This window comes from Drosophila mojavensis, unplaced genomic scaffold, assembly GCF_018153725.1.
Source record: "Drosophila mojavensis isolate 15081-1352.22 unplaced genomic scaffold, ASM1815372v1 contig_36, whole genome shotgun sequence".
Classification (NCBI taxonomy): domain Eukaryota; kingdom Metazoa; phylum Arthropoda; class Insecta; order Diptera; family Drosophilidae; genus Drosophila; species Drosophila mojavensis.
The window spans coordinates 24,502,598-24,644,817 of record NW_025318858.1 but is presented as its reverse complement, the minus strand read 5'-3'; the positions used below and the strand labels follow the sequence as shown (position 1 = coordinate 24,644,817).

Here is a 142,220-nt window from a genome sequence, read left to right as displayed (position 1 = left end):
GAGAAGAAAACGCGGAAAGCATATATTTCCTCGGATGATGAAGGCGAACGACATCTAACAAGCCCCACTGCTAATAAACCCATGGTGCTGGGGGATAGAGACGCAAAGCCGCCGCCACTTTGCATACCTCTACCGATATGTGTACCAACATGCAAGACCCGAAAAAGGTCGGTGCAAGCACCTGAGTCGGAGATGAGAGCCCCAAAATTGCCTCCACCTTCTCCATTCCCTGCTGAAGTAGTCAAAGGTACTATGGAACCCAGGGTCAAGAAACCCAAAGGACAATGCTGCAAATGGTTTGCGCCAGTAGCAGCGCCTGTACCACTGCCAACATGTGATTCGGGCAGTGACCTCTCTAGAGAGAAGAAAACGCGGAAAGCATATATTTCCTCGGATGATGAAGGCGAAAGACACCTGGCAAGCCCCACAGCTAATAAACCCTTGGTGCTTGGAAATATAGATGCAAAGGCACCACCAGTAATACCTCTACCGATATGTGTACCAACTTGCCGTATTCCAAAAAAGTCTGTGGAGCCATGTGATTCGGGGAGTGACGTATCTAGGGAGAAAAAAACGCGAAAGGTGTATCACTCCACCGATGATGAAGACGTGGAAGGTATCAGAATTAAGAAACCCAAGTTTAGTTGTTGCAAATGGTTTGCGCCAGTAGCAGCGCCTGTACCACTGCCAACATGTGATTCGGGTAGTGACCTCTCTAGAGAGAAGAAAACGCGGAAAGCATATATTTCCTCGGATGATGAAGGCGAACGACATCTAACAAGCCCCTCTGCTAATAAGCCCATGGTATTAGGCAATATAGATGCTAAGGCACCGCCAGTTTTAATACCTCTGCCGGTATGCGATGCAACTTGCAAGACTCCAAAGCGGTCAGTGGAGCCATGTGATTCGGGGAGTGACGTATCTAGGGAGAAGAAAACGCGAAAGGTGTATCACTCCACCGATGATGAAGACGTGGAAGGTATCAGAATTAAGAAACCCAAGTTTAGTTGTTGCAAATGGTTTGCGCCAGTAGCAGCGCCTGTACCACTGCCAACATGTGATTCGGGTAGTGACCTCTCTAGAGAGAAGAAAACGCGGAAAGCATATATTTCCTCGGATGATGAAGGCGAACGACATCTAACAAGCCCCACTGCTAATAAACCCATGGTGCTGGGGGATAGAGACGCAAAGCCGCCGCCACTTTGCATACCTCTACCGATATGTGTACCAACATGCAAGACCCGAAAAAGGTCGGTGCAAGCACCTGAGTCGGAGATGAGAGCCCCAAAATTGCCTCCACCTTCTCCATTCCCTGCTGAAGTAGTCAAAGGTACTATGGAACCCAGGGTCAAGAAACCCAAAGGACAATGCTGCAAATGGTTTGCGCCAGTAGCAGCGCCTGTACCACTGCCAACATGTGATTCGGGCAGTGACCTCTCCAGAGAGAAGAAAACGCGGAAAGCATATATTTCATCGGATGATGAAGGCGGAAGACATCTAACAAGCCCCTCTGCTAATAAGCCCATGGTGTTAGGCAATATAGATGCTAAGGCACCGCCAGTTTTAATACCTCTGCCGGTATGCGATGAAACTTGCAAGATTCCAAAGAGGTCAGTGGAGCCATGTGATTCGGGGAGTGACGTATCTAGGGAGAAAAAAACGCGAAAGGTGTATCACTCCACCGATGATGAAGACGTGGAAGGTATCAGAATTAAGAAACCCAAGTTTAGTTGTTGCAAATGGTTTGCGCCAGTAGCAGCGCCTGTACCACTGCCAACATGTGATTCGGGCAGTGACCTCTCTAGAGAGAAGAAAACGCGGAAAGCATATATTTCATCGGATGATGAAGGCGGAAGACATCTAACAAGCCCCTCTGCTAATAAGCCCATGGTGTTAGGCAATATAGATGCTAAGGCACCGCCAGTTTTAATACCTCTGCCGGTATGCGATGCAACTTGCAAGATTCCTAAGAGGTCAGTGGAACCATGTGATTCGGGGAGTGACGTATCTAGAACGAAGAAAATTCGAAAATTGTATCATTCCACAGATGATGAAGATTACGAAGCTGCAACAAGCACCAGGCCTAAGAAATGCAAGTTAAATTGCTGCAAATGGTTTGCGCCAGTAGCAGCGCCTGTACCACTGCCAACATGTGATTCTGGGAGCGACATCTCTAGAGAGAAGAAAACGCGGAAAGTATATCTTTCCTCGGATGATGAAGGCGAACGACATTTAGCAAGTCCCACGGCTAATAAACCCATGGTGCTAGGCAATATAGACGCTAAAGCACCGCCCGTTTTAATACCTCTGCCAGTATGCGATGCCGCTTGCAAGATTCCAAAGAGGTCGGTGGAACCATGTGATTCGGGGAGTGACTTACCCGAACCAGTATCTAGAAAGATAAATTATTCCACCGATGATGAAGACTACGATGGTCCAATGGTAACTAATAAATTCAAAGGATGTTGTGCTATGAAAACAAGACCCCCGATAATTTGTGATTCGGGGAGTGACGTATCTGGTCCGGTACCTAGAAAGATACCGTGTTCCAGCGAGAATGAGGAAGATGAGATTATAGTTGCACCTGTTGCTAGGAAATCTAAAATCAGTTGCGCTAGTTGCCACAGTTGTAACAGAATCCGAGGCCGCGGTGAGGGTCGGCCGTGCAAAAGAAAAGGATGATGATGATGGTAGGAATACCACCACGAATAACAGCTACAATCAGTCAATATTTTTACCAATGGCAATTGTGATAACACTGTGGACAGCTTTGCCAAAAGCAAAGACCGTGCGATTGTGGAAGCAACAAACGCTTGATTCTGATAGTATCTTATCTGGACCTGTATTTGAAGCAAGCAAGTAAATGGAAGATAAACATATGAGAAGTCCCTCGGCTAAGAAACCCATGGTACATGGTAGCACCCAACAGAAGGCAATAGCTTCTTGGCTTTCGCTGTGGACATCAATAGCACAAATTTAGGTTTTCACATATGTCTACAACCATTTTTACATTTTTCTTTTACATTTTGATTCCTGTATTTGATCGCATAGACCAGATGAATGGGCTTATAATTAAATTGGACATTTACCAAAAATGTATCTAACGTTTTAATAGAACTGTTTTTCCTATTTCTATTAAGTTAAGGTAGAAATTAGCATACAGGAAATGCAAGAGAAAGGGTTTTATACATTATATGGATTTTTAAACAAATTTAACTTCAAAATAATGAACGCAGTAGCGTTTTGAAGGATTCCACTCGGCACTACCCGCACTTTTTAATGCATTACTTTCGTATTCCGTATTTTATGCACTTTCATTTAAATTAACATGTCTGTTCAATGGCGAGCCCACTAAATAAAATATACGCAGACAAGGCCATGCAACTAATTATTTAAATGCTATTAAAGCGCACATATTTTAATTCAAATTAATTAACGAGCTGGATACGTAAAACGGTAAATGTTAATATGTTGACAAGGAACTAAGTGATTAACGAATTAACAAAAAATTTAAGCATACATGAATTCATGTATAAATATATATGAGCATCATTGCAGTTGAGCCTACATTTCTTATATTTTAAATAAAAATAGGTTTTATAGTTTTATAGTTGGCAAACTGTACTCATTCATTATATAACCAAAAAATATATTTTTAGCCAAAAAGAAAAATAGAAAAATAATAGTTTTCAAAGAGTTAAGTAGAAAAAAAATGATGGATTCAAAATTTTATATAATTTGCATGATCTGTATATAATATATGTTGTAAAAACTTTTCTATACGTATTTCATCAGCTATATATGTATACGAAAATAGCGATGAGTATGTTAGCCGCATACCTCAGCCCAGAGGCTCAGGCACTCACACCCAATTACTCACACACACGTACACAAGTACACACAGACACATGCGCAATTCTCTGGCAATTTCTGTTGTTTTTTAGTACAATTTGTAGCATGCTCCATAAATAGCTATAGACTGTCTCAGCGAGGCACGGCAAATGGTTGAACTGAATTTTAGCAGATTACAAAGACTTCGAATAATGTTGCCATCTTTGGAAATCCTTTCACTTTCGCGTTAAACAGTTTCAGTATTTGTTTTTTGTGTTTTTCTGTTTTTTTTTTAAATATATTAATTAATATTTTTTAAATGATTCATAAAATAATTTTGTCATTTGAGCACAGGTTGTCAGCACTTGATCAGGGTTTATTTTTTGCTTTTATTTTTTAATATTTTTTTATTTTGTATATTATAAACAATGCGGCGAGACCTGGCCGGAGTCAGGCGATCTGCACAGCTCGAGAACAGAATCGGTAATGCACTAAAGGATGCAAAAAATATTCTCAAATTAATTCTTGGCGCTGACTGTGCGGCCCCCAACGCGTTGCCCGGCTATAACTGTACCGGCTGCCCGAACGGCCGACCGAACGCTACCCCAAAAAGATCCGAGAACACAAGAATCAAAGAATCGAGAGTTGCCTCACCAACACCCACCGCCCCGCTCACCTACTCCGCTTACCAGAGTGCCCGCAGCGATGAGAACTCTCATTCCGTTCATATGTACATATGTATATATATAAATTTATATACATATATATATATATATATATGTATATTTACACATATGTATAGTTATATATATTAATAGCTTTGTTTCGTCGTCTTGTCTTGCTGCAGGCTTGTATATAAGGCGTATATATCTATTGATATATAGCTGGCTATATAGCTAACATCGTACGCCAAAAATATACCGAAAGATTTCGACGTTGTCGTCTTCGTTGATGTTCTGGTTGTAGTTGCTGTTATTGTTGGGCTTTTTGCTTCCACATTCCGCCTCAAATGATCCACACCACTGATCCTCTTACGCAGGCGCATACAATCACACACACACACACACATACTTACACACACAGGCACTGTCTATACTTAGCCGTCGCTTTGGTATATACGTAAGATCGGCCGATCGTCGAACTGCTGCCTCGTCGTGCCAATGCGAACAGCGCACAGCTATAAAAATAACATCCAAAAACTTAACAACAACAACCGATAGAGCTATAATTTTAGTATATATACGTACGCATATATATATATGAGTGTGTCTAACCGCCCGATCTAGCATTACGTTCCGATTGTGTTTCGGCTTTTTGCCAAAATATAGCAACAGCAATTGCCATATCTCAACTGGGCCTGAGGCATCAGTTTGCCATTTCTTTGCCTTTCAATTTTTGTGTTTCGGTTTTTTTTATCATTTCTCGCACACTCTCGAGTCACTCGCCTTTCGAGTTGACATATTTTTGGAAATGTCAAAAAGCATTCGAATTGCTTAATTACTTTTTTTGTACACTCACACCTACACAAACACGACGTTATCGGGTATACACACATTTGGCCAGAATCCAAACGTTGATCGGTTTAGCTCTATTATTGGTACAGCTCTTCGTTAAGCTATTCTACAAATACATTATTAGTGCTACGAATTTTGGTAACATTTTTTTTTTTTTTTTTCGTAAATGAAACACTTTTTTTTTTAACTGAAAGCAAGGAGATTTAAAAGATGCGACATTTCAACAGCTGTAATTTTTTCTAGATTAAAGTATATTACAAAATTTATCTGCGGCCCTTAAAAAAGCCTTTTAGAAAATTATTTTTAAAAATTTGTACTTGAATATTTCTTGGAAAATTCTTCGGTTAACCATAAATAGAAAATTCCTCTAAGTTTTCTTATATATTAGCTTAGTAAATTAATAATATATAGATCATATATCCATAGATCAGCAAAGGGACTTTTAGGAAAATATATTAAATAAAAAGTAATAATAATAATAATAAATGAAATGATAGCTACATAAATGTGAAAGCTCTATATTCAGTTTTTGACTCAAACGGTTCAAGAGCTGAATTTCCAAAAATACTATTTATATTGAAATAAATTAGTTAATTATGTATATTTTTCTGTTTTAAATTCAGAAATGCTCTGACATAAGCTCTAGAAGTGAAGCACAGTAAAGTGCTAGCTCATTTAACTAATGCAATATATTTTGTAATGCTTTAAGAATATTTCGACTTGAATCCCTTTTAAAGGCTTAGTAACTTTTGCAGTTGGGCGTGGCATGAAATGCACAAAACGCTCAAACACAATTCGCCTTTTAATGTGCAAATGTAAAGCTTAACTAATGCATGCACTCACACACACAGAGAGAGAGAGAGAGAGAGAAAGAGAGAGGGAAACTTGCAGATGCACACACATAATAGATGCATCTGATAGCACGAAGAAGGCAGGAGCAGTAGATGTCTCTGCTTACATGCGAGCGAAACATACAAATGCAATTTAATTTTTTTCTCTTGGGTTTTCAACGATTTCTACTTTATTTTTTTGTTTTTATTTTTTCTCAACTTTGGCGCGTATGAAATGTATTTTTGGGTGGTAATAATAGCTCCCAGAGATGGTCGTCCTTGTCGTTAGGTTGATGAATTTGTCTGTGGCTGTTGTGCCATAAAAACATAGGCAACAACTGCTGTCTACAAATAAATCTCGTTAAGGAGTACACAACAAGCACACCCACACCAACACACACCCACACACACATACATACATAAAACCTATTTGCTCGTTAGACCACTTATGCAGATGCAGATACTTTACTCCCAAAAATCATGGGGAAGAACATGACCATAAAAACGCATGCTTCGAGCGTTAAGACAAGAAGCAAACTTCTTCAGGTGAACTATAAATGCTCTAACAGATCAAATTCACTCCACTTGACATATAAAAATATGATGATAATAATATAATATGTAATGATAATATGTAAATAAAATAACAAATTCATTTATAACCAAAAAGTATTTTATTTTAAATGACTGCCTCTGTCTAGATCGCTGCCAAAATATCTGACACATTCACTGAACTCTCAGCAAGAGCATGAGATTGTCAGCTCTGTGAGTCGCGACAACTTGAATACGATTTTATGCATGCGCTGCACTTAGCTAATGTTGCAAGACAAAAAAAAAAAAAAAAAAAAAAAATAAAGAAAATATTAAAAGAAAAAAAAATAAAGCTATTGGCCCAATATCGAATCTCTACACGTTTTTCCCTCCGTATATCATACGCATTTGGCTTTCCACATTTTATGGCATATTCGCATAATGTGTCCGCGAAGCCACAAGACAAATTCAAATCCTCAGCACTTTTTCTCTCTCTGTCTCTCTCTCTCTCTCTGTCTGTCACGCTTTTCTTCAGACTTTTCTTTGTTTTTACGACGGCAATTAAATTGCCGAATTTGATTTAATTTATTTTATTGATAATAAAAAGCGCAAAATCTCAAAATGCTGCCTTACAGGACTTCTTTTTTTTTTCGGTCATGGCATTACATAAAATTTGATTTGATTTGCCTCGCAGTTGGCTGTGCGCCCCTCCTGGACCATCGGCTGCCCCCGCAGCGCGACTTCGACTCGACACATTTCAACTTCAGTATGCAAATGCGCGCTTGTCACATTGGAAAATTGAAAATCCTTTTATGTGCAAAACGTGACAAACGATTTTAGATTTTATGCCCCCTGAGAAAGCATAAATCTATATGGGAAACTTTATGCGAGCCTTTAACAAATGCATTAAAATGATCATTTGAATGATAGCAACTTTGTTTAAGTTTAGATTTCAATGTGAATTAAATATAGTGTAAGGGTATAATGAGAGTTTCGCATTTTCATTTCAATCGTACAATCGATTTATATAGAATCCAATTAAATAGTTTACTTAACTTATGCTTCAAAAGTCGTCGGGTCTCCTCCACTCAATTGATGCCACTTTGGCATTGTCTGTAACGGCTTACATGTGTAACACACTCGTCGTCCCGATCTGGACATGAACAAGGCCCTTACTGGGCTACCTACAACTCTTATCCACAGTGCCACATGTGACGCAGCGGCTGTCTCAGGCCTCAGCCTCAGTCGCAGTCTCAGTCGCAGTCTCAGTCGCAGTCTCAGTCGCAGCTACAGCTACAGTCACTGGCCCCTTGCAACGTTTGTCTGCTGGCTGTTTCGTAATTACGTGGAAGTCAGGCCCAGCAAGCGGCAAGCAGACACATGTAGAACATGCCACATGCCTACACATGTACCGATAGCCGCTCCAATCCGTATGCCAGATAACATACATACATACTCGCATCTACCCATTCGGGCAAACACTCATTCGAATACTCACATTCGTACTCGCATTCGTACTTATATTGTATTATTGCACATGGCTCTGCCATGAATGAACAAACTCAAGTGGCGGCATTTTCAATGTATTTAATTACAACAACAACAACAAAATCGAAAGAATAAAAAATGCAATGAAAACTATTTTAAAGACAATTTATCAAAACTTAACTTTAAGCAATGCATATATGCGATGTATATATTATAAAACATTTAAATTTGTAATCACAACAAAATTTTAGTAAACTGAAATGCAATGACTTTAATTTAATTAATAAATTTATATTAACTTTATTCAAATTATCAAAACATATTTGCTATACCTTTCTTCATATAAATATATGTAATCAAACTATAATCCGTAAAATCTATAATTCAAAGCTCTAAAAAAATTATAATTTTAAGTAATTTCTCTAAATAATATTTCTTCTTTAATCAAAATAATCCAATGTAAACTGAACTGAAATAAATAGCTGAGCTACTATCTCTTTGAAAAATCATTCACTTCATTAAAAATCCGTTACAAATAAAATTTATAAATGAGAGGCCAAACAATGTTTTATATTCATTCCATCTAAATGCATTGAGCTAATGAATTAAATAGGATTATATAAGATTAAATTCAAGATGTTATAAAAATAGATTTGATATTTATTTAATTATATGTTTTTCATTAGCTAGGGAACACTTATATGATGATAATTAGGTAAAAATAGCTCATAACGAATTAAATCCCATGCAAGTTGTGGGCATATTTCTTGTCAGACTTTTCAATTCGGCGCAAGTTTTGTGGAAATTGTTTGCCAAAATCTATATGACAGAGATATTGCAGGCAAGCCGCCAACGATTGCAGCATTAGCTTCATACCCCTCCCACTCTCTTCAGCACAGCCTCCGTACACACAAACATGTCAGCAGAGGAAAAAGTTTACGAAATGTACCGTAAATTGTGTGTTAATTCAATTATGCCCAAGTTATCGCCTCCCCACAGCGGTGGCCCAGTCTCTCTCACACTCACTCACCCACACACACAGATACACACAGCTGTGTAATTAAAATACCAAATGTTTATTCAGGTAAATAATTTCATAGTGCAGGTGAAACAACGTCGGCAACTGCAATAACAAAATTGATACCATTTACCAACGTGTTCTGCCCATTGTTGTTGTTGCTATTGTTGTTGTTGTTGTAGATGTTGTTGTTTATGGGCAGGTTAGTAAGTCTCACTGACTTTTGGCAAGCGCCGCTGCAAAAACAATCTGATGTCAGGCACGATGCCACACACCAACATTCTCTATCTCGCTCTCTCTCTCTCTCTCTCTACTTTTTCTCCCCGCCCACAAAGCGCTGGCGGCGCCTTCATTCAAGCGTTGAAATTTCCAGCGCAAAAGTTCTTAACAAAACTTTTCATTAAAGTTTGGCCAAGAGGAAGACGGAGTCAAATGACGTGAAGGAGCTGGGAAAAGCGCGAATAACTTTGCCGCTGGCAGGCGCTGCTAAACGTCATTTGTGGGCATGGTCGAATGCAACAAAAAAAAAAAAAGAAAAAAAGTGCCTGCCTGCTCCACACAAGTATTTGTTTTGCCTCACAGTGTGTGTGAGTCTCTCTGTGTGTGTGTGGGTGAGTGTGTGTGCGTGCTAAGGTTTTTCTCAAGTTTTTAGTCGCCATCCGCAAAATGTTTTTCTCGCATTTCAATTCACCACAAAAACGTTTTGAGAAATTATTGCAAAAGTTTTTCATAAAATGAAAGCGCATAAATTTAGTACAAAAAGTACGACGGAGTGAATGCAGGGCATGTGGTGGGGTTAGATAGTTATAGAGCTGGTTAGAGTCAAATACCAAGCGGCTGCATTGCATGCGTCTGATATGAGCGCCAAAACCCAGCTCACACATACACACACACGCATACTTCATGCGCACCTTTGTGCGACACGTTAAGTTGTAAAAACAAAAAACAAAAAAAAAAAGTTGAAAAAATGAAACAGCAGTTGCTGCAACAAAAGCCGAACGAGTGCAAAAACTTTACGGGGATATTCAGAAAAATAAAAAATAAGACAGTAAACATTTCAGACAGCAACCAAAATAAGAACAATACGAGCTCTAAGCCAACTGAAACGCTTAAGTCCGATATGTTCAAGAAGATATACCTCCAGCAACCTTAATAACTTTAAATTGAAATATATTTTGTTGAATAATATCAAATAGGGCTTTTATTTCATTTTACTCGCATTATTTGGTACTCATGGAAAAAAAAGGATATATAAAGGAGGGTATATCCTTTATATATCCTTTTTTTCCATGAGTACCAAATAATGCGAGTAAAATGTAATAAAAGCCCTATTTGAAAAAAAAAGAGGTTTATGTTTCCATTTTCAGTCGAATTATTGGAAAAAATCTAATAAAAATTGTTAATATATTGGGAATTACTTGTAATTAAACGCATTTGATTTATTTAACAACTGGGGAAAGGCCTTAATTAAAAGACTCGACAACAACTCTAGTTTATATCTCTATATATATATAATATAATTAAGATAGGATAGGATGGGATAGCAAAATAGTAAAAGCATTGACGCATGAAAATTATAAAACAAAAAATTGCTTTCATAAAAAAAAATAATAATAATAAATAAAAATAAAAAATTTAATTAATACATTCTTAAAATCAGTTTAAAGTTATATAGCACATGAAAAATATATATTACTTAAGCTTGACTGCCACAGAAGCAAACCTCCATTTATTTTTAAGTAAAAATCTCTTTTTAAATATTTTATGTAACTAAATAACTTAGCTGAAAAGGACTATGTATTAGTCTAAACTCTTCAAACATTGTAAAATACCATTCACAACATCATGTAATTATAACAAAGAGTGAAATAAATTGAAAATTGAAAAAAATTAAATATTTTATGTCTGTAACACATCTATAATACATGGGTATATCTTTTTTTTTTTTTTTTTACTTCAAGAATGTATTTAACCATTTAGCAAGACAAATCGTAAATTTTTGAATTTATATATAAATATATTTTTATTGATTTTTTTCGAAATAATTTTAGATTAAAAATGTATTTCTAATTTATTTTATAATAACTCATAGTTATTACATATTTTGGTTGATTTTATGTTCTACATCAGCAGAATAAGTTCTTAGCGTATGCAATATTCGGATAGTTGACTACCGGACGTATTTCTCATATAGTATAGCCTTCGTTCTATCTTGCTTCTACTTGCCTTCTCACTCTCTTTTTTTCTCTCCCTCTCTCTGTTTCTCTCTCCCTCTCTCTCTCTCTCTCTCTCTGTATTTTTGTCGACTTTTCAACTTGGACGCGACTGTGACGCATCGGCGTGCAGGAGAAGAAGGGTGGCCGATAGTCGCGAGCTAGGCGGCGGTTGGAGGAGGTCGGCGGTGTGCATTTGAAATATGGTCGCTTGTGCCACAAATAAATAACGCTTTCAAATCGCACGCAAGTGGATACAGGCAACATTTTGAGTGTGTGGGTGGGTTGCGGGCAGATGCAGCTGTTTCAGCTGCTGCTGCTTTAGGTTTAGTTTCTGGCTAGGGCTCTGCTCTGCCAGTTAAGCACTTACATGCAGACACACACATGTATATATTCACACACATACACACCTACATAAATAGGAATTAAAATATAAAATGCTCTCGACGGCAACAAACAGCGTCAGCAGCCAGCATCAGCAACGTGGGCAGCTAACAGGGCTATCACAGACACAGATACAGAAATACAGATACAGATATACCGATACAGATGCAGATAGAAAGATACAATTGCTAAGAAAGAAATACTCTCCCACATACTCATAGATTGCCCGCCAACTAATATTTATTTTTATTCCACACACTACCCAGGGGAGGGGGCAATAGTGTTGGAACGTCGGGGGGAGCGCTTTATTTTAGTTTATTTTGTTCTACACTCGACAAATCTTCAAAGGTTAAAAAGTCAAAGAATTGTATTCTCTGCTAGGTTTTTTTATGCCCTGAGCCCATTTTGAATGGGAAATCAGGGTATAATGGTTTTGTTAAATGTATGTAACAGGCAGAAGGAATCATCGCAGACCCCATAAAGTATACATATTCTTGATCAGGACGACGAGCTGAGTCGATATAGCCCTGTCCGTCCATCCGTCTGTCCGTCTGTCCGTATGCTTGAACGCGTCGATCTCAGAAAATATAAGAGCTAGAGACTTGAAATTTGTTTTCCTAGGTCCGTGTATAGCACGCGCATATCGAATTTTACTTTGAATATCATACATTTTATACAATTTCGGTTTTTGTCAAAATTTATGTGTGCATATGCGAATAATTATTGAAATATCAGTTGCTCGAAGGGTTCAGGGGATCTCGTAGTCGAGCAGTCTCGACTAGAGTTTTCTTATTTATTTTTAATATAGTATAATATATATATATATATATATATATATATATATATATATATATATATATATATATATATATATATGTATATATATATATATATATATATATATATATATATATATATATATATATATATATATATATAATATTTTTAATGTAAAGTCCACAAATTATTGTTAAAATATGTGAACATACATATATATAAGATATACCACGAAAATGTATATATATATATATATATATATATATGTAATCTAGCAGTAAAAGTTTGCTACCTAAATATAGAAATAAGCTAACGAAAACGTTGGCAACAAAAAATTCATAAATATATTATATTTTGTTGAAAAATTATTATGAAATATACAGATATACCAGCTATCATTGCTCACTTCTTTGAGTCATTTTTGCCTGAATGTCAATTGATCTTTAACTTTGTAGTTATTTTAGCTAAAATACCGTAGGAAGGAAGAGTATTCAAACAGTCTCTTTAAGGAATTTTCACTTTAGATATTTTTTCTCCTTAGCCTTTATTCCTTACCCATAGAGACTCATTTAGCTCTGATAAATTAATATATAATACAAGAAAAAGCCAAAATTAATAGAGTTCAGAGTATCTCCTAGTCGGTTACTCCTGAGTGAAGCACTTCTACTCTGACGTGCTTTATTGCTGCATATTATATTCGATTTTATAATATGTTGTATATTTATATATATATATATATATATATATATATATATACATACATTTTTCATATCCAGTAAAAAATATTGAACATATTTAAATTACTTTATATTCAAAATGCTAATTCGAACTTTTCAATCCTTTTAAACTTGTATTAAATAAAGCGCTCCTAACAAGAACTTCTGCCCATCATTAATTATTTTGATAACTAATACACGTCAATGTGCTTGGGCCACATGACAGGCCGCGGTGACAGGTTCATCAGCTTGTACAGCAGTTGGCTCTTATTGAGCTATTAAGTAATCGAAATGCACGTGCAACATGTTGGGCCTTTGAACTCGACAATTTTAAATGGAAAAAATAAAACTCGCCGCCTAGCAACTAGAAAATATAAAATAGAAAATAGAAAATACTTTTCAACGCGTTGGTAATTGAATGCCCCAGGCAGGCCGAGTGCAATAGCCTTTGTCAACGTAGAAGAAAGACCAACCCCAAGGCGACATCTAATTACAGCTAGCAAGAAAGTGGCCGGGACGGGGAGGGTGTGTGTTGTAGAGCGATCAACACGTAACTGTAGCTGTATGAAAACAAGAAAACACAACGAACGCACACACACACACGCACATACAATCTGGCCGAAAAATGCAGCGAACGAGCGAGCATCTTATTATTTATAGAAACCAACGCGTTGCAAACGAGATGCAAACACAATTAGACAGAGATAGAAACAGCAGCAGATCGCAAGAGAGCGCACAAAAACGGGCAGATACCATTTTTATGATATTTTTAAACGATAAAATCACAGCAGGCGAAGTCAAGTGCAGACACTCCCAAGCACATTGCATGGGCATCAAGTAACCCGGGAACGTGTTCTGGGATTGGGCTGAGCGAGCGAAGCAAATGGAGCCATTAGCCAGCCAACCAGTCTGTCAGCCAGCCAGCCAAGCAGCCAAGCAGCCAGCCATATACCCAAATTGTGGCCTAAATATAGTACAATTTGTCCAACACTCGAAATGGAGTTGCTATATTTGGACCTGGCCAACAGCGGCCGAGCACATGGCGCTCTCGAGTTACATTGACGCGACTGATTCGGACTCTTTCGAGGAGGATTCAAATGTTTAATATTTTTGGGTAAATTCAATTGGCAAAGCATAGGCTCGGGCCATGTGTCGCTAGGGGGCACTCTCGCTCTCTTTCTCTCTCTCTCTCTCTCTCTCTCTCTCTCTCTCTCTCTGTGTGTGTGAGTGTGTGAGGTGTGGCTGGGTGTGCCTTATGCATAGTATATTCAAGTCACGATTTAGCATTTTTCATCAGCGCTGCGATTTTCATGTCACGTTCGCTGACAAAGTTTTCTATCCCGTAACCTTTACCCGTGCCAAGCCGCGAACTTTTCAAGCATCGCGTCTTTTGCGGCCATACAGTCAAGTAACTAACCGAACTTCATGTATGCCACATACACACACATACACACACAAACACACATACAGCCATATAGGACATCTAGAGCTCTATGCTCCTGCCTTCGGCTGGCAGTTGTTATTATGTATTTTGGGCTTGTTTGCTCGGCAAGAAACTTTGCCAGTTTCCCTGATGTTTAATTGTTATTTTGTGTGTCTCTCGTGAAGCATTCTAAGTACGTCTGATCTCATTTTGAAGTTGTTCCAAAGTTATCACAGGCCCGCCGGCTGTTGGCGTAACTAAAAAATTGTCAAATTGGGAATATTTAAAGGCACTTGCTGTAGTTAGATAAAGTCCAATACTTATTATACCCACAAATGTTCTATCAAATAATTGCATGAAAGCTTTTATGTATTAGAGAAAACAATGATAGAGTAACATCATTAGGCAGCTCACTTTTTGCACTCTTTTTTTACTCAAAACTTTACTGGGAATATAAATTTTATTTGGAGTATTTAAAGTAGGATTAAATGATTATTCGCTTTTTCAACGGCTGCTTCATTAAATTAAGATCTGCGCCAACTTTATTCACAATTTGTTTGCAATTTTGTGCTTGCCGAGCAACAACAGCAACAACAACAACAACAGCACAACACCAGCACAACAACAAATGTAAACTTTTGCGAACCACAACTCGGACGCTGGAAACTCTTGAAGTAGTTCGCTTTTTGCCACTTTATTAATTTCAAAATAAAATAGCACAACCATTAACAATGCGCACCAGCAACAAAAACAAATACACACACACATACACACCCTCAACGCGAGACATGTAGAAGTGCTGTAGGTGGGCGTGTCTAAATCGGAAATACCCTAAGTAAACATACAACAACTGAGGGAAAATCTTATAGTACTTGAAATTTTGGGTATAACAGATGGAAATATCTAAAAAGTGTGTTTTTTTTTTTATATGATAATTATATTTTATAGTGTGTATTATAATTTAAATATATCAATATTATGGTAAACTCTACATGATTTATCTATCTAATATATATTTTATTTTTTGAGATAATATAAACTGTCGTCCCTTAGCTTGCACATTTCACCAGGAACGCTTTTATATACCCAGTTCTATAGCACTCACAGGATATATGGCAAGCCACAATAAACAAGCAGAGCGGCAACAACAAATTTTGCAATGCAACTGGAGAGAAAAACTATGTTCGCTCGCACACTGGTTGCAAACGTGTTCTTCATATTACAGATTTAAGTACTTAGAATGGGGGATCGTATACGCACACTTTTGTAGCACAGTGTAAAAAGCACAGCACAAGCTTCTGCTACAACTAGTACAGCTATTGCTGCTGTTGCTGCTGCTTCTTCTTCTTCCGCAACTGTTCTACGTTGTGCTTCTTCTTGTTCTTTGCACGCTCCATAGTCATTTGGAGCATATGTTTCGAACATTTTTCATAATCAAAAAGCTTTTAGCGGCGGACAGTGGCAATGATGGCCACGACGACAACGATGCGGCTGCCACATACACACACACACACACCTCTCTGCCCACTTGCCACGCCCTCCTGGCCAACCCTGTCGTCGCACTAAAAAGCTGCAAAACTGACTAACTTATTGCAGCCAAGTGGAGCTTATTGTCCGTTTCATTTTCAAGTGCAGCAGCGTGTAAAATCACAATAATGCACCACTTTCCAAACGCTGCACAGTGCTCACTCGCAGGGTTTGTTACCGATTTGTGGCATAACGAAAAATTCAAGATAAAAAAAAAATAAAGCCTGACAAACATCTGCAGTTAGCTTGACCAACTGTGAGTGAAGCCAAGCTAGTAAATACTCTAATAAGAATCCAATAAGAGGTATGTCGGGGTATGTAAATGATTACGTATATCAGTGTATATAAGTGGATCTATAGGTTGATTTAATATAAATATAGCTGCCTCTCCATCTAGCTTTTGTTGCAGATATCATTGCAGATATCAAATGATCTAAGCTGAAGCTAAGTTATTGTCAGACAAAATAAAAATAACAGAAAAATGGTTCTGAGCAGTAAATGTTCTATAAAGATATTCCATAATATCAATATATATTTTATAAGTCCAATAATTTTGGCATAGTAATCTGTTTTCTCATTTAAATTAATATAATTAAAACATTTTTCAATATTTAATAACATAATTATATAAACATAGGCTATCACGACTACGGTTTATATATACCCTTCGCTCACCTTGAGGTTACAGGGTATGAGCAGAAGAAATTTTGCAAGGGACAAACAGCATTTGTCATGCCAATTGATAGTCGACAACAAGTAGAATAACATCAACTAACAACTGAAAAGAGAGCGAAATAACAAATTCAATTTATCTAGCAAAACACACACACACACACACATGTACACACATTGTCGAAAAAACAAGACGAACAATTGAATTCAATTTCCATAGGCATTAACATGTTGCCAAACATTTATAACAAATTGCAGCGAGTGGCCCATTGTTCAGATGCATATTAAAGCACACTTATTTGCCAAAGCAATTTAAAATTGTTTATTTATAGTTGACAGTTGTGCTGCGTATAATATTATATTTGCATTAAGCAAACATCAACTCCCACATTTAATTGTTGTTGGCTTTTGCTGTGCGCATTACGCATTTTATTACATTTCCGAATGCTTTTAATTGCCTTTCATTAATTTTTACGCAGTGCCGGTCATTGTATGCAAATAAATTGCGCATACGCCTAGTTAGCCAGCTGTAGCACAACAGCCAACACACATATGCATATAAACCAAAGCTTCAGCTGAGCTAAATTCCAGAGAAAACAGTGGAGAAAACATATATTAATTTTTATAAATATTATATTAATACTCAATTTAATTTTGATTGCCGAATTTGCGGCTTTAGTCATAGTCTTTGGAAAGCCATTGAAGCTCATCGCCTTACATACACATACACATCAAATACATACATCACATACATACATCAAATATTATAATTTACATATCAAATTATTACATATATAAAATTGGCACATATCCAGTTTCACACAGCCTTTGGAATATATCTGTATGTATCGTGTAACATGAACTCATCAGTGTGATTGTCTATATCAGAGTCAAATTCATCATCGCTCTTCGTGGGTCTTTTCATAGTATATAGAACTAGGGCCACAACGAGGAATATACCAACTATGCCAAATATTAAACAGGCAATCATCTTGACGCCGCTTCTTTTCCAGCTGAAAATGATAGAAGCTTACATAAGCAATCCACATTCTCGAAGGGGAGAGGAGGAAGGGCTTGACTTACACAGACTTACACATGCTTAACAATTTTCATTTTATTTTTGACAAGTTCTCAATAGGCTGTTAGATAATAAAATAAATCCATATCAAAAATGTTTAATACAATTGAAATATTAGTCAGAACGTCAACTACAACAGCTGAGAGTGCCCTAGGAGATTCGCTGAATCCTGCAATTATATGGACTCAGCTCGTCGTCCTGATCAACAATATATATGTATGTACTTCGTGGGATCCGTTACGCCTCCTTCTGCATGATAAGCACATTTACACAAAGCCATTATGACCAGGTTTCCCATTGTCAGTAACAAGTAAACAACTGCTGAATACTCATAAACAGCCACGTCAATTCATCGACTGGTCACACCCATTACTATGCTTATATTCCAAAGCAGAATCGAAGAGTCCCATTTGCTCTGTAGCTTACAGGGTATTCAAATGATGCCCCAGCAGCATATTTTAGCTTTCAGCCAAATTATATACATATATTTTTATTTGTGCGCAATTTTGATAGCAATGCGATGTTAAATTCATAAATTCGATTAAGCCAGCAGCAGCGCATTCAATTGTTGTTAAGGGCCTGCAAAGCCAACTGCACAAATGAAATTTAAAAATAAATACAAATAAAACATTAAAAAAAAAAAAAAAAAAGAAAGGAAAAGAAAAAAAAAAATATATATATATACATGCCGCATAATCGAAATGTATTTTGGGTTTTTATTGCGACTGTGAAGTCAAGGTAGTACTTGAATAGCCGAGGGTGTGCGGGCTGCGAGGAAATTGTGGCAAGGGCGGTGGTGGCAATAACAGCATTTTAACGCCTTATGGTCCATTTAGGTAAAAGTGCCATTTGGGCTGTGGGCTTAACAAGAAATTATGACCTCTGGGCGGCCCAGCCACAAGACTCAAACCAAAAAGAAAGTATATAAAAAAAAGTATTGGGAAAAAGCACAAGACATTTAGGATTAAAGATATTGAGCGAAGGTTAGCTAATGTCCAACTGAAAAGCTTAAAGATAACAATATCAATATCAATCACTAAACAGCTTGACTTTGTTGTTTGTAGGTATGTTTGTGAGAATGTGATAATGTTTTCCCTAACCATTATCGGTAACATGCAATTACTTATATTTGCCACTTCCAGAAGTCTGATACCAGCAAAAATGATAGTAAGACATATAAAGGAACCTTCTTCATTCCAGAGAAATAAAAACAAAAGTTGAATCATCGAATCATTTCTACAGGCATTGCGGTCATTTGTATGATAAATATAATATGGCATATATTTCTTATACTTGTACAAATATAAAATTAATGTACAGATTCTCCACTTTATAAGATAAAATTAAATTAAATAAAAACTAAAATAAAATATCAAATCTCGAAAATATCTTCTGAGATCCACGCATTCAAATGCACGAGCATACGGACAGATGGATAGAGGTGGACTAGGTTAAATCGACTCAACTCGTCATCCTGATCAAGAATATTCCAATACTTATTATATTATTAGATTATTTTAAAAGACATATATAAGGCATTATACTTAGATAACTGCCATGTCGAATATTGATTGTATTGATTGTACAATCAACTCCACACTTTCAATTCCCTTTCAAGTAAAATCTAGTACGGAAACGAGTTTGAAATAACTAAATGCTTTTATTTCAAAATTCTCTAAATTTCAGCAATGCAAAATATGCAACTTATGAAAACATAAACGAAATCAATTAATATCAATATCAAAGTTCTTGCTAACAGTGTTTTATATTTGTATTTGACATTCTAGCCACCTTAGTAGCCATCGAATTTAACACATTTCTTGAAATTACTTTTGTAAAAAGAAAAATAAATATTTAAAAAAAAAAAAAAAAATTATTCAAATTGTCGGCAAATTTTTAAATTTTAATCATGACCTATCGAGACCCAAAACTATTTGTGGTCTTCATGACTATAGTGATTTTTGATTTTTTGTTTCTTGAGGCTATTGAGGCTGTCAAAATTGATAAATCGAAGTCGGTGAGGAACAAGTGAGACAGTCAGTGATGGCTGTGCCAGCTAGAAATGATGGAAGCTGAACAAAGCATAAGAGTACTGCAATCAATGGAGATCATGTCAAGTCTGCTGTGCAGGAAGCCGAAAGGCTTCTTCTTCTTAAAGGCTTAGATCAATATTCTAGAGAGCTTTAGTCTTTGTAAGCCTAAACGAATGTAATCTATGCGCAACAAATGTCATGGAGTTAATACGAAAATTGCAATAAAGCCGACCAAGAATATAAGTATTTATATTTATTTAGATAGCAATTCGGATAAATTGAGATTATCCTTTAAATACTGATTCAATTTGCCATTTCATTTCCATCCATTGTCCAGATTGGAGTGCATCGTTTCAATGGCCTCCTGTGCGGCTGCTTAATATGAATGATGCGCCCAACTTATGGCGGGGTGCAAGTGCTCCAATTGAGCGAACTGTTGAGCTGAAATCTGTGCCTGATAGCTTTCAGGGCCCCACGAAATTTCGTGTGGCAAGCATCCATCCGCCCCAGCCACACGCCCCATAAGCCCGCAACGTTTCAACTACTTTCGTGGCGTTACATTTCAATGAAATTTCCATAAGGAAACCATTTAAGAGCTGCCGAAAAACGGAACGAAGGAAATCTGTGAAAAACCGCAATGTCAGTGATGTTGCCCTCCGCCCGTGGCCCAATGCCTCAATGCCCCACCCACGCCTGATTGTTGTGTGAGGCAAAACTGATGCTAGTAGTTAACGGTACTTTGTATGCAAAGTGCAAAAAACGGAAGTAAAGCGCCGAATAGTAGAAGCAACTAGCCCAAGCCCAAGCCCAACGTGTCGAAGGGGGCAAAGCGCTGTCGAGGGGGTGGGCGAGGGCAGATGAGTGCCGGCCGCAAACCGCTCAGCAGCTTGTGTTTGATTATTTTCTTTTTTTTTACGCCAGAGCGTCTGCTCCTAGCTACTTTCGGGTGCACTTTATTTTGCAGATTGTTAGCGTTTATATCCGAAGCAGAAAAGGAGCCGCACCAGCAACAGCAATAGTGGCAACAGCAGCCGCCACGCTGACAGCTGACTGAAATGTCGAAAGTAAGTTCAAATCGCTTGGGTTCAGGCTCCATCCGTTTGGAAGTGCTCGGCGTATCTATGTATCTACGTATCTACGTATCTATCGTGTGATTAAGAACGTTGCCTTGTATTTAAGTGTTGGCCCTAAGCTCTTTGTTACTCTTTATGCTCCATTGAACGGCGATTGGCTGGTGTCGTGCGTTCGGTGGTTCAGTGGGTGCTGCTGCGATAAGTAGGAGTGGCTGTGGTGCGAGTGCCAGCGGCCAGCTGCCATGGATTGGATACTTGAGCATACCATTACCGCAGATGCGGCAGCTTTGTGCACGGCTTTAGATACAATTTATCGATAGGCACTTAGTTTGCCCACACAACTTGCTGTACTTTATGCACAAATCCTAAAATATTGAACGTTTAATAGCAAATTTTAAAACATAAAAAAAAGAAAAAATACAAAGAAATGAGAATAAAAAAAATATTTAATAATAAAAAAATATACGCAAGATTATAACGATATATACAAATTTTATTTTATTTATTTTTATTTTTTATTTTAATATCTTTATTATATTTTTTGCACGAAAATTAAAAATGAGATTTAAATAATTAATTTAAAAAAGCTTGTTGCATTTTGAAATAAAAAATTCTTTTAATTCTTATTTAATTAATTATTATTATTTCAATATATTATATTTTTTTCTATTTCTAACAAAAACTTGAAGCAAAACTAAATGTAAAAAATAAATGTATATAATTTTATTTATTTGTGAATTTAAAATAATAATTTATACTTTTTAAAATATGTATATTTATATTTATTCACATTTAATAATATATATATAAAAATATATATATATATATTTATATATAAATTTTGTATTTTTTATTATATAGATAATTTTATTTTTAAATTAACCCAAGACCAAAAGCCCGTTATATTAAAAATGTATATAGCTAGCTTGAAGCTGTTAGCACAGCACTTTGATTATTGTAGATGAGATCTGAGCTCGCATTTTGGATGGCGAATCTAGTCGTATTCGTAGTCGTGTAATTTCATTAATGCCCTTTAATATGGTGTGCGCAACGCTTCAATGAATTTCATTTCATTGGATCTTGGGCTTCCGTCGTCGACAACCTTCAATTTCTTATTTTTTTTTTTTTTTTTTTCAATTTTTTGTTTCTGCTTTAAATTTTGTTTCAGTTTTTTTGTTCGGTCTTGCCGTCACTTCTTTTTGATTGCCTTTTAGTACATTGAACATTTGGTATTTGCTATCTGCATGCTTTGTGGAGTGAATGGGGCGAACGGGAGGGCAAAAGAGAGGGGCGTAGAGCTTGCCGTTACTTCGATTTGTTTCTTATTTAAATTTTGTATACGCTTCGAACGACATAGTAGCAACGCCAGGGCGTGCGACTGTTGGACAGGGCTGCATTAAGTGCTTTTGTGGGTGCAAACGCAAATTAATGCGAGCCGAAAAAAAAAAATTGGAAAAAAAAGAGAAAATCGTTGCGGTTGCCAGCTGTAACGCGTTTAATTTATACGCTTGCCCTGCCAGCAGAACAAAATAAAGAATGGCAAAAAGAGCAGAAATAAAAATATATATTTATTTTACAGCTGCTTCAGCACTTAGAGATATGTATGTATGTAAGTGTATGGGTGTGGGTGTCTGTGTGTGTGTGTGTGTGCGTATGTTGAAGAGTGTTGCGGGCAATAAAAAGCAGCCAGCGAGTGGCATTCAACACCTTTTTCTATTTTGGCCAAAAAGCTTAATAAACAAACGGTCCAAATGGGGTGCGGATGCGGATGCGGATGCGAATCCGAATCCGAATGCTGCTCGTGCTGGCAATTGGCGGTGAGTCTGGGCCGAAACCAGCGCATAAACATTTAAGTCCACAATTTGCACAGCACGTAAAGAGGCAGAGCACACACACATACATACACACATACTGCACCACACACCCAACCGAATGCTAGCCAAATGCAATTTTCACGTGCAACCACAACGAAATTTATGCCACACCAGTAACTACAGCTACAGCTAAAGCTACAGCAACAGCAGCTGCTCCTGCTGCTCCACCTGCTGCCCCACCCCCATCCCCACCCGCATACACACCCGCCACTGACAATGGTTGACACCGTTCGCCCGCAGCCGCAGCTGCTGCACCTTTCACCACCAACGCATATGAGCCGAAGTCGAAGAGTCGTCGTCGTCGTCGTCGTCGTCGTCGTCGTCGTCGTCGTTCTCGACATCGCGGCTTCATGCGTGCCCGGCTACGTTGTGGCAACATAAACATAAAACCAACAACAACAACAGCTGAAACAACAACGACAACAAGCGGCATCACAACAGACTTAAATGCATGCCCCATGGACAATCTGAGTCGCAAACCTTTTGGCCAGCTATAGCGATATGTCCACAACTTTTCCCAAACTGAAAGTTTCATCAAGCTGCACTACGAGCAGTGGAAGCTGCTTTACAATGTTAACATTAAGTTTTGAATATCACAAGATTTTAGTACATAATTTGGGGCAAGCTTTAAGCTTAAGTCACTCGATCAGCTAAAGCTGATGTGGAATTTGGAAATCTTACAGCTTTTAGTAACTTACAGATATTACTATATGAAGATCTAAGGGAGACTTTTTGCACTAAATAAAAATGCAATAAGAGCAAATTAAGCACCGTCACATATCTTAGAGTTTTGCAATATAATTTATGTAATACTTATTTATTAATGTTTTAGAGTAACCCGCAGTTGCTTTAGCTTAAAATATTAAGTCAGCTTTGGAGAATGAATTAAAGGAATTAATAAAGCTGTGAGTACCTTAAGCTTTAGGATATTTGCTGTTATCATCACATATTAAGATAAAAGAAGGAAAGATGAAACCTTTAAGCCTTTTCAATCAATGAAGACATCAAACTAAGCAAACTTGCGTGCTTTGAAAATTTTAGGCAAGTCTCTTTGATACTTAATATTTGATGTGCTCTTATTTCGTCTGCTTCAAGCATTCCGAGACCTTAAGAAATTTTAGTAAATTTAAGTTAAACTACAAAATATGAATAAGTTATCGGAGAATAAGGAAAGTCTTAGCTATATTCAACATTTTAAAAATACACTACAAATATTATATTTGCATAAAATGTAGATATAAAATAAAAAGAATAGTAATGGAATAAAAATATATATATTAAAAGCTGTTACAAACCAAAGCAATGACTGCAAATTGGCCATTGGCTCTACGCGGCCATAGTTTCAAGTATTGGTCCGGATTCCTTTTGTTATACCATTTGTAATGTATGTGAGTATGTGTATGTATGTATGTGCGAGTGTGTGTCTGTGTGTATGTATGTGTGTGAGCAGCATTGTAATGCAGTGCTATCACCTGGCGCTGCATTTGCTCAGTAGCCAGCTTATTTATTGCTGTTGAATTAAAATGAAAAACGCTTTGTGCTGGCCGAGACGCTGGACTCAGTTCATGTTCATTTCGAAAGGGGCCACATGATGACATAACCCAATGAGGAGCAAAGCGAGGCGCTTCCGCTTACTAACGACACTGAGCAGGTGGAATGGACCGGAATGGACTGGAGTGGAAGGGCACGGTGGGGAGCACGATGGGTGACCACGGCTGGACGCACAGGCTGCTCAAGTAGTCATAAGCACGACTCATGGACAGCTGCAAGTGAGCTGACTTTGGGTTTCCGCTTCCGCTGCAATGTGTCGCCGCCATTATGCAAATGCCGGCAGTGCACCTGCCCAGTCCCAGCCCCAGCCCCAGCCCCAGCCCAGCTGAGATCCTTGGCAGCCAGCACAAGTCCTCGGCTCATTGCAATCTGCATTTAAATGACCCACAAGCATTGTGGAGCGCGAACGCGCGCGCATTCACTGAGATTTTATCGAGCATCGTCTTGTCGCATCATTTGCAAAAATATTAAAGAAAATATATAGCTAGCACCTGGAATAATGCATAAAGCATAAAGCACCCCGAGGAGGCGACACAGCTATGTAGCTGCGTGCCTGATGTCCTGAAATGAGATTTTTTGCATTTTTCCCGTCGTTTTTCATTTTTTGGTTTGAAATCGTAATTGAAATTCCTTTTAATGCCGTGATTCCTGCGGGCTTTGACCAGCCAGCCAGAACCAGTCAACTAATGCTTCTTGGCCGCTTTGATTGATTGCCTTTTCAGATATTTCCAAGGAAATGCAAATGAGTGTCGTAGCTAACACAAGAGGCTATCAATAAGCATTCCTAATAGATCGAATAGTCAATCAAAAATATTTAATATGCGCCGACATCTGACACAATTTTCAAGCTAATCGATGCTGTGCACCATGAATACGAAAGGGAAGGCATTATCTCCAGTATTTCTTTATTTATCTGATGCTACAGCAAAGCTGCGTTGGTCTTGAGAAAGTGAAGCACCCGATCAATATATGAATGTGGTTTTGTCTAACGAGAACAATTTTACAATTTTACATTGAGAATTGTGTAGACTCCTAAAGCGATAGATAGATAGAAGGGTATTAAAAGCACCTACAAAACATAATGTGTTGAGCCACTTCAATCATTTCCAATGCAAGATATTATAGGGAATATATTCCGCACGCTGCTTTAAAACATTGGATAGACAAAGATTATGGTTGCAGGCGTCACAAGACTCGACTGTCACACACAAAGATCGAGCGAACGAAGAATGTTTGCAAATCAGCTTCCCAAACTTCATTTCAAACAAACAATGGCTCTTAAATTCTCTAGGCTGGAATTAGATTTTTATTATCTCTTCGTGGAGTTGAACCGCTGATCTTAAGAAAGCTATAGTCATTTAGTGATCAAAAATACCAACAAAACTCATTCGGACAGTTTGCGATTCCTTTTTGGAGCCTCTAAAGGATATAGTTAAAGCAAACGCAGATCAAGTGAATTAATTTAGATTTCTTGACCATCTAATACGCAGAGAGTTCCATAAATCCGTTAGAGCTTCGACTGGGCAGTCATCAAATCTACAAATCTAACTCAGCTAGCATAAACCAAGACAATTGCAATAACTAACATTAAACACGACCAAAAATGCAAGTCTTATTAGATTATTCAGTTTATGTTGCATACATGCGTAGCCTTACTTATTTACAGCATTATTTTGCTAAGGAGTTAAAGTGGGTAAAGTCCTCGGCTCTGCATTGTGCGACAGAGTCGAAAAATAATTTTCACAGCAAAGAGAAGGGAAAGACAGGGCAGAGCTGGGCACGGCAAGGGGCGGGATTCCCCAGCCATTTTCATAACTTTGACAAGGTAACATACAGAGTCGAAAGACTGCTAATAAAGTTACATGCAGACGCACACACACAGACACAGAAGCAGAGTAAGAGAGACTGCGAGCGAGGGAGGAAGGGAGAGAACGAAGCACTTAAATTGTGTGTAACTCGCGTTTTGTTATGAGCCAGCAAAGCACGCTCCAACTCCACACAAGAATACACACACACACACACACACACACACATACACATAACCCCCATCCACACTCATACACACACACAGCTACACTCACTTGCTTGCCCAAGAGAGTTGTTAACGTTTTTTCATCGCTGTGTTTACTCTTTTTCATCTTGGCGCCATGACTCTAATGACAGGAGCCCTGTTGGGGGCAGGGCAGGGTGGGCAGGGCAGGCAGGTAGGCAGCGATAAGCGACAATAAACATAAAAAATAAAAGTCAAGCCAGCTAACACCGCCCCAGCCCACCTGTCTGCTAGCTCGGCGCAAAATTTTTAACAACCACACGAGATTTTTGTCGAGCTTTTTTACGGCTCTCATGGATTTTCGCCGGATTTTCAGCGCATCAAATTGTCCAATTGTTGTTGTTGCTGTTGTCGTTCGCGCTCATACGTAGCCAAAATGACGACTCACAGATGCGAGCGAAGCTGGAGCAACTCGCCGCCCGCTCCTTGGGGTACGCAAATTAGTTCGCAGCGCAAATCCATTAATTGAATTATAATTTACAAGCGCAATTCCGGCGTCGGCGGCGTCGGTGGCGTCGCGCCCTCGTGGTGGCAATGTGGAGCAAGTAAACAATAAAGATGTCATATACACCAGCCTGCCGATGGGCGGGGCGGGTGTTGGTGGCTCGAGCGGGAGTGGGGCGTGGTGGTCGCATACATGCGCAGCGGCCTTGTAATGCAAACGTTGTATTCGAAGCAAAAAATTGTTTTACATATTCGCATACCCTTGATTTTATTCCTTTTTCAGTGCTGCTCGCTCGCAGCCGACATTTCGCAATACCCTGTAGTCATTTAGGCAACGAAGAAGGGTAACTCGACTTCCATCTGTAAGTTGATCGAGTTTAAAAATTATATTGTATTTCGATCTAGAGTCTTCTATGTGGCAAGCTTCGCATATGCCTTAGTATAAAATGAAAAATAATACAGGGTGTCTGGCAGTCAGTCACACGGGGAATTGCACTGAGCATTTCGCCTTGTTTACCAAGCATCACAAATATTTTGTATATATTATTATAAAATGAACACAGCAAAAATTGAATTTCACTTCGTTTATTTTTTTAGTGTCTTTTTAATTTTTTTTTTTATGTTTGATTTTTTGCGTTGGATTTCAATAAAAATATGAGAAATTGTTAGCCGCATATTTGGAAGAGGAAATATTTTTTCAAATGCAATTGATTGCGCTTTTAACGAGCATATTGTAAAAGAGTTTGATTTAATTAAGCATAGGACAGATGTAAGCAAATATTTTATGAGAAGCAAGAAGTAGAACCACAGCGGGAAAAAATTGATTTTTCATATATTTACATTTAATTAAAATTATATATGTTAATGAAGAAATATTATAGAAACAATTTGAAAGCAATATGAGGTATGCATGCAAATTATTTAAGAAATTTTCAATTAATTTTCGTACATTGTTTATTAAAAAGAACACGAAGACACTCGCGTCTACCCGACTTGCAGATACCCTGGCGTCAACCAAGTGTCTGGCTGCTTACTTAAAAAGATAAAGATTACTTAAAAGATATAGAGCGATATAGATTGAGAGTAGAACATTATTGGTAAATAAAAATTCGTGTAAGCTAAGTCCTATGATCATTTCATCTCAAAAACATCTCGAGCTTCATCGGACCCATCTGGCAGCCCTATACATATTTTTTGACTTTTGTCAATAAATCTACTTGAATAAAAAAATAAATAAATAAATAAATAAAAATGTTTGTCGTCAATATAAAAAAAAAATTTTGTTTTTTTATTAAAAACAAGTAAGAAGGCTCTAGTCGAGACTGCTCGACTAGGAGATACCCTGAACCCTCTAAGCTGATATTTTAATCATTCTGCACTTTTATGCACACATACATACACATGCATCCACACGCACGCATAAGCCTGCGCTCTGCTAACTGCGCAGTAAGCAGCGACTGCGCTTGGGCTGCGCTTGGGCATATTATGAGAATTTATTTGTTGAATAATTTCTTTTGTAGACATACGATCTTCATAAAACTTTTAGAACGTAATCATATGGTGAATATGTATGTACATTCCAAAGCACAAGTCTACGAAAGGGGCGTGGTATCCAAAATCTGTAAATTACAAAATCTTTATATCCATCAACTTTATATACAACCCAAATTTGAAGACTCCAGGTCTAAAAATGTTCAAATTAGGCTAAAAAAACAAAATCAATTTTTCGATTATTCTCGATAAAAAAGTTATCGGACGATTTATCGAAAAAATAAAGCAAACTCGTACTGCGTATGGTACTCACGAGTATGCATGCCAAATTTCAGCTCTAGCTCTAGCTCTTATAACTTCTGAGATCGACGCACTCATACGGACGGACGGACGGACGGACGGACGGACAGACGGACTCAGCTCGTCGCGCTGATCAAGAATATATATACTTTGTGGGGTCTGCCACGCCTCCTTCTGCGCATTACATACTTTTTCACAAAACCATTATACCCTGATTTCCCATTTTCAATGGGTTCAGGGTATAAAAATAAAAGAAGGAAATATAAGTTCATCAAGCAAGGTTGCCAGATGAGTCCCACGAATATGGACAGCCCTGCGTAATATTGTTAAAATATTAACTAGGATTTGCCATTTAATCATGTATCCGAAATTTCAGCTTGATCCGACATACACTATACCTGTATACCCTGAGAGCAGGTTATAGTTTTTTGCTTTCATCGTGCAATTAGCCATTAGCCTGGCTTCATTGAGTAAGCCGGCAGCTCTCAAGCATTCAATCCGAATGGATTTTTATACAAATTGAATGAAATATAGCCAGCACTGGAGAAGTCAAGCAGCAAAGCTGATGAAGCCTATGGCAAACGAAAAGAAATGCAATTGAATTGCATACATTTGATGGGATGACAGTTGACGTGTGGACGTGGTTCATAAATTCGATTTATTAATAAGTTTGTCAGATCGATTGCGAGGCGTTTGTCAATTTGTCGCCTCAGCAAAAGAGACGATGCCAGACAATGCCACAAGTTGCAATCCCAATGGCAGCGGCAGTGTCGAATGCATTGCAAATAGAAATTGGCAAACACGCACCACAGCTGCACAGATGTAGCAAGTTGAGCAAGGATGTGCTGCATGTCCTTGCTGTTGTGTCCTGCCCGCCTGCCCGCCAGCCCGCCCTCGCACTGTGCTGTCCTTGTCATGTCGAGCGTCAGCTTAACATGCGATCAGCGACAGTGAACGACAGGCTGAAGTGGCATGCCTCTGCAATAGACCAGCAAGCCACCAGGCCACCACAGCACCACAGCACCACCACTCTGCACTCTGCAGTGTGCACTGTGAACTGTGAAGGCGTTGACAGACAGCAATTTGCAATTGCTGAAATAATTTCGCTTTAGATTATTTGTCGCCCACTCTTGATGCGTGTTAACTGCCAAATCAATCGTGCTGAAAAACGAATCCAGCAAAAACGCAATGCTCATCGCAGCCATTAAAAAGCAATTTAATTTACTCAAATTTAAGCTCACACACACACACACACACAAATGTATATGGATGTCAGCTATAAAGTATGCTGCACACATTTTGCGAGCAGCTTGCAAGGCATCAACATTTTTGCAGCTAGATAAATTTCAATTATTAAAATCGAATTTGCATGGCACGCTGTGGGCGGCAATAATGACTGGGGCGTGGCATTAGTGGACATGCTAGAGTGGATGGCGTGTCGCGCCGTGACACGCACACATATCGTTAGCTCCACACTTAAAGTCTATCAAATGCTATATAGCATGATTGGATAAATCTAAGTTAATATTTAACAATAAGCCCACAAAGGGGTAACTGGAGAACCTGGTATGGCTTTAATAAACATTATTAAAATATATATAAATATTTGAAATTGTTGCAGTTACTATGAAATATATTAATAAGATTGGTATAAATTCAATTGAAATGAGGGAAGCCAGGATAAGTCAATGACAGGAAAAAGTTAATCTATAATGAGGGAGAGAGAGAGAGAGGGAGAGAGAGAGCGCGCGTGAGAGAGACAGGGAAAAACGAATGCGAGTGTGATAGAGAGAGAGGGAGAGATAGATAAGGTGGTAAGAAAGTAAATTCCATAGGCATGTCAGAAGAATTTGGTTATGATCTCTCTGTTAGTGGTGCAAAAACTTAAATATGTAATAAAAAATATATATTTTAAGCTAAAATTGTTTCAATTCGAATAACAGCTTAGACTTTTTTCATGAGCTTAAGAGAGAATAATTATCATTTATAAGGAATAACAATTTAAAGGTAAACAAAATAAATCAAGCAATATAAATCAAAGCAACTTGCAACACTAATTCACACTTGCTTGCAACGTGTTTATCACAAACACAGACACACACACACGTTCTCATTTGTATGTTCCAAGAAAAAAGCAATTAAAGCGAACATTTTTGTTTATTACCAAATGCATAAATTATCAGATTTGTCGCACTCTCCATCTCTCTCTACCTCACTCTTTGTCTCTGTCTCTTGGGCGTGGTCAGCTGTGTATTCGATATGTTTTCCAATTAATTTGCATGTCGTTGCAGTGTTGAATAACGTGCTTATGTGCAGCTGTCAAATCTCTTAGGCAACAACAACAAAAGCAACAACAACTACAAAAGTGTTTACAAAACTAAATAAACATTATTTCCCATACGCTCCATTTATCCGTTCTATGCAATAAATTTGTAAAATTGCGAATTTTCTGCTTCAATAAATTGTCAAATCTGCAAATCAACAATAACTTAATCTATGGGACCTTCACACAGCACAGCATCGTTGTAGGTGTAGGTGCGAGTGTGTATGTGTATGTGTGTGTGTGTGTGTGTGTGTAGACCCCGACTGCATGCAATACATATACTAAATGTGCTGTTAACGGCTCATAAAATTGCACTTTAAAACGCGATTCGCAGTCGCGAGTCGAACGCAGCAAAGGACAAAACAAAAACAGGAAGTGTCAACGACAACGTTGGCTAGAATTGCCAACAACAACAACAGCAACAACAACAGCAACACTGAGGCAGCAACCGAGCAGCAACGGCAGACCCAATAATTTGGCCTGGGTGACTCAAGCAGTTGTGAATACATAAAATCTTATAAAAAAAAAACTTTATTGATTAAATTGAATGAAAATTTCTTTTCTGTCCCTTAACAAAGTGTAAAGTAATAAATTGTTCGAAAAAAAAAATTAATAATAATGTAAATTTCGTTAATAATTTCAAATAAAACAGCGGGATTCAAGCACATTTAAACAGAACAGAAAGTGAACAGAAAAGAATTTAAAATTAAGAGTATACCAAATTTGAAAAAATAAATAAAAATATAAATATAAAAATATAAATATATTCTTTAAAAAATTATAATAGCAGTTTGAACTCGTACTGCGTATAGTACACACGAGTATGCATGCCAAATTGCAGCTCTCTAGCTCTTATAGCTTCTGAGATCGACACATTCATACGGACGCATAGACGGACAGGGCTATATCGATTCAACTCGTCGTGCTGATCAAGAATATATATATTTTTTAGGTTCTGCGATGATTCCTTCTGCCCGTTACATACTTTTTCACAAAACCAGTATACCCTGATTTTCCATTTTCAATGGGTTCAGGGTATAATAAAAGCAAGTAAAGATATATTAAACTTTTTTTTTTTTAGATCTTAAGAGGCATAAAATTGATCTATGAAATTTGGTTTCTCTGCAGATCTGTAGTTGGAAGATGTGCTTCGAAGATATTTTTTCCAACTCTCGAAGCCACCCTCGCACTCGTTTACAACAACAAAGAGCGAGCGAATCGCATTGTCATTGCATTTGTGTCTGCAGCATGGGCACATAAATTTGAAATTGGCGCTGCAGCTAAAAGCAATGCAAAGTTTATTTCCAAATGAAATAAATGAAAATAATCAAAGAAGTCAAAGCTAAAACGATTGTGGTATATAGAAAATAAATGCAGATTTAGTTAAATAAAATTCAAAGGAAAGCAACTTTATATAGATATAGACAATGCCAACTTGACTTTTTTTTTGAAAATCTTAATTTAATTTCTACTACTAATAATATAAAAATAAAAAATAAATAAAAATAAATAAAATAAAAAATAAAAATAAAAATTTAAAAAATTCTACTACTAATACTCCGAATTGAAGTATATACATATATATATATAAATTATATAAATCATTTGGTCTGCTATTTATTTATTTATTATTTGTTATTTGTATTATTCCCTTAAAATTTATTTTAAACGTTTGGTTTAATTTAATTTAATTTTCTTTTATTTTAGGGGCTTGTTAATTTCCATTTACGCCCTCTTCTCTCTCTCTCTCTCTCTCTCTCTCTCTCTCACTCTCTCCATTTAAAATGTTCTCTCTCGTCGCCTCACACACACCCCTGCGAATAAGTGACCGATAAAAATGATAATAAAAAGCGTTGCATATGCACGGGCGCTGCGAATAATTTTTTGTTTTTTTGTCTTCCCTATTTGAGTGCAATTTCGCTGCGTTTGTGTTGCATAAATATGAATGCATGCACATATATGTATATGTGTATATTTTTTAATATGCTCGCAAATGACAAAATGAAATAAAAGATAAATACTCGATACGAACGCAAAAATCACACACAAAATACACACGCATACACTGAGAGAAAAACAACAACAATGCGCATTTTAAAAACAAATATAAATAATGCATAAATACGATGACGAACAGCGAAGCGAGTCATAAGACACGACCCATTTAAGTTAAATGCTCGCACGGGACCAGTCGTTGTTGCTGCGCCTGATATACCCTATACTTTGAGAGTAGCGGGAAGTATGGAATAAACAGATACTGTGACTGGGCGTGCCATGCAAGAAAAGAACAAACATGAATATTTGGGTAAAATTTAACTCGAATTAAAATTTATGCATGAAAATAATACAATACAAAAAACAAATTTAATTTTTATTATTATTATTATGTTTTTTTTTTTTTTTTTCAACTTCAAACGCCTATAGAACATATACTATTAATGTTACGAATATTATTGTTACTCACTGTGTAAATATATTATCTCCTGGCATATATTAGGATATAGTTTTCATATTCTTTATCAATTAATTTTTTGTAATAAAAATTCATAAAATTTCTGCTTTCAATTCTATTTTTTTTTCATGTTCAGACTGTAGTCTGAATAAAATGTTTTTAAATTGAAGAATTCAAAAGAATTGAGCTTTGCAGGGTAACAGCCAGTCGAGACGCTTTGATTCGTTTTTAGGCTTTTGCGCGTTGTTATGAAATATTCATGCCAGATATTTACATGAGAGGCATTAATTTTGCAATTTCATTGGCGCTTGTTATTATTATTATCATTTTTTATGCACACTTCACCTTCTTCTGCGTCTGTTTTTTGTTTTTTTTTTTTTCATAGGCGTAGCGCATAGCGCTAAACGGCGCAAAATTGATATATGACACTCCTTTGCCTAAAGCCCATAAATATGCAACAAATGACATGGAATTTCATATGGCAGTTGGGAAACATTTTACGAATACATATATCAAATATTGTATATAGAGCTGGGGAGAGCGAGACATATATTTTTATATATCCTTATCTAAATCTATATCTATATTATTTTTATATATAGATAATCTTGATATTAAGTTTCAGTTATAACGGAAAATTTTTAATGATCATAATTTTGTTCTCTTAATATTTAGAAATATATATATAGAATATAGAAAAGTTGATTACACTAGACATCTGCGCCATTTAGCTATCTATATAGATATTCATATTGTAATTGCAGTGTTTTCGCGCATCTATAATGAAATAATGCCGCAAAATAAATGAGAATCAATATTTTGTTGGCATTGTTAAGCCCCGATTCACATTTTGCATGCACAAATAAATTAGTCAAATATTGTTATGATTTACGCTGATTTGTAGCCAGCATCCATACACCAAAATTGATATATATTTATAATATAGGTATACACAATGGATAAAGTAAAATAAATCAAATTTGGGTTGTTTTCCACTTTGAACCATTTCGGGGCTTTTGCTTGAACAATTGAAATTAGTTGAAAATATTCGAATAATAATTAGTGACGCGGCCCGTACACATCTTGATTATGTATAACTATGAGGATATCCTTTTGATATCCTTTTTATAAGCTAAATCAATTAGGGGCTTGGGCAAATCGAGCTCAGCTCGTTGATGGATATTTTATGAATACATGTGACATTACTGACCAGCCGCATTCTGACCCGAACACCTGTCGGGATGGAGGGGGCGCTATTATAGGCTGCCATTTTTACTGCTGCTTTGTTTCCGCTTCCGCTGTGCAACGCATGACGCAATATGAGTGCACAAAGCGATGCGTTTTACTTGTTGTTGTTGTTATAATTGCTGTTTTTATAATATCTCAATTGAATTGGCATGACAATTTCAATCAATACACAGCACGAAATTATACAGAGTTATTAATTTTTGACAGCACTCGTTAATCCCACAACAAAGATGTGAATTTTCATATGAAATAACCGAAATATGCCGCAACACCGCAAAGAGCAAAGATTGAAACTACCAACGCTTCACTCTGAGCAGCCCAGTCACCCAGCGTATATATCAAATTGAGCATATGTGAATGATTACATACATATACACGAATTAAAGACAATTATGTTGATTCACTTGAGTAGTTACCTGAGCGCACCTCTTTGAGTTCTTATGCTTACGCCTATCCGTTACATATGTGTGCATTCAAGTGGAACAATAGATGAACAATATGCTCAAATTGAATGGACGGATGGTCGGAGGGCAAAATAAATTATACATAAATATTTATATGTAATGTACATTAAGAACAATGGCGAATTGTCTCATCTTCGCTCGTTTTCATACTTAAATTTGAAAGTAGGCGCCATCTACAGCCAACGATAGCAGCTAAAGCTCTGATTTACTCAATTGTAATTGGCACGCGAGCGCCATCTACAGTTCGCTATGTATGGTTACAGGTAAGAACTGTTACATATTTGAATGAATGACTATACTTGTATTTGTATAATAAACGAAGCATACATATATATGTATATATATATATATATATATATATATATATAATAAGTCACCGAATCTGGTGTTAAGAGGCTGTTTCGTGAAATCATGAAAACACAAATAGTGGATCTCAGAGTAAATTTACACACACAATTAACAGAATAACAGATTTGCTCCACATGTTAGCAGCTGAACTCGCCGGCACTGTTAGCTTATATCGCTCATTCCTAGCTGCACTATCAGCTGTTTTGTTGTTTGGTTATTATTATTATTTTTTTTTTGTCTTGTTACTGATAAGAAGCGACGCAATTAGATTGTGCCACTAAATGCAAAACATCGCTAAAAGATGAGTGGCAACATACACGGTATCAGTTGGTTTCCCAACTTCCCCGACAAGTTCGTCTCCTGGGGCCAGGAAATAAATTTGTACGAAGTGCGCAACAAAGAGGAATCAACCCAGAAAAGTCGCTTGCCCTACATTCCGGTCAAATTTCTGTCCAACGAGACGCGCTATCAATACGCCCGCTGCGTGGCCACCTCCTATCACAGTGACCAGCCGATCATTGCCGTCGGCCTGGCCGATGGCAAAATTGGCATCTGCAATTTCCGCGACACCTACGACAGCAGCTGGGAGTACAGTATGGCGATATAGCATCCACGTCTCCCGTAAAGCATTCATCAATTTGAGTTTCTTTTATTTCATCTTTTTGCAGCACCTCGACAGCAGCGCATGTGCACGTGTCTTGCCTGGAACGAGCTGGATGCAAATATACTGGCCATTGGCCACGATCGACATCGATCCGATTCATGCATCACGATTTGGGACATTGAACGGGGCGTGCCCAAGGAAACCGCGAATTTCTTTGGCCTGGCCGAGTCGGCAAATTCTTTATGCTGGGACCACAATCATCGTATGCTCATCGCTGGAATGAGCCAAAAACTGATCAAGCTCTTCGATCTACGGCGTAATTTAAGCAAATTTATATAGTTGATGCCTATTTAATATTTGTTCTTCTTCTGCTATGTCTCATTCTAGAGAGCAACACCACCTGCCAGTCCATACAGACGAAGACAGTGCAGGGCCTGTCCGTGGCGCCCAATGGCAACTATCTGTGCAGCTATGTGGACTCTGTGATCATGCTGTGGGATCTGCGCGCCATCGAGCGACCCTTGCGACAGATTCAATCGTCTAGGAATCATATGCAGATCAGCTGGTGCCCCACCCGCACATCGCTGCTGTCGTCACTGCAGCGCGACTCGCCGTACATCACGCTCTACGACATTCGCAGCGTGGACAACGAGTCCTGCCGCGAGGTCTACCATGTGAAACGCCAGATCAGCCCCCTGCCGGCCAAGTATCAGCATAGCGGAAAATTCGCCGCAGTCAACTGGCTGTCCTGGCATCCGCGCGACTTCGAACGAGCTCTGCTACTGGCGGATGCCCTTAATATATTGGAGTTTCGGCTGCCCGCCAGCTTGCATACGGCATTCAGTAATCGGAGCAAGCTACCGCTGCTCATGCAGCGTCCTCTCTATACACCAGCGGCCGTTGGTTCGTCCACAAATAATCAGGAGCCGACGCAGGCGACGAGCAGCTGCAGCACGAACAGTGCCAGCAGCACGCTGAACGAATACAACGCGGGCTCCTCCTTGAGCTTTGATTTTCTGGACCGCGAGCTGTTCGAAGAGGATCTGCTGGAGGAGACGCGACAGCGAGCGATGCAGGACTACGGCATTAAGCCGGACAACACGCGACTCGCTGAACTTCATCTGAGTCCGTATCTGCGCAACGTTTGGGCCACCCTCAACAATATGCACAGCGAGGAGCGCCTGACGGGCCTGAAGGCCACGCTCGGCATCAACCTGGGCCACACCTCGGAGGCGCTGATGGCCAGCTCGCGCATTGAATCCCAGTTGCTGCAGTGGCCCGACGGCATCAACAACTCCAACAAACTGGTTTCCTATAGGTAAGCGCAAAACAACCGCAGCTAACTCTTGGCTCATTTCATCATCCGTTAATCATCGTTGCAGGAGCGAGCAGCGGGACAAGGCTCTGCAGCTATGCGGCTGGTCGTTTGAGCAAGAGCTGGACCGCTTCATCGATGAGCTGTACGCGAACAAGGAGTTCAGTCGGGCGGCCATGATCTGTGTATTCCACCTGAAGGTGCTGGCCGCTTGCAATATATTGTCCCGGGCGGCGGACAAGCAGCGCGATCCGAGCATGTATCGGATCACAGCGATTGCGCTGTCCAGCTTCAATGCGGATCGCTGCAGTTCGACGTGGCGCAACCAGCGCTCCAGTGCGAGCATGCAAATTCAGGATCCGCACTTGCGGGCCATCTTCTCATTCCTCACCCTGGAGGGGGACAATTTCGATGCGGTGCTCCGGGAGGAGGGTATCTCTCTGGCAGATCGCGTGGCCTTCGCCTGCAAATATCTATCGGAAACGAAGCTCACAGAGTACATCAAGCAGCGAATTCAACGCTGCATCGAATGCGGAGACCTGAATGGATTGCTGCTGACCGGCGAGTCCATGGATGGCATCAATATACTGCAGGCCTACATGGATGCCAGCTTTGATGTGCAAACGGTCGCCCTGGTGGCCATCAATTACTTCCGCAACGAGCATTTCGCAGACAATCGCATCCAGTACTGGGTAGCCAGCTACTTGGACTATCTGAACAGTTGGGGCCTGTGGGAGAAGCGAGCGGAGCTGGATATTAAAATAGAGAATATACGCTCCTCGACGCGAACTGCTCGCACCGTCTACCTGTCGTGCAATTTCTGTGGCAAATCCGTGTCGAATGCACTGCTGGATGAGCCGCGACCCCGCAGCACTAGCACCAGCACGAATCGCTTATCCTCGTGTCCCAGTTGCCGGAAGCCACTGCCACGCTGCTCGCTCTGCTTGATGCACATGGGCACCATGATAAATACGAGCGCCAGCGAGAAGACGTCAACGGAGCTGCAGGGCGGCTGGCAAATGAAGCCGTTCTCCAAGTGGTTCTCCTGGTGTCAGACGTGTCGCCACGGTGGCCACACCGAACACATTGTGCAATGGTTTAAGTAAGTCTATTCTAACTATTCACATTGTATTGCGTAATCCGTCTCACATTTGATTGCAGACAGAACTCTGAGTGTCCGGTATCGTCCTGCAACTGTCGCTGCTTTGACATGGATGGCACCAAACCACACGCTTTGCGTGAGATTTCCTAGCTGCTCTACACTACTTGCAACAACAATTACATCAAATACGCCCACGCCATATGGTTCGCCTTAAACTGATAAGTGTTCATTGTACTTAGACAACAGCACATGTGCCCGTAGCTTAAGTTTATTATGACCTACAGCTTACAGCTGCTCGATTGCATTTTTTATTTACATATGTACATATATCAAAATAGCACACACATACATGGCGAAATGATGCCGCTAAAGCAGTTAAATCGATTCAAATTCAAAATTTTTCACATACTTACAGCACTGGCATAGAAACTAGCTTTATCGATTGTCGATAGACATTTCTATTGTATTTGTTGTTTCCTTTATTGTACACCTAATTTTCAGTATAGATTGATTTACTTTTAATATGCAATACTGCAAATTTTTTAAAATCTTGTACTGGATATTGGTTATTAAATAGAAAAATTCAATATCGATTCTAAAACAATATATGATTTATGTTTGCCTGATAAATGAACTAAATCTATGAACGATAATCTCTCGGCTCATTCGATTCAATAGTTTATTCATTTGAGTCAGTGTTAAATTTTGATACAATTCTATTCTACACGTTTTTGTACGCGTATCACACTGTGTAAATTTATATATATTTTTATATTCTTTTAACTATAAACGTTTTTCGTTCAATTAAATACGGTTACCATACATATCTATCAGTTCTACTAAATTAATTGCTCAGCAGTTCGTGACCCCACAGCGGCGAAAGAGCGAAAGAAATCGCAAGTGTGTGTGCAGACCTACAAATTTCGGAAGCAGGGGGCAGACTGAGATTACAATCAACGCACGCTTTGTTACGCATTCCCTTGCACCGCTTTTATTGTTGGCCGTCGATTGTGGTGTCTGTTTATGTGCTAGAGTGGGCCGGGAGATAGGCCAATTCACGTTTTGCTGGTTTCGGTCGGAGTTGAAAATCGTGAGTGCAGCTTGCAAATTAAAAATGCTAATAAACGCTGAGAAAAGCTCGTAATTGGATGTTGCCAAAAATACTCCTAAGCGACTAAGAATAATAATAGACCACAAAAATCATTTGATGTGTTCCCAAAATACAAAATACCTTGTCTGAATATGACGTCGATATTTTGTTGTTGCTGATATTGTTTCTTTAGTCCCAACAATGCGAACTGCGAAAGTTGAAACATTGCCAAATAATTTAAACCTGCTATCAGCGCGTGACCCTCAAATTTCGGAAATTTTATTTTTAAAGAGCTTGACTTTTGATAAATAACTCTTTCTAAACAGCTAGATTGTATATATGGCTTTGAAACGCATCCTTTAATTGTAGACAAAACAGAACTTTAACACTCAACCAACGGCTTATTATGTCATTTAACTAAATTTAGATTTGAACGCACAACGCTGAAATACTTTGCATTTGAAGCTCTCTGGCTTAAGGCGCTCTCCCGCTCTCAATTTTTTAATTATTTCTGTTTTGTCATAACTGTTTATACCTCAATCTTTGCTTCCCTATGCCATTCATGTTTATGTTGTTCCAGTTGTTGCTGCTCATTAAGTGAGCCGGCGAAATGCACAATGAAAACAACAGAAAGTAGCGAGTGTGATTGAGAGTGAGAGAGAGAGAGAGAGAGAGTGAGCAACACAAACAGCTGACGCCATTGAGCAAAACGGCGTCAGTTGAGGGAAAATTCAAATTATTGCAACAGTTATTTATATTGAACAACGCGAGCCGGACAAGCGAGCGCACGTCGCTCTGTCGAGTTTTTATTGTTGTATGCCTCATTATTAAAAATAAACGAAACGATTCCGAACGATACCGAACCTATCCAATAAAACGCTTGATTGAACTGAAGCTTTCCTTGCATATGAATGCAAAGCTTAATGAAAACAAACGACTAAACTAAAATCAACACCTAAAACTTAATATCAAGGTCAGCAGCTTCAAGAAATATCTATAAGGCACACTTTCAGCTGATATCTATATCAGCATATAAATATGTATTTTCATATTCTAATTGCATTTTTGTTTATGCCTCTCGAATAGAGATACAGCGCGGAAAAGTTCTGCTTGCTCAGCATAATTTGCAGTTTTAGTTGCCTAACCAGTATTTGATAAAGTGCATGAAATTGTTCGCCGAAGGAACTTGTCCTTCGCTCCGAATGAACTTCGCCTTCAAAGCTCTCAGTGCCAATGTGCTCTTCCGTGAGCGTTACGTGATCCATTCAAAGTGCACACAGAATTTGACGAGTCTAATTCTCACAATGTTATCCCATAAACTACTCAAGCAGTAGCTATCAAAATCGTTTATATATTCGTCACAGATGCTGTACACATATTGGGAATCACTGTAAATGCGAATGCAGTCATATTCTGGGATAGTTCTGTGAGTATGTATTGCAATTTTGTAGCGCAGTGTAAACGTAAACGTCACATGGCTATTTGTTTTGGTGCTGTCATTTGTGTATCTACCTGCCAAAGAAAAAAGCGAAAAATCTATGAAACATTTATATTGTTTTTGCACTTTTTTCATTAACATCTTGCTGAATTGTTAGTGATAAGAATATTATATAACATTCAATGGAGGATAGAAGATGACGCGCTTCATTGAGCAAACCCATGCTTACGGTTGAGCTGTGGGGAGAAATTCATTTTCGCAGTTGATTTTTTCATTTCTACTTTTTTTATTCATTCCCTGAGCCGCAAATAGCGCCTAGTCAATCACGCAACATACCGTTAGCATATAATGTAGACCTTGAAAAGAGCTTTGGTTTTAACTCTACTTACAGTTTGACGCTAGGCTGTATCCATGCTGCAGCGCCGAACGTAAGGCGCGAGACGACGCAAAGAAGGAAAGTGAAAGATCCTCGATCATCCACACAACAAACACATTCAATAAGACAGAATGTTACGCAATACGCCTTTCGCCGGCACGCCCACTTACAAATTACTGCTAGGCTTTGGCCTCTGCTCGCTGGGCAGCGCCATGCTCTACGCCTACTTCAAGTCCCGCAATGACGACAAGGATGAAACGGGCACGAAGAAGCAAACAGAAGATGGACAAGAACAAATCCAGCAACAGAAACAACAGCAAAAGGAAATCTGTCTCAAAATCGTTGTGGACAATGACCACGTACCGTTGATAATTGGACGCGGCGGCGCCAACATTAAACTAATTGAAGAAAAGACCGGGGCAAAGATAAGATTACGGTAAATATTTAACACAAGTTAACGGAGAAAGAGAAGAGAACGAGCTCTCTCTCTCTCTCTCTCTCCCTCTCTCTCTCTCTCTTTGTTTGTTATCAATATTAAGCAAAATAAAAATAATATTGAACATTGTTATTCGCAGCGATAAGGACAACTCCCACAAGTTCTGCGACATAAACGGCTTGCCCGATGCGGTTAAGGCGGCTCGTGTTATGCTCATCAAGGAGATTGAGCGTGCACCCATTGTCAAGATGGAGCTGCAGGTGCCACAGCGGTTGGCCAACAGGATCAGTGGACGTGGAGGCGAGATAATACAAGACATTAGCCGAGCATCATTGGCTAAGCTCAGCATCGATCTAAATGGACGCAATGGCAAGGCCAAGATCAGCATTGTTGGCAACCAGAAGCAGGTGAACATTGCCCGCAAGCTACTGGACGACCAGATCGAGGAGGATGAGCAGCTGCGACTGGCTGTCGATGAGGTGGAACAGCATCGCGAACCACGACGTTCGCCCAGCTACAGTCTCACCTCCAGCGTGTACTCTTCACAGACATCCCTCAGCTCCCAGCCGCCGCGCGACAAGCTAATGGCCTCTCGTGGAGATGAGAAGCCCATGGAGGTGTATGTCTCGGCAGTTGCATCGCCCACAAAGTTTTGGGTGCAGCTGGTGGGCCCGCAGTCCAAGAAGCTGGACGACATGGTCAAGGAGATGACCACCTACTACAGCAATGCCGAGAATCGCGCCAAGCACCAACTAACCACACCCTACATTGGCCAGATCGTGGCCGCCGTCTTTAAATTCGATGAGAAATGGTATCGCGCCGAGATCGTGGACATTATGCCCAATCAGTATAATCCCAATGAGCAAGTCATCGATCTGTACTTTGTGGACTACGGTGACAGTGAATACATCTCTCCAGCAGATATTTGCGAGCTACGCACCGATTTCCTAACCCTAAGGTTGGCCTATCAATTATTATATTTATGTATCCGCTAATGGCTGCTCAAATGCTTTCAGGTTCCAGGCAGTTGAGTGTTTCTTGGCTAACGTGAAATCAACTATTCCAGATGAACCTAACACTTGGCAGAAGGCATCTATATCCAAGTTCGAGGAATTCACAGAGGGTAAATATCATTTCCTTTTCGCTTCCAAACCAAATTTGTACAAGTGCTAAAATTTGAACAAACAGTTGCCCATTGGCGCAAGCTGATCGCACGGGTAGTTACTTACAAGGAGCGTCCGAAGGTGACGAGCGCCGCCAATGCGTCCGCACGAGATGGTACACCGCTGCCCGGCGTGGAACTGTTCGACCCCACCGAGGGGGCTGAGGTGAACATTGGCGACATGTTGATAATGCAGGGGTATGCCCTGCCACTGGATGATGCATATCCGGTGAGATCGCGCTCCACGTCTCCATCGACTCAGAGTGATTCCACCATCGAGGAGCTGTGCTCCACAAATACGCCCCGAACGCCGCTCACCCCAATGTCGCCCATGTCACTGTCAATCACAAACGATGTGGACAGTGTAGAGGATGCACACTTTGCCAATCAGCTGCAGCACTTGGGGCAGAAGCTGAACGGCAATGACTTGACCCATATCAATCCAGTTCAACTAACCACAGACGACATAAAAAACAGAAATGGAGAAGCCATCAAGAGCACACACAGCGATGTGGCTCGCTAATGCAGATTGGCACTTCTTAATTCTCAAAATTAGTCTAAGCTAAGCTCTCGCCTTATGATAATTGTGGGTAGTCATTGTAAAAAGGCAGCTCACTACCTGATATGTATATAAACCTAAAGAAATTTAAAAGAAAAGGAGAAAAAAAAAAGGAAAACAATACAAAACAATTGTTTAGACTATAAGTAATTAAGGTATTCAAACAATTTCTTTAATTTATCATACGAAATTTGACTGTTTATTGTGCTATATGAACAAAATGCACCAGCATAATTCTTTATTTTTTGTTTATTTAATAGAAATGCCATGTTACTTAGGCTGAAATCAGATGTATCAGATGTAAGTGGCTAAATAATTTTGTAATTTACATAAATTGTACTGGATTATTGCATTATGCCAGATATCAGAGGCACGTCAGAGTCCAGCTTAAGCGTTAAAATTCAAAAATTGTACATCAAGCCCAAAATACAATTCAAAAAACACTGTTGTACTTAATACTATTGCAGTCTCTTTAATGTGCTCAGAGAATAGACCATTCAGATGAGTATATCGTTGGTAGTGTTAATAGCTATAGGTGGCAAGTAAATAGCTCGAATCTGGCTGCGCAGGCGTGCGATTTCCATGTCGTCGCGCTCCATTTCTCGTATGAGCTGCGAGAACTGGACGAGCCCCTCACGATTGCCGGGAAAGCCGTGCAGCTTGATTACCTCCAGCTGCAACTGCATGACCAGTGGGAAGACATGCTGCATCATTAGAATCATTTCTTTGCCCGCTGACGCTTTTGCTTCGGATAGTTTTTTAGAGTTTTCAGGTTGATTCACTGTGCGTATTATATCCATAAGAATTTGCTTTGCACTATCATTATTGAAACTGGCCAGGTAGGACATTTCTAACTAATTATATATATTTATCGTCTTTTATGTTTAAGCAAACAGTACAAAACAAAATATCTCTATATTCCGTCACACACACTGCACATACACACGCTCACCTTGCTCTTTGACACTCACATCGAACTGGCCATTCACAATGTGACGCGAATACAGTGCTGTTAAGTGCCTAAAGCCAGAGAACAGCTGTTCTCTGGTTCACACAGCAAGTTAAATACATTTCGAGCAGAAAAACTGTATACGTTGACCCAAAAACATTTTTTATACATAAATATAATATTTGTTTTTAATTCAGACGTGCAGCATCAATTTTGGTGCAAGAAGTATTACAACCGTGGCGTATGATTCAGTTCATCGTGCGCGACATTGCTCAACACTAGACGAAAAATGTCACGTCGGAGAAACAGAAAAGACACAAAAAATATATTATAAAGCTCATTATGTGCAAGTATTTTAATAGATACAAAATAATATAAAAATATGCAATTGTATATTTAGTATGTGCTTTAATTGATTCGAAAAATTGTTAACGTAAATTATAAAGTTTTAATAAAATATATAAACAACAACGAAGGCGACGTAGTTTTGAGTGCATATCTTTAGTGCGAAAAGAAGAAAAAAAACAAGAAGCGGAAAAAGTGTGACAAAACCAACAAAAAAAGTCAGCAAAACTTGCAGTATAATAATAACACACAAAGTAATAACACGGAGCCACAAACACAGAGAGAGAGAGAGATACACGCACACCAACACGACAGAAGTACACAATAGGCAGCAAAGAGGAGGCAGGTGGCAGCTCAGTCAACAATTGTGCCACACATACAGAAAAAAAATTAATAAAATTAAAAAGTAACCACAAAGAATCATAAACATAATGAATCGTAGCGACGGCTTGGTTAGGCGCGCTGTCAAGCCACGCGAGAATGGAGCCGAAGGCGGTGGAGCTGGTTTGAATGCGAACACACCGGACGACAATCAGGACACGCACGACAGCAACAAGGATCAGGAGGATAACATCGATGATGGCGACTCCAAGGAGACACGTCTTACGCTTATGGAGGAGGTGCTGCTGCTTGGCCTTAAGGATAAAGAGGTGCGTTATTGACGTTTACCTGCAGTCTGATAAGACGTCTTATCAGCTGCGTTTATATCAAATTTTGTTTATCTTTAGTAAATAGTATTCCATTTCACCAATATACATCTACATAGAATCGCATTTTTAGTTTGCTCTTAGTGACGACAGCAAAGTTTTCAAAACTACTTAATTGGCAGCTTCCGTTATTATATTCTGTTTTGGCTACTTCTCACTCATTCGCCAATCGAGCAGTAAAGCAGTATCATCAGTAAAGCTTAAACCATGCTATCGATGTTGTAGGCTTAATTCAAGATGCATTAGTTTGTGTTGAAGTTGTGGGCAATAAATAAGCTTTAAAGCTCAAACTCCGTAACTCTGTTAACAGTATATGGATACAGAGAAAGACACCGAACGAGTTTAGCAGCGAAGCTATCAGAAGTATGCTTTGGTCTTCTTCGCTGTTCAGCTTATCGTCGATTGTGTGAAAGCTGTGTGATTTATCAAGTGGCATAACTGAAATTACACCCATACATCAAACGTCCAACTCTGGACGATCTTTTCAATTGCCTAAAAGCTTGAGGGCAACTGTGATCTATAGAGCTTTATGCCTTGCCGCATTTTGACTTCTGAGCCCCTATGGTCGAGCTCCAACCAATGTGCTTACGCACAGTCTTAAACTTAAACAAGTTTCGCAAGTCTTTCACGCTCATATTCAGCTCATAAGGTGTTCGCTTGCCATTTGCATAATAACGAAATACTCATTAATCTCGCACATGCTTGGCAACAGCTGCTGATTCCAGTGGCTCTCTCATTGTATGTATGTATGTATATGGAGTATCCATACGTGCCCGTATAGGGCTTGCGAATGATACTCATTTTGCCTTTGCCCGTGCAATCGCATTGTGCTTTATTTGCTGCCCTGTTTTATCATCTCGTTCTATGAGCTTGTTTGCTATCGTGTGTGTGTGTGTGTGTGTGTATAGAGCTTGCTTCCACACTCACCCACCACCCCCACACAAGTCGTGGAATTTCGACGTGTCGTTCGCTTTCCACTTGTTCGCTTTGATCGTTTTGTTTCGCATTGGATTGGTTTCTTCTTCCATCTACTGCTTCTGGTGCTGCTGCTGCTGCTGCCACAACTTTTCTTATCAGCAAATAGTTTGTTCTCTTTTCTTTTAGCTAATTATTTAAGGAAGTTACTGTAGTCCGTTCCTATTCTTATTTATGTACTCACTTATCGCAAATAACGTCATTAACGAAATGGTTTTTATAACATTTCAATGGGAATGATAATGGGAAGTCGTTGTTGCAGCCCTCGCATATTTCGAGCTCTGACTCACTAATGGTTATTAGTTAAAATATGTATATATTACATGTATATAATGCTTATATACGATATATCAAATGTGGTTACATTTTACAATTTTCTGGCTCGTTAGTCACAATCGAAGGGCCGCGTTATACATTTCGTTTTAGCTTAAACAAATTCAACTGTTTAAACTTTGAACAGTTGGAAACAACAGCTGTAAAAAGTCGGGAATATGTCAGACCCGTAACAGACTTGCCTAAATTCGACTCTTATATTTAGCTGGAATTAAAAAGAAAAGAATAATCTGATAAACAGTTGTCAAACAAACATTTAAGAGATATATAGAAGAGCATATAAGAAGAGATAATAATATTAATCCATTATAATAGTTGTGCTATATATATCAATTAGAATTATAAGTCCTAATTTTATTGGTATTGCTATTTAGAAATTTATTTGATAGATATGAAATTCCTTATGTATTTTGGTATACATTAATTAAATAAAAGTCAACTATTGTACGAACTTGTACGATAGAGAAAATGAAATTCGAAGCATGAGAGATAAAGATGATGTCGTATATGTTGACGCAAGCATTATAAAATTAGGAAATCAAGTTTAAGCCCAAAGATTGTCAAGAGCCTGAAAATCGACATATAATAATTAGTAAAAGGAGTTAAAAATGCATGAAAATCGATAAATTGCCTTAGTAACAAGATTTGAGCTTCAATTAGAAATGTACAAGTAATTCATATTTAATATATTCTATTGCTTTTTTATTGTAACAGGGTTACACATCTTTCTGGAATGACTGCATATCAAGCGGCTTGCGTGGTTGCATTCTCATTGAGCTGGGCCTGCGTGGACGAGTTATGATCGAGAAGTCGGGCATGCGGCGTCGTGGCTTGTGTACAAGGTATCAACAAAAATCTGATTAGATCCATCATGATCGACACTAATATGTGATTTGCGATTGTGTGTAGAAAGCTAATACTGAAATCGGATCAGCAAACTGGCGATGTTTTGTTGGATGAGGCACTGAAACACATTAAGGAAACAGATCCACCAGAGACGGTGCAGAGTTGGATCGAATATCTAAGCGGTAAGTTTTTCACTTGGAACGGGGAAAAATTTATTTGCTTGAATTTCAATTGTTTCAGGTGAAACTTGGAATCCACTGAAATTGCGCTACCAGCTAAAAAATGTTCGCGAGCGTCTGGCCAAGAACCTCGTCGAAAAGGGTGTGCTCACAACGGAAAAGCAAAACTTTCTGCTCTTTGACATGACGACTCATCCGCTCAGTGATAATGTGGTTAAGTGCCGTCTGGTCAAGAAGGTAAGCTGAGCCGCATATTAAATAATTTTGTCCATTTGTGAACTAATTTTTAAATTTGTATTACAGATACAAGACGCGGTACTTTCCAAGTGGGTGAACGATGCGCAACGCATGGATAAGCGGATGCTAGCACTTATCTTCCTGGCGCACGCCAGTGACGTCATCGAGAATGCATTTGCGCCGCTCAACGACGATGATTACGAGGTGGCCATGAAGCGAGTGCGCGAACTGCTCGACCTCGACTTTGAAGCGGAGGCGGCCAAACCGAATGCAAACGAAATACTTTGGGCTGTGTTTATGGCGTTTACGAAATAGGGCGATTTCCTAACTCCCAAAACCTGGCACCACAGCAGTCAGCAGCAGTACACACACACACAGTCACACACACACACAGTCACACACACACAGTCACACACGCACACTTACAGCTACACTCCCAAGATTTTCACTTTTGGCTGCTTGTTTTCCCACTGAATCGGGTGATTCCAAATGCGCCCGTGCTTCGGATTTCCTTCAGTTAATTTAAAAAAAAAAATAATAATAATAGTACGAGAGACAGTGCGTTGGGTTATAGAAACAGATATGTATATATATTATTTTCTATATTCCGCCCTCAAAATATCCAATGAAAAATCTTTCGTTTTATTTCGTTTATTTTTTGATTATTATTTCATTTTGCAATTTAATTTATATGAACGAAATGCTAGCTATTAGTTGAATTTTACTAACAATTATATGCCGTATTATTCCATAAATTGTGTTCTATGTAATTTGCAACAATTTCGGCATGCGAATAAACAATATATCAAATTTTCATCAGAAGAGGAGTCGTCATTGCTTAAACATAATACAAGTAATTAAGTTGTAAACTGCAAGTTTAAATGATATATTCAATATTTTGAGCTGCGACCGGTTTTTTATGTAATTATATAAACTTAACGTTAATTGTAAGAACTAACTCTGATGCAAGCGCATTAGCATGTTTAGAAATCTGTCATATGAGTGCCCTGAATGTTTGCCTATGCTAGGATTCAATTTAAATTTAAATAAATTCTCTACTTGTAATTTGGAAAACAATTTGAAAAGAAATATACACAGAGTGGCGGATCATGTGAGGGATTGCATCTTAGGCAATGTTTATTTAATTGTTATGAATTTCGGGAACATTGAAATCGAAAACTTTTCTAAACATACAAAACGAAAGAAAAAACAATCTAAAATTTATGTAAATGTAAAATGTGCACGTCAAATAATATAAAATACTAGATATTTAAAGGCCTAATAAATATAATTCAATATAAATATAAAAAAATATATATATACATATATAAATATCTTTTAACAACTTCTTTCAAATTTCTTAGGAAAACCTTTTGATTTCAGCATGCCAAATTTATCTACATTTGAATTTCAATATTTTATTGCAAAAACTTGAAACTTGACGATAGTCAAAATGGAATTTTTTCAGATCTCTGTTTATAAATTTACGAGATATGCAATTTTTGCCAGTACTACGAATAATGATGCATTTTTCCTATATAATTGATTGAATATCATCGGATATTTTTTATTGTAACTCAATCAATAAATTTATTTACTTACGTTTATTAAAATTGAGTAAATTATTTAAGTCTAATGAAAACGATAGTTTTTTTTTTTTTAATATATTTTTTTTAATAAAGTTTTTATTTCCTTTTCAATATTTCTCTTTGCACAAGGATTTTGAGGTTGTGGGGGAGGGAGTGGGTCGCATATACCGATAAAATATTAAAATAATTCTCACAAGAAATTTTTTGGGTATTTATAGATATTAATAATCATTTGAATTACGATACAACAAGTACATTAAGTGTGGATAACGAAATATTGCATGTAGCTAACATATTTTTTGATTTCCAATTTATCCTGATTTCTGGAAAGTATTTCATATCAGCATATACATATATCGAAAATCGATGTGTATACAATATATATATATTGCATCAGGCTTCATTCACTGTTTCGTTTTAAACTAGGAAAATTTCTCGTGTAACTGTGGTGCTGACATTTTTAATTTCATTAAAAATATCCACGTAATTTGAACGGCCATTTTGAAGAAAGAACAAATAAACACGAAAATAATTTGTCTAATTGAAGTTGCTCGTTTAACAAATGTTTATAGCGCAAAAATTCACATACAAACACACACGCACACACAGATAAGCATATAAAATACTTAAGATTGACAAAAGAAATATAGAGAACATGCAAAATGTGTAAAGTTTAATAAAAATTAATGGAAGATTTGTAACGCTCGAAATGATGTCGCGGCTATATGTTTATATGTATATATATATGAATATGTATGTATAACTGAATTTATGTCTGCTCTATATGCTATAAATATGCAAACGCGCTTATTTAAACCGACGACTGCTGAACGAGAGACGACGCATGCGCGCCCGATTCTGTGAGTAGCTCCTGGACCAACGCTCCTCAGTGGAATAGCAGCTCGCAGTCGGTGATTTATGTGAGTTGCCTACGTGCTAACTTAACAGGTCCTTGATCTCCTTATGCATGTGGCACAGGAAATCTACATAGCTAGCCGAGCCGTCTGTGCCTCGATCCTCGATAAGGAAATGCCGGAACACGCTCTCCAGCTTGTCGTTCTGCCGCACACAGGTGACCTGGAAACAGCGAAATGGAGTCAATTAATACCTAAGTTAGTTCACTTAGTTATTCTGCACAACTTACCCGCATGTATCGCGTGCGCTCTTCCATAATCTGGTCGATGATGCCAGTGATGCGACGTGCCAGCGGCGTATCGGCGGTGATTGCGAATCGCTCGGCATTCACCTGTTGCGTGCATTGGACACCGAATACGGATTGCACAAACGACGGCGACAAGGACTGGCCCAGCCAAACAAACATATGCACACCGTTCTCCAGTATGTATGCGCCGTCTTCGGTTATCTTCTCATGTGTGCAGCGCACCGGCGTTGGCAGCGACGTGTCATCGATATCCACGTTGTGTATGGGAATGAAGCGTGGATATAAATAGTTGACCGACATATTCAGATCCATGGCCAGCACAAATTGTATAACATAGGAGCGATCATCCAGAGTCATATCAGAGCCACCAGAGACGGCATCGTTCTTCAGCAAACAGGATGCGTACAGCGGCAATAGCTTCAGGCACTCGGGTAGTATCAATTGGCCAGCGGATGTTGGCGATGTGCAGTGCTTGCGATAGCAGGCCAAAATCTGTGCGGATCGCTGTATGAGATTGTCTTTGACCTGTTTGGGCGAGTGCTCCATCAGCTTGAAACAGGCCTGCTTCGCAAAGAACAGCATCATGGCGTCCAGGTCACAGCTCTTGAATACATCCGCAATAGTTACAGTTACGCGCAGAGCTAAATTCAATATGCGCAAACGTCGCTGCCCACTGCACGATGTATACAGCAGAGCCACCTGTATGTACACATTTTCCTCTGGCGCCAACTTATCATCATGCTTGATCTCAATGCTCACCGACTTGGTGGCATCTGTAAAATGTAAAACAAACAGAATTTGTTATAATTTGTTAAGCAAACCAGATATGTATATTTGCTCGCCGGCGACTTACCAATACTCGCCAGCTCGACGTCAGTGGTATTTGACATGTAGAAGTGTCCGAAGAATTCCGTAGGTCGAATACCCGCCGAGGTGCGAACGCGCATCACTGCATCAAATGCAATCGGACGCGATACGTTCTTAATGATATCTTCAATGAGACGCTTGCCATCGAGCTCGGCCTGGAAGTATGTATACTTGTAGACCTCGCCACCAGTCAGCCGCGACACTTGTCCAATGGTCGCAATGTCAATGTAAGCATTGTTGAACACAAATAGATCCACGGAACAGCCCTGCTGTACGCATTCCTGTCCCAGCTGATTGTACACCGTCGTTTGGGGCGTCAGAACTGTCTTCTCCTTGTCTGTGCCAAGCAGTTTGCGGTCATCGCGATTCTTGAGCTTGCCAGGTGCCTCCGCGATGGGCAGCGTTGAATTGAATACCAATAGCTTGCCAGAGGCATTCGATGCCTTGAGCGCTTCCAGACCGGCCTGTATGGCTGGATAGAGTATAGTTTCTGTTTCCTTGGTGTCGACAAACATGCGTGGTATTTCCTCCATTAACGCATCGATCACCGCCGCCGATTCCTCTGGATGACAGAGGAAACCATCAAGCAGCGGCATAAACATCTCCTGCACATCGCCCACAACCATCATCTGTGGTTGAGCTAAATTGCTTTTGATGTTGTAGAAGTGAACGGTGCTGTTATAAGTTATGAAGCCGACGCGCACCTTTGACTTATCCTGGCCCTGGTCAACCGGCAAATGTTTGAGTATGTTCTTGATTTGCGAGCAAAGCAGATGCACCAATCCGGACTTGATCGTATTGTACGACACATCTATGACGAATATAAACGCGGGCACCTCTGGCGCCGTATTGTTCTAAAAATAAACCAATTCAGCAAAAGAATGGAGACAAATCAAATGAGGACACCTACACGACAGTAATCCTTGGTGGCGAGAAATTCGTAAGTGCCCAAGAGCAGTTCCGGTCGCTCGTGCTTGTCCACACGCTGTCCGGTATGATCCAAGTGCTGATAGTAATCGGGATGCACTACAAGGAATATTTTCATAATTCAATTCAAACAAGTGAGTTGAATGCTTAGCTCTCACCTTCCGTTGTAACCTTGCACATAAGGCACTGGAAACGGCGGCCAGCGTCCACGAACTGCATGTTGGGCGACATATAAGCCTTGCAGCGATTGCAACGTATTGGGCCCATGTCTCCAAAATTGACAATTGGTGGTTCCATTTCGCCTTTGCCAATGCGCGCCAGAGGTGAAATGTTGAGCGTTAGGGGCAGTGCCGTCGTCTTCAACAAATCACCCGTATTGGGTATGCAGTAGAGTGAGGAGCGTATGAAGCGCGGTGAGGAGTTGCCCTGATCGTGCACCACAAACTTCGTGGTTACCAGCGGCGGCAATAGGCCCGGCTGGTTTGTTACAAAGATTCCACCGGCTGCTTGCTGATTTTCAATCATCACCTGTATGGGATTGGGCATTTGATCGGGATCTAGGCGACGCGGCGGCGCCTGTTGATACATACTTCCAGCTCCTGGCATGGGCGGTTGCTGTAACAATAAGTTGATAATGTATAAATATCTTAGCAACAAGATGCATTGCAGCAGATACTTACGTTATAGCCAGGACGGCCGGGTCCTGGTTGGCCAGGATAGCTGCCAGGCTGGGGAGGATAGCCAGGCATGGGCTGTTGCGGTTGCTGACCAGCCTGGGGCGGATAGCCGGGCATTGGCTGAGGCGGATAACCAGGCATGGATGGCTGCTGCAACTGTTGCCCGGGCTGTGGCGGATAGCCGACTGCTGGCGGTGGAGCTGCGCCAAATTGTTGTGGCCCTGCCTGCTGTCCTGGTAATGGAGGTGCACCTGGATATGCCCCCGGAGCCGGAGCCGTACCCGGACCCGGAGCTGGTTGACCAGCATATGAACCTGGAAAGTTGCCAGGTGGTGGCACTCCATAAGAATTACTGCTTGGACCACCAACTGCAGGTGGCTGAGTCCCCATGCCAGGCTGCGCGAATGCAGTTGCTGGAGCACCGCCAGCGGCTGGACGCTGGGGCGGCATGCCAGGCTGCGCAAATGCGGCTGGAGCAGCTGCACCAGGCGGCATCTGCGGTTGACCAGGTCGTCCATAGCCTCCCGCCTGCGTTACAGGTGGCAGTGCCTGTCCAGGAGCTGTGGATGTTGGCGGCAACTGCTGGGCAGATGATTTTGGTGGCATGTGCGGCAAGCCAGCCAAGCTGGCACTATTGAGTGTCATCTGGTTAATGCCGCCCGGTACGTTTTGCGGCATGGTTGCAGCTGCCGATGTTGGCTGAGCCATGTTGGATGCCGCTGATGTGGGCGGAAACATCGACGGCGCTGGCGACGGTGAGGGACCTGCTGCAGCAGCAGAAACTGGCGGAGCCGGAGACGGGGACGGACCTGTCGAGCCGTTTGCATAAGCTGCAGCGTAGGCATTGTTATTGTTGTTAAAATTCATGCCTGAACTAGCCGGGGGCATGGGCTGCGACGTTGGCGGTGCGTTCGAGTTGAATTGATTAAACGGGCCCGATGGTGCAGCGCCAGGAGCTCCACCTCCAGCAGTAGGCATGCCAATCGGTGGCTGCGAGGGCTTTAAGGGATTACCACTCACACTCAGGCCACTCATCGACGTGGTCAACTTTCAAAGGCAGCCAATGAAAGAGAACGAGAGAGACGGGGAGATATAGATAGACATAAAGAGTACTAAATTAACTACATGCTAAAGCAATTCAATTATGTGTACGCTCTTATCAGACAGCTTCCCATATGAAACACTACTTGACCTCTTTACACTGACTGCGACATGAGTAAGTAAAGGAAACATTATCGCCAGGGCCCATAAATTGAACTTATTATTTGTGGCAGTGGCGATTAGGCGACTTGGAAATAGAAGCTTAAGCTCACCTGCTGCTGATAGTTGCCGTTTACATAGGGTTGTTGAGCAGATGTCACTGGAGCACCATATTGTTGTTGTTGTTGTTGGATTGGAGGCTGCTGTTGTGGCTGTTGATGTGGCTGCTGTTGTTGCGGCGGTGGCTGCGATTGCAACGGTTGCTGTTGCTGCTGTTGTTGTTGTTGCTGTGATGGCCAACCCGTCGGTCCCCGTGGAGGCCCCGCTGGATATTGTGGTTGAAATTGTGTCGGCGGTGGACCATACATGTTTGGATTCATTTTTTTATATATTGGCCTGCGAGCAGCGACTCAATATGAGCACATAAAAACGTAGCAACAACTTTCACACACACACAACACACTCTAATTGCAGCTCAAAGTTCGCGTTCTCGTTTTCACGAATTCGAACGATTTCAAACGTTGTTTCGCTGAAATTTGGGCCTAGATGGGTTGTCTAGCGTTTGTTGTGCAATTTTTTGCAGCTTTCGCTGGGTATGAGCGCACAGGTAACGCAGTTTTTAACAAAACTTCCAAGCAAAAACGAACTTCCACGTCAGTTCGCTAATTCGATTTTTTTTCTGCCACTTATTAGTTACATTTGACAGTTTGCCACGTAAAGTTGTCGCCTGTGCGACATATATCGATATTTTTCACAGATGTGCATTGCTAACGATGCTTTCGATATGTTGTGCGATGTTTTTTTTAAATACATACTGTAAATGTGATAGATAAATCGCAGAATTTTTAATTAAAAGTTATTTTCCATTCAAATTAAATAAACTATTATTTATTATGACATGAATCTGTGCTCAGGAATATTCAATTGCAGAATATAATTTAAACCATTGCAGTTGTCGCCATGTAATAAAAATAGTTGTGTATTGATATATCGATACCTAACTACTAAAAATACCGCTGCACAAATAATCATTGCCACTCTGTTATTTAGTTTACAGTTATATTTGAAATGTCAGCAGAAATGTAAAATCGAATATTATTTATGACAATTAATTTCGTAGAGTATTTACATGCATTGAGTGAATTGACTCACTAAAATATGGGCGATTGGTCGGTTGATTGTTAGTTTTATATTGTTTTTTCTCGAAACGCACAGTTGACTGAATACCTTCGAAAAACCGAAGACCAGTATGTCGTTCAATCTCGGCAATATCACAGAGATAATCTGTCAATACGGTGCTGGTGCATGTTGAACTAAGTTTATTATCTATTATGTATCCTTCCATATAGGGAGTACACTCCGGCAGCGGGGGATCAATAATAAGCACCTTGAAATAGTGCGAAGGCATTGGCAATGGAATCCAATCGACAATTTGATATTCTAAACTCCAATCCTCGCCAGGCCGACAACACGGCAAATACATAGGACCCGTATAAACATACACTGAATCGTATTTCTCAGTCATTTGGGAAACATGTTCTTCTAGCTTCCGCCAAATTTCCCGCTTAAATGCTTTGCAAACGCGTGTGGCTCCGCAGCTCAGCACATAGACATCATTGTAGCGGAGGTGCAGGGCATCGCCGTCTCCCTCGGTTGTTAGTTTCCTATAGTTGCCCTTCAAATGCTCACACATCCATTTGGGAGCATTGGTACTTAGGTCTTGCGACACCACATAGTCTTTGTGCACATACAAATTCTCCATGCTGGGCAGGCCATATTTGATTAGATCCAGCAAATCGGGCGATATCGACTCTGGCCTCTTATCGAAAAAGATACTGTTAACCATATCAAATAGCGCATATATCAGACGATCGCGTATTCTGCTTGTCAGACATTTGGAACGGTTCCACAATCTGGCCTCGTGATCCGTTCGAAATGTGGACACCTAAACAGGGAAAAGACATTGATATTGATATTATTCATGCGGAGCTATATCAAAATATATAACAATATACCTACGAGTGGGTATAGTTTTCGTCGATGATGAAACACGTATGGATCAGTTTTGATCATCCAGAACAATTGGCGAATCGCACTCTCCTGCTGGAAATAGGCACCGAACACGAATCCCGTTAAGCCCGCCAGCGCATAGAACGCACAGCTCTGGGCCCCAGGATCTACAATATGTGACATAATGGAATGCAACTAATCTATTTAGGTAACTATGTCTTTTAGTGCCACCTATTTACTATTAATTTTGTGTGGGTTTTTACAGATCTCAATAAACAAGTGACAAATGTTAATGATATCATAGCCTACTAATTTCTGAAGGAAATATACATATATGATGTTTCATATTATAATTAATATAAACTTTTTTAATTTTTTTTTTTTTTTTTTTTTTTTTTTTTTTTGTTTTTGTTTTAGCCTGCTTTAATCGAGTTAAAAATGATTTTCCCAATCTGTATTCCTAATTATCGAAACCAATAATCGTTGGGTCTGTCTTAAGCCAAGGATTGATTTAGGATAATTTATATGTACTAAACATTATTTTTAATTTTCATTTTAGTTCCACAGGAAATTTATGCAAATTCTCGAAAAACTTTCGATTCACTTGGATAGTTGCTGCCAAAAATTGCACTTCGGCGTATGCCCTGAAAGAAATGAAGCCCTGCAAAGTGTTCAATCTCCCGTATATCACAGAGAAAATCGCGTAGGGTCGACTGATCCGGTATGGGCGCATTGGGCAGCACATACGCCTCCATATAGGGCTTACCCAAGGGCAGCCTCGACTCCACCATGATCACCTTGAAGAAGTGTGTGGGCACTGCCACCATATTTTCGCCAATCATTTGGTACTCCACGCTCCATTTACGATTGCCCTGTGCCCGAGGCTTAAACAACGGACCGGTGCACACATATACCGAGCCAAAACTCTGTGTTAGCTCCCTAACGTAGATCTCTAACTTGTTCCAGGCGCCGCTATTGAAGCCCTGCCCTATTTGTGGCGCTATGTTGGTCAGCAAGAAAGTTTCATTGCAGTGCACTTGTTGGCCTCGATGATTACCAGCGGCCGCCAGATGACCACGATCGAAGCCCGAGTGCTTATAGTCGGCGAGCGTTGAACGAAAGTTCGAAGGCACACTCAGATCTGCACGATAGGTGGCGCTAGCGCGGCCAACGCCCCGTGCACCCTGCAAATTGGCCAATTGCAAGTGCTCGCAGACCCAATGCGCCACGCGATTCCGTCGATCGTAGGACAGAACGAAGTCACTGTAGAGCCTCACATCATCCAGGCCCGGAAATCCATACTTCATAATACGCTGCACATGATTCGGCGCTCCCTTCGGGATGTTGAAGAAACCGAACTGCGGATCAGCTCTTGCATACTATGATTAACATTGATTAACACTCAATTTGACTAGCATACCGCGGCGAAGATCTTTGGACTGATATAGTAGGCGTAGACATCCTGTTGCACGAGCTGTTGCAGTTGCCGTGTTGCATGGGTGTGTTGAAAGTAAGCACCAACCAAAAAGCAGCCAACTGCAGAGGCCAATCCAAATGCCACGCCCAGCAGGTGCCAAAGGCGTCGCATGAATAATAAAAATAGAGCAAACTGTAAATTTTGGTTTGTAGTGATTCTGGAATATTTATACAGAGTTACCTGCGATTTCCCTGTATCCTGAGCTCAAAAGGAAATTAAATAAATGCCCAAACTAAAAAAGAAATATAAAATAAATACGAATATATATATGTAATACTTAAAAAAAATAAATATAAAAAATAATAATAAATATATATAATAAATAAATAAATATTAAAATTAATGAATACAAATTAAAAATTATAAATAATAATGAAAAATGATAAATAAATAAATGAATTAATTAACTATTCCAGCTTTATTTACAGTGAAAGCTAATTTTACTTGGGCTATTGGACATCTGAAGCCAAGGATCTGACCTTAAACTTCCTCAGAAACTTTAAAAATTACATATACAAATAATTCACTTTTCACTGAAGTCGAATGGTTGAATTGCAAGTTATCCTCACAAGTGATAGAATTATGGTCAATAGAAGACATTGCACTGCCCATTGTAACGTCTAGAGCAGGCGATGCAGAGTACGGCCAAAATGAACTGCAATGTAATGCATTTGGCAAGTGACGACTGTTTTGATTGACAGATGGAAGGGCCACAAGGACATGGCTAGGATGCATAATGCATAATGCGCTTGCACATGGACGTTGCGAGACCTATAAAGGGGGAATTATTATTGAATTGCCTCCTGTATTTGGCGGCGTTATGAAGATTTAACAAATACATTATTTCTTTAATCAATACTCTGATTTACGATTTATTTTAAACAGATTCCCGACTGTGACAAACTTTGGGGGTATTGCACCCGACTCACTCCCCCAATCACCCCTCGCGTACGCCATGCACATCACGAACAGCAGTGTCTACATCGAAAATGCCATTAATGGCTCTTTGCGGGTGTACGCATAATTAAGCTCGTCAAATTGTGGCTGGGTTTGGATGCTGTGAATGTTGTCTTAAGCGGCTCCAATTAGCCAATTGTTGTTGTTGGCGATGATTGGCCTAACGGATGATTGGCTTAACTCCTCGTTGCGCCTGATTACAACAGGTTGGCTCTGCTATCCTGATATACATCGTACACTTCACATATTTATATCAGTTATGTGCGGCTGTTCTTATTACTTGCTTTGTTGTCCATTTTTCAATCAATACTTATATTTTTGTTGGCATTTGCATGAAGGGTAAGCCCATACCTCGACCCCACAGCCATTTTCCATACCCTCACGCAGCGCATGAAAAAATTGCAAACCAAATTTCATTTTTGTCCCGTGGAGCTGCAGATAAAACAGAATTCGCACTACAAAGTGCAGAGAGCGTAAAGCTCCCAACCCCAGGACCAACTTGAAGCAAGAGAGACAAAGATAGACATAGAGATAGAGAGAGAGAGAGATACAGAGAGAGTGAAAGAGTAAGGTGCTTTCCAGTCGATTTAATGGCCAAACAGCGGTCACATCCCGCACAAAGGCAAACAAACGGCGTCTGGCTGTCACTTAATCGAAGCCATTAGCGTTATTAGTGCAAGAACTCCATAAACTGCTGCGTCTACTCCCAGGCCTGACTGGCGGCCAGGTAGAGGGCAAACAGCGTCTGTATATTGTGTATGTAATCCGATTGGGTTTCCAGTGGCCCCTCTACACCGAAGTGTTCGCACAGCGTCCGAACGTAATCGACCAGCGAGATTTGTTGCTGCAGACAGGCGCGATAGGCCTCGTCGACAGCCTCCTTGCTGGCTGGGGTGCCAAAGGAGCGGGGCCAGTTCTCCAGCAGGGCGTCGATGTCCTTTCTGGGCTGTGCGTCGTACATGGATTGCGTCATGTGGACCTGCTCCACCTCGGCAATCCACTTCTCAATATCCTTGGCCGTCTTTGCGGTGGGCACCTGCGTCGCCGAGCGAGCGGCATGGCGCGAATTGCCGGCTCGGCTGCCGCTCAGCACCGAACGCAGCTTCATGTTCAGGAGGCTGGGCTCACTCTGTGCGCCGGATGGCTCGTCCAGCAGCTCGAGGCCCAGGCGCTGCAGCTGCTCATCCAGTTCGCGCTGACGCGGCGCCTGGGGCTGCAGCAGAGCCGGCGCCTGCACCTTCAGCATGGCATCCACATCGCCCACGGCGGGCACAAACTCCGGCACAAAGGGCTGCAGATGGTAGGGCGTGTCGATCGTTTGCGGCGTATACTTGAGTATGTAGGGAAAGAGTTCCTTCAGTTCCGGTTGCAGCGGCAGCTGCTCCCACTTATCCGGCGTCAGCTCAAACGTAGTCCCTTTCTCCTGCTCCCGCCCAGAGCTGGACCGCTGCTGCGTCTGTGGCTGGGGCAGTTTTTTTTGTTGCTGCAATAACTTGACGCCTGTTGCCAACTCTCCGGCTGCCTCATCCGAGCTACCAAAGCTGAGCTGGTCATCAGCCATGGCCATTGGCTGCACATTCCGTGTGCTGCCCGGGCGCGTCAGTGGCCGTGAACCGGACGCCGCCGTGCCGCCCAACTGCAGCTCGCTATCGTCATCATCGTCGTCGTCGTTATCGCTATCATCGCCCTCATCGTCGTGGTCAATGATGTCTTGCAGCAGGCCATCGTCGTCCGCGGAGCTGCCCTGCATTTGCTGCCAAACGGGTTTAGTATATTGTTAGTATATACCGCACATCTATATATAGTTCTCCCTGATTATTCTCCTACCATTTTCCGCTGCCTGCCTTCTGCCCGAGTTGCTGCTCCTCCGCTCGCCCGGCTCGACTGGCGCTCCATTGGCACCCTGCTCAGGTGTTTGCCATCCGCCGACCCACTGATTGTGATCTCTTCGTCATAGTAATTCATTTTCTAATTCCTTCCCTTACTGATGCTCTTCACCTTGATGTTTTTTTCTTTTTTCAGAATATAGCTTGCTGCGGATTCGAATTTTGCGTACTTCCGCCGAATCGCAAATTCACTTGCTACCTTTTGCAGGTGTTATGCTTTTCTTTTGCTTTACCTGCGCAAAGGAAAACAATTGTCAATTGTTTTGGGCCCATCCGTTGCCTTGACAACCAGCGCATTGCTGTTGTTGTTGTTGTCTGTTGGCCCGGCTTACTTACATGTATTCTGGCGAAACTCTCCTGCTATCCGTGCGGCTGTCCGGCGGAGGGAGCGTTAGCCATTGCTGGTCGGATTTAATTACATGAAATGGAAATCTGATTTTGCAATGCCCTTCCAGCACCTCGTCTGTTGCCGGCGACTATTGCGACTGTTGTGTATATTGTGAATACCTGCCTAATTAAATGAATGAATTTTTAGGCGTACGTAGGCCTGCTTTTATGACGACTGTTCATTAATGAATCTCAGTTTGGGTTTTCTCCAAATGGTTTTATGATCGAGCTAAGATTTGCATACGCTCAATTCAAATGCTAATTGTAACTGGCGTCTGTTCTAATGGCTCTAATGGCTGGTCGGGCTTAATGTCAGTGAAACCCCTTTTCTAGATGCAAATATTAAAATAAACATTGTTATTAATTTCGATATTCCATTAGAGCTCTCCGAAATACGTCTTGTTTTTAGATTATATTCTGAATAGATATTTACTATACTTAGGAGCTTAGCTTTGCTTGACATATGGAGCACAACTAAAATTATTTTTAAATTACAGATGAATATTTGAATAATATAGTCCAAAAAATACAAAATAAGACTATTTATTTATTTTATTTTATTTATTTATTTATTATTATTTTTTTTTTTTTTTTTTCAAATTAAAATATATAAGAAACGATTCATATGATTGAAAAATTGATTAAGGAAAATAAAGCGCCAAAAATAAAGTAATAATAATAATAATAGTAATGATAATAACAATAATATTAATATAGTATTTTATATTTATATACGTACATATATTTTTTTAATTCCTTCTCAAATTCTCTAGCTCAGTCCCCTAACCCTATTTACTACCGCCGTCCATGCGCGCATTGGAACCGCTCGAGCGCGTTGCGGCTCGATGTGGTTCGGTTTGACGTGCAACCACGCAACCGCAACAGACGTGAAAACACAACACAACAATTTTCGGCTTTCATTCGGTTTTGGATGTTCGCGCTGTGCGTTTAGTTGCGGCTGCTGCGTGTTTTAACGGAAATACCAAATTAAATAACGAAAAAATACGTTCAAATTTGAAGCTGTTTTTAAAATGCGCTAACAGAACAACAACAATAGTTATTAATGAAATATCAAAATAGATTTGAAAGTAAATAAAAAATTGTCGAGTGAATTATCAGGCTTGGAAAAAAATCGTTAAACCGTTATTCTCTTTAATAATTAACACTGATTACGCCGCTTTAAATACGCGGTAAATTTTGCATTTAATACGAAGTTAATTAATAGCGTCTTTATAACGCTCGGTGTGGCTAGACTTCATTAATAGCTGCTATCTCTCTCTCTCTCACTCTGTGCGTGAGTGTGTGAGTGTGTGTGTGGGTGTGTGCGCGTAAAGGTGTGTATGCCGCGCCTTGCGTCTGGCACAATTTTCATTATCAGACGCTAAAAGGATTACGAACCCGTTCATCTCCATCTTCAGCAGCAGCAGCAGCAGCATCCTTGCTTTCCGCTTAGCCAAATATTTGCGAGCATCCGCAAACGGTAAGTTGATGCCCCTTGACCAGCTACCCGCGCCCTCCCCTTCATCCAGACCCTGGCTGAACCTGCTGCTTTATGTGTTAGCTTTCACGCCTACCTCATAATTCCTATTGGACCTCCCCCCCGGACACACAACAAAATGTTTTACATTCGCGCACTGTTAAAAAGGGTTATGTCTGCCTCTGTCCCTGGCCCTGGGCCCATCCTCCCAGCTCTACCCACAGCCCCTCCGGCAGCCGGGTCAACCAAGTGTTGGCCGCATTGTTAGCTTAAACTGTGCTTTGTGCCGTAACTCGAAGCCTGCCCCCCAAAACTTGCGCAATAAAATGAAATTGTTTTGAATTATTGAGATCCGAGACTTGGGAGTCCTTTTATTTTGTTTTTGTTCTCATACCCTGCAAATGTGGCCGGCAAAAATAAAAAAGCTGGAAACAACTTTGATTCCATAGGGTATTTATTCTATCACATTAGTCTTACAGCTCAGTCGAATCATATTTTGAAGACGATTAAGAAATATGTCTGCCTGGAAATAACACAAAAAGAATTTGGTTTTGAATATTTCTTGTGTAATCATTTACAGGGCACCTTCAAGTCGATCATGCACCTGCTTAATATAATTTATTTTTGGCGCTTTTACGGTCAGCAGAGAGTTTTCATTGTTGGGTTTCGACTTGGGCTCCGCCACACATATGGAGAGTTTCAGGACTCGAATAGGTGTCTGGGGCATTAACAGTTAACATGTTGCGGTTTTTGATTGCTCCAAAATGGTGCTCGGTCTACACTTTTTTAAAAATATTTTTATTCGATTTGGTATTCGCACAAAAAAAGGTTCAAAAGGTTCGCCTTTTTTATGCACTGCGAAACAGTTTACGAAAATTGGATATGGTGCAGAAAGTTTATTGTCTGGAGCATAGCTTATCAATATATACATATATAAATATATGTAGAGAAAGAGACAGATGGAGAGTGGGAGAGAGTGCTTCTGCTTTTTCCATTCGAGTTTGATAACAACTGTTTTATGGACCGGGGTCAATGAACAGACATCGCTTCTGACATTCAAAGATACAAAGAAAATGTATTGGATAAATCAACGGCTTTGGCTAACGCTGATATAATAATAAAACTTGCATAGCATTCTATCAGCCAACAAATATATACATGTCAAGTTTTATTTAACAAATTTCTTTGAAGAGTTTATCAAAACAGAATATTCATTGTGATTTTTTCTTATATGAAATTTAAATTTCATCTGTTGTGGAATTTCTGTTATAAACATAAATGATAATGTGTTAGAACTGGGCTAATATATTCCTTTGCTTCTTAGTTCACAGTTGTCTTAGGAATTTACAAATATTTTTATCAGCATTATCTTCACGCTTTTTGTATTTTTTTTTTTTTTTTATAGACTAAGAGTATTTGTTTTTTTTTTATAGACTAAGAAAGACGATATTTAATCAATTTGTTTAATCAAATCAATAAGAAGAATAATACTGGTTTTAATATTATTTAATGTATCTTGCCTGTAGCCAAACTTGAATTCAATTTTAGCCATTTTCATGCAACCTTGGCCACAATCAATAGCAAACAGATTGAGCAATCTATCTACCTGCGTTATTGATAGCTGCGTTTCATTACAGTATCGAATCGAATAGATACGAATTGAATCAAATTGAATTTACTGGCCTCATGCTCGCGGTCAATTCTCAGCAGGTCGATTACATTTGGCATTCCCTGCCCATTTGATGAGCGGCTAATTAATTTCTATTCAAGTATATACATAGGTACATTGTACATATATGTATATATAAATATATGTCTACAGGCAAACTTCCTTAAAATGGCCAATATAAATGCCATTGCTTGTGGACGTTTTATTTGTATTTGCGGTCTGTTTTATTGTAATCTTTTATGGTGCAGTCCAATGTTTTGCCTCAACTCTCATAACTGCCGACCTACATATATATGTATATATGTATATGTACATGCTTGTGGTAGGAGCGAGCTTTATAGCGCCTAAAAGTGAACAGCACTTGCTGTCCACTTTCCATTTCATTGTCTCGTGCGCTTATCGCAGTCGTTGCTTTTGGCCTAAGCATTTTTGTGTCTGTTTTGCTTTGTCTCTTTCTTTTACTTTTGTGAATACCCTGTGTTCTGTGTCATTGGGGATAATTGGGTATTATGTCAGACTCATCTCCATCATTTGTCTGTCTTAATTCTGTTCATTTCTGCAGATCTTAACAAGTCTCAAAGTGAAAATTTCAATTCGACGCCATCTTTTTTTCATTTTAATAAATATTATCAATATTTCTACAGTAGCTATAAATTTTATACTCAAATTGAAACATTGCTTTTTCTTAATATTTTGACTATAGAGTATAGTTCCATTCATTTATTCATTCAGTTCTATAGTGATGAATGAAAAAACTCAACTCCCAGAGTTAAAACTCAAGTGAATGAAAACACAATTGTGTTGATGACTGATTACAGGGTATCTGGCAAGCGAGCCTTCCAGTTGAAGTTACTCCTACTTGAAGCTGTGTTAGTCTGTGTGTGAATAGGCTTAAGGATGCTCGCGCTGGCTGGCGCTTTGCTTGGGGTCTGGGATAATCATCAGCATGCGCGGCCATGTTCTCAAGTTCGTCGTCGTTTCAAGTTCAGCGAAAGTGAAACGTGTCGGGTATTTGGTTTTGGTTTTAGTGTTGGGGATAGGTTTTAGCTGAATAGGCTTAACGGCAGCGACGGTCCAACGTCAGGGGGAGCTATAAAAATAAAAATTGTTTGTGCCGAGTGGAAAGTTCGTTTGGCAATTTGAATTGAGTTGCAGTCTCAGTCACAGTCACAGTGGCACTCACAGTTACGCTACGACACACACACGCACACACTCTTACACACATACACAACAAAGGCAAACGGCAAAGTTTTCAAGACCCGTCACAACACATAAAGCGATAAGATGTCAAGCAGTAGGCTCGAATTATGTTTGACATTTTCAGCCAGATTGGTTTTTATTTAAATTAGTTTCGAATACATGTTGTAGGCCTAGAATACCAGCTACCCAGCCCCGATCCACAGCTCATGCTCCCTATATGCTCGCTGAAGTGTAAAAATAAGTTTAGAAAAAAAAAACGAACAGAAAATAACCAAAACAAATTGATTTGTGTGTTTTTCTTACGCTTTCTGCTGAGACTTGCGAAAAAGTTTTGAAATAGAGTATAAATAAAGTGTATTATAATGAAGTTGAACTTCATATTGGTATATTCAATTATATGTATATGAATTGCCACGAGAAACAAGAAAGAAATCTCAAAATTTAACTCAAGCCAAGCTATACATATTATATTAAACATTTTAAAATCATATTAATAAGTGTAAAATTAAAAAACAAAATTAAAAATTGTATCATGTACTATATATGTTTTACATGCATTAATTAATATAATGATCAAACTAAACTTTAATCCATGTATATTTATATGCTGAGTACCTTTTTTTTTATTTATGTGAGGGTATCCAAATAGAGTCTATTATCGTTGGTTTTTCCTGTTTTTATTTATTTTTCATTTTCATGTCCAACTGCTGCCTCAGCTGTTGTTCATGAGCTTTGATTGAGTTCCTTGAAAGTTTGCCAGCTATATGATATGCCATAAAAATAATAAGCAAAATCAGTTTCAGTTGCCGACTTTGAGACTCGGATTTCAGCGCGGTCTCTCGATGACAAATTACAAATAATCGCTTGTTTGCAATTGAAAATATCAATACTGAAGGCTGTAGAGCATTTCGGTTTTATTTCATTTATTTTTATTTTTTAAATTTATTTATTATTTTTAAATATATTCTCAAGCGTAACGAGCGTACGTTGAGTCTAGGCTGTGCTCGAATTTATTTTAACCTTTATCTGTTTCGTTATTTACTGCACAAGTTGTCGCTAAATGAAATGCAAATAATTGTTTAGCAAGTGATGTGCCACAAACCGTATAAATATGTTAAAAATAAATTCCGTATTTGCTCAAGTGTCGCCATTGTTGACAATTGTAGGATCCACAGGAGAATAAATGCCGGCTTTTGACCTAAATTAAGTAACCTCGTTGACTACAGATCTCTGTAACTGAAGGGCGCACGAAACCAATATGCCCCAGTTGCACTGTGCAAACAGAGCATAATATTCCTTAAATTTAAATCCGTCCAGCACTTTAGATAAGTCTGCAAATTACACTCCATTGGGTGCGAACATCATGAACAATGTAAATGCCAGACAAAGTTGGGAGTCTGCTTCCGATATTAACATCTCTATATAAATAGCCTCACATCATCGTACATCAACTGAGCTGTCACTCTGGCTTAGCTAATACCTCGAGTGTGCCACATCATTAATGGAGATTTGTTTGACCAACACCTGAGACGGAGGCGCCACTTGGCCGATAAAGTATTTATTTATTTCCTTTAACTTTAGCTGGCGGAACAATCAATCTCATTGACAACGAACCCCCAACAAAAATATTATTAATGTTGTTGTTGTTGCTGCTGTTGTTGGGTCTGCGACTATGCCTTGATAGCTTCATTGGCAGCTTTTGTCATATGCATAACATTTCATTGGAGTTTCGTTTTTCCACTGCCTTTACCCAATGTTAATTTTGATAAATGATACAACTTATATTTTCCGCTACGCTGTGGCTCATCCACTGATGAGTTCGTTTTTGTTGTCGTTGACAGGAATTGTATGTGAGAAAATGAAAATCGTGGACTTGGTTGAGGAGCGCTTGTAAGCCAAAATTGATTTGATTTTTAAAGCTCTACTTTAAAAGATGTAGCTTGATTTTTGCCCTTAAGACTTTCTAAAAAAATAATTGCATTTCTTTTAGAATTCATCTTTAAGCTGCACTCTTCATTTACAAGCAGCTGGTAGAGCCCATTGCTGGCTGAAAGTTTTCACAAAGTTTTTTGGCGTTCAAGCAGAGAGGCGGGAAATTCTCTTCTAGCGTAAGCCAACACCAAAACAAAGCACTTTGTCACTTTGGTCAACAGAGCTGAGTGCGAAAGTTGTACAATGGCGGCAATCGCGGACAATTCGCCTTATTTAGGGCCACTTTCTGCTATTTTTTATTGTTTTGCGTCAAATGAGGAATGAAAAGTCTGAGTGTGGCCTCAAGCTGCTTCAGCTGTGAGTTGAAGGCACTGCAGTTGCATAATTAGCTGAAGTGGGCCGCAGGATATGGCGCATTTTATCTCTTAATGAGCCTTGGCATGGCCGGAGGCGCATCTTAAATGAAAATATGGAACTAACTGCTTGCAAATGGCCTTGCATAATATTATTTAAATATGGAAACTGCATTCTGATGCAGCTCATCTGGCGTTAGGCACGTGCCGGCCCGACCCAATTCAGCTTGATGCAGCTGCATAACAATGGCTAGAACGACGAAAACCGCGCCCCGAATATAGAAATTGCAACCCACTTTCTCAGTGCCTTCTCGTAAGCCAAACAACACTCAACTCTACCTACCTATCTCTCTTTCTCTCTGTCTCTCTATCTGTTTCTCACTCACTCTCTATCCTTCTCTTTCTATTATTTGCCACTTCTGCCTTCTACTGACATTATTTGGATTGAATGGGATTGTCTGTTTCAAGGGTGTTTTTGGATTTGGCTGACAAAAAAAAAGGAAATAAAAAATGTGGGTCAACACTGCGTATGAGTATTTCTGTGTGCGTTGACAATGTTAAAAACATAGCTTATAAAATTGATTAAAGTACGACAAAGAGACTGTCAAATATAAACTTAAATAATCGAAAAGAATACCTAAATACACTAACAGAAAATATACGAATTGAATGTAACTAAAATATGTATAAATAAAGTATGTATAAATATTGAAAAAAATGTAGTATGATTATTGAATGGAAAATTAAAAACAACTGTAAATATTTTACTAAAATAATAATTTTTAATTGTAAATTATAAATATTTCAAATGTTATATTATTGAACACATTACGATATTTCTTTGTTTTAAGCTAGTATGTAGAATAGACTCAATAACACCCACACTAAGACGGCAAAAGCCAACTGAAGGGTAAGGCCATGCAAGAAGAAGCTCAATAACAGCAGCAACATGTCAACAACGACAACAACAACAGCAATAGCAACAACAATGACAATAGTAACAACAAGCGCCGACGGCAAACGTGTGACATGCACGTGCGTTATATTCATCATACGCCATGGAGACGCACCCTGGAAACAAACAGCCCCTGTCGCGTTCTACCTGCAGATATGTAGCTCAATGGGGGGTTGGTGCGTGGCCAATTATGAATTTGTCTCTATTTGTTTGTCACGCGAACAACAAGGGCCACAACAACAACGACAATAACAAGACCAGCGAAACATGATAAAAAACATCTGCATAAAAGTTTCACTTGTATCTATCTGTCTACAGCATTTTTTATCTTGCAGATACTTGGCCTGCACTTGCCGTTGCTTTGCAGCAAAAGTTTTTATTGTTGTTGCCCCAAAAACTTTGGCACACACCCGACTGAATACAAAGACAAACAGCAACGAGAACAATTGGGCACGTGTTGACACTAAGTCACCTCTGCGCAGTCAAAGTTTCGTCTAAGCAATTTTTGGAGAAAAAGGATTTTAAACGATTTTTAATTAAATTTATGAGGACAGCTGACATTAAGAACTTTTAGCTCACAGCTGCAAAATCAAAGCAACAATAACAACAACAACAGCAGCAACAGCAACAGCTAATATAAGAACCGTAAGCTTTTTACCGCTCGATGATAAAACTCGGGCAGAGGGCCAAACAATAAAGCAGAAGACAAAGTGTCAAAATCTACAAAAGAAAAACAACAATCACAATAACAAAAAAAAAACTGACTCATGTAGAACAGACATAAATAAAAGCGAAAAATACGAACTCGAGCCCGTAACCGAGTCGAACCTCAGCCATAGCCCCACACTCACCTGTCGCAACAAATTGCTTAGAATTAATCATAATAAACTTTTTTTTTATTTATTTAAATATGTCGTATGCATACATATAAATAGAAATTGCATTATCGAAGTATATAAATTTAAATATAAATTCATCGCTATCTCTTCACGATTGTATGAGCTCATCTATTGTCAGGAATTAATCGAAGTCCGAACTCGGAAATATCATTAACAAAATTCCATTATTTTTTTTCCTTTATCTCGATTGGTTTTTAGAGAACTGCTATTGCTCATAACAATATTGGGGACAGTGTTTATATAGCGTATCAAAGATAAACACACACTCAGACATACACACACAAACACTCACACTGATACAGCGTTCCGTTCCATTCATTGATATAAAATATTTCTTTGTCGACTCTTTAACTGTTCCATTGCTGATAAAGCACTTTACCGGCTCTCTGCCTTACCACCTATTATAGTGGAATGATATAAGTAGCGTAATAATTTATGAGGTCAGTTATTTGGTAATTGAAAAACTTTACTGGAAATGGGTCGTATTAAGAGGCAAGAGCTTAGGGCTTAGATTAAACGGTTCGGTACGAGACAATTGGGTAGACCTTTGACAAATATGTGGCTATCATGAAGATTGCCTGGAATGAATCATGATCGGATTTGTGATGAAGATATACTGATTTCAGGTGAACTGGTTCTTTGAAAATGTATGCAAAGTATGCAAAGCCATTGTATTGCATCATTTTCCTTCTCAGGCAAAAGTTTCTTGTAATATAGGAAGTAGTTCATAAGAACTAGTTCATTGCCATTTTATATTCATATTTATATTCAACGAACAATTTCATTTCTCACTGTATTATTGAATGTGTTTGTACATATGTTTTATTATATATCAATCAAATTATAACTGTAGTAAGATTTATACATTGAAGTTAATGAGTTCTCTTCTGACTCTGACTGTCGTAATATCAAATATAATATAAACATATAAACATTAAAATAAGCTCTTTTTTTCAAATAGAAAATACATTTACAAAGCGTGATAACATTTTTGATTTCCACTTCACTAAATGAACTAGTTCACGTATTAGTTTATTACGAAATCATTTTTGATTACCATAAAAAAATAAAACAGAAACAAAAATGTATACTAGACTTGTTACTCGTTAATGCTCCAATTTACATTTATGGCAATCATTGCCCAACTTATGGACTTAACTTTTCTTTACTGGCTTATATTTTGACAGCTCGCTATGTGCTCCATATGGCGGGCTGCTGACACATTTTAGTTGTATGCCGATTGACTTGCATAATCCTACGATATTTCTCATGCAGTTTTGCTGCTGCTCCATTGTCTCTGTCATTATTAATCCAATTAGCAGCAAAGAACATGGCACACTCCGGGCCAGGCACAGCAGGCCAAGGCACTCTCTCACTTGTGCATTGCACAACATTCAGTCACACACACACACTCACAACACATAGGCACACTCATACGGCTACTCTTGAGTGTGTGTTTGTGTGGCAAAACGTGCAGCTAGCAAATTGGGTCAACCAATGCACGAGACCATATTGCCAATGTGAATGAGTTGATTCTTCGGTCACTGCTAATGCTTCTCTACTGTCCGTTCGTTCATCAGTCTATTCTCTCTCTCTCTCTCTTTCCTCCTCTATTTTAAGCGGCTTAGACGCAGCTACTTAACGTCAAACGTTGGGGCGTAGCCATTGATGAATTACGACCATGATGCTGATGCTATAAGCAGCTACTGCCAGGCCACTGTGAACCACTGTGCAGCGGTTAAGTGCATTCCGAGTCGGAATTTCCAGCCATGCCCATAAAAAGGTCAAGTTCAGACGTAAATAGCTCGGATCAGCACTTCTGCCAGTTGGTGGTGCTTGTGGTGTCGAGTCGAGTTAAGCGCTTTATAATTGTTTATAAACAGCACTGGAAACACTTGCACAAAGTTTCAAATGAAGCCAGATTTCCAATGAAAGCCGTTTCGATAGGGAGAGCGTGTTAGACTACAGAGATACCCTACGAATGAGAACACATTAATTATATTTTAAGTATGTATTAATATAGGATGCCTCATTAATAAATATCCTGCACTAATTATCCTTCAATAATTATGGGAAACTCCTCTTTTTCCAATTCCTTATCATTTATTTGTTTTTCACTTCGAGGAAGTTCGACTGTGTGTTTAATAATACTTCAATTACAAGCAGCTATACAATTCGTAAAATACTTTATTGATATTTTAATATCTGTTATGCGTTTACAGATAGTTTTCTTAGATTTACCGTATTTGAACAAATGGTCTCTTTAATTAGCTCGCTAGACGGGTAATTGTGATAGTCTCCAACGGGTTAAATTGACATTCGTTATTCGAGTTGGCTTTATCAATTGTTAACTGATACTGCCATTGTTTTCTAAATATAAGAATTTCCGTACTAGACTGGGTACAGCTCTAGTAGATTAGCTTGAACAACTGCGATAGAGAATATAAGTTAAATAGACCAAAACTTTTTGTTTGTTTTCTTGATTGTTGTGTTATATTAATGAAAATAACAGGGCAAAAAGAAAAATTACCTTTTCAGTAGATAAACTTGAAGAGATGAGGTAAATTCGAGACTTTCGAGAAAATATGTTTTAAAAACTTGTAAATTCTATTAGATGTTTAACAATTAAAATCGATTTGTTTGTCATTCTGATAACTTAAGACTTCCTAGAAAGACAATGTCAAATGTTTATCTTGCCAAGTCAATAAAAAACTGTTCATTTCCATTCAGATAATCTATCCACAATTGTAAGAAAAAACTACATGAAGTCCTCCAATCCTTCAAGTGCAACTGCATTGTGTCAACATTTCTATTCGCACTCAATCAATCTGTCTCCATGTGACAATTGATAACAATTCTCTCTGTTTTCCATAGAGAATTTTTTTATTTTCCATTCGTTTTTCTTGTTTGTTTGTTTGTGATCCTTCTGTTGGCTTTTCCACTTCAGTTGAGTTAACCTTTGCGCTTTTCCTAGTGCCTAAGCCGCTTATTCGGGCATTCAGCATTGAAACGTTTGTCCGACAATTTTGAAGAGCGACGCCAACGAGAGCAGCAACAACAACTCATGACTAATCGCTTCAAAATGCACTGGACACACACATCCCCTCACATACATATATACACACATACACATACATACACACATCTACATTAATCATCAACAGAACAACAAGCACAGCATAAAGATTAAGTATGTGTACTCATGCCCAGATCCAAGATAGCTTTTGACAAAAAAGAAGAAGAAAATAATAAAATACAATTGCGGTTTATACTAAGAAAGGCAAAGAACTTCGAGCTGCCGACCATGAAATACCCTCTATAATGATATATGACAGGTATATGAAGGCATAAAGAAACTTTATCGGGTTGATATTTATACTCATAGATATATGCAAAGTCTAGTATACCCCACGCTGTGAGAGTATAGAAATATGAAAGATATGCATAGTGTATGAAGCCAACAACACATTCCTGCGCATCTGAGTGTTGATATGCAAGGGTGTGAGTGCGGTTTGTAAGCACAGCATTGATTGAAGCCCACTCACACACACACATACACACACACACATGCAGATTTGCATAAGTTGTTGAACTTTAGATAAACGCTTGATTCAACGAGTTTTCAAGTATCATCTATGGGGTCCATTGCCAGAGATAGCTTGAAGAGAGTGACAGAGGCTCGAGGCGAAATTATGCTTGAGCAGCTTGGAGAAAGAGCTGCTACGCATTTCACTGCGTTACTTTTTGTCAATTTTAATTTACTTCGAGCCCCGAGGCCGATGGCTTAATTCAAGTGGTGCCAAGTGGTGCCCAAATTGTGTGCCATTGGGTGCCAGGCCAATACCGAAGCCAAAGCCAAAGCCAAAGCCAAAGCCAAATGGCAAATAGAGGCCCCAACCTGGCGGTTGAGGTTGCTGGAGGTTGAGTTTTTCGGTTTTTCAGTTTTGATTTGCATAAATTGCCAATGGGCGTCAATATTTTGTCTGCCCGCCCAACTGAAAAGCCACAGAACTTGTTGAAAAACTCTAAATTGCAAATTGCAGCTACCTGTTGGAGGCGTGGCCTGATACGATTTTGCCAAAGCTAAAAATAAGCCAGAAGAAAAACAGAGCAACAGATATCGTTGCCATGCAGAAATCTTAACACCCTTTATCAACTGGCAATATGCTGCGGGTAAAAAAAGGTCTGATCTAATGTGGTCTGTATTCAGGGAAATATTACCACGTTAGCTATAGTATATAACACTTTGTCTCTTGTATGCAAATTGTATATCAAAAACTGTAGTACCCCTCGAAAAGAGTATACAGAGTTAAATTTTTGTTACAGTTATTTGCTGTGCGGCGCGTGTTTTACGTGACTTTCGGCCAAAGCTGAGCCAAAAAACTGAAATTGAAAAATTTGCAATTTCTGTCTTACTGAGTGCGAACTGTGGAACGGGCTGTGCATTCGAACTGATTGAGCTGCGGTTCAAAAGGTTATTAAAATCAACATCGTATAAATTTTTTGTTGAATTGCTTTTCAGGCAGTTAGCTGATTAAACTGAACTAGCTGTAAGCAACAAGCTCAATTTATGATGTAAGGCTCGAACGAACGGCTTAATGTGGCTGTCTATTATAAGAGCTTAATATTATTTACTTAAGATTAAGAGTCTTTGAGCTAAGTAATATAATTCTACATATACTCTATATATTTAAAAAAAATATTTCTAAATTAATGAATGAAAAAAACGAATTCATAAATATATTTAATTAGATTTGTATTTCATATATAATTATAAAGTAGGAAATATATATACCTTTGCAGCAATCAGTAAATTAATCATACCATTGTATTATACAATTATTATTAGTTAGTTATACCCCTTATACGAACCATAAGCTAATGCATAATAACTTCGACTCAGTGTAAGTCGACTAGTAGGAAACAGACTTTTCACTTTAGTCAACAATTTGGAGGCTGCGCTCTGTTCACTCGACTCTGTTGACGCTGATAAGCTTTAACAACAACAACAACAACACACATAAGGAGCGAAAAAAGAACACAAATTCGGAACGTAAACACAAATGACATTATCATAATTGCTTATGCTTCATTACATATTTGCCCGTCTGGTACGGTGCTGGCAGAGCAGCGTACCATGCGCCGACTAGCCGGACTTAAAGCTGGAGGGCAATCCGAGGTCTGTTTTGCCCGACTCTCAGCATAATCATTGAATAAACAAACTGATAAAACAAAAGCCGCATAAATAAGCGCAAATATTTGTTAATATTTTTATGGGCCCACATATAGCCAAGTGCACAGATATGGATAAAGATCAAGAAAGAGTCGGGCAAACAACACGTCGAAAATGTGCTGACTACTGAGATACTCTCGTTATGCCTTTAGTTTACTTTGCTTTTGACCAATTTTATTTACAATATGATTTTGAGTTATGTAAACGAGGGAATTCACTTAAGGAAGTTATGTTTGAGCTGAGATAAAGCTGCATCCCAAGTGCTGTACACATAGCGACCGGTATATACCCCTTCTTGCACAGCCTACAGAGTATCAAACTACAAACTACAGGCAAAGCTCAGACCATTGAGACAGTGATCAGGTTTTTTTCTGTCTTTATTTTCTTCTTTTTTTACTGGGCCCGGTCAGGCTAACGGTATTGTGTGAGGCTCTTTGGTCTTTGTGTGCCACAAACGCGGCCGCCGAGCCGCAGCTGGGGCACAGTTACAGCACGCCCAAAAAGGGCATGTCTTCCATGTGGCCACAAGTCCAGACAAAGGCATCCATCGACATGGCCATCGCCATGTAGATCCGCTCGCAGTTGTTGTTGTTGTTGCTGTTGCCGTTGCTGTTATTTGGTCACATTCGCATACGCGTCCGCCCGTGACTTGGCGATTTTATTTTCGCTCCATTTGTGGACATAAATATTCAGTCAAGTGTCATCCAGACATGGCATGTGTAGTGGAGTTTGAAATGAAATAGAATTGCAGTCGAGGCGAGGGCGAAGGCGCAGGCGGACGCCGGAACTGTGATACATTCAAGTCGCGCATATGAGCCGGCTTACAGCCAGTTAAGTCACTTCTGTGGTCGCGACCAAGTGGCCCGGGCTCAGGCCCAGACTCCAAAACCAAAATCCCAACGAAAAACCCACAACTGCCGAGCATCTGCCAATTGCGGTGAAGATAATTTTTTTACTCTCTTTTAACATTGCGGGTAAAAAAAGAGTTGAGACTGTGTTTTATGGCTAGCGCATAAAAATCGAGACAGTTTGGGTAGTCTATGGAGTATATATGGTGTTGGCAAAGCCATTCCGAAGTGCATGTAATGGGCCAAGTCAAACGACCACGTTAACTACCATGTGGGAGGCTGTTGGAGTTATGAAGAATTGCCGTTGCGTCGAATCAAACATTCAACACAAATGCCATAATCTTTTATATAATTGTGAACGAACAGTTAATGGCAGTTATGTGGGTCATATTGTGCATAAATTATAACTGAGTTCCACGGTGTGTTAGATAATGGCATTAGAATAACTTAATTAGCCAAATTAGCTAGTTAATCGAACGAAACTAAGCGGCAAGTCGAGAAACTTTGATGAGTTTTCATTCTATATTCTGTTTCGATTAAAATAATATAATAATTATATTAGAAGATATTAGATAATTTACGCATTTTGAAATACTTTTAACAGCAATTAATATAATGTGTGGAGTAACTCACTTGAAAAAGCTGCAAGTAACTCTCTGCAACTCTTTGAGTGGCCCTCGTTGCAGGCTACACTTGTAGGACATTCACACCGAAGTGAAATGCATATCATAAAGTATTCAGGCGCACGGCCTAATGCAGCATTTGTCCTGCCAACGGAAGTGCCAGGATTAACTGGGCACTTGAACACGATTAAAATGGAAGTAAAGTAGCTGGCGGCCACTTCAGCATCCTCCCCCTGTCTCTCCCCCCTCTCACTTGGAGCCTGGAGAGGTGAATGAGAGCACTTCCGCATATGGATGATTATCAGTTGAGTCAGTGGCTGCAGCAGCTGCTTCTAATCACGATTTGTTATCACTGAATGCCCATCAATCAGTTGTGCTTTGCAGATAACTTGCTATCTATGTATCTATCAGATGCGCTGGCTGATTCAGCCAGCCTTGAGTCAATCATTCGCACGTGCTTGAGTTAACGTTAACGCTCAATTTGGCTAAATGCAATTTGCATACATTTAAATGGCGCTTGCCCAGAGACTCCAAAATCTTACCATACTTAAGTTTTCAGGCTTTACCCCCCTCCCACCCACACACACAGAACAGGAGCTCGCTAAAATATTGCCTGTCTTCATTTGTTTTGGTTGGGGTTATTTGTTTTTTTTTTTTTTTTTTCAGGGAAATGCACTTGGGTCACGTTTTTGATATTTCATTGAATCAAAACAAATTGCTGGTGCCCGGACGAGGGCCCAGGCTTTAAATAAATAAATAAATGCCCAACCACCAGGCACAAAATATGTTGTAACGAGCTTCGAGCTGTCCGCTCGTTAGGCAAATGGCAATCGCCGCTCCGCACTCGCCATAAAATGTATCCAGCTCGTAAAAAATTAGATTAAACATCATAAAAATGTGAGTTGTACTCAATTAGATGGTCAAGCAAGCAACTGTTGCCATTGGGCTATGTCAAGAGAGTTGCAAATCCTCCAATTGGCTATTCTTAACAGGTTTTGGCTTTATCTAATGCTCTGTGTGGAAGCTGATTAAGAGTATATTGGCACTGAATAGATAGCTTCATGTAAAATGAAAACTATCTTAGTCTGCTTTCAATAAAGTATGTGGTAGTCGCTTACACCCGTTCCTTTGCACGCTACGCCCTGCCTCAGCACTTTGCTAATTGACAATTTTCAAGCTGTTTTTTTGCGCTATAAAAGCGAACTTTTCTAATAGCCCCGAAGTCAGTCATTTGGTCTAAGCCATTAAAAAATTAATTGCCCGCTTCCCCCAGGACGACTAATTCAACGTCGTCGTCGTCGTCGGTTCGTCGTTGTCTTCGTCTGGACACGCCCCAAACATCGCGCTAATCCAGCATTTAGAGCGGTGCTAAACGCCTCGTCGTCCGTGGGCTCGACTCTTTTTCCAGCAGTTGTTTCCCATCAAATAAGGGCTTGTCTGTTGTCCAAGTTGCCAAAAGCATAACAAGAAAACAGCTAAGATAACTGTGTTTTGCTTATACCTGATCAGCTCAATGATGCCCTGTAAAAAAATTTCAGTAAAATGGTTATTAGAGTGGACCAAGTAGCTAGGATCGATAGAATTGGAGAAGAATTTTTCTTAATCTCTTAAAATTTTTTTATTAAAATTTAATCTTTAATAGACTGGAGCTATAAATACCGATTTGTTTCAAATAACTACTGTATACATTATACAAAAAATAAATAATCTTTTGTGTAGTTATTCTATATTATAGTAGAATATAAAAGTTTCTCTTAAAAAAAATTTACTTTCCGTATTCACTTCTGCAATGACGTTCATCCCATACCTCCACTAACAAAACCTGTCTTATAGGGTACTCAAAACGTTTTACTTTGCCACAAGCTTCTAATTTGGTATTATTGCTTCGTTTTGTTATTAGTTGTATTTCATTTTATTTTAGGTTTTTTCTTTCGAGCTTTTGTCTCGAGTGCTTTTGCCGCTGACCTTTTGTAAACACTTCTCTAATTGTCGCTCTGACAAGCAACAAGCTGAGAGCGAGAGAGCGAGATATATGCGAGTGAGAGAGAGAGAGAGAGAGCAAGAAACTCGCCGCTTAATTTAGCACAATTTTTTATTTGCTTTGTTTCGTTTTTTGATTTTTGCGCATTTTTTATTGTTGTTATTTCTTTTCATTTGACTGACTTTGTGTGGGTTGTCGATTGACTGACGCAATCTTCCAATTTTATGTATTACTTTCCAATTTGATTGCGGACATAATATATGGTATAGTACATACTGTGTATATAGTATCTACATGATATGGCCGAGTGACGTCAGCTTGTGCAACGATTAGATTGATAGACGGCTTTTCATACACTCAAATATGCATTATCAATTGTGTATATTTTTTTTATCTTCCGGCTGCTTGGCACTTCCGGTCGCTAACAATTGTTATCGAAATGACAGAATTTCATGTAATTCATTAAGGAAATTAAGTCAAAGGTTTTATTGAACTTGAACGACATGAAGAAGCTGCATAGAGCTTCTATGATTCGAGATGTAGTACATAACAACTTTACCATTAAATTGGAATTTGTCCCATACCACCAGCTCAGGGTATTCCAACTTCGTTTATATGGCACTTCAAGTTCTTTGGGTTTCTTTTTTGTATGCACTTCATTTATGAATGACAAGCTGGTGGCATCATCGCTCGCCCGGCAAAAAGCGCAAATGCAAACACTCTGTGCAGTCGCTCAACGGAGAGACAAGGCTTCCATAGGGTACTCCACACATACAATTATTTCTCATTCTACAGCTACTTTGACGCTGCCTGGCGTTTCGCACACAGTGCGCAAAATTTTAATGAGTTGGAAATTTAATATCAGCCGCGCAAGATTGCAGATTGCACAGGGGTAACGGGACAACTGAGCGGTGGACTTAAGGCCTGTGGAGGGGGGGTCGGGGACTGGCTTAAAGAAAGTTCACTCGAATCTCGACTACAACTGCGGTAGGTCTCGCTCCAAGGCGCACACAATTCAATTTGCTGTGTGTTCTTAAATAATTTAAAATTTGCATTTAATTGAGAGATTAATGAAGGGCCAACAGGCTAACTGAGCAACTGATTGCCGGAGTAACTGGTTGAGTGGCTGACTGATTGAATGGCTGAATACGTTTATGGGATTGATTTTCTGGTCCATTGAACAATGCATTGGTTGACTGACTGAATGATTGGCTGACTGACTGATAGCTGTTTGACAGAGTGATTAACTGTGTGAGTGACTGATGGAGGGATGAGGAAATTGACATCATAAAAATGACTGATTCACGTACTAACTAAATAATTGAAGGAGACTAACTATCGAACTGACTGACTTACTGATAGATTGTAGGACTTACAAATTGATTGATTGCATAGAATTGTTTGGTTGATTCAATAAATGATAGATTATCAATAGGATTAATTGATTGATTGACTTTGAATCTGTATGATTGACGGACGGAGGGAGTGAATGACTGACTGAATCTTTATCTGTAAGGCGATTGACAATCTGATTGACTCCCTACTGACTACTACCAGTAAAGTACGTATTTCTGCCAGTATGATAAATTACTGACTGACCGACTGGCTGTCTGATTGATAGTCTGACAACCTAAACTACTCAACTAACTGGCTGTTGGTTACGTAGCTCTCAACGTTGTTTTAAATCAATTTGAATGGATTCTACGTTTTTCCACCAACTCACCTTGAACTTGAGTTCCGTCTCAATTGGCGGCTTCATACAGAAAATGGGGAAAAAAAAAAAATAACAAAAGCCCCGACTAATTTGTACGTATATATGAACATTATAAATTGTGTATACATATAGCAAATATACTACCATGTGTAATTCTCCAGAACTGTGCAGTCGCTTCCGTTTGTTTGCACAATGCGCAATTTTCTTAGATAAGTCGCCGGCAAATGTCGCTTCAATTTAAGTCAGTTTTAGCAATATGATTTAGATTATAATATGCATTCAATTTATGCTAATATACTTATTTATTTTTTTCCTTCTCTTTTTTTAGTTTTTGACAACTGCTGAACTTTGTCGGCGAACTTTGTGCGATTGCGGAAATGTAAGTTCAACACAAATCTTAATTTAACCGTTCCCATTTAACCCAAATCCATGTTCGGCTATTTAATTAAGTGGTGCACAGTTTACGTGCCGCAGTAACTGTCGTCATTTTATGTGACAGTCCGCCCGTCTTATCCATTAAATTATACACGTATCATGCGATCAGCGAGTTTGTGAACTTCCATTTCACGGGCTCTAATAATAATTAGTCTTCACGACGTTGAAACTCTCGTTAAAATCTTGACTGGTGTACACTTCTTGGCCCTCTACCCTCTGCCCTCAGCTCTCCTGCCCTGTCTGCCCTAACAGCTCCTCAGTTTGTGTGGCTTCTAATTGTAGTTAAACTTTCTGACATAATTTATGATGATTTTCGTGCTCTCAACTTTCTTATTGCTGCTGCTGTTGTTGTTTTGGTTTTGCTTGGAAGTTTTTATTCTACCTGCCGGAGTGCCTTCTCGCTTGCTCAAAATTCTGAGAATCTTTAAATTGCATTCTGTATGCCAAAAAAAAAAATAAGCAAACAAAAATATCAGACGAAGTAGCAGCAACAACATTTCAGGTTCTTGATTTATTATTTGAATAGCTGAACAGTTTTTTAGAATAATGCAATTATTTTCAGCGCTATGGAAATTTATATGCATACCTTAAATAACTTGAGATCTGGTCAAAGTTGATAAGAATTTATCTGAAAATAAAAATCATTCAAAACTTCAACAAATTAAATTCTAAATAAATATTTTTACTGAGCTAAGTTTGACTTGACTAAAATGACAAACAAGAGTAGGAATGAATGTCAAAAGTCATAAAAAGTTTGTAAACACACAATTGAGAGGTCATCAGCTCTAAAGTCAGCTTATAATAAAGATTTCACACAGCTCTATGGCATGTATTTAGTACAAAGTTAATATGCAATTTTTGCCTGACAACCAGCCCATTTCACATGCAGTTCTCGTAATACCCATTACGAAAAAACGTGTATGCATATATGTATATAAAAAACAACATGTACAATCATATTGACGTGTCATCCTAAGGGTTATGTCTGACGTAAGAGATTAAAGATAAGTACTATTGACTACCTCCATTGCATAACGAGCGAGAACATCTCTATGAAAATAAAATAAAAAAAATAAATACTAAATGAGTATTCACTAGTGCTTGCATATGAGTGCATGCATAACGTGAATGCACTTGTATATAGACAGACTATAATCATTTGCAAATAACTGTAAATGAAGCTTTTAACGTCACATTGAATTGAAATTGAACGATGGGGACTGAGACAGGGCGCGAGCCAGCGTACGGGTAGAGAAGGCAGAGGCAGAGACTCTGAGTCTCCGACTGACTCCGGGTCTGTGAGATTCTTACGAAGTGTGCGACTAACTCGATTCTCAATCGCACACATGTGACCCTGGGCAGTTGGTGGGAACCAAAAAATAAAGAAGTTTGAAATAATAATAATGAAAAGCGCTCTTAAGGCATGCCGAATATGAAATGCTCTTGCACTGAAAAGCCACTAATCGTTTGTTTAGTAAGACCTTGAGATATTATGGTAAAAAAAATTTTATTGTAAAAATTATATTGAAGATATAATTTTGTAAAAATGTATTGTAAAGTTTTAAAGGTTTATATTTATATGAACGAATGTTTTATAACTAAATGTTTTATTGTTTATACTTTGCTGTTCCTGTTCTGTTTTTTTTACTTCTTTTAACTGATGTATTTTTAACTATGTTCACATACTAAATAAAATGAGAAAAAACAAACCTATTCACTGACATCATCAAACAAAACGCAATGCACTTTTTATGTGTTAGCCACATCAGAAATCATTTATAAGGTTTTTCAGCTCGCTGCTTTGTGTGTTTAATTTAAGCTCGATGTAATTTATTAAATTTTGATGTTCCACTTTGTGTGTTTAATGCAAGATTAATTAAAGATTTCATTTTTGATTTATTGTGCTACGATTTTGGGTGGTCCCGAACGGCCGCTCGGCATTCGGGGCAATGAATGGATTGCCTTTGTGTTCTGAGTTCTTTGGCATTTTGAAAGTGGCGCAAATTAATTATATTGGGTATAGGCAGATTTTTATATGAAATATACACAAATTGTGTTATTTGTTCAATATGCATATTTCAATTGAAAGCCATTAATTAATGAGCAAATAAAAACTTTTTTTGCATACTGCAACACATTAATTTTTTAAGGTTTTTAAATATTTGCATTTTTATTATTATTATTATTATTATTTTTTTTTTTTTTTGCTTTTTGTGGCTTAGCGAAATTATATTAACTGCCACCAGCTCTGGGCTGCACTATTTGAAATTGTTTTAGCTGCGCCTGAAACGCTTTAAATATTTCGCATCACTAATAAAACTGGGGCTCATTTAAGTATTTGTAAGCTAGCAGTAGTAACTGTGGGTGTATTGGTGATTGGCTTTATATTTGTATGTAAGCAAAGCTTATATGTGAAGATAGAGAGATGCCCTATGTGTGTATGGAAGATCTTTACTATTGAGAGTAAATTGAAGTTTAAAAATATCTTGTATGTAAACAAGCTTTGTTGATTGTGCTGAAAATTTTGAACCAGTTGAGCTGAACTGAGGTTTGCATTCCTTTCATAATTCTGCTGTTGCCGCTGGCTGCCCACGGACAGGTGCGATTCATAAGTTCGTAAGCAGAAAAAACTGCGTTATATTGGCAACAACTTTTTGCCACAAAGTTGCGTAGCCCACGAGCCACAAATGATATCAAAACTGGGTTAAGCAACTGGCTCGGGCCACGCGTCTGTTGCAGTTGCAATGGCAGTTGCCACATTTGGTGTCTCAGTCTTTGTTGTTTTGTCCAATGAAAATGAAAGCAGGCCCCAGCAATCAGAATACAAGTCTAATGCCAAGTGGGCCACTGATTTTCGCCTGTCTGCTTGTGAAAGTGAAAACTAAGCAAATGATAAACAGTAAATGAGCGTGTAGTGAGTATGCACGACGTACAACTACCCTGTGGTCAGCTCTGAATTGTCTTGAGTCGTGTGATTTTTAGACAATAATTTTTTGATATTAATATTTTGTCTGAAGGCAATTCGAGAGTTGCTTAAAGCTATCTGTAATAAATATTTCATATGATTAAACAAACGTTCCGATCATTTTTCCGCCACACACCTTTAGCATAACTACCTACCTTTTGCTTGCCCTCAATCGTTACAGGGTATGCAAACCGAATTAGTGTCTAGCTGCAATTGTCAGACATAAACATACTGACCAACGCTCATTACATCAAATTTGTTTATTTCGCCTTACGCATTCATTAACTTACACAAACATATACAGATATATATATTTGTATGTCTTGTGGTCATGTCATGGGCATGAATTCTCAGTGGGCAGCTTTGTTGCTGAGCTGTTGCCGTGGGAGTAAGTGAGAGTTCAATTTGTCTAGACTTTAAAGTTTTGGATGGTGTGAAAGTTTCGCTTATTTATTTATTTATTTATTTATTTATTTTTTTTTTTTCTTACTTAAAACCATTAATAAGACTTGTTTGTTTTTGTAATTTTGATAACTACATTGTTAACTGCCACTTTTCAGCCAAAGGATTATATGGTCAACTGATTTGCATGTCAGGCAATGTCGGAAGTTGTCTCCATTCACGCAATAGTTGATCGGGCAACAACAACAACGAAAAACGTGATACGAGCGACGCACATTCCAACCAGATCGATGTTTGTTTATGGGCTTTACAGCACATTAAGATTAACCTGTTTGGGAGTCAGTTTTCTTCTTCTTCTACAGCTTTTTATAAATATTTTTTTTTATACCCTGAACCCATTTTCAATGGGAAATCAGGGTATAATGGTTTTGTTGAAATGTATGTAACAGGGAGAAGGAGGCGTGGCAGACCCCACAAAGTATATATATTCTTGATCAGGGTGACGAGCTGAGTTGATTTGGCCCTGTCCGTCTGTCTGTCCGTCTGTCCGTCTGTCCGTCTGTCCGTATGTATGAACGCGTCGATTTCAGAAGATATAAGAGCTAGAGACTTCAAATTTTTTTTTAAATGTCCGTAATTACAGCGCGCATATCAAGTTTATCATTAAAAATCGATAACTCATCTCGATCTTTTTTTATCGATAAAAAACCTTATCGAAACCCAGTTATAAAATTATATCTTCTACACCTTTATTGCTAGAGTCTCCAAATTTTTAATGTATGCTTATATGCAATTTATACAATTTCGGTTTTTGTTAAAATTTACCCCCCACCTCTAAATTCACCCCCTCACCCTCACTTTTGTAAAAAGCGTATTTCAAATACTAGAGACTTGTGCTTTGGCAATTACATGCATATTCATGTTATAATCATAATCTAAAAGTTTCATGAAGATCGTACGTCCATAAAAAACAATTAAGTTCTCATAGTAAGCGCACACTGCAGCCCATGCGTGTTTATGCGTGGGTGCTTGTGTGTGTATGTGTGTGTGTATGTGTGTGTGTGTATGCGTTTGTGTCTGTATGCGTGTGTGTGTGTATGTGTGTCTGTATGCGTGTGTGTATGTATACCTGTGTGTGCGTACGTGCGTGTGTGTGTGTGTGTGTGCGTGTTTCTTGTGTAAGCTGAAAGTCGCGAAAAAGTATTGAAATATCTATTGCTCCAAGGGTTCAGGGGATCTCGTAGTCGAGCAGTCTCGACTAGAGCTTTCTTACTTGTTTTTTTTATCTTGTGGTCAAACATATTTTTGCTTGGCTTCCGAGTCGAGTGTGAGTGTGCTTTCTATCCCAACCAGTTTCCATTTCTTTACAGATTTATTGCCAATATTCAGTTTTTTATTGAAATTGTTGTTTTTTTATTATTTTTGTATAATTTTTTATTTCAGTTTATACAAATTGCTTGAACAATTTCTGCGGTTGCCCAGGCGAAAGTCGTTGGCTTAATTCGGGTGATTTTTTCTCTGCTGTTTATTACGGTTGTTGTTGTTGTTGCTGCTTAGCTTAGGCGTTGTCCCAGTCACAGCGATCTAATTCCAGCTATGTAACTCTAAAAGCAACTTTAATTAAAGTGATTGCTCGTTGGCACGATTTCGATTTCCAGCTAAAAAGGCGCGTTCGAGCCACATTGCCGAACGGGTCTATCATTAGGCCAGGGTTCCGCTGTAGCAATCATATTGCACAGATTTTGGGCATGATAAAAATGCGTACTACTGACTTTATTAAAATACATAGATAAAACGTGCTTTTGATATATAATTAATCAAATTAAAATGATACATAAAAAAAAAAATATTTTGGTTGAAGTTAAATATATTTGAGATATATTTACAGACAAAAGAAAAAACATTTATTTCAAATAAATTGTCAATTGGCAATTCTTGTGAATACAAAATTAAAAAGTCGTTTTAATAATATTTTAAAGTATTTTTTTAGCATTTATATGTATGTTTTTACTTTAAGCACTAGAGTTAATTTGCATATACATACATTTATTTAAAAAAAATCATTTATAAAAAATTTTAAGTAAATAATGTTTAACTAAACTTTTTTGAATTGTTAATAAATCAATCTCAGTTGAAGGTGAGCTAGATTAAAAATATTTCAATTGCATTTGAATTTTTTATTTATTTTCTGTGTATAGATAAAGAGTACATAATAAAGCTATGCAAAATTTAAAATATTGGAAATTGAAATGAATTCTCTGTTCGCTTGCAGCAAATCAAATACACACTATTCACAATTCGATAAAATTTATTATACATTTAATAAACAGCAGTTGTCATGCCAAAAACTATATATAAATATATATGTTTGTGTATGTATGTATTTCCTGACAGATATATAGGGAAAAGCTGATGGCAGTTCATTGTTTAAATGCTGCCCATATGAAAGGCACATAAATCGTGATAGGCCTGTTGAGAGTGAGAGTGCGTAGTGCATGAAATATTGAAGAAGTATATTAGGATAGGCACTGGGTCTGGGTCTGGGCTCTGGTTAACTCCTGCGACGCCCAAGACGAAGGAATATGGATGTGTGCCATTTATTTGCATAGATTGGCATTTTTTATGTGCGAAAATAAATTTGTTTTGTATATGTTTTTGTTGTTCGCCTATTCCATTCAATATGTCACGTGACGCTGAAAGTCGACTTCATTTTTTTAGCCCATTTTGGGCCAAAATATATATGTATGTATATATCCATGTCTAAGTGTATGTAACATGCTGGCTCTTCTATATTCGTTTTGCGTGTTCTGTACTTTTGTCATCAATATCTGTGCAGCACATCAATAAAAGCAACAAAAAAACAATACGAATTTTTCTTATCACGAAGCACGCATCAAATTGGAATGTAGCTGGTTCGGTTTTTCACCCGATAGTGTATGGAAACAAGAGTTTTTAATTAGTTTTTTATTTTTTCGTTTTCTTTTTTGACGCTGTAAAATCGTTGTTGAGTTATGTGATAGCCCCAGCGACAAATCAAAGTGAGAATATAAGCGACTGCGTCATGCTCGTTCACAGTTCAATAACTGTGTAACAAAAAGTTACTGTTTTATATAACGAAACTCTGACTAACTCTCAAGTTGTGAAAGATATGCATTGGCTATATAAATTATGTTAAATACGTATGTGTATACCACACAATACGTATATACATGTAATTCAAGGAGCAAGCCAATACACCCGTTTCACTTAACGAGCTTCTGTTGATATATTACCAAAACGGGTTGCATATGAACAGGAAACATGCGTATTTGAAGCCGGTTTTGATTTTGGCTGACTTTTACTGGTATTTATTATTCTGCTTCTTCTTCCCTGTTTGGACATCAGAACTCGTTCCTGCTCTCCTTACTTCACTGGTTTGTTGTGTGTGAAAATTAACGCATATTCGCTAAATGGAAAGCAAAGTGCAAAAACATCAAAGCTTATATACCTGTATATGTATATAAAGAAAGACATATACATATGTATATATATTCGTACACATGTTTGTTTATTTATTTATAACAAAAGCGCGTTAATTCCGCCAACGTGCATGCGCGACCTTTGCCAGTCATCAAGATATTGGATATTGCAATTTGTGAGCCGCGTCACGTTTAAAAAGCCCTTGACAGCCTATAACTATAATGTATATACATATATATGTACATATGTACCATAATAAGTACTCGACATCAAAGTCGCACTTTTCAATTGTGCTGTGAATTGCATGCTAATTAGCGTTTGGTCAATTGTTTGATTGATTGACTGATTGATTTATGCTTGGCTTTGATGAGCAGCTCGAAAGGCTTACAATTGTTGCCGTTACAAATATAGCGTATAATGCACACCCACAACTGTAAACTGTGTGCGGTGGGTTTTACTCATTGTGTTCACCCACCAACAAAACAAAATGAAAAATGGTTCAAATCTTCAGCAATTGCAAAGTTTTCGCTTTCAGCATTTGAAGGTCTTGTCAAAAAAAAAAAAAAAAAAAAAAAAAAAAAAAAAAACAATATATATTTATATATATCATAAAAAACTTCTTTTGGTTTTTGCATTGTATTTTTAAATATTTTTTTTTCTCATTTGCTGGCCTTTGCTGTCACAGAAAAGGCCGCACAATGGGCGCTTGTTAAGGTTGGGGCGTCAAAAGAAAGTTCGATTATACCCTGTAAAAGAAAATTCATAGGGTGTACATGGAAGTAGTTCTTAAAATGTAAATAAAATAGAATAGAATATATATAACATATCTTGTACAGGGTACATATGTATACCATAATTATATAGATAAACTAAAATTATAAAAATTACCATTAACCAGTAAGTAAAGAGGGTATATTGAAAGTATTGAGACAAATATATCATTTTAAAACTTCATTGTAATTGATATTATATTTGAAATAACTTAAATATATTTAGATACACAGATCCTATATGACAATTTCCACCTCTCATAAGACCTCTATGCATACCCTCATACGTTTCATCAGTCAATCAATCAATCAATTGCCCATGTGCACTAAAAATAGACACGAATGTGAGTCAGTTTATTGGCTTGGAGGGGCGTGGTCAATTGATTGCCCGCTGCCACACCACGAATCTTGGAAGTAATTTGACAGCATGGAGAGAAAAATGCGACTTGGTGGTCTTTGGGATAGTGTCCAAAGTTTTGCGAGCTGCTGCACATGTCGCTGGTATTTTTATGGCTCTCGCCTGACCATAAACACACATAATGGACTTTCACTCTTTTTTCATTTATTTATTTTGTTGTATTTTCTCGAGCATTGATCTCGTAGAGCATTTGGCGTGTCCAGCGGTTGATGGATGTTTCGATGTGGTGGATGCTGCGGTGGCACTCAGAAGCCAAAAACCTCCAAAACCGCAACATGCGCCCAGAGTCTACGGAATTTCACTTTTTATTATGAACATTTTTTAGTTTTTTTAATTTTTGAATATTTTCGATTTTCGGCTTGATTTGAATGATTATCAAATAGTTGAATGTGAGTTGATGGCTTTGATTAGCATAAATTTGATTGTTATTATGGCACTAATTGGACGAAATAAGTGGCCGTGTACAGTGATATGAATAGTTCGTCAATCAGGCGATCGATCCATCAATCAATCATTCAACTGCCATTGTCAATCCAATTCACATGCGTTGCACGTCAGTTTTTTTTTTTTATCAGTTTTTTGACTCGTGCGAACTGCAATTAACAACAAATTTGCAATCGGTACGATAGAGTGGAACGCAGGATGGCATGCAACATGCACAGAGGCCACGATTTGCCACACTTTATCCGCAACAAATTGAAATTGATATCAACTAAGAGTTTTGGTATTACATGACTCGCAGCTACCCTGTGATTAGCTTTGAAATATGCACTCGCAGAAGAGGCTTATGAATGCATTCGCTAGACCTAATTTAATTTTGGAGAGAGTGACACATCGATTAGGGTTTTTTATTTGCATATAACATAGCAGACCTTCAATACGAACTTTGATGTGCCAGACTCATATGGTAATCAAAACCCATTAAATTGATGCCTCAGGTCAATAATCGAAATAAATTGGAATTCGTGGAAAAGAGAAAAGTTTTGACAAACCTGATTCAGAAATTCAGCTAATTACATTTCGAATTTATTAATTGGATAATCAGTCCTAAGATCAATTCAGCTTAACATCTAATCTACGCTTGACAAGCTATCCCCCATTCATTAGAGAAATCAAGAATTTTATCTGCTAGCAAATTTTCTGCAAGTTCCCAACAAATGCAACTTTGGTGAGGGGGGCAAAGTGTGAAAATTCTGCAGCTTCTTCAGTGGCAGCTGCGTTGTTAATTTTACATATTGCAACATTCGACTTGGCAGTTGCTGTTGCAGTTGCTGTTGCTGTTGCTGTTGTTGCTTCGAAGCTCATTACAATGACTGCGCAAATGCAGCGCAATTCGCTTGACAATCTCCGCCAGCCCCACCAGTTCCATGGCTAGCTCATCCATTGTTGTCGTAAAACTTTGCTGCTTATATTGTTGCAGTTGTTGCCGCTGCTGCTTCTGCTGTTGTTGCTGCATTCATCGTGTTGACAACAAATGGCACTAAATTTTTGGCGTTGCATAATAAACTCGACGACGTCGTCGCTGATGATGCGCTCAAAAATAGCATCCAAACAGGGCAGGCAGCAGAGTGTGTTGCGCGAAGGTCTGCGAGGTGGAGTATACCACGGACACGAACACGGTGGCAAAGGCTGGGGCAGGGCACAGGCACGGGCAGAGCTGAGTTCAGCGAGTAAGACAATAACTTTTTCCTACGATGACATTATTCACGTGAAAAGTTAAGCCGCCTGCGAAAGAGGAAGCGAGACAGCGAGCAAGGCAGTTAAGGGAAGTGAGATAGATGAAAGTTATGTGAGCGTTCAAATGAGGAATCGATTTTGGCAATGACTTATAAATAGCAGAGATTGTCAGTTAACAAAGAAAAATAAGTTTGCTAACATATATTATTGCAAGCTTATTGGCAATGACAAAAAAAAAAAAAAAAAAACTTGCAGATATAATCGACTATATAAACTATTCCTATCAGACGTTGTTTATCTTATCTATAGATAGATTATATGCATGTATGAGCTACAATCGCATTTTCTAGAATTGAAATTATTATTATAAATTGAAAGCCTGACAATTTTGAATTTATGCATTTTCTAAAATGAAATTTTATTTAATAAGTATTGTTTTCCCTTCTATCCCTCGTCATTTATTTATGAACACAAAAATGCAAATACCTACATATAAACACGTATGTAGGCACAACAGAATTTTCCATTGGCTTTAGCACATCGCACAAAATATTTCCTAATTTTCTCCTAGTTTGATTGAACCAGAGCAGCTCAGCTTGTGGCCCAAAATAATAATATAGTAACTCATTTGATGCAGTGCACTTCCTTTTCGGCTCCTGCGCCCCCTTTTGCCGGCTGCTGTGTCTCAGCTGCTGCCAGAGTTTCATCTCATTTATCTGACGTTGCTGGCCCGCTGCTGCTCACCCTCGCTCATAACTCAAGCCCCAACTAGGTGCAGGAAGAGCCCTACTCGACCCTTTTTGGCTGTGAACTTTCTGAGGCTGAAGTTGCATTGACAACATTTCAGATTGCCTGCTGCATGTTGCAAATGGCAAGCTTAAGAGCTGCTGAATTGGAGTTGCAGCTGCAACAACAGCAGCACCATCAACAGCAGCTGCAACTGCTGCTCGAGTGCCAACTGAAAAGCTCTACTTGCAACTGTCGGCATGGGGTTTTCGCAATCAGTGGAAAGCAGCCAGCGACCGCTATTGCAATCGCTGGGCTTGTGGCATGACATTTGCCTTCTTCAGCACATGCAACTAATCTGGGCCCTGTGCTTTTTCATCTTTTCTATACTTTGTTTTTTGTTGTTTTTTTTTTTTTTTTTTTTTTTGGCTTCCATGTCAGACGACCTACAAAACCCGCGATAGTCTAAGTCAATTTCCCCATTCTCTCATTTCACATCTATGCCGCCTGATGATGCGCAATTTCGCGTGGGATTTACGATGTAGAGACAAGTGAAACTAATTTGGGGCGAGACGGTGAAATGGAGAAACAAAAAACTGGCGACAAACTCAACTCTTAAATTGTGTCAAATGTCGTTCAATTAAGTCGCGTTTGCACAATGATAAGCGCCTGGGATACCTCATAACAATAGACGAGCCAAAAGCCGTCCTCCCCCTTGGGCTAGAGGTGTTAAATGAGGGGCGGTTCGCTAGTTGGATTGATAGCGCCATAGACAACTAACACACACACACACATACGCACACACACAATTATATGAGGCTCTGCCGCCGGCTTCTAATCAAGCACGTAAATAAAGTTAAAGTTGATACATGGAGCCATGCACAAATAGCGCCAAAAGCCCCGGCCTCCCGACGCCATCGCCTTCGGCTCTCACATCAAATCAATGGGGCCAACTCACCTACAGGCCCATACACTCGAGGGCCCTCAACAAGAGCTACCAAATGACAACATCAATAGCGACAACATATGTGCCCGCACTAAATGCACAGCGAGAAGCGTTTTTAAATCCTAGCTAAAGCTATTTGAGGCTGAAGCAAACAATTGCAATGTGACCGTGAACTGGTATTCAGTGAACTATATTTCTAGCTAAATCTATATTTTTAAAATAAAACAGTTTAACTCAGCAAGGATGACTCTTGATATATGGCTAAAACTTAAATTGTTTAGAATTAGTATACAAAAGATCCAAGAATAGAATGTTTTTTTTTTCTATTATAACCAAAAATGGGCATATGAGAAGGAAGTTAACGTAAAAGAGATATATATATAGTTATAATAAATGTTATAATAAAAGTTATAATAAATGGATTAAAGGTGCTGAGAATCAACCAATATATAAACTTTGGAGAAATTTGTATTTACTATATATATTTATGGATGATGAAATAAACTAATTGTTCAAGCAACTTGGGGTCTGCTTACTCTGATATAAGGTTTCAAAAACCAAAGCAACGTGCGAGCGCCTTGAGTTCGAATTTAACAATGACCGTCATTTATTAAGTAAGTAAGAATATATACAGAGCCAAGAACAAGCATAGAGAGAACAGTCTTCCCGCTCTTACAACTCTAAAATTATATGCTACTCTCATGTAAGAGACTACTTATTACTCTGTAATATTCAACTGATTTAACACTGATGATGGGCACCTTCAATAATATAGAAAAAGAATTAAGACTAGAAACCTTAAATATAAATGTGAAAACAATGTTAAATGAATATATATTAAATGAGTGAAAAGAATTAAATATATAGCTAGATGATTATCTATATATTCCAGTCCATCTTCAATTTAGCAGCATTTAATAACCAATAGTAAATTTACTGATTTCTAAAAGTGAACAAGCTTAATTTTCCAATATATATACTCATATATATGTATGTATGTCTGCTGCATTAACAATGTAAACTTTTCTAACTCAAATTTGTATAATTAAAATCCTAGCTTACAATTCCTCCTCTACTATTCTAGTATTTTTCCCAGCGTATTGCTTAGCATATGGAGTCAACTCCCTCTATTTAGTATGTATGCATGTATGTATGTGCATAGTCAGAGTATAAATATAGTCGTAGCTTTTGCCCAGCGGCAACAACAATCAAAAAATTGCTAGCTCTATGTAACATTTGATTAGGTTGTGAAAGGGGCTGGTAGGTAGGTAGGTAGGTAGGTAGGTGAACTCCTCTTGCCGTACCATCTGGTTTAGTTAAACACAACAACAATGGAGGGAAATGTTTATGGGCCAGTCGGGGGCTGGTGCGCTTGCTGCGTCGAGTGGGATGTGCTTGGGGCGATGGGGGATGGGGCGAACATTGGCAATTAGAAATTGAAGTTAAGTTGGCTCGGAGATTACTTGCATAACCGCAGACGCATCGTAAGCAGGCAGCAGTGTGTATCGTCAGGTCGTTGCATGTAGGACAATATTTACTGTACTTTGAGCAGCAACAACAACATGCACTGACAATGCTCAACTACTGATAAGTTCGACTGCATCTCAAGTGCAGCGATGTGTGTGAGTGGAGCAGAGCCAAGCCAGTCTTCCCATTGTTGTGGAAAACTTGACTTTATTTCAGAACTTCCACACATATCCACATACACCAAAGTTCCAAATATCCTAAAGTTAAGAATTTGGCAGAGATACCTGAAAACTAAGCAAACTAAAGTTCAGAGTCGCTGGACTAGTTGGTAAACTAAAAAACAAACTGCCTTTAAAGTTTCGCAGGTTTATGGGATAGAACAGACTTTGGAATATAACAGACTTTACTGCTTCTCCTAATACCCGGAACAGTTTAAAAGAAGATTTTATGCATTTACATTACAGAAAATATATAGGGAAGTCATAGAGTTTGAGTTTTATATCCGCTTTCTATGATGAAAGCTACACTCTAATCTAATCTAATCCAAGTCAAAGTCAATCTGCATGCATATGTTATGAGAGGCAGGCAACGGGCTGCCAAAATTCTGTATGGCCCACGGCTTACTGTTTTCCCCCCTATCTAAAATACACATTGTATGCCACAGAAGCAACAACAGCAACAGCATAGACAACAACAATGTAGAACATGCACACACATCCGCTTATCGCGATAAATCAAAGCCACGAGTGCTGTTAATTTTCCAAGAAAATCTCAATGTACATTGAAGGCTGGAGTGAGATGGCACCCAAAATGGAAGCTCTGCCCAAAAACGTGTGTGCGTGTGTAATGGCCTCTGTGTGTGTGTGTGTCAGTCTGTGTGTGTGCGTGCATAAAAACAAGTTGAATTTATGTTTTCACGGCAAAAAATTATCTTAAGGCGAGTGCGATGCGAGTCACTTGCCAAGACTCTGGGAAGTCTTGGCGCGAGCTCTCGCATGTTGTGGCAAGTTTCTGTCTGATTCTAATTAAAAGCAACAGCAAGTGAAGCTGTTAGCAGCGCAAACGCGCTAGAGAGCCCAACTCAACCAGAAAATTATCAACTCTGTGGGGAGATCTAAGCCCTCAAGTACAACCATCAAATACAACCAACAGAACACGAACAGCTTCTGGTTGGACGCGACCAAAACGATGTCGTTCCGAGTGCCTTAATTTGAGCTGGACGAAGAAATGGCAATGCGAAATTTAAATACTCTTGGAACGATTTTCGTTGAGCTATAAAATTCGATTTTTATTTTAAATATAATTAATTATTATTAAATGAATTATAATTAAATTATATACACATTATTATATAAAATTTCTTCAACAGTAGCTAATGTTTGAGCCAGCTTACTCTTCCATAAGACCTCTTATAGGGTGTTACATATTGAACATCTTCCTGTGCATACCCACTGTTAACGTACTGTTAGTGTATAAAAATAGATGGTAGAACGAAATTAAATTGTGCACATTTCCGTGCAACGGAAATTGCCCAAGTTTGTCACGTGAAAGGCAATATAACAATAAAAACCATAAGCACGACAACAACAACAACAACAGCAAGTAGAGCATTATGTGGCCAGGCCATTTTTAGAATTTTTGTATATTTTTGGCAAACTCCATGAATTTCCATTAGTTAAACACGCGCAGTTTATCCGTGATTCTGAAAATCCGTTTAACTTGAAATTCATAATTCGTGCAAACACACACACACACACAAGCAGGTGTAAATGATGTGTACATTAATTTATGTGCTACAGCAACAACAACAACTAACAACTTTATTGGCCATCTGGCAATACAATTGAATTTGCAGTAACATTAGCTCGGGATTATGCAAAGTCCACAATTCGCTGTAATTTGTGCGTGCGTGCTAATTTAATAAATTTAAATGCATAATTAATTATCATTATAATCGCATTGAAGCTCTGCCAAAGCCACGCCCACTCTTGCCATAATTCAAATGAAAGTTTTTGCGCATTTGGCAACAGTTTTCCCTGTGTTTGCGACACGAATAAATCACAATTTGTAACAATTTATGGCATTACGTTTCATAACTGAGCTAATTTAGGAAATGTTAAAAATATGCAAACAGTAAAGTTTCAGTTATGACATTTTCGTAATAGTAAGAAAGTGCTGCCAAGTAAATTATTAATTAATTAAAAAAAAAAAAAACACAAATTTCTAACGGGTAATAAAAAGCAGATAATAAATAAAAATATCACCTGCCAATAAATAAACAATTTTATTATATTAAATTAACACTTTATACAATTCCAACTTGCTTTGAAACCTATACAAAATACAAAGGAAAACACTTTTTACTGCCATCAATTGATATTCAAATAACAGAGATAGAAAAAGATTTTCATATTTATTTAAAATATATATTTTTGATATTATTTGTGCACTGCCTCAAGCCTTTACAAATGAGAAAAGTCAATGTAAATGAATTTCACTTTGTGAACAAATTATATTTATAAAGTTCTTGTTCTTGTTGTTCTCAGCTTTAACTTTATATACAGAGGTATGTCTGTTATACATATGCAGTCTGTTGGCTGAATTTAACGCACTGTTTAAGCGCCTAAAGGAATTCACACACACACACGCATACTCACACAGACATAAATTAATTAAAAGTCGGAAACAGATAAAAATATACATAAATAAAAATAAGTAAACACACACAGAAGCAACAAATGCAGGCGACCGTTGCGACAATTATTAAAGAACCACCGAGCTATAGCAGCAACAATTGTGACAACAACAACAACAACAATAATCAGGCCACCAAACAAGCCAACAACATAAATAAAACAAACAGCAAAGCAGCTGCACACAGCACGCAGCACCAGCAGCAACAGCAACAGCATCAAAAGAAGCAGCCGCATCATCTTTGGCTGCACGTTGCACGTTGCATGTTGTGCGTTGCTGTGGCAATCTGTATACATGTGTGTATGCAACGCCGAACACAAATTGAAAAAGTCAACCCCCAGCTCCCCAAACTCAGCCAACGAGTCAGCTAGCCAGAGAAGTTAACAGAAAATCAAGAATCCAAAGCAGTAACAGAGTTAGTGCATGACATAATTACACTTAAAGAAATATTTATATGCAAGCAATTTTACAAATATTTTCTAAAAATAAAAGAAAGAAAACAAAAAGAATTAAATATTTTTGAATTGTCATTATTCACACAAGGTTTACAATATTTTACCTTTTATTTATTTTTTCCAGTGTTTTGTATATGTGCTTTGTATATATACTCTATAAGCATGAGTACAACAGCAATAATTGTCCCTCACAATTTGTCATTCTGTTTGTCTGCTTAGCAGTTACTCACCAAGATCAGCATGATAACAATGTTTTACAAACACACACACAGTTAAAATATTTAATTGTTGGACAAATAATATGTATACTCATACATATATATACATATATACTATATACACATATATAAGTTAAGAATGTCTGACTCTTATTTATTTTTATTACTGTGTAGCCCAGAGGTCGCGTGGGTCGTTGCATGGGCGCCTTTTGAAGCACGAGGAGAAGCAGAGTGAAGTGTCGAATTAAGAGAAGTGGTTAAGTGTATATGCACAAAATATGTTCAAAGTTCAGAGTTAAGATGAGCCAAGTGAGCTCCCCAAAAAGGGAAGTAAGTGTGTAGAGTGGCAGTTATGTCACTCATACATAAGAATGCCCGCGTCTCTTTCAGCTAAACCTGAACAGTGGCATAGCTGCCTCATTAGAAGCCAAATAAAAGACTTTGAGAAGTTCATAAAATTAATTTATAAAGCTTAAGTATGTATTTAAGCCTTTATATAATGACATAATAAATCTAAAGATTTCCTTCTCAACTGCTTGAAATTCAGTAAGATTTCTAATAAAAATAGAATGCGCGCTAACAATCTCTCTACTTATATCATATTGAATTTGCTTTGTCTACTTATTGTTAATAACTTTTTTAAATGTTCCCAAAGTTTGCACAACTTTTGTCTAATAATAACAACAACAAACAGCTGAACAACAAACTAACAGACAAAAGTCGTATGTCAATTGGTTAATTAAAAGAGACGTGGCTGATAACCTTTTATGTCAGGTTCGTGTAGTTTTTGTCATCACATTTTTTATATCGTATACCCCTTGAGCAATGATAAAAATGGGGTATGATGGATATTCGATTGACTAGTTGAGGTGATCTTCGTATTCCATGTAGTGAGTGGCGCAGAGGGTTATTAAAATATTATCAGAATGAGCTGGCGTTAGGTTAGGCTTATTTTCGATAATTCTAGAGTGCCAGAGGGAGAGAGTGGCAGAGGAAGCTATTGCCAAACGCTGGTGATAGATAGTTGAGCTCTAAAATACATAACATATATAAGAGGGTATCTTTTAGTGCACCGCGTGTAACTTCACGTATAACTTGTTTATTTTAGTATCTTTCTCTTTTGGCATTTGTTGTCTCTCCCAACAAGCAGTTCAAGTTTTCATTGAAACGTTTATTATGAATTTTTTTTAAGCTATGCCTAAAGTTCAATAACAAACTGCAGTAATGAACTTTAACTAATTGAATTTAATAACAAACAATAAATAAACATGAATAAAAACAAACATTGAATATGTATTACAGAAAACATTTTACAAATGCAAATTAATATTTAACATTTTGTGTTTCTCTTTTCCATTTCAGTTCACAGTTGGTGCAGAGCCACACAAAAGTCTTGAATTATGGTAAGTAAATATGCTGCTAATTGGGGTTCTTTTGCAGCGCATATTTCACATGCCAATTATATGCTAAAAAGGCAAAAAAAATAAAATGCAATTTACATGAAAAATTAGCAAACACTTAAGTAATTTCTCCATGTCAAATGTCGCCAAGAGAGAAATATTTCTTAATTTATGCCACTGGGTTGACTCGAAACTCTCGCTCTCCCTCTCACTCTATCTGTCTCTCAAAGTCGCTTTCGGTCTTATTCGCTCTAGTATGTAAATGAAATTTTTATGCGCTCGCATATTTCACGCCGCTTCGGCTGCTTTATATTGCGCTCTTAAAGCTTAACCAGGGGTGCGGAGAGGTGTGGCGGGGATGCCCTTTTTGACCACTTAATATGCAATGTGTAATACTTAAATGTAACCAGGACAATGCCAGCGAGCAGCTGAGTGCCAGCATGGAGAGCTCTCTATTCTCTTTTCTTTTTTGACACCCATGTCCCTAGAGGCCTGGGCAAATCTACGAGGAAATCTTGTTGCGAATCTGCCAAGCAATTTATATTCGGTGACTCGACATGTGGCAACTGGGTCACTGCATGTGAAGAGCGGGCTTCATGTGATTGTTGTTTTTATTATTTTCCTTTCAAGTCGAAACTCACATATTCTGTGAGCTCTTTAATTTTGTATACTCTGTTGACGACGTGAACTCTGGCTTTTGCTGGCGAGACTAAAACTGAGAGAGACTTTAAGAGTTGGAAGATAATGAAGAGACCTTACTGGGGTTATGCTAACTCATCGCGAGTCAGGCCTGTATAATACTATGTTAGATGATTTATAAGATATAATATAGATAATATATATTTATAAGATATAGATATAGTTATATAAGTAACTATGGATTGTAGAGGTCAGTCAGCTCTATATACATATATCAAATATAGATCCCTTAAATCTAATATATATGTATATTTAATATGTATCTATAAATTACTTTTATACAAGGAGCAACCAGACTTTACCGAAGTCAGTTATTATCGACATCTTTGAGTCCACACAGGCGTATAGGCAATTAATAATTTGTACGCCATTAGAAGCCAGAAATACAATTTCCGGCTCATTACAAGCAGCCCCATTGCCCGCTGTGTCTCCGTTCAAGTTCAAAGTCTAGACTCTGGCTGCTGGTCACCCACAGAGCACAATTAATTTAATGCCCGGCCATAAGATTGAGCCCGAGAAGAAATTGTTAAGAGTTGGTTGTACAGTTTGCAAAATGCTTTACACTGATTGCAATTGCTAACTGTATTAGCTTTTATCGCACGCATAGTATCCCATCCTCTGCCAGCTTGATAAATGAGTTCATAATGCAGCCTAATTGTGGTCTCGTTAGTGGCTAGCTAACTGGGATGGCCAACAACAGCAAGACGACACTTGGGCCAGCTGATAAAGTGCGGAGACCGACTGTCTCTATGTGAATTTTGCAGATTTCCATTTCGGTTCCAATCAGACAATGCCGCATGTCATGTGTATTGGCAATAAAGCAAATCAAATTTAATGATAAGCTCATGTGCTTGAACATGTCTTTTACGCTTGATGAGTTTTCCACAACAGCAACAGCAGCAGCGCCAGCAGAGCCAGCAACAAAGCGAACAACAAACACATCGAATGTCTAATTTAGCGGCGTTGCGTATACGCCGCGTGTGCCCGCTTCGCGCACAAGGACCAAAGACCTTTGGCATTCACCATGCTACAGCTAACGAAGCGAAATGAACAGACAACAATAACAACAAGAACAAGAACAACCCAATTTGAAGCCATAATTTACTGCTTTTATTTATGGCATATTTTTAGGTGCTCGCAGCTAGCAACACACAATGCTTAAATGAAGTGTTGAAAAATTATAAAAGGAGAAAAATAAGGGCAAATACGTCAAGTGCTGCATAAATTCAATTCGTTTCTAAATTGAACATTTGCGATAATTGCTTTGCCTTAGGATTTCACGCGCTTTCAGTTGAATTTTCAGTCCATCTGGGGAGCTAATAAATGGCGCCGGCAGATGTGAGACCTCGACCATCGCACTCGCATCCAATTCCAGATCATAGCTCTGCAACAGCCTGACAAGCGCCAGCTTAATGACCATTTTGGCAAAGTTTTGTGCTGCGTGTGGGAAACTCTGTTAGTTTTTGTTTACCCTCAAAGGTGTGTTCGCTCTTCATGCCACTTACCCACACACTGAGCCCCGCCTATGCCAAAGCCCGCTATATCTGAAGGACATTGCTGGCCTTCTCCTCCATCGGGCTGATTGTGTAGAAAACGGAGTGGCTTATATTTCAGTGGCTCGCTGAAGTATCTGCCATCACGCTGTATGGCCAGCAGTGGCACCATCAACGTCTTGCCCACGCCAATCCTCAGCTTGCTGCCGGGCAGCGTGTAACGCTTGCGGCAAACGCGCTCTATTATGGGCACTGGCGGATACTTGCGCAGCGTTTCTGTGGAGCAGAAAAGTTGGGACATTAAGTTTGCGATTGATGTAACTTGTTGTGAGTGAGCCACACAGGAGGCATCAACAAGAAGGGACAAGTAGGCTAAGACTGGGATGTAGCCATGACCAGATCTACTCTAATGGAGTCAAAATATATCTACCATAAATAATGCAAATATCTATCTTGTTTTGTGTTCGATAGAGCTAAGATTTGATATCATAATAGTGTTTAGCTGAGGACAAAATAGAATAGAATTACTCAAAGCAAATCCTGCAATGAAGCCCTGCGATTTAACGGTACCAAAGCAGTCTACACAAGAATTACGATAGGTATGCTATAAAAATACTATGATGAAGCAAAAGTTAATAAATAAAGACAGATATTCACTTCTGCTGAGGACAGGATAATCTAAAGATTAAGAAGAATAAACCATATATAATCATTGTGACTCTGTTAAATTATCCTCTCCTATATGTAGCACGATCTTTTAAAACTATTGGTCGGTAAACTTTTAAGCATCTCTATTGCCTATAAAATATGCTCTCATAGCTCTTACTCACTCCCATTGATGTCAACCAAACACCGCATTTCAAAACACTCACCTTTCACACACATATCCATATACTTGAGACCCATCAATTGCTCGAAGGCCAGTTGGCCATCCTTTAAATTGAGCTCCTTGATCTCTGTCTGCAGCTTCTCCACAATCAGCGGCTGTTGGGCAATTTCATACAGTGTCAGAGCTATGGTGGAGGCAATGCCATCCAAGGCTGAGTGCATTAGGTCCTCGGCTACCTTAGCCAGTCGCTTGATGCACATCAGCTTGTCCTCTTCTGCAAGGAGGGGCAAGAGCAAACATCAGCTAAAGTGTGGGAGGAGGCGTTGCTTAACTAACCAATGGCATGCTCGATTTGCCACTTGTCGCTACTGAGATCGTTGCCATTGCGAAACTTGACCAAGAGCTGGAGCATGTCCTTGCGTATGATGCCGCTCTCCTCGCGCTGCTCCACATTGTTCTTTATGATATCTATGAGGCGGTAGGCGAGCGAGGACTTCTGTGGAATGCCTCTCAGTGTGCTGCGCCCCATAGCACATATTAGTTGAATTATTATTATTTAATTGATACCAAATTGATACTCACAATGATTGCAGTCCACCGTACTGTGAAGGATGCTGTACATAGCTATTGAGTATGTGGTCCCTTTGCACGAAGTTGTTCACATCCAAGCCGTAGACCAGATTGCCTATGATATTCACAGCATATCTGAAGGTAGACAGATTAAGAAAGTTATTATAAAATGAAGTTTTAGTTAGGCTCAGTCTTCTTCGCTTACATTCTCATCAGGTACTGCAGATCCAACTCCAGCAGGCCCTGCTCCTCCCTTTTCGCCAGGTACTGCATCATATGGTCGGCCACATGTTGAGCATTGCTGAACATGGCGGACAGACGCTTTGTGCTAAACATGGGCGACAGTTTCTCCAGCAAGTTGAAGCGTCTGTAGCCCTTGACGTAGTCCCATTTGGATTCGGTAAAGTGGCCATTCGACTGCTGCAGAATGCTAAGGGCCAGCTGGGGTTGACGCACCAGCAATACGGGTCGAAAGAAGCAGTAAATCCCAAACAGACGATCACGCCCTTCCTGGTAAGCCTCACATATGGCCTCCACGTGCCGGAACTCTCGTTGGTAGGCCAGCGTGAGAAACTGCCAGGACAGCGAGGTGTGCTCGCTCGGGAAGCGCTTGCGTCGCCAATAGCTATAGATGTGTCGCACATATAGAAAGATCGCCGAGTAGGCGATTATCGGCAGCAGCAGCCACATGTTGAGGCTCTCGCAGACTTTGATGGACTGACTGACTGAATGCGTTGCCCGGCGATAATTATGACAGGTTGTGCCGCATCCAGTGGAAATCGAAAGTCACGTCTCAGCCGCTGCTCCGCTCTGTTCCTGTGGGCAACAAGTCAACGCAGTCTGGCGCAGTCTGACCAAAACCATACAAAAAATGTGAGAAACAGAAGGAAAAAACCAAGCCCGGCCTCTTTGCCTCTCTCCTTCTTTCTCTTTCTCTCTCGCTCTCTATGTCCGGCTGATAATGAGCATTGTCTCTGCCTCCTGATAATTTATGCAGCAGCAGCTGTACCAGATGCCTCCGCTGCTTGCTATTTTATCAGTATGCGCATCGCTCTGCTCAATATTTTTGACAATTTTTGTTTACATATGTCTCTCTCACTCTGCCGCTGCACAGCATCTATCACGGTGATAAGAGAGATACGTTTTTATTTCATATACCATGTCTTAGTCTATAGCAACCAGAAGCTTTGGTATTAGTTGTGCATAACTCAAGAGACGCAAACTGGATCTGGCGACTTTTTTTATTGTTCTCTTCCTTTGGGCTATGCCAAAGTTGGCAGGTTTTTGTACACCTTTCTGGCCAGGGCCAACTTGAAGCTGACCTTGCAGCGCAAATTGTCTGTGATCAGGGGAAGCGCTTAACAATCACTGTCTGGACATTGTCTGGATGGACAGTGCGCACAGTCTAAGGCAAGCAATATAATATATATTATATACTTAAGTACATAATCACACTGCTGATACATAAAAAGCAATCACTGAGATTCTTTGCGGAATATTAAATACTCCTTTATAGTCTGAAGTATTGTTTAAAGACCATACACTGCAAATTCAAGTTGCATTGACGATGTGCAAGTAAATGTTACACTGATTGCATGAACTGTACATATATTTATATTATACATAATCTTCATATATACCATTGAGCGATATTTCCCAGCTTCTGCGCATCCACATTTCTACAAAATTTCCCATAAATACCCAAAGAATATTTACTCATTTTTAGCCTGCATCTCACTCACCTAGGTAAGCTTCCTCTCTTAGGTGTAGCTCACTTCAGGTATGTCGCTGCATACATAGAAAAACCGGATCCGTTAATAAATTTCCACAAATATTTAAATCTAAATCAAAACAAAGATAAGTCAACCAGCCACTAGACTGTTTGGGTTATAACTAAACGCATTGTTTCTACCAAACACTGCAAAACTAAATTCAGGCTAGAGCTAAATTTCAGGCTAGACAAATACCCTATAGTATGAGCTGAGTTAAGATATATATGTATGTATTTAAGACTAATTATATTACAGAGTCGCATAAAAAAGATATTTTGCAATATTATTATACATATATAAATATAAGGTCATAATATCAAACCCTATATCATTTTCAAGTTACAGGGTATACAATGCAATTAACCCAAAGTTCGTTTGTAATTAACATTGTTTGTGGCATATATTTGCATGTTTTTTATTTTAGTATTGACATTCGTAAACTGAGTTCAACCTCTGCTTCAATTGACAAGCCAAACTAAGTTTGGTTTCTAGTTGGCATTCATCATTTTAAACTATCTTTCATGATTCGCTGCCAAAGTGTTGACTAAATGTGAGTACTTTTGAGTACTCTTCAATCCTTGAGTTGTCTACGTCGATGTCTGGCTGAAGCTCAATTTGCTGCTAAATGTTCAAAGCATTTGATAACAATTCAGTTAGCAATTACGGCCACTTCAAATTGGTAATGCACTTGAATTGAGTCCCAAACTGTTGCTCTTAGAGCGTCAATTAAATGTTGATGTGCCTCAAGTGAGGCTGAGCCATGGATATCAACTAATGTCTTTATTATGGACTTTGGTATGCAGATGTGAGCATTGAGTGTGCGCAAGTCGAGCAAAACGAGCTGTTCAATATTTATTCATTCGATTCGTGAGTATAAACAAATCGTAAAGAAAAACAATTAACGAACTTATTCATCACGAATTTCTTCAGTGGAGGCATTCATTCAGCTTCGCAGCACGATTCGAGAGGCTTCAAGATATGAATCGGAAATAGCTCATGGATTATTAACTGAAAGAATCAAATACGATTTAAGATAAATAGGCAATTGAATTGAATTTTCAAAGCTATTATTATTAAAGTTTTTCGTTATGTAATCGGACTTTGTTTAAAAATATGGTTAAACAATATTTGTGAACTGTGACTTTCAATGCTCCATTGCCTCTGGCTGCCAGCTTAGATCATATTTCAAAAACTTTCACTCACTTGGGTATTTCTATCTATTATGTATTAGTATGTTATGCAGATGTTTTATCGTGATTGAATTCACATAGTTGAAGTTAAGATACAAATTTTATTTATATGAGTTATTATCCCTTTGTTATCCATTAGATAATTTGCATAGAAATATATGCTGCGATAATTTTTTAACAAACTCTATCTAAACTTCATTGTCTTATTCTATTTATTCTATATATACTTGATTAGTCATAAAACATTTCCCCAGCCATTCATCATCGACTTCTTCTCGCTTTCCTATGAACTGCCAACTTATCCAATAAATTATTATGCAGTCACACGCTGAGTGATCCAACTATTATATTACACAACAATTAGGCAACAGCAACAACAGCCAGCTCAAGTGTCAACGGCAATTGGGATCTGAAGCTAACCAAGTGTGGCATAAGCCAATTCCTGCTCCCCAAAGGGAAGTAGTTAATCACACCCATTGCATGTGCAGCAACAAAAATGCAAATTGTGTGCGAAAGCAAGCTAAAAAAAAAGAGAGCTATAGAAAAAAAGCTAAACAAGAAAAAAGCATGGTAAAAATGCATCGAAACACGCCAGCAGCAAACCGGAGGCAATTTTCCACAGCATACACAATTATTTAGCTCAAACCGGCGCAGGCGACGGGGCGTGGCACCCTTTGAGTGCCACTTGTTGCGCTGCTGCAGCATGTGGGAATTTGATTTAAATGCGTAGCTAAGTAGAGCAGGTTACATGGCCAATATCAAGCGTTATGTGCCACTCAAATTTCCCACAACGAGAAAATAAAGCAAATCAGGCTGCAACAGTTGCAGCAATTGGTTGCAAGATGCCCTCAAGTTGGAGCCCACTCGAGACGCCTTTTGACTGCCAAATCGATTTGGCCCAGCCACTCAGCAATTGAATTTAGTTGACCATTTGGCAGGCTTTGCAGCTTTTTGGCTTGTGTCTCTCTGCCATGGCTAACAGCAGCTAGCGCAGTTTGTGGCTCATCCACTTCTGAATTTGGCTCAGTCATCGCTTCCATTGAGTCCTTGCCAGCTCTACCTCTCGCTCTTCCGCTAGTCTCATAGCATTATCCATTCACTCATGTAATCGCCATGAGTTAGCAGTTTGTGCACACAATTACTGAAAATGGCGAAGCCCTTCAGAAACTTCAAAAATACTTGGGGATTCTTCAAGTTTGTTTCTTTGTGCACCTTCGTGTTTATATCTTGTAAAGGTTTTATTTTGGGCGCTTTTTGTCGCATTTCCTTTCTTACAATTCTTACAATCAATATTTCGATGGGTATATTAAATATAAAATGTTTAAAAAAAAAAGTTGAACTAAGGTAAAGAATATTTTTAGATTATTATTATTATTATTTTTTTTTTTTTTTTAATAAAAATAGTAAGCCATATTTATCAATATAATATATAATATATGTATAAAACATACACCAACATTTTTATTTTCATAAAATTTGATCACATTACTTATAAAAAATAAATTAATGCTGTTCTTTCCTAGTTAATCTTTGTAGAGTGGAACTTCAAGATTTGTCGCTGAAAAATTCCATCTTCCGACTGCGCAGTCAAAATAATTAAAAATAAATATTTCTTTATCAGAGTTTCAAAAATAGCGCACATTGCTTAAAGTAATTGCGATAACAACTTAAACATTGTGCACAAACAACAATTGACCGGCTTTGTGCGGCACTAATGCAAAATATTTTCCAATTAAGTAAACACTTAAAACGCCATTTACCCCATCGACGACAGTTGGTAGGACTTGAAGACACAGTAGCTGGCTTGTGCTTATGCCATGAGAATCAAAATTAATTAAGCACTTGATGTGATTCACAAACATCCACAAAATTCAATCACGAGTGCATTCAGTATGCCAGGCACGTGTCATTTAATATTTCAAGTCAAATTGCATTCACCGCGTTCCGTTCGATTGCCTGTAAATAAATAAATAATATGTAAAATAAATAATTGCGCTGAGAAATTTCCCATAAACGACGACAACGACGACATGTGCTTGTTTTTTTCAGTTGTTGTTTCTATTATTGTTGTTTAGCTATTTGTGTTTTTCTCAAGAATTGCTTTATGTAAATTTGAAAATGTTGTTAAAATTTTCGCTGTTAAAAAATGTTGTCATAAAACCAGAACGCGGCACAGGCTCTCAATGCAATTCGAGCAGCAAGCTGAATGAATGACTATTGTATGGGTATTCACACATACACTCGCACTCACCCACGCACACACACAGGCTGCGAGCTCCGCTCAGTTTGCTGTTTCTGGTGTAGCCAGCAATTTGCAAGTTAACAAAAATATTAGTCAGCTACTTGACAGCCACGTTTCTACATATACACCCCAACCCTCTATAGCCACCCTCACTCCCATTTTTCAGCCTCGTCATCAGCGTCAACATCTTCAACAATGGCGACGCTTTGTGAACAACATTTTTGTTTGCCAGCAGCACGTTGCTGAAGTTCATGAACAAAAACCAAACAGCAGCAGCAAAAGAAAATGAAAATGAAAACAAAGATCGTGCCATATGAATTATCAGATTGCCAAGGCGTAGATACCCTATAGATGGATGCTCTAACGATATGTAAAGTCAATCTTAATTATAGGGGAATACAGCATTTCATCATTATCATTTTTATAGTAAGAGATAAAAATTATTTGAGGAATAATAATAATAATTTGATATTGAATTATTATTATTTCTGTGCACTTTTAAATTTTATATTATACATTCTATATAAGCAAATAAAAATATAAATAATTATATTAAAAATTTTAAAAGCAAAATTTATAAGAAATAAGCAAAAATATAAGAAAATATAGCCTTTGAATAATATTAAATAGAGCAATACAATATTTTTTGAAGACCAATAAATATTATTTTTAGAGTTTTTACATAGAATAGATGTTAAAAAAAATATGAAAATACCAAATATTATTTTTTTTTATGTTGATTGTATTTTTTTCATATTTCTATATATTATTTATATCTCTTACATATGAAAATATTACATACATATTTAATATATAGAATTATTTTATAAACAATATATTGTAACTGGAATTCCCTTATGATAAGCTCGCTCCGTCAGCTCAATTCGCTAACAAAGAGTATCAGAAATGGCAAAATGTATTTACATGCAAATTACTCATTGGGGTAAAGTGCAGTTAGGGGCAAAAAGAAGGAAGGGGCTGTAGAATAGTACAACTAGCAAATACAATGGTGCGAAATTTGCATGTTTATGCGAAAAAGCATTGCGTTGGGCTCTTATGGAAAATTGTTGGTATGCGCAGGGTAGTGGGTGGTGAGCGGTGGATCGAGGATTGTGGTTGGTCGGACAACGTGTCGTATGAGCAACGCGGCAAATTTTGAGCTTGACAACTTGAGTGTCACTGGAATTTGCGCGATTTGTGGTGCCAACTCAGCGCATATTTTTGGACAGAGAAGAAGTAGGGACAGATTAAGGGAGAGAGAGAGACAGATGTTGTGGTTATGGATATGTCAACTTAGTTTCGGAAAGAAAGCACGGGAGGTGGGGGCATGACAGCAGATTCAGCTGCAGCCACGGCTTCAGCTTTGCATGCAAATTGCTTTATGGCCAAACGAAATTGGTTTAATAACAAATTCAATTTAAGTTTAAGCATTTTTTGATACACATACGTGAGCATACAACCATTTACAGAGGCGGAGACAGCGGTAGGCGTGCCCGGGCGACGGGGGACGGAGGCGTGTGCACTTGGCGAGACGTTGGCTTTGTGCATTTTAATTGAATTTTCCCCTTTGGCAGTTCGGCTGTGGCCAGCGTCACAGAAAACTTAAATCACGGCACGTTTCATGATTTTTTTTGCTGTTGTTTTATTTTTGCTGAGCTGTTGTTGTTGCTGTTGTTGCACTTGAACAATTTTTCATAATGCTCGGCTATGAAAAACGGGCAGAAATTAACATAAAGGCCAACTGTCCAACTGACCCCCGTTCCAGTCGTTTTGTATGCCACGCCCATTGCAACGGTATCTAATTGGGAAAGTCTGAATGCGTGTATGTGAATTCCCACTGCCCACTCAATTTGTTTGATTTCTGCTTTCTGTTTGTATTTCTGGCTCTGACATGGCCAACATTTCACTGACCTACCCCATAAACCCATCCACAACAATAACAAAGAGAAATGCAGAAAAAAAAAACAATTTCGTTTCTCTTTTTGGATTTATTCGCTTTTGTCAGCACAAATTGTGGTTGATTTGCTTTTGTCGAATCTTGGCCTGTCAATTTCAAGCATTTTGTCAAATGAAATATGAAGTCTTGACAGCGCTTCAACAAAAAAACTGTTGATAAGGCTCTGAGTACGCGCAGTTGGACTGTGAAGATTAAAAATTTCGTTGTGCTTTGTTATCGAAAAGTATTTTTAGTTAAATGATTGTTAAGGTCTATTGCAGCCTATAAGGTGTACTAGAAACGCTGATAGATTATCACAAAATTATCAGCACCTACAACTATTTCATTCAATTTAAGAATGTCGACAAGTTCGTAACTGGAGATTACTCGGCTAGGACTTTTTTTTTTTTTGTACTGAATAATTAATTTAAATTTCGAATAGATAATCCATTCTGAGCTAAATTCTCACCCCTATTCAAATATTCGTCCACATAGACACACCAAATTCCAATTAGGACTCATTATTCACTACGATACTCTGGACTGATTAAGCAGCTATTAGAAGTAGCTAATCAAGAAATCTCTATATATAAACGCAACTATTCATTTATAATGAGCATAAATAACAACCGCTGTTGTCTTTCGATGATTACCTCTATAAATAAAAGCAACGCCAGCGAAAACAAAAGCCAAGCAAAATAATAACGAAATGTTGCGCATACGCCGCGTGGCTTAGATGGGCTTGACATTGAACTTGCTGTTATATCGATGCGACGAAGGCCAGTGGGAGTTGAGCTGGCAGTCAGACAGCTGCAAGCACATTAAATATTCATTTGGTCGATGGTGGCCACAACAATAAAAATGTCAGGCTCGTCCTGCGGGGCAAAACTTGTTTAATTGTTAGACCGAATGTTTGCACAACTGACAATAGACAAGGGTAAAGCCACAGGGAGCGGGCATGAGGGACCATGACGAAGGGACGAGAGACACGTAATGAAGCCACATAAATCTCAGCACCAAATATATTTGCCTGAAACGAACCTCGGCAGAGCGAGGCAATTAATCTTAGAGAGCAAGATATTTTTTTGTGTTTTTCTGCTTTCCTTTAATATTATTAGAGGAGCAGAGCGAGGGACACACATTAAAGACGCTCGACTCGGCACAATAAATGTGCATTCGAGAATCGGGCAAGCCGCTCGACATGCTCGACATGCGCTGTGTGCGTGTAAATTATAGATAACCGCGTTAATGTTGCAACTCCTCGGGAGTAAACTTTGCGCCAACTTTGTCGAGAACTTGGCCTAAAAGTGTGCCACAGCTTCCGCTACTCCAATCTCTCCCTCTCTCTCACACTGGCTCTCTCGCTCTTTCTTTTTGGCTCTGCCAAACCGGAAAAGAGATACACAACATCGCATAGCTTCCGACAGGTCCTGCTGCCTCTTAGCGTCTCGCTCCCTCTCTCTCACTCTCGCTCTCTTTCCTCTCTGTAAATGTGTCGAAATGTTAACTTTTTGCATTTTATATTTTATATTCCTTGGTTTGTATTTGTTTCTGCGTGTGGCATTATTATTTATGGCCTTAGCGTGGTTTTTACTTTAAGTTTTTCAAGTTTTGCTTCGGTTTCGCACTTTCCTTTTTAGCGCTTGATTTTTTTTTTTCTTTTCATTGTTTTTTGCCACTTTCTGTTGCAAATTAGCAATTTAAATAATTTAATTACAGCGTGACCAACAATTTGTGGCGTTAATTAAAACGTGCCCCCGTCCACGTGCCAGGGGTTTACGGGCTTAAAGTTTTGTCGGTTTTGCGGTTCCCTCAAAATGCGCAAAATTTCCACATTTTCACATTTCCATTCATTAGCGCTCTACCAATTGAGTTCGGGTAATCAGGTATTCAATTTCAATCGATCTTATTTGCATTACATGTGAGTTGGGATTTTTTTTTTGCCGCTGAAAATTGATCAATTTGCTGCCAAGTGTGTGCTAAATAATTAAACTTTAATTAACATGACTGTCGATTACATTTCAAATGCTGTTGACTGTGTCCGAACAGCTTGAAAACTGATAAATGACCATTACAAATTATAATTGATATGGTCAATAATGTATGACATAAACTCAAGAGGAGCCTTATTGAAAATAGAAAATTTAGTTTATTGAAATCTGAAACCAAATTTAGATTGATATTTTTATAAACATTTTTTGCGGCAAACTCAAATTAATGAGAATGAAATTATGCAACTAAATATTTATTTTCAAATTTCTGTTTAGATATTTTTAAAATAATTTTTTCTAATCAATAATTTTAAGCTGCTAAAAAAACATGTTCTTAAAATACATACAGCGAAATTTATTATTGAATAATATAGACAAAAATGTATAAAAATGTTTATAAAAATATATTTTTTATCTTCAATTCACTTTACAATTTTAAATTGTTTGCCTTGCCTAGAGCTTAGGAGACGAGTGCCTTGAGACGAGTGCTTAAATATTACGCATACGCAACGTTGCAGACCAATAAATAAAGTGAATTCCAACTATTTTCAGCAAAATTCATTCACAAAGAAATTAGATTTATGCTCACAGATAAATTTTCTGATTGAAGAGACGTATTAATATATATGTATGTATATATAAATTTTCTATTGGCTTAAATAGTTTTGGCAACTGTTGCCCAGCGCATTTTACAGACCATGTTTACGGGTTTTGGAGCGGAAATTGATTGTGTATAATTTCCAGTTGAGCTAACCAGATGAGCGACCACAAACAACAACAACAACAAACAGGGCCACAGAAGTAAACAGAAAGCAGGAGCTGAGACAAAAGTGCAGCCAAAATGCCAAAAGCGCGTGCTGGGGAATTTGCTTTTAGCCAACTTTGAACGTGATGCAACTGAAAGAATAACAAAGTCAGCAAGAGATACCCTGTAGGATAACTATGGAAGGAAAAGAAGACACAGATATCTTTAATTTACAGCTACTTTAGGTAAAAGATGTATAGATCATTGAGATGTAGAGATACGTCTTTTGTCTGATAATGAGCATGCCTAAAACGGCTTGTACAGGGTATACTTAGTATTGCATTGGTGTTATATAATGTGCCAAGCGGCAAACTTCAAAGCCAATCTTCGCCTCCGTGTCCAAAGCCCTAACAAATACAATTGAAAAGCTTTTACACTTAGCCGCAAATCTAATTAAGGATTTTGTGTGTTTCGCTTTGTTCCATTTCAGATGTCACATCAGCAGCAGTTGCAGCAGCAGACACGTCGACGCTTGGGCTCCGTTAGCGACTCGGCGCCACCGTCGGAGTCCAGTGAGGGCACCGCCTCGTCGGAGCAGCGGGATGAGCTGATACTGCATCCGGACTGGTCGGCCCACTCTCAGTCGTCGGCACAGCGCAGCAGCGCCCATGGCACCACGTCGCTCTACAATGCATCCGACATCGATGCGGACACCATCAGCACCGACACGAGCAGCAACACGAATCTATCGGAGTACGAGCGCGGCCAGGTGGAGAGCTTCTTTGCTGGCCTGGGCACCGAGATCTTTGTCAGCGGTGCTCTGGCCAATCTGTACGAGGGCACGGGCAACGATGGCGACTGGCGTCTGGTCTTCACCGGCATACCCGTGATCCTGCACGACAAGGGCAACGCACGGGCTAGGTCCATGCCGCGGCTAACACTGGTGCTGGCTGAGCGCGGCTCGTGCTTCGCACTGTGGTCTGATCGTGTGGACAATCTGTCGAATTATCGAATTGCGGGACCCTCGTTTCACACCATGTGCCTGTCCAGCAATCATCAGCAAATGATTGGCTTCAGCTTCGACTCAACAGATGCGGCTCGCGAGCTCTGGCTGCACGTTGAGCGTCTGGTCAGCGATCCCGAGAACATTGCGCTCTCGGTGCCCGGGCGCAAGCAGAAGAAACAGAAGCGAGTCAAGCCGGCGCCGCTGCCGCCCAAGTCACAGATCTCGCATCCATGCCAGTTCCATCATGTGACCAGCGTGGTGAAGGAGGATAGCGATCGGTACTACAGCATGCAGGCGTTCGGTCCGCCCCATGCGCAGCAGCATCGTTGATCAGGGTCGGGCGCGTGGATCTGGAACACGAGCGCCCTCTGGTGGCAGAATTAGACCCCACCCAACGAATGACACGAAAAGAAAATAAAAGAAATGAAATGAAAGAAACAAAACATAACAAAATTCCAGTCCCAAAACAATTAAAAATATTACTTTAAAAATTGGTTTAGTTTCTAGCTCTAATTCTATCTGATATATGTACATATATAATTATATGTATGTGTATGTATATCTTTATATATTATTTGTTATAGCCAGTTAGACCTAAGTTATGCCAATGTGCGTCCTATACAGCTGTGTGGATCGCGCATTTATCTGTGATACCATTTAGGCGTCTATATATATTGTAGACTTAGCATTCGGCATATTGCAAAAATCAAACAAAACAAATAAATTAAAAATAATAAAATATGATTCAATAGATAATAACAAAAAATAACGAAATAATAAGTTGAATCAATAGATTTAAGACAATTCGAACGAGTTTTATAACGTTTTCTAATATCGTCAACGTACATCTGTCTAAATACAAAATATATGTATGTGCAAATCTATATATATATATATGTATATTTATATATATATATATATATATATACAACAAATGGTTTATAGCTATGGAGTGTATTCGGTCGTATTTTGCATTTTCTGCATTCTTAGAAATTAAATACGTAGTTCATCAAATAAGTCCATATAATCACTAAGCTTGTTTTCTTAACAAATTTTTACTAACTGTTTTACAAAACTACATACATATATATAGTAAATATAACACACATATATATATAGCATATATCTATGATTATTACAAATCGTATGTACATAGCTCTAAGCATTACACATTCAAAAATCGAACCTATGTATTTCTTAATCGTCAAATTGCATACGCGAATGTCAAAATCAAATAAAGCTGAAAAAAAATTAATTTGTTTTTGTTTCATTGATAAATATACTCTATTTTCTATATATATACAGTTCTTATTTTAGGTCTCATTTTCATGTTGAATTGAGTTGAATATATTGAATAAATTGAGTTGAATAAAGTTTTCATTCAATTTGTGGGAAGGTAAGAATTATATGTTGGCCAATTCGTTAGCCCCCATATAGCCAATCATTGCCCTTTAATTGTGCCACCAATTACGATAGCAATTACAATTACCATTTAAATAGTGAAAGACCAGAGAAGAAGCGCAGAGTGTAAAGTAAAGTAAAGAGTGCCCGCATAATTAATCAAAGGGCATGGAAAAACTTTCGATTTGCTGCTGATGAAGTTGTTGTTGTAGATTCTGTTGTTGCTGCTGCTGCTCTTACTATTGTTGTTGCTGTTGCTGCTGTTACTATTGTTGTTGCTGTTGCTTTTGCTGCTATTGTTGGTGCTGCTGCTGTTGTTGCTGCTATTCATTTCACTAAAGATGTTGCCACTGTGGCAGGTGTTGTTGCTGCTGCTGCACCTTCTGCCATTGCTGTTGCTGTTGCAACTGCTACTATTGCTGTTGCTGTTGCTATTGCTGTTGCTATTGCTGTTGCTGCTACTGTTGCTGCTGCTGTTACTGTTGTTGTTGCTGCTGCTATTGCTGCTATTGTTGGTGCTGCTGCTGTTGCTGTTGTTGCCATTCATTTCACTAAAGATGTTGCCACTGTGGCAGGTGTTGTTGCTGCTGCTGCACCTTCTGCCATTGCTGTTGCTGTTGCAACTGCTACTATTGCTGTTGCTGTTGCTATTGCTGTTGCTATTGCTGTTGCTGCTACTGTTGCTGCTGCTGTTACTGTTGTTGTTGCTGCTGCTATTGCTGCTATTGTTGGTGCTGCTGCTGTTGCTGTTGTTGCTGCCATTCATTTCACTAAAGATGTTGCCACTGTGGCAGGTGTTGTTGCTGCTGCTGCACCTTCTGCCATTGCTGTTGCTGTTGCTGCTGCTGTTGCTGTTGCAACTGCTACTATTGCTATTGCTGTTTTCGTTGCTGTTGCCATTACTGCTGTTGCTGCTGCTACTGTTGCTGCTACTGCCATTGCTGTTGCTGTTGCTGTTAATTTCACTGAGGATGTTGCTATTGATATGGTAGTTACTATTGCTTCTACTGCTGCTGCTGCTGTTGCTACGACTACAGCTGTTAGCAGAGTTGCTGTTGTTAAGGCTCTTACTTCCCCTGCTGCTGCTGCTGCTGATTGACTGCAGTAAACGCAATAAAAGTATTTAAGTCACGTGACAAAAACACTTCACAGTGCTATTGATGCTACTAAAGCCACTGCTCTTATTGTTGTTGTTAATGTCGTTGTTGCAGTTGTTGCTGCTGTTGTTATTGCTGTTGCCTCTCCTGCTGACGCTGCGGCAGCTGAGTGACTGCCACAAGTGCAATAAAAGTATTTAAATCATTTGACACCAGCAACGCCGAATGCTGCTGCTGCCGTTGCTGCTACGTTGGTTGGTTGAATGCAGCTACAATTGCTATTTGGCTGAGGTTAATAGTCCGGGGGGAGGGGCCTGCTGTGTAAGTACCACCAATGCAGGCCGCAATAAGCATTTATGCTAATTAAGACACATCGAGTGCCACTCAGCAGCGACCCACGGGACAGACGAGGTGAGGATGAGACTGGCGCTGAGGTGCGGTCAGCCCCAGTGGCTGCGGCTCTGCTCAATATTATGAATGTGCTTGCATTTTATGGTCGTTTTATTGCTGTTGTTGGTTTCATGTAGATTGCCATTATTAATGCCATTATTCAGCACATTTATTACGCATATATTTCGTGCTGCGGCCATTTCAACAATTTAAATGTTTTCAACATTTTCAACATTTCATGTCAACGCAGTTAAATAACGAACGCGCTTGCGGCCTAACATCAAAAGAGTCAGCAAGTAACAAAAATATTGTAATGTATTAGAAAATCTCTTTGAAAGTTTTATTTGGCGAAAAATCTTTTAACAGTATTTTGTAAATAAATCGAAAATTAACAACACATTGAATGTGGAAAATTTTGATATTGAATTTACGAAATAATATTTTTGAATCGGTATCAAAACTCTTAAAGTTTTCAGCACTTGCAATTAGTGTCTAATTTATTCAAAGTAAAAGTCAGATTTTAAGCTATGTACTATTACTAAGTTAAATTATGCATGATTTCTCGAATTATAAGCTCCTCTATATAACGAAAATGTGGAAAATAATCTCTACCATTTCGCCTGCTTTGCTCTATCTTCCTCTGCCTGCATTTCAAACATTTTGCAATTTCAATAACCACTCCATCAACAATAGAATTTTTGGCCAACTGATGCCGATTGAAATTTCTACAACAGACAAACAAATTGCAAATTTGTAGCCAAAATTGCATCAAGTTTCACTGATTTTAGTTCGCTCGAACACTGCCAGTTTTTTCTTATAACTGCAACAAGTCTATAATCAGGCTTTTTCGTTTTAATATGCTTGTTTTAAATATTGTGTTGTATTACGCAAATATTCCAAATATTATAGATTTTTTTTTATTATTTTCGACTCGCTATAATCAATGCTTATTTCATTTAAGCCAGATAAATTCATGAAATATTTGTATTTTTGTGCACAAAAACAGAGAAAACGCTATGGCTCTCTCCCACGTTGCCTTGGCGTCTCTATTCCCCCTCCCTCTCTACCACCCCTCCCCTTCTTCTTCTCTTTTTCCCATACCCCCATAATTTTCCCCATTTTAGCGCTAGCCCCTTCTTATGCCTTAGCTATATTTGAATTTCAACTTTTAATCGAGATTTTGTAAGCGGATTTGGCCACAACAAAAAAAATAAATAAATTTTGCACTGCTGTTGCACCCATTGAAATTCTCTTCGTACATGCCACAGAATGTTGCTAGGGCAAAATGGGGAAGCTCAAAATTTCTGCTTTGTATTTGCCGATGATCTGCAAATGCATAAAATTTATTTTCATTTGCAGCACTCAACTGCTGCTTTGGCGTCTGCTTTACAGTTGATGCCGCATAATGTGGCACATGCATTTACCAATTGTGCGTGGGTGTGCGGGTGTGCTGCCAACAAAGCCGCAAACATTTTGATGATTTTAGTTGACTTGCTGCAAAGCTGCGGCTTAATTGTTGTTGCAAACAATAAGCGGAAGCTTGCGGTGTGTGTGTGTGGTCGGAGTGTGTCTGTGCTATGGTGTTTGTGTGGTATTGCGTTTGTGTGTGTGTGTGTGTGTCTTGTCGCATGTCGTAAGTAAATCTGTGCAGATTCGTGTAACTGAATATTTGCGTGCAAAATGTTAAAGCTGTTTAAACACCCAAAGAGACGCAAGGCTCATGCCGCATGCCACATGCCACATGCCACATGCCGCATGCCGCATGCCTCATCAACATCGTCAACAGCATCTTTCGCAATCAAAATGCAAGTCAGGCGCTGAACAGGCATTCCAGATTATACTGTTTGTGCCTGCCTTTGAAAAACCATTAAATCTGCTAAAGCTGAGCTGAGAAATATATCCACAATTCCACTTTCAAGGTGAGGCGCCTACGAGTGTGCTTTGGTTTTTTGCTCTCAGGACATCTTAGGCAAACACGTGTTTTGTACTGTAAATAACACGTACACACACATACCTATGACCTTATACCAAAACAACCTCAAGCTACAAAATAGAAACTTAAAGTTAGATACCTACATATGCCATAGCTTTAAATTGTATTTTGAAAAATTGCTAAAAAGAAAAAAATAGAAAAAACAGAGAAAAATATGCGTAAATTCATTTCATTTATTCAAATGTAAAATATGAAAATTTGACACATTGAATGATTAAACATTCAAATGCAACTCAAGTGATTTACAGGGTATAACAATTAGAAGAAACTGCTGTAAGACTTCAATAGTTATATCACACGATATATCTATATATGTGCATGCATACATGCACACGATATGTGCGCACATTTCAATTTCTATGGGAATCCCATTTGCCACGTAGGTTGGCCTACTTCCTAGTTGCCACGCCCCACACTCAACTGACGGCTTTGACACGTCCGAAAGTGATTCAATGGCGTCCACAACCTGGACATTTCACAAACAGGTGACACAGCGGGCGAAAGATAGAGATGGATGAGAGGGAGAGGGGCAGGCGAAAAACATATTGCTTTTGAAGCCTGAACACACACATTTTGAAACATTCAAATTGTCAACATTTGAATTGGAATTAGTTCAACTGAAATGGAACGTGTCTATATTTGTATATGGCTATTATATACCTATGGATATATACTACCTCATGTACTACCTATATGTACTACCTCAATTCGTACACGAAATGCCAATTATAAATTAATGTTTATCAATTTGCACAAACAGCAAATCCAGCAGCTGCTGCATATCAATGTAAGCTGCGCTTCAATCTATTTCATTAATTGTTTTGCTGAAATCAAAACTATTTACTTTGTTTGATTAAACACAAATGTTATAATTTTAATTAGAATTGAATCAACTGTTGGTGTAAGGTATTCTAGTCGAAAAGAATAAAAGCTATTTGAAATTATTAATATTAAAATTATATAATCATAATATTTTCAAAAACCTATTATTTTTAGTAGCATGATTGATATGCTTATATTATTTACCACATTTTGCACAGTATTTATTCATTTTCATTTCATATACATTATTTCAGATTTCATATACATTAGAGATCAGATTGCATCATCTACCGTAAAATCTTTAAGACTGCAAAAATTGCTCCAAGAAGGGAGAAAGTTGAAAATTAATTACAGAAAACATTCAAATCATGTTTTTTTAATTTCTTATTTATTTATTATTATTTCCAAACCATATCTCGAATTACTTTGAAAATCCGACAGTAGCTAAATTAAATTGATGCATGTTTGCTGCAAATCTGAAATCTAATTTCACACAAGATCAGGCAAGAGCCAAGAGGCAAGAGGCAAGAGCCGGGAGCTCGTTTGCTAGCTAACCCAAAGAATTTTGCCGCACCTGAGTGACTTTAGCTCTAATGAGCGAATCTCCGCATGTTGCGCACACACACACACTGATATACTTATGCACACACCCATGTGTGTGTGCGAGAGATCATAAGTCGCATTTGGTGGCTGCAGTTGGAAAAGGAGACGCAGATCAAAGAGCAAACCTGTTATGTAGGGGTGTCTGCGGGAGGTGTGGCTGACCGTGCAACGCGTGTATGTGGCAAGATCAGTAAAACGAGCATATGTGGACTGCCACAGAGTGGGGCTACAGTCAGCAGCATGCTTTTTGCCAGCATTCTTCAATACCGACTGCAACGGCGACTGCGTTCTGACCGAGTGCAACGAATCTGGCATTCCCCTTGCCCTTTGGCTGTCTGCCAGCAGCCAGTCAAGCGGGTCGGGATCTTATGCCACAGCGCATGGCGGGGAGTCAAGTTCATTGCACCGCCGTCTGGTGCTAATGTCTGCCGTTCTCCGTTCACGTGTCGCGTCATTTCCCATTTGCTAAACGCTCTCCAAAATTATGCATCTTGATTGGCAGCTCAAAACTGTTTGAATATCAAAAATGCAAATTTGTTGCACTTTTGATTAATTACAGACTTGGAAGCGCTACTGCAATGAGCCCCAGAAACTGGTTGCATGTCACATTTCAATTATTTTCCATTTGACAACTGCGTAAATTTGCAAAGAAAATGCGTTTCCTAGTTTACATACGTTGTGGTGCGAAACTTGGCTTAAATGAGTTTCACAGCAGGCAGGTATTGTTTGAATGTTTATCACAAAGGCAAATGGCGCCATCTATTGATTGTTGTATACAAAACTCAATTGAGCTGCAGTGAAAATCAAGTTTTAGATATCGAAACTCTGTTTTGTAACTGGCAGCATTTATTTGTGTATAACAAATGTGTGTTCCAACATTTTTAGCACAGACACACACCGCACTATCAGCTGCTATGTTTGTAAAGGGGAAGCCCCTAAATATAATGCATTGAATAAGCGGACGCTTCGAAATTGATTAAAAATTAAAAATTTATTTATTGTATGGCTAAGCTAATAAAAAAGTTTTCTTTACAAATGTTTTTGCTTTTATAAAACATATAAATATATGAAATAAAGTTATTTAGACAAGCTATAACCTAAATATACTTGCTCTTAAAGTCATAGTCCTCGTCACAGCTGCCGGCCGAATTGTTGCTCAACAACGGATCCTTGCAGCCGTGGTGCAAACGATGCACATCCGAGTCAAAGCACTCGTCGTGCAGACGCTTATCGCGACTCTTGCTGCGCTGCCTCTGATGACGACCATGCAAGGTTGAGTGGGTGTGTCCGTGCGAATGGGCGTGGTCGTGATGATGACCACTGCCCGTAGTGGTGTGGCGATGCATGCTCTCCGGACTCAGATCACGCGGTGGGCGGCAATGGCTAGACGGTGGCACGGGATCATCGAAGCGCGGACAAGGATGATCGCCAACGGGCGAGGCAGTCTCATATCGTTTAGAGAGCAGGGTAAACTCCTGGTGGGCAGAGCAAAGCGCTTGCAGACGATGCAGCAGATCCGTTTCGGGCAGATCTCTCAAATGCAAAGTGCGCGCGACCGAAGTGCGGAACGACTGCAAGTGCGAGAGGCGTTGATTCGTATCCGATAGTTGGGCACTCAGACGGCTAACGTCGTCACGCAGAGACTACCAGGAGAGAGATCAAAATAAGCATTACCAATAATAACCACAAAAACTAACCACAAAATAAACCCAACTCACATTAATGAGCGCCTCGTCACGGCAGCGTCGATTTTGATTGGATTCGCAGGCGGATTTCATGCGTTCCTTCATCGCGTTCAGCTGCGAGAGCAGTCTAGTCTTCTCATCCTCCAGATCACAGATCTGTGTGCTAAGCTCGTCAATCTTACGTGCACGCTCCAGTGCTGTGATCTTGTACTCCACAGCCTCCGCCAACTGTGCTTTGACCTCAGCGATTTGGGTGCGTGCATCGGCGAGCTGAGCGCTCAGCTTATCCACTTGCTTGGCCGCCTTTTTGGCACGGCAGACGGCGTCGTCTCGTTCGCCTTGCAGCATACATTTGCCGCGTGCCCCGTCCTCAATGATGGCCAGTTTGCGACGCAGCAGCTCCAGATGGAGATCTCGGCGTTGCACCTGCTCCCTCAAAACGCGCACGCGGCGCTGCAAATTGTAGACACTGCTGCTCTCCTTGATCGGCAGATCGTGGCAGGAACGCTCGCGTCTAAGCTTCCCTTGACCGGCATGATGATGATGATGGTGCTGATGATGATGATCGCAACAGCTTTTCTCCAAATCATGGTCACAGTGCGCAGCTAAACGCTCGGCACGCTCCAACAGGCTTTCGGCCATGATATTGGTGTCAGCTCCCAGTGCAGGTGGAGCCGTGCATTCGCTCCAGTTGAGCGCATTGGCCAGCCGCTGCAGGTACTCGGACAGACCCATGTGATCCTTGCGCAGCGTGTGTATTTCCTCATGACACTTTTCCAGTCGCTCGGCCAGCTCACACTTTTCCGCCTCACTCGAACGTAAACGGCACTCCGCGGACTCGCGCGACTCCTTCAGCTTTTCGTGCTCGCTGCTAAGCTGATCGCGCAACGAGTGCAATTGCTATGAAAGTAGGGGAACAGAGAAAGGGAAATTAGACATTGAGAGAGAGACATTGAGAGAGAGAGAGAGAGAGAGAGAGAGAGAAGTGTGGAGTAATCCCAACTCACCGCCTGCAAAGCCTGATTCTCGCCGAGCAGCTCGCGCAGCTTATCTTTGATCAAAGTCTCGCAGGGTTCGGGCACATTCACCAAATGACTGAGATTCCGTAGAAACTGTAGCCGATCGCCTTGGATGCGATCCAGATTATTTTGCAGCCGATGGCATCGCGATTCGAAGCCACGCAGCTCCTCCTTCAGTTTCTCGCCATTTATCTCCGATTCGGTGAGACGATCGCGTTGTATTTGTAAGTCCCGCTCGTACTGGCGACACCGACCCTCCAGCTCATGATTGTGGTTGCCGGCGCCGTCCAGCTGAGCGCTCAGGCGCTGCTTCTCAATGTTAGCCAACGACTTCAAATTAAGTAGCTCGTTTTCGCAAGAGCTGAGGGTTTCGCAGGTGGATGTGACCTTCGCCTTGGCGCGCTGCAGCTCGATCACCAGCTCCTCCACACGGGACACAACACACTCGGCCGACGCATGGACATTCTCGTCGAGGCCCAGGCAGGCGCTCAGGCGTCGCAGCAGCTCGTGATACTGGGCCTTGGCCTGCTCCTTGTGGGACTCCTCGCTGGCAGCGTGCGCCTCCACGTGCTGCAACTTGCAGACCAGCTCCTTGTTGCGCTCATCCGAGCAGCGCTTCTCGCGCTGCAACGTCTCTATGGTGGCATCACAGCGCGTCTGCACCGCATGCTCCCGCTGTTCGGCCGCCTGCAGTCGACTCTGCAGAGATGCGATCAATGCCGTCTGCCGTGCCGCCTGGGCACGCAGATTCTCCACATCCGATTCGCGACCACACAAAGCACTGCGCACTTCAGCCAGCTAAAACAGTTGATACTATTAAAGCCACTCCTAGCTCCCTAGCACCATATCACTTCTCACCTCAGCAGTCAGACGCTCCTTTTTGTACGACAAGGCGGCCAATTCACTGCGCAGAGTCGTCGTCAGATCGATGCCATGATGATGTTCTGTCACTGTAATCCCTGTATTTCCACAAGAATTGTCCAGCTGCAAAGCAGACAGCGTTACTTGAATAAGCCAAAAACTTAACTAAAATCGGTAGCACAAATGAAACTTCTGTTTATGAATAGATCAGAAATGTCGCTTATTGGGGATACGAATTTTCGTGTACTCATTTTCTAATTTTTAAAACTCATAACCAAGCTCATAAGCTAAGAAAATAGCCCTTCCACTTCTGCTAATGAGAGACTATACTTATATCTCTCTTCAGTTAATGAGCATATGAATTGCTTCATTTTCCAATTATTAGATTATACAATATTAATTTCTTCCCAACGAATGTGCGTTTCTCAAAAACTTTTTCTAAGCTCTGTTGCTCACTGCCCTTAATAATACTCTCCCTGAACTCCGTATATAGTTAACTTTACATATAGAACTTTTATTAAGAGAAATAAGTATTTAGAACTTATTTTTAAAACTCGAATTAAATTTACTTCAATCAATTGAAAAATGTTCTTTTCTTTCAAGACTCTCAAACTATTCATCAGAAAGTCTGTCATTCACTATAATATTTGTTGCCATACCAGATGATGATGATGCGGAGATAAACCACCACTGAGACCCAGATGATGGTGATGCAGATGATTGTCACTGGGCATATTTTGCACAAATTATAAACAAATTTCGTTTCTTTATTTATTTTTTTTTCTAGGTATCCCAACGAACCGTTCAATGAAAGCGCTCGACGCGAACTAAGCCCTGTGGCTAGACCTCCTGTATTTCCTACAAGCCGTGGGGCATTGACAACAGCCTAACAACTGTGAATTTACCTCAACATAACATCACACAAACAATATAAAATACTCGTGATTTATGCTCCAGCCTGGTTTGGGGGTCGAAAGAACGGGTTGGCAGGGTGCCGACATAAGTGAAAACGAGCTCAATGGCATTGTATGGGGAAGTTGCAAGGAGTTTAGGGGAGCTCCAACTCACCAAGCATGAGGTTTGCACATTCCAAACTTTTCTCAGTTTGTTTTCCGTTATTTGGGTCATTCACATGGCAAATGCAATTCAAGCCAAAGCAACATACGCACGCAAGCCGAGATATGGAAAGCGATTGCCTCGAGGCGGACTGGAGGACGCCTCGAGCACAGTGTTTAGCTTCATTTTTTTCATCACTCAACCGGAAACGGAAATTGAGGCGTACAATTGCCAGCTATGCTTGCGATCAATAAAAACTAGCTAGCATGTGCATAGTTGTAGAGATTAAGGAAATATTTAGATCTAAACTATATGTAGACTCAGGCGACATCCTAATTTTTATGTTCTTTAATTTACAGGTATTTCTAGGAGCTGCAACCTAATCATTCTTTTTCTAAATACATATTTTATTACTTTTATGTATCTATCTAATTTATTTATTGCCCAAATTATGTGAGTAACTATGTTGATTTTAAACCACTGTGCAGTTAAATATAATGCAAATCACTTTGAGCCATCGATAGTTGCTCACTCACAAAAAAAAGAAGAACAAAAACAACAGTGGCAAAAGTTTTTGAGCCTTAACAACCGCATAAATTTCACACCAGAAAAATAACGAATTTTAATTATTGATATGACTGACTGCTTAATACCCTGTACTCAGTATATGAAGATCACAATGTAAGCAGAAGCTGTTCTATTTATTATTCGATTTCTTAGTCTGAAGAGGTATCTGTAGAGCCAGTAACTCATCAGTGTTTCTGCCTGACATATTAAAATGTACATTGTGTAAAATGAATATACCTGTTTTCACTTTGTATGCAGAGTATAGAAGTAGGTAGCAGCAAAGTTTTCCACGTTGATAAGGCGGTAATTATGTGCATAGAAAGCTCAATTTGCCAAAAGGAAATTATATGAAACACATATGGATATGTAGACACATATACATATGTATGTTTATATGCATATGTATAGGTACACTCAGATGGTTTTATTACACATTCTTATGGAATATAAAATTCGCCGTATTATGGCGATTTGTCACATGATTTTCGGGCAACTGGAGGCAAATTAAAGTCAGGCAAAGATATCGCCAGAACTTACCGCAACGGAGGAGCATGCAGCGCTTGCCAAGGGAGCTTCTGGTGACATTGGCAATGAAGCGGAGGACGACAGCTTTCCGCATAGGAGCTCAAAAGCATACCAGTCCTCGGCTGTGTTGCCGTTTGTGTCGGGCCGCAGATTTGCTGGCATATCGAACAAAAAAAAAAAATATGTATCTACTTAAATAAATAACTGCGATTTCGTGTAGCTGCGTTTGAACCGTGTACAAATTCTACTATTCTATCTATTTTCAAACTGTAAATATACGAACAACAAACAACAAACAACCTGGCAACAGTCGCATGTTGCAAAAGCTATGCTACAACCAGTTGCCAGGCGCATAAATAACGATACATAAAATGCCCCTTCCAGTGTGGGCGGGCAGCCAAACACGTGGGCGTTACTAGGACAATGAATGGCATAAAAGAAGTGCGAAGAGTATCCGATTAGTATATACTCTGGAAGTGCGATCGATGCATACTAAAGAATGATCTCAGCTGTAGCATTTATACTATTTAACTGACTTTCTCTGCTACATCATGATTACAGTCCATATAAAGGTTTACTTTAAACACATTTTTTATTATCTACACCGATACTTGAATGAATAAAACATCTGTACAGGGTGTAAGCACACACATCCATAATTTTTGCAGCTTGGACAAATGCATTTCAGTAAATGTTTGCGCAAAAGTTGTTTCGTTTGTTTAGCTTGACTTTGATTTTGATATGGGAGTCAACGAAAAGTCCCTCCTTATTTTGGACAATTTGTGATGAATTCGATTCTATTCCACTTCCAGGTTTATGAATTTGAACCTTACGTCTGATATGGCTTTGTTTAGGTTGCCAACGAAGCTAAATAGCTGTTGTTTGACTACTGCTAGGCGACTTGTAATTTGAATGCATATTACTTCTTTTTCTTCTTCTTGATATTTTCAATCAATGTGCTTTTTCTGCTTCTGGAGCCCATCTAGGAAATGGAGAATCCGGACTCGAATTATATTTGAAATAAAATTATAGGGCGCTAAAAGAAACTTACAGAGCTTGCTCTTGTTGCTCGACGTAAAATGGGTGCTTGCTCTAATTCAATGAGTTCCCTAACCTCGCTAACTCGACGCCTAAACCTTTCCACTTCCTCCTGGTGGAATTTGAGATCATCTTTGGCCTTTACCCAAAGAGAACGCGTTATGTTACACTTCAGTTCAGCGGCCTCTAAGTCGACTTCGAGACGTTCCTGCCATTCGGATATTGACGACCTATAGGAATCTATTGAATATTGATAAACAAAGTCAACAAATCCAAATGTGGCGACATCCAGCACCATCTTATTTTGCAGCTGCTTTATCTCATCCGCATAGACATTCTCCTTCTTCTGCAACAACATTTGAGCCTGATCACTACAGCTGCGCAGCCAATTACTGCGATAGCGCATCTCAATAAGTGATAGAGCTGCAAAATAAAGACTCAATCAGGCTCGGATCAGATAATATCTATAAGATCTCACAACTTGCCATCTGTTTTGTCACCCTCGGCCTCCAATTCGAGACCGCATTGTGGTGAAGTACGAAATGAGCTACCCCGGATTATTGAATCGAGATTGTGGTAGACCCTGCGCAAGTCGTTTAACTCTTTAACCCACGTTGAGTTCACCTCATAGTTCGAATCGCTAAAAAATTAATACAAAATATATAAATATTTTAGTCAGCCATTGGCGAGAGGTAAACCAATAGTTTAGAAACCTTGTGGAGCCCTGTATAGCCTTAATATTAAATTAATTAACTTGAAGCGATTCAAGATGTATGACCATGATGACACATGTCTTTGAATCATAAATATAGCAGTTGCCAGTCTGACTCACTTTATTATCGACGAAGTGTTGCATATATCGCGACCATTCTTAAAGTCTTCCCTGATTAATTCGAGAAGGCGTATGATTTCATTGAGATCGGTGCAGAACTTGGCACAATTCAAATCCGCCTTCGATCTATCCATAATCAAAACATCCAAATAGAGTTGATTGACTCTCTGGCGACGTAGGAAAAACTCCAGCGACCAATGAAACAGGTGGTGCGGTATTTCGATAGCCTCCCCAGGCCAAATATGTAGTTGTGTATCGATTTGCTTTCTTAGTCTAACGGAGAGGAATTGTATGGCAGCCTTTTGGAACTGGTAGAGACAAACGGTATAGAGCTTCTCCAACTGTTCAGACGTTAGGGATGGCCGATAATGCGATATAGATTCAGAAGGCGGTGCCATTTGAGATTTCCTCAGCATATCGAATATCGCGATCCCCTCAGCAGTTGTTGAATCATAACGAATCGCCTCAACTTTTGGGACCTGACGCCTTTGTGTGACATCACGCTCGACGGCTACGAATAAGCTTTTAAGAAATTCATCGCGACATAGAGAGGCATCCGTATGCTCCGGCAATGGATATGACATAAGCTGTGTTTCAACATTGTCGAAAAGGGAATCATACGACCAAAGGTCATCGTCACTTTTGATCGACGGCGTTTGGCTCATCTTTTTGATCGGTTTTGACTTTTAACCTTTTTTTTTTTTTTTTTTTTTTGTGAAGTATTGTTTTTAGATATTTAACGTTGTGTGTGTTGTATAAAAACTTAATTTTAAATGGGGTAAAATCATTCTGAGCTGTTAAAATCGTGTTTGACGTTACATTTTTGAAACATGGAATCTATAGGAATACTTTTGTTAATATAATAATCAAGAATGGATCCCGAACTCAGGAAACAAAGGCGCAAAGCAGATTTTAAGAGATTACAACTTATCTCCTATTACTGAAGAGATGCAGCACTTTTCTCTAGAATAGATCTCACAAAGAATGAAGAAATGAAAAAGAAGGCAGACTTGATGCTCGCTTCCGGTCAGTCGTGCACGATGGTCCAGTGCCAGTGGCAGGGCTATAAATAAATGTAGCTCATCCCGCGCAGAGAAGAGCAGAGCAAAGGGCTTGGCGACCCGGTTTTCGCATGGGATGCCAGCCCGACCGACTGACTGCCTGGGCCTGGCTGCCTTTTGCCATCGATGCTCGCTGCTTTCTGCTTGCTGCGTGTGGCATGTTGCCTGCTGCAACTTGCTGATGCCCTGTTTCAGTTTCTAATCGAATCGAAACCTTTTACCCAAATGTTGCCTACAGGCGCTTAGTCGCGCCCGGCGACTTTGTTAGCTAAAAAAATATCGTGAGCCCTGTGTGCGAGCAGGGCTGGCAATTGTTATCAATGTGTGTGTGTGTGTGCCACATGCAACACACAACCTGCAACATGGCTATGTTATTGCGGCTTCTAAATGCTGTTCGCCCATTCGAAATTGTTCTGTTAAAATCTGTGCGCTGCGTTGACAATGCCGCAAAATGTTGCACAGCATCATCCTAAGGGCAAGCACGACAGTATGTGTGTGTGTATGTTGCGCTCTCGCTCACACGGCAGCCCTTTGCGAGAGCATGTCTGGCTGCTACAGGCCCCCCATCCACCCCGCTTCCCTTCGCTCAACAAACCCATGCAAGTCAGTCGCTAGGGCGAGTACACACACACACTCAAACACACTCTCGCTTGCATTCATGCAAGCATAGCTACATATGTACATATTTATGTATATGCTGCGTCTATGTTGCCGTCCCTCACATACATACATACAGGCATAATACATACATATGTATATATGTCGTGCGTCGTTCTGTTCTTTTCTGTTGCTGGTTTTGCTGGTGCTACAAGCGCTGTTTCTGCTGCTGTTCGCCTGTTCGTGCGCACCATCGAAATTTCACATGTAATTCCCACGGCCTGAATTTTCCCACACAAAGCGAAGAAGAGGAAGCGAAATTCAACAACAAAGCGACATACGGGCGATTGGGACAGACAAGAGCGGCAGCAGCAGGCAGCCGCAGCAGCAGCTCACACAGGCAGGCAGACAGACAGACACACACAAACACACATACAGACAACATTTTTTTATTGCACTCAACGTGGTCCCAGGGTCGCTGCTCGCTAATCGGCTCGTCTCCTTCTTCACAGGCACACACACAAACGCTGCCACGAACAAACATACTCACACACACACACACGCACGCGTATATTTCTTTTCTTTTTTTCGTTTTGACATTTTTTTCTTTGAGCCACATTTTTGTTTCGACAGGGATGCAAGCGCATAGGCTATGTAAATTATTCCAAATGCTCTTTCATACCCTTTCTATAGCAAATTATAAAAATATCGCCTAATATGTATGTATCCTATGTATCATAGTAATAATGAGAATAATAATAAGAAGAATTAAAGGATATTCAATATTTGGCATTATAGCTTATTATTATAGTGTCAAATTTATTAATACAATATAAAATTCTTAAATTGGATAATATACATTAACATTACTATTCTTAATATTATAGTCTATTTTCATCATAAAAATATACACACTACTGTAACATAACCTCAAAAACTCACTCAGATTTCAGGTTATGTTTACTTAACCTTAAAATTTATGTGCATATGTATCTTTTAAGATTATTGTCCATCCAACCACTTGACCTTGGAATGCACTTCTAATAGTCCATTTACCTGCGCTGCTTAACAGTTCCCAAATAAACTAAAGAGCATAATAGAAGGGCGGGAGATGGGTTAGAGTCCGAGTCAGATTCGTGTCGCCCTGACATAGCATAGCCGTCATTCCAGTTATTTTTAACTGCATCGCCAGCTTCGGCTACTGCACTCCTGGTTTATCAATATGTTCAAGGATTTTTTCGTGCTTCCAGGCATGCCATTCCTTGTCCATATATGTAGTCACTGCGTGCGTGTCTGCATATGTGTGTGTGCTTGTGCGAGTTGATGCCTTCAATTTGGCAGCCTGACTTGAAAAGTCATGAGCGGAACACATTTGTACACACAATTGAGTGCCTCCCAACGTAGTGATGTTAGAGTCAGAAATAGAGAGAGAGAGAGAGAGATTGTGACTGTGCAAGGTGCGGGCGTGTGGGAAAGAGAGGGAGGTAGCTTAGTATAGGATATTTTGGCAGCTCTTAGCATGTGTGCTACATTTGCTGCTATCCTGTGGCCCAAACTCAGCAGGAGTAACAAAAAATGCGCTTAACGAGCAACTTTCCATACACATTGGCTCAAAAATACACACATACAAACATATGTACATGAACAGAGTCAACTCTTGCTCAAACCAAAGCTCAAATTTCATATCACTCGCAATAACTTAATGCATTTAAAGCGTCATATATGTATGTAAGTACGCTCAAATCTAAGTGACTGCTTGATGCCCTCTAAATCAGCTGCAAATGCTCCTTAATTATTGTGTATTATGTTAATTCGATAAATAGATTTATTATTCTACACATTCAAAGTGTAGAACGTGAAGATTCAAACCAAATTTAATGTGCCCAACATGAAAATGCTGAACTAATATACTCTTGATTACTTTATTAAGAGAGCATAAACGAGGGAATAGTTATGTATGTATATAAATGTGATCTGTAGAGTATTTTATCTCAGCCATGTGCATTAATGAGTTACTTGCAAATGTTTAATTCAAATAGTTTAATTGCCAGCTAATATCTAAAAGTTAGCTTTACATTTGTACACATTTTGTATTAATGTATTGTATAACTGCGATATTATCACAAAAGTTTATTTACATTAATATTTGTGTATCTCCTCGGCAAGGGTGTTGAAAAAGCTTATTCTGCATTAAATGGCTTCGCTTCGACTTCTTAAATGACATGCAAACGGACATACATACATACATACATCTGCTACTGTACACCATTTGGCGCCATTTCCTCATCGGCAAAGCTTTCGCTAAGCAAACTTTTTGCCACACAAGCGCACGCTCGCTACTCACACTGGCTCACACCACACACAAACACGAGCACGCGAGCGAACACATAATCTCGCACACATGCACACACACACTCACATGGCCAATTCACACTCATTTCAACGCAACGAAATGAAACGGCGAATGGGCCGTCGAGTGAATGTCACGGCGAGAAATCTCTCAAAGCTGCCTGCTCGAAATGCTGAATGCCTGTTCATTAGAGTCCATGAATTGAAATTGTGTGCAACGATGACGGCGACCGCATGACCAAAAAAAAAACAAAATAAGAAAAAAATCGCGGCTTGGGAATGGGAGGAGGCGTTTTGTATGTGTGTTGGGTGGTGCGGCGGATCAAGTGTTCAATTACGAGTGAGCCACTGTGTGTGTGTAGCAGCAACCTAATGGCGCTTGAAATCCATAAGCGCTCAGAGTTGAGTGCCTGCCTGGGCTTGCGCACCGCTGGAACTGGAGCTGGAGCTGGGTTCGGGAGACTCCACGCTCCGTCAATTCAATTTGCGCGCGATTCGCTTGCGCTTCCAAATGAGAAGGAAAAATAAACTAGAGCAACGAGCAGCATCATTTAGATTTAGACCGGAATAGTAGCAGGCGCGCAGCATAGCTTGGCCAGCGGCCCGTAGGTACATTTTTGTTTGCCGTTGGAAGTGCAGCATATGGACATCTCGCTCTCAGTCACTCTAGTGGTTGCACTCGCACGCATTGCACTTTGCCTGTGAGCTTTTTGCGTTGATGTTTGGCGGTAAATTCAAAATCGAGTATTGCAGGAACAGAATTTGTTAAAAACAATAAAAACAACTTCGCTTACTTGTGAAAATTTATATTTAATACTGAAAGATTATTTACTACATTTAAATTTGGTCAATAACGATACGGTTGACATTACCATAATATATATATACATTTGATTCGATATTATTTAGATCTTTACAACTTTCTTAAATTAATTCATTTCATCAGCTGTTTTGACTTGTGTACACAAACAGCAGCGTTGCCACTTAACTAAGTATAGGGATGCCAGACTGCTAGAAACACATAAGCACAGCCCAACGAGGCTGCCAACTTGCGTACAGTTTGGCGCGCAGTTTGAATGTTGAGAACTGATTGCATTGTGCGCCTAATTGCATTTTATAGCACAACAAAGTGAGCGAAGGCTCAACAACAAAGTGTAATTTAATTGCCCAAGCAACAGCAACAACAGCCACAATCTTGCCGCGATGATGAATGAATGCAATTTGTATTTAATCAATAAGCACGCCCCGCAGTGTTTTAAATCAGCGCACAGCGCCGCTTTACGGCTTAGCGCCAGCATCCGCAGCATTCCCTCTGTCTCGCTCTTCCTCTTTCTATCTTTCTCTTTCAACGCATCCGTGCAGAGTTAGGCAATTTTAATTGGATTTGCATTCACAGTCGCTGCTCGATACCCGTTTTCAAGCACACACACACACATACGCACACTCAACTGTTGCCTTCCTCTGGAGCTTCCTCTTTCGGACCTTTTGCTTGGCCGTCGTACGCCTCTGGCCTGAAACATAAATTTATTTTTAATTTACTTATGTATGCGCGACTTTGGTAGGCTGCCCTGCGGTTGTTTGATTTGCGAATTAAACAGCGTGCAGCAAAAAAAGAGGGGAGCAAACAAAATTAAGGCAGCGGCTCGTTAGCGCTCTTGCAACATGTCAGTGGCGCTGGCTTTTAGGGGTAGGGGCTGGGTTGTGGCATGTTGGGCAGTTCTGAATTGTCATAGGCCAGATCAAATGACAAAATTAGTTTAGAGTTTTTATAGAGCTATAAGTCAACTGAGCGATAAGAATGTCGAAGGCGAGCAGAAGAATTTTATAAGGCATCGAAACTTCTAAAAGTTCTTTTAAAAGTGGGCGTGTCACCCATCAATGTTAACAAACAGTAATTATAACGCAGTAAAATTCTGCACACGAATATCCTGTTAGAGTCATTATTCGAGATTGAAATGTAGAATAAAACGTAAAAGAGGTTAAAAAATTAAAAATTAGTTTTATAAAAAATTTGTGCTCATGTTTACTACCAAAATGTTTAAAGACTTAGTTCCAAACATACATTTATTGTTAATACGCCCATTCACGATATCATACGTCTCATATACCCTATTCGAAATGCATGCAGGGTATAGAATATAAATCTTGTATACATGTAGCTCGTCTCGACTAATGCACAACGGCCCCAAATCAATCTGCAGATGAGTCCCAGCATCTTCCACTCAGCGCGCCTGTTTCATATCGCCACCTTTCTCTCTCTCTCTCTCTGTCTCTTTCTTTGTCAGTCCCTCTCACTTGTGCCGTTGGCCACACAAACAGCGTCTCTGGCAATTTAAAAATCACATTAAATTAGTCAGCAAGAAATCAGCGCAACGAAACCATCAACAAATCATCTCAAATTAAATTCATTCAAGAGCTCACAGCTCCAGCTCCAACTCCAGCTTGAGTTAGAGTTTTACATTTTGAGTTTGGCCTCAGCTTCATTCATGCTCCGTGCGAACGGGTAGCACTTGCTCAGCAGCGGCTCTCTCCCTCTCTCTGTCTCTCTCTCTCACTCTCTATCTCTGCTGGGCAATTAATAAAAATGTAAATTCAATTAAATTTATATGACAGCAAGCTGTCAGAAGAGCTCAAATTAAAAATTACTAACAAGACCAGTTACCAACTCGCAGTCCACTCAACTCCAGCTCCACTTCGGGCCAGGCTTAATTAAAAATCCAACAACTGCGCGCCTAAGGCAGACGCTGAGCCAGAGACAGAGGCAGGGTCAGGGGAGCAGTGGGACTGGAGCCGTGGCCAGTTGCTCAGCAATTCTCATTTGCGAGACTTCAATTTGAGTGACGTTCGGTGGCCACCCGAATGCTTGGGATGATGCAGCGGCTGCTGCACATTTGCGAGGTAGCCAACTGCCAGTCAGTCACCAAAAAGTCGAGATGAGCTGGATGGATGGATGGATGGATGGATGGATCGCAGTTTTTGCTAATAGCGGAAGCGTTGCGGGGCCGAGGCGGCTTGCCTCGGCGGACACCGCCTAATAATTAATAAATTAAAAAACAAAGTAACACGCACATGACATGAGAGAAACGAGCCAACAGTCGAGGCTGGCCCAGAGCCAAATTAGCCGCACACACACACACGCACACACAGAGAGAGGGAGAGAAAGGATAATCAAATGCTGATTTATGGCAATTTGTAGTCGAGTTCAGAGTCGACGTGGCACATCACTTCCGGCGCGACGGCAGCTGTGTGAGGTCCTGGCGCTCAGCTGACCCTCATCCTCATCCTCATTCCCATCCACATCGAGTTAGAGTTTATGTGAAAATTAGTAGCTAATTTGCGCTGTCATCATTATTGTGTGTTGTGCAAACATTTGTTTGACTCGACAACGAGCGACTGATCCGATCGTCCGAGTGTCCGACCGAATGAGCTCGTGAGAGGCGCATAGAGAGGCGGGACATGCATATAAATGAGCAAGCATGACGGCGCACCGAATGGACCCACTGAATCAGCCACTGATCAGGTACTCAAGCACTCGGATCATGTTAGCTGCCGTTGATTGCGGCCGTGTGTGCTCCATGTTCATAGATTGTTATTAATACAAAGTTTACAGCATTCGCAATGGACCTCACAAGGAAACACTAATCAACCGGCTTAAGACTTCGAGATGGATTGATTTAGTGTTACAAATTTGTATTTGATATGTTAGTTTAGTTGACTTTTCTACATATTTTGTACATTATACTTGTATATTTCAGAAGGAATTCTCCAAGATATATGTACTAGTTCAGCGTTTTGGTATTTGGTATTTGGTATTTTTCATTTCCACCTCCTCTCCTTTCACCTGATCACCATACATTTCAGATTAAATGAATAGCTATACAAATTCTTAATGAATAACCATTTAAAGACCAAAAGCAAAAGGTAATTGAAATGTGTTGCACAGTGTTAATGAAATTTTATGGCTACGGGAAGACACGCGCATCTTGATCGCCATGTGATGCCATATTTAAGAAGCTAACGATCTGCCGAACAGTCAATTAATATATATCAAAAATGCATATTCATGATGTTTTCGGGCTTCTCTCTCACTCCCTCTTGTCGTTTACCAGCCCACGCAGTCGAAAGTTAAGCGGAACGAAACGAAACGAATCAAGAAATCAATAGACCAGCATAATAAGCTAAGCAGCAGCAGTTGCCTCAAGGGGGCGTGGCATAAATTTAAATTATGTTGATTAGCTAAATGAATGGGTGGAGGGGGGAGCGTTTGGGTGTATTGGGGGCATCACATCAAAATGGGCATAGCTTATGATTATAATGACGAATAAGCCTAAAGCCAAAGTCAAACGAAAGACTTGAGAAACGAACTTGTTTATGCAAAAATCTGTTCTTTTTTTTTAGCCATAAATTAACTCATAATTCGCAAAGACTTATAAACGAATGCTTATCAAATTAATTAATTAGTAGCCGCTGCTCGAATATCAGGAATGATTAATAGATTAGCCAAGTGAAGGTTCAGCCTGGTACGAATTGACAGGTCATGGGTTAATTACGATCCGAGAGGCTGTCCGAACAAGCTACAACAGCAGAGCTTAGTTGGTGTATGCTGAAATGCGATTTGATTTCCGTTCCGCGTCAAGTTCAATGACAGAGCATCGCAACAATAATACACTCTAATCAAATGTCTGACCCTCAGAAATCGAATCACTTTTTGGATTAACGCGCAAAATGAAAGATTTTAATCACATTAGGCGCAATTTTGTGGACTGAATACGTGTTCGCAACCGATTTCCGGGCAAATTGCTTTCGATTATTTTGGGAGAGACAACGAGCGCTGCGATTGCAATAAGAATTCTTGAGAGAAGGCGTGGCCGGTGCTGTTTCAAAGCATCAATTTGCAAAACTCCAAAGCAATTTATCGAAGCACAGCGCAAAATAAGCTGAGGATTATCACTGCAGTCTCTGCTGATTAGCTGCCTGCAAAGAATACCTGAAAAATATAGTTAAATCATATAGTTAAATCATAGTAATTGCAGATGGACATAAACGTAGTTCTACAAACAGATATGTTATATTATTATATTATGTTAAATTTCTAAAGGACTTATCTAAAATATCTAAGAGAAATAGTGTATTGTGAGAAAATATGAAATAAATAGTCAAAAATTCACAACGCTTTCATGAGCACTAAGCATAGTTAGGGTATAGATAATAAAGAATTCTTTGCACTAATATAAAATTGTAATTATTGCGTAAGAAATTGAATATTTTAATGTTTAGAGTTAAAGTAGATACTTCACTAATAAAGGTGCTTGTTTCTATGCCTTTAATAAATTTTTCTTCATAAAAACATGACATTTCGATGTCCCAACTACATATTTAGATGCAAAGGAAATACAGTCTTATTTTGCAAAAAAAAAAAATAAATAAAAATAAAATAAAATAAATAGTCGTACATTATAGATGTGGATTCTGCTGGCAAGTCTTTTACTTAGAAACCAAAAATATACCTCTTTGGACTTAGACAAGTAGTTGCCTTGACATTTCCCCTGTTGGCCAATATTAAAATGTGTAAAAACATTGGCATATCAATTGAACAACAGACAACCAACATAAACACTCCAAGTTGTAGGCGCAATTAGGTGCACGCCCATTCACGCCCACGCCAACAAAAATAGTGTAAAACGAATTAAATTTTTAAAAATAATTTTGATATTTATATATACATATTTACATACATATACATATGTAGATTATATGTATATATGTACATGTATACAAAACTCTAACAAACTGGAGAAAAACGAAACTTATTCAATTACCCACTTTGGATAGCATATGCATTCAAATTAAATTATGTAGCTGCAACAACTACAACTACAACAACAACGATTGGTAATGGCAATTACAGCTATAAAGCCGCCAAACACGAATCGCGTGCAAAAACAATTTAAAAAACAATCAAAAAGAAATAAAGCAAAAAAAAAAAACATCAATGGCAACATAAAATACCATAGACCGAGACCTCTAGCCAAGCGACAGCTCCACACTTCTGTGCATTTGCAGTTACGTTTCGGTTGGCCAACACCCACACTCACACACACACAAACATTTGGCCACTTTACACTGGCCCCAACTGGTAAAAGTTTAAGTAAACAAAACTTGAGTGGAGCGCTCGATGCCAACCCTGCCAAACACTGCCCTACACTACTCTGCCAATCTGCTCTAGCCTGACTCTGCTCATACCCTACATTATGTGCAGATTGGGTATATTGTAGCAATTAAGTTGTGTATGGTAACTGCATAATCATAAAAGTCTTAAAATCAAGTATTAATAGATTAATTATATGTAATATATATTTTAAAATCTATATAGTTTATCCTTAATATCTAATTATATTGCTCTAAACATTGCTCTTAATTTGTTTAAATTTCTTTGATTTTTTCACGCTCAGCTCACCTAGCAAGTGCACTCTCTCTCTCTCTCTCTCTCTCTCTCTCTCTCTCTATGTACCCTCTCCCTATCTTCTTCTCTCCTTTTCTACCCACGTCTTTTCACAGAGTATTTGCACGTCGTATATGCCCGAAGCATTCTGCCTTTATTAAACTTACGTTTCATTTTGATTTCATGTAAATTGCCTGTCGACGACACAACACCAACAGCAACACCAACACCATAGCAAAAGCATGCATTCACACACACACACACGCACACAGATACTCAGGCACTCCATGCGGCTCTCTTTGCGTGCTTTGTGAGCATGCGACGCGCTGATTGGCAGACGGCGCTGAGCGAAAAGGGCGGCGCTTCAGAGCGCCACATGAGCCCGAAAGACAGAGAGAGAGAGAGAGAGAGAGAGTGCACTTGCTAGGTGAGCTGAGCGTGAGAGGAGAGCTGACTGCGGCAGGTGTCGCCGTAGCAATTTGCTACTTAACTCGACGCGTTGCCAAACTAAACAAATTCGAAACTCGACTGCCGCAGATTTTAAATGAGATTCGATTGAGCACCCCCTAGAGAGCGGCAAGGGGACAGAACGAGAGAGAGAGAAAGAGGGAGAGAGAGGGCAAGCAGGAGAATGACGAGTGCAGAATGCCGACGGCACAGCGAAGACTGTTTGAAGCCAATTAGATATAACAGTTAACCAAGTCTGGACGCTCGTTTTTGGTCAAACTCTTAATAATATTAATTTAAAATATGCATTGCTAAATGAGTGTCGCAGCATGGCAGACCGTATGATACCATGCCATAGCGTGGCATAGCATGCGATGCCATACGCTCCATACCAAGTAGCTGACACCTTAATAAAATCGAAGAGCACTCTTCTTCGACAGAATCGCCAGTTGCCAACTCGTTGAGGCATGCTGCAAAAATGACTATTTTTGGTTGAAGCTGCTGCTGCTGTTGCATGTGGAAACGGATGGATGGTTGGATGGATGACAGGCCTGCATGCCAATCACGCGTCAATTGCACTGACCATTGCCAGCTATTTAGGTAGCCAGCCGCAAGTCCCCATTAAGGCCGCTGTCAACGTTGATGAGTTGATTCTGTCGCTGACAGGCGATCCTTATGCAGGAGCCCAAACTGTTACGCTGATCATTCGCAAATGGCAAGCGTTTCACACAAATTAGAAATCAACTTGCAACTCAGTTCTAGTTTTTCAAATTAATTCAATTGCTGTATATATGCGACAGATATCGTTATTCGTGATTCGTGATATTATAAAGACTAATTTGATATCTCCAATCTGCGAAGGCTTATATAGTATTCTCCTAATGAGTGAATAGCTTTGGTTATACGAGTAGGAATCCCACTACAGGAATGAAGGATCTGAATATAAAATAAATTATATTATTTTATTTATTTATTTTTTTTTTTACAGTAGACAATTTTATAAATTTTATGTATTCAAATAAAGGTGTTCAAAATTATAATAACCTAATAATTTACTAATAATTTTCACAGATATAATCGATATACTCAACATAAATTTCTTACAAAGTATTAAGCATTATAATTTTTATAATATATTCGTCATCCATCGTCATCTATTTTGGAGTCATCACACTCCACATAAAGTTGCTTTAAATGACCCATTGAATAGTCCAGTTCCTGACCCCACTCACTCTTCCACTTACTGTGACTAATGCGCCGAGAGAGTCCCGGGGGCAAACGCCGCTTATCTATGGGTCTGCAGCATATGTTTCGGTCTACGGTATATTTGACTTTTTTTCGATTCTTTTCGGCTCTAGTCGATTTATGACGATCGTTGTTGGTGTTGTTGACTGTACGTATTAGGTGATATCGTAAACTCCAAAGCTGTGATAAAACCATTAACAATTTATTAGCGTGTTCGAACTTATGTCAGCCATTTGTAGTTAGTTATGCGATCACGTGAGTCATGTATTTCTCTATGGGTGGCATGCGTCTCGCTCTCCAATGCGCTCTCTTTCTCTTTGTGCGCAATAATGGGGTAGGGGTTGCACTTATCAGCCTCCAATTCAATTAAGCGAACAATCAATTATGATTTGTCACGCGAGCTCCAAAAAAAGCACAAACAAAGAAAAGAAAACAACAAAAAATAGAAAAAGGTTTGCGATAGGAAAGAACACAACACCCGCACAACCTTGGGGCTGCCTCGCCATAGAATCCCGTCTTATCACGTGGTGCGGGACTCTCGTTTTATGTTTGACATTTCTTAATTATTGATTCTATGTTTTCGCTACCTTTTGAAGATTGAAACATGTGTTCTGCAGCCCCGGCTACGAAACGGAAATGAAATTAATTGGAAAAGTGCGTATATACGAGTTTCCCAAGCACTCCAGCAACTTTTCCAAAGCTCTGTTGCAAGCAGGCTAAGCCTCTAACGTCCCATGTCCCACATCGAGACAGGCACATCTCGTTCACATTTATCGTGTTCAAGGAGAGAGAGTCGGTGCTAGCATACGTAGAGAAATATATATACACAAAAGCTCCTGTAAAATATATTAGAATTTTCACAAAATCAGAGACTAAACTCTAAAGCAACGTAGACCTTTCGAAATGTTTCGTTCGTATGTACGGAAGGCCGTTCGGTCTAGCCGGGCATTCGCCCGGGCCTACTCCAAGGATGTGGCGTTTGGTGCAGATGCGCGTGCAAGGATGCTGCGCGGCGTGGATGTACTCACGGATGCTGTCGCCGTCACACTGGGTCCTAAGGGACGCAGCGTCATATTGGAGCGACCCTGGACCTCGCCTAAAATAACGAAGGACGGTGTCTCGGTGGCGCGTGCGATTTCTCTGAAGGATCAGCACATGCAGCTGGGCGCTCGTCTGGTGCAGGACGTCGCGGACAATACGAATCAGTCGGCCGGCGACGGCACCACAACGGCAACCGTGCTGGCTCGTTGCATTGCCAAGGAGGGCTTTCAGTACATAACGAAGGGTGCCAATCCAGTAGAGATACGACGTGGCGTAATGCTGGCCGTCGAGCATGTCAAGCAGGAGCTGAAGCTGATGTCGCGTACGGTCGAGACACGGGAGGAGATTGAACAGGTGGCCACGATTTCGGCGAACGGCGACACGCAGATTGGACGCCTCATTGCGGATGCAACGGATCATGTGGGCCGCACCGGCACCATCACCGTCAAGGAGGGCAAACGGCTCAAGGATGAGCTGGAGGTGCTGCAGGGTCTGCAATTCGACAAGGGCTACATCTCGCCCTTTTTCGTGAACACGGCCAAGGGCGCCAAGGTGGAGTACACCAATGCCTATGTGCTGATCACACACAAAAAGATCAATTCGCTCAAGCAGATTCTGCGAGCGCTGGAGCAGTCGCTGCGACAACGCCGTCCCCTGCTCATCATTGCAGAGGACATTGATGGCGAGGCGTTGAACGCTCTGGTGCTCAACCGGCTTAAGCTGGGTCTGCAGGTGTGCGCCGTCAAGCCGCCTGCCTATGGCGAGTACCGCAAGCAGCTGATTGGAGATATTGCGGTCGCCACGGGCGCCACGGTGTTTGGGGATGACGTAAACTATGCCAAGATCGAGGAGGCCAAGATTGATGACTTTGGTCAGGTGGGCGAGCTGGTTGTTACCAAGGACACGACCATGCTGCTGCAGAGCCAGGGCAAGCCGGAGCTGCTCAAGCGACGCATCAAAGAGCTACAGGATGAACTAAAGGATCCTGCAACCAAGAACGAGCAGAAAGAACGCCTACGCACTCGCATTTCGACGCTGACCAATGGCGTCGCCGTCATCCACATCGGCGGCACCAGCGAGGTGGAGGTGGGCGAGAAGCGGGACCGCGTCACCGATGCCCTCAACGCTACACGAGCTGCCATCGAGGAGGGCATTGTGCCTGGAGGTGGCACTGCTCTACTCCGTTGTATACCCCGCCTGCTGGAACTGAATCCGGACAATAAGGACTTGAAGCATGGCATCGACATAGTCGCGCATGCTCTGCGCGTGCCATGCCTGACCATTGCAGCGAATGCCGGGGTCGACGCCGCCCGGGTGGTGGCCAATGTGATGAATGGCGAGGGCGACTTTGGCTACGATGCCATGAAAGGTGAATACGGTAATCTCATCGACAAGGGCATTATTGATCCCACCAAGGTGGTGCGTACGGCCATACAGGATGCGGCTGGCGTTGCCTCGCTGCTGAGCACCACCGAGGTCATCATCACCGATATCCGCGATAAGGATCCCCTGGCTGCTCTTAATGCCGCCGGTGGTGGTGGTTTAGAGGAAGCTCTCGGCGGCATGGATTTAGGCGGCATGGGCGGCATGGATGCACTATCTGCGTTGGGCGGCATGGGCGGCATGGGTGGAATGGGTGGAATGGGCAGAATGGGTGGCATGGATGACGTGGGGGAAATATGTAATAAGAGTAAGGCCGCAGAGATGAACGAGGCAGTTCAGAGTATTCCCGGTATGGAGGATGTCACGGTACATGATATTGATAGCACTCAGTTGTAGATGTTGTTCGTCGCCTCTTGCCTTACATCTCGCTCTCTCTCTCTCTCTCGCTATCCGTCCTTATGTGTATATTTTTTAGCCCTATATTACTTTGTGTGTTGGAAACTTTGTTTTTGTAGTTGTGAATGCCAAATTCTTGTTTTGCTGCCCGAATAAAAGAAAAATTGTTAACAGTGCACCAAATGGAGATCTCAATATGAATAAGGGAATTGCTTTGCACCGCGGACGTCTACAAGATGTGACCCAGTGAACCTGCGTTTGTAATGCTATCAATAATTAAGTGCTGCTGCCACCTCAGCGGACAACAGACAACGGGCCAACTGGACGCGACGCGACTGCTGCTCGGACTGGGACTGGACTGGACTGGACACATGGACAGCTGATGAGGCCGGGACATGGGCTGCTTAATAAGCGGCGGCTGCTGCATAAATTTCAACCAAAAACAAGAGAAATCCATCCACAATTGATAGCAACGAACAGCGATCTCTCTTCATAGTATTTGAACTAGTTCCGAGTTGCCTTTGCCGGGATCGACA

The 142,220-nt window shown here is 39.6% G+C and overlaps 14 protein-coding genes and 2 long non-coding RNA genes across 28 annotated transcripts in view; 6 read left to right on the top strand and 10 right to left on the bottom strand.

Annotated features, from left to right (window-relative positions):
* LOC6577735 overlaps positions 1-3,112 on the top strand; it is a 7,568-nt gene extending 4,456 nt beyond the window's left edge. For 2 of the 5 annotated variants that reach the window (XM_044008727.1, XM_044008730.1), the window contains exon 3: positions 1-3,112. This exon is cut by the window's left edge and continues 427 nt beyond it. In XM_044008727.1, the coding sequence (XP_043864662.1) occupies positions 1-2,682 (2,682 nt within the window). In that variant the 3' untranslated portion in view covers positions 2,683-3,112. The other 3 variants (XM_044008729.1, XM_044008728.1, XM_032728957.2) reach the window with 3 other exon arrangements.
* A 32,736-nt stretch (positions 3,113-35,848) lies between these two features.
* On the top strand, positions 35,849-39,054 carry LOC6577734 (GATOR complex protein MIOS). The gene is made up of 5 exons (XM_002003648.4): positions 35,849-36,246; positions 36,322-36,573; positions 36,645-37,575; positions 37,640-38,674; positions 38,734-39,054. The coding sequence occupies exons 1-5, from the start codon at positions 35,955-35,957 to the stop codon at positions 38,822-38,824; spliced, it is 2,601 nt and encodes an 866-aa protein (XP_002003684.2). The 5' UTR covers positions 35,849-35,954; the 3' UTR covers positions 38,825-39,054.
* Positions 39,055-39,392: 338 nt separating this feature from the next.
* On the top strand, positions 39,393-44,191 carry LOC6577733 (tudor and KH domain-containing protein homolog). 4 transcript variants are annotated; one of them, XR_006357233.1, is made up of 6 exons: positions 39,393-39,764; positions 41,594-42,014; positions 42,154-42,972; positions 43,031-43,137; positions 43,203-43,890; positions 43,996-44,191. XR_006357233.1 is itself a non-coding variant. In XM_015165808.3 (5 exons), the coding sequence occupies exons 2-5, from the start codon at positions 41,710-41,712 to the stop codon at positions 43,697-43,699; spliced, it is 1,728 nt and encodes a 575-aa protein (XP_015021294.2). In that variant the 5' UTR covers positions 39,393-39,764; positions 41,594-41,709; the 3' UTR covers positions 43,700-44,191. The 4 variants fall into 4 exon arrangements, 3 of the variants coding, with proteins under 3 accessions (XP_015021294.2, XP_015021293.2, XP_002003683.2); XM_015165808.3 differs by having other exon boundaries at positions 43,203-44,191; XM_015165807.3 differs by lacking the exon at positions 39,393-39,764 and adding an exon at positions 40,528-40,737 and having other exon boundaries at positions 43,203-44,191.
* Positions 44,185-44,708, bottom strand: LOC6577732 (protein C10). Its single transcript, XM_002003646.4, has one exon. The coding sequence runs from the start codon at positions 44,581-44,583 to the stop codon at positions 44,233-44,235; it is 351 nt and encodes a 116-aa protein (XP_002003682.1). The 5' UTR covers positions 44,584-44,708; the 3' UTR covers positions 44,185-44,232.
* Positions 44,709-44,834: 126 nt separating this feature from the next.
* LOC6577731 (Golgi phosphoprotein 3 homolog sauron) lies at positions 44,835-49,128 on the top strand. The gene is made up of 5 exons (XM_002003645.4): positions 44,835-45,679; positions 47,759-47,886; positions 47,954-48,072; positions 48,131-48,306; positions 48,373-49,128. The coding sequence occupies exons 1-5, from the start codon at positions 45,461-45,463 to the stop codon at positions 48,619-48,621; spliced, it is 891 nt and encodes a 296-aa protein (XP_002003681.1). The 5' UTR covers positions 44,835-45,460; the 3' UTR covers positions 48,622-49,128.
* On the bottom strand, positions 46,544-47,243 carry LOC122757265. Its single transcript, XR_006357234.1, has 2 exons — positions 46,896-47,243; positions 46,544-46,840 (listed from the first exon to the last, which is right to left on the bottom strand). It is a non-coding gene; the product is annotated as an uncharacterized LOC122757265 (long non-coding RNA).
* A 1,299-nt stretch (positions 49,129-50,427) lies between the features above and the next one.
* LOC6577730 (protein transport protein Sec24C) lies at positions 50,428-55,432 on the bottom strand. The gene is made up of 7 exons (XM_032728529.2): positions 54,842-55,432; positions 53,532-54,575; positions 53,010-53,466; positions 52,835-52,950; positions 51,911-52,778; positions 51,040-51,830; positions 50,428-50,972 (listed from the first exon to the last, which is right to left on the bottom strand). Exons 1-7 carry the CDS (start codon positions 55,106-55,108, stop codon positions 50,832-50,834), a joined length of 3,684 nt encoding a protein of 1,227 aa, XP_032584420.2. The 5' UTR covers positions 55,109-55,432; the 3' UTR covers positions 50,428-50,831.
* A 341-nt stretch (positions 55,433-55,773) lies between these two features.
* Positions 55,774-57,068, bottom strand: LOC6577729 (endonuclease G, mitochondrial). 2 transcript variants are annotated; one of them, XM_002003643.4, is made up of 2 exons: positions 56,748-57,068; positions 55,774-56,673 (listed from the first exon to the last, which is right to left on the bottom strand). In XM_002003643.4, the coding sequence occupies exons 1-2, from the start codon at positions 56,919-56,921 to the stop codon at positions 55,837-55,839; spliced, it is 1,011 nt and encodes a 336-aa protein (XP_002003679.1). In that variant the 5' UTR covers positions 56,922-57,068; the 3' UTR covers positions 55,774-55,836. The 2 variants fall into 2 exon arrangements, with proteins under 2 accessions (XP_002003679.1, XP_015021291.1); XM_015165805.3 differs by having other exon boundaries at positions 56,744-56,835.
* Positions 57,069-57,258: 190 nt separating this feature from the next.
* Positions 57,259-58,389, bottom strand: LOC6577728 (endonuclease G, mitochondrial). 2 transcript variants are annotated; one of them, XM_015165804.3, is made up of 2 exons: positions 58,159-58,389; positions 57,259-58,117 (listed from the first exon to the last, which is right to left on the bottom strand). In XM_015165804.3, exons 1-2 carry the CDS (start codon positions 58,324-58,326, stop codon positions 57,311-57,313), a joined length of 975 nt encoding a protein of 324 aa, XP_015021290.2. In that variant the 5' UTR covers positions 58,327-58,389; the 3' UTR covers positions 57,259-57,310. The 2 variants fall into 2 exon arrangements, with proteins under 2 accessions (XP_015021290.2, XP_002003678.2); XM_002003642.4 differs by having other exon boundaries at positions 57,259-58,096.
* Positions 58,390-59,058: 669 nt separating this feature from the next.
* LOC6577727 (intraflagellar transport protein 46 homolog) lies at positions 59,059-61,880 on the bottom strand. The gene is made up of 3 exons (XM_002003641.4): positions 61,395-61,880; positions 61,000-61,291; positions 59,059-60,925 (listed from the first exon to the last, which is right to left on the bottom strand). The coding sequence occupies exons 2-3, from the start codon at positions 61,135-61,137 to the stop codon at positions 59,873-59,875; spliced, it is 1,191 nt and encodes a 396-aa protein (XP_002003677.2). The 5' UTR covers positions 61,138-61,291; positions 61,395-61,880; the 3' UTR covers positions 59,059-59,872.
* Positions 61,881-62,358: 478 nt separating this feature from the next.
* On the top strand, positions 62,359-114,089 carry LOC6577725. The gene is made up of 4 exons (XM_002003639.4): positions 62,359-62,925; positions 80,658-80,708; positions 98,324-98,364; positions 112,319-114,089. Exons 3-4 carry the CDS (start codon positions 98,362-98,364, stop codon positions 113,162-113,164), a joined length of 849 nt encoding a protein of 282 aa, XP_002003675.3. The 5' UTR covers positions 62,359-62,925; positions 80,658-80,708; positions 98,324-98,361; the 3' UTR covers positions 113,165-114,089.
* Positions 100,161-102,846, bottom strand: LOC6577726 (probable cytochrome P450 310a1). Its single transcript, XM_002003640.4, has 6 exons — positions 102,158-102,846; positions 101,965-102,087; positions 101,719-101,900; positions 101,426-101,656; positions 100,566-100,829; positions 100,161-100,497 (listed from the first exon to the last, which is right to left on the bottom strand). Exons 1-6 carry the CDS (start codon positions 102,640-102,642, stop codon positions 100,298-100,300), a joined length of 1,485 nt encoding a protein of 494 aa, XP_002003676.1. The 5' UTR covers positions 102,643-102,846; the 3' UTR covers positions 100,161-100,297.
* A 6,148-nt stretch (positions 114,090-120,237) lies between the features above and the next one.
* On the bottom strand, positions 120,238-123,751 carry LOC6577723 (coiled-coil domain-containing protein 170). The gene is made up of 5 exons (XM_002003637.3): positions 123,365-123,751; positions 122,703-122,828; positions 121,833-122,642; positions 120,859-121,725; positions 120,238-120,783 (listed from the first exon to the last, which is right to left on the bottom strand). The coding sequence occupies exons 1-5, from the start codon at positions 123,437-123,439 to the stop codon at positions 120,238-120,240; spliced, it is 2,424 nt and encodes an 807-aa protein (XP_002003673.3). The 5' UTR covers positions 123,440-123,751.
* Positions 123,752-125,426: 1,675 nt separating this feature from the next.
* LOC6577722 lies at positions 125,427-127,508 on the bottom strand. Of its 3 annotated transcripts, none has more exons than XM_002003636.4 (4): positions 126,724-127,506; positions 126,377-126,531; positions 125,905-126,314; positions 125,427-125,835 (listed from the first exon to the last, which is right to left on the bottom strand). In XM_002003636.4, exons 1-4 carry the CDS (start codon positions 127,386-127,388, stop codon positions 125,773-125,775), a joined length of 1,293 nt encoding a protein of 430 aa, XP_002003672.2. In that variant the 5' UTR covers positions 127,389-127,506; the 3' UTR covers positions 125,427-125,772. The 3 variants fall into 3 exon arrangements, with proteins under 3 accessions (XP_002003672.2, XP_015021288.1, XP_032585160.1); XM_015165802.3 differs by lacking the exon at positions 125,427-125,835 and having other exon boundaries at positions 125,976-126,121; positions 126,187-126,314; positions 126,724-127,508; XM_032729269.2 differs by lacking the exon at positions 125,427-125,835 and having other exon boundaries at positions 126,202-126,314; positions 126,370-126,531; positions 126,724-127,508.
* Positions 127,509-132,709: 5,201 nt separating this feature from the next.
* On the bottom strand, positions 132,710-134,483 carry LOC26527259. 2 transcript variants are annotated; one of them, XR_001449464.3, is made up of 3 exons: positions 133,800-134,483; positions 133,381-133,668; positions 132,710-133,294 (listed from the first exon to the last, which is right to left on the bottom strand). It is a non-coding gene; the product is annotated as an uncharacterized LOC26527259 (long non-coding RNA). The 2 variants fall into 2 exon arrangements; XR_006357136.1 differs by having other exon boundaries at positions 133,381-134,483.
* A 5,145-nt stretch (positions 134,484-139,628) lies between these two features.
* LOC6577721 (60 kDa heat shock protein homolog 1, mitochondrial) lies at positions 139,629-141,860 on the top strand. Its single transcript, XM_002003635.4, has one exon. It carries the CDS (start codon positions 139,768-139,770, stop codon positions 141,682-141,684), a length of 1,917 nt encoding a protein of 638 aa, XP_002003671.2. The 5' UTR covers positions 139,629-139,767; the 3' UTR covers positions 141,685-141,860.
* Positions 141,861-142,220: the final 360 nt, after the last annotated feature.

Bases quoted from the DNA above. Each gene is read 5' to 3' on its own strand.
- LOC6577734 (XM_002003648.4), top strand. From the start codon at position 35,955: ATGAGTGGCAACATACACGGTATCAGTTGGTTTCCCAACTTCCCCGAC. The intron at 37,576-37,639 runs GTAAGCGCAAAA...TCATCGTTGCAG, and splicing joins AACAAACTGGTTTCCTATAG to GAGCGAGCAGCGGGACAAGG. The intron at 38,675-38,733 runs GTAAGTCTATTC...ATTTGATTGCAG, and splicing joins CACATTGTGCAATGGTTTAA to ACAGAACTCTGAGTGTCCGG.
- LOC6577733 (XM_015165808.3), top strand. From the start codon at position 41,710: ATGTTACGCAATACGCCTTTCGCCGGCACGCCCACTTACAAATTACTG. The intron at 42,015-42,153 runs GTAAATATTTAA...TGTTATTCGCAG, and splicing joins GGGGCAAAGATAAGATTACG to CGATAAGGACAACTCCCACA. The intron at 42,973-43,030 runs GTTGGCCTATCA...AAATGCTTTCAG, and splicing joins ACCGATTTCCTAACCCTAAG to GTTCCAGGCAGTTGAGTGTT.
- LOC6577732 (XM_002003646.4), bottom strand. From the start codon at position 44,583: ATGTCCTACCTGGCCAGTTTCAATAATGATAGTGCAAAGCAAATTCTT.
- LOC6577731 (XM_002003645.4), top strand. From the start codon at position 45,461: ATGAATCGTAGCGACGGCTTGGTTAGGCGCGCTGTCAAGCCACGCGAG. The intron at 47,887-47,953 runs GTATCAACAAAA...GATTGTGTGTAG, and splicing joins CGTCGTGGCTTGTGTACAAG to AAAGCTAATACTGAAATCGG. The intron at 48,073-48,130 runs GTAAGTTTTTCA...CAATTGTTTCAG, and splicing joins TTGGATCGAATATCTAAGCG to GTGAAACTTGGAATCCACTG.
- LOC6577730 (XM_032728529.2), bottom strand. From the start codon at position 55,108: ATGAATCCAAACATGTATGGTCCACCGCCGACACAATTTCAACCACAA. The intron at 54,576-54,841 runs GTGAGCTTAAGC...TGCCTTTGAAAG, and splicing joins ACGGCAACTATCAGCAGCAG to TTGACCACGTCGATGAGTGG. The intron at 52,779-52,834 runs GTAGGTGTCCTC...GTTTATTTTTAG, and splicing joins CCACCAAGGATTACTGTCGT to AACAATACGGCGCCAGAGGT.
- LOC6577729 (XM_002003643.4), bottom strand. From the start codon at position 56,921: ATGTCACATATTGTAGATCCTGGGGCCCAGAGCTGTGCGTTCTATGCG. The intron at 56,674-56,747 runs GTAGGTATATTG...TTCCCTGTTTAG, and splicing joins GACGAAAACTATACCCACTC to GTGTCCACATTTCGAACGGA.
- LOC6577728 (XM_015165804.3), bottom strand. From the start codon at position 58,326: ATGCGACGCCTTTGGCACCTGCTGGGCGTGGCATTTGGATTGGCCTCT. The intron at 58,118-58,158 runs GTATGCTAGTCA...TGTTAATCATAG, and splicing joins GTCCAAAGATCTTCGCCGCG to TATGCAAGAGCTGATCCGCA.
- LOC6577727 (XM_002003641.4), bottom strand. From the start codon at position 61,137: ATGAATTACTATGACGAAGAGATCACAATCAGTGGGTCGGCGGATGGC. The intron at 60,926-60,999 runs GTAGGAGAATAA...CCCGTTTGGCAG, and splicing joins AAGGCAGGCAGCGGAAAATG to CAAATGCAGGGCAGCTCCGC.
- LOC6577726 (XM_002003640.4), bottom strand. From the start codon at position 102,642: ATGTGGCTGCTGCTGCCGATAATCGCCTACTCGGCGATCTTTCTATAT. The intron at 102,088-102,157 runs GTAAGCGAAGAA...GTCTACCTTCAG, and splicing joins CTGCAGTACCTGATGAGAAT to ATATGCTGTGAATATCATAG. The intron at 101,657-101,718 runs GTTAGTTAAGCA...CCCTCCTTGCAG, and splicing joins GCAAATCGAGCATGCCATTG to AAGAGGACAAGCTGATGTGC.
- LOC6577723 (XM_002003637.3), bottom strand. From the start codon at position 123,439: ATGCCCAGTGACAATCATCTGCATCACCATCATCTGGGTCTCAGTGGT. The intron at 121,726-121,832 runs GTGAGTTGGGAT...CTACTTTCATAG, and splicing joins AGAATCAGGCTTTGCAGGCG to CAATTGCACTCGTTGCGCGA. The intron at 120,784-120,858 runs GTGAGTTGGGTT...CTCTCCTGGTAG, and splicing joins GTGACGAGGCGCTCATTAAT to TCTCTGCGTGACGACGTTAG.
- LOC6577722 (XM_002003636.4), bottom strand. From the start codon at position 127,388: ATGAGCCAAACGCCGTCGATCAAAAGTGACGATGACCTTTGGTCGTAT. The intron at 126,315-126,376 runs GCAAGTTGTGAG...TTTATTTTGCAG, and splicing joins CGAGGGTGACAAAACAGATG to CTCTATCACTTATTGAGATG. The intron at 125,836-125,904 runs GTAAGTTTCTTT...TCCATTTCCTAG, and splicing joins GAGCAACAAGAGCAAGCTCT to ATGGGCTCCAGAAGCAGAAA.
- LOC6577721 (XM_002003635.4), top strand. From the start codon at position 139,768: ATGTTTCGTTCGTATGTACGGAAGGCCGTTCGGTCTAGCCGGGCATTC.